The sequence below is a fragment of the Pseudonaja textilis genome, chromosome 1 (genome assembly GCF_049901715.1).
Source record: "Pseudonaja textilis isolate UNSWEBS1 chromosome 1, rPseTex1.2, whole genome shotgun sequence".
Lineage (NCBI taxonomy): Eukaryota > Metazoa > Chordata > Lepidosauria > Squamata > Elapidae > Pseudonaja > Pseudonaja textilis.
Window position 1 is genome coordinate 285,143,812 of NC_141990.1, and position 144,179 is coordinate 285,287,990.

At 37.7% G+C, this 144,179-nt stretch overlaps 6 protein-coding genes across 13 annotated transcripts; 2 read left to right on the forward strand and 4 right to left on the reverse strand.

Annotated features, from left to right (window-relative positions):
- The first annotated feature begins 13,763 nt into the window (after positions 1–13,763).
- Positions 13,764–20,999, forward strand: EIF2B2 (eukaryotic translation initiation factor 2B subunit beta). The gene is made up of 8 exons (XM_026711840.2): positions 13,764–14,030; positions 15,948–16,068; positions 16,363–16,511; positions 18,191–18,354; positions 18,674–18,769; positions 19,227–19,364; positions 19,970–20,036; positions 20,743–20,999. Exons 1-8 carry the CDS (start codon positions 13,865–13,867, stop codon positions 20,898–20,900), a joined length of 1,059 nt encoding a protein of 352 aa, XP_026567625.1. The 5' UTR covers positions 13,764–13,864; the 3' UTR covers positions 20,901–20,999.
- MLH3 (mutL homolog 3) lies at positions 19,792–43,004 on the reverse strand. Of its 3 annotated transcripts, XM_026711819.2 has the most exons (14): positions 42,625–43,004; positions 38,648–41,890; positions 35,504–35,602; positions 34,461–34,531; positions 32,623–32,727; positions 32,308–32,380; positions 31,579–31,650; positions 30,756–30,864; positions 29,146–29,305; positions 28,445–28,468; positions 27,440–27,518; positions 24,989–25,140; positions 21,849–21,959; positions 19,792–20,024 (listed from the first exon to the last, which is right to left on the reverse strand). In XM_026711819.2, the coding sequence occupies exons 2-13, from the start codon at positions 41,817–41,819 to the stop codon at positions 21,855–21,857; spliced, it is 4,221 nt and encodes a 1,406-aa protein (XP_026567604.1). In that variant the 5' UTR covers positions 41,820–41,890; positions 42,625–43,004; the 3' UTR covers positions 19,792–20,024; positions 21,849–21,854. The 3 variants fall into 3 exon arrangements, with proteins under 3 accessions (XP_026567604.1, XP_026567612.1, XP_087778085.1); XM_026711827.2 differs by lacking the exon at positions 35,504–35,602; XM_087921959.1 differs by lacking the exon at positions 31,579–31,650.
- A 1,610-nt stretch (positions 43,005–44,614) lies between these two features.
- ACYP1 (acylphosphatase 1) lies at positions 44,615–46,897 on the reverse strand. Of its 5 annotated transcripts, none has more exons than XM_026711895.2 (3): positions 46,831–46,897; positions 46,158–46,253; positions 44,615–44,986 (listed from the first exon to the last, which is right to left on the reverse strand). In XM_026711895.2, the coding sequence occupies exons 2-3, from the start codon at positions 46,239–46,241 to the stop codon at positions 44,771–44,773; spliced, it is 300 nt and encodes a 99-aa protein (XP_026567680.1). In that variant the 5' UTR covers positions 46,242–46,253; positions 46,831–46,897; the 3' UTR covers positions 44,615–44,770. The 5 variants fall into 5 exon arrangements, with proteins under 5 accessions (XP_026567680.1, XP_026567671.1, XP_087778088.1 ...); XM_026711886.2 differs by lacking the exon at positions 46,831–46,897 and adding an exon at positions 46,641–46,780; XM_087921962.1 differs by lacking the exon at positions 46,831–46,897 and adding an exon at positions 46,609–46,747.
- An 18-nt stretch (positions 46,898–46,915) lies between these two features.
- ZC2HC1C (zinc finger C2HC-type containing 1C) lies at positions 46,916–55,530 on the forward strand. The gene is made up of 3 exons (XM_026705259.2): positions 46,916–47,012; positions 50,862–52,157; positions 53,289–55,530. Exons 2-3 carry the CDS (start codon positions 50,880–50,882, stop codon positions 53,595–53,597), a joined length of 1,587 nt encoding a protein of 528 aa, XP_026561044.1. The 5' UTR covers positions 46,916–47,012; positions 50,862–50,879; the 3' UTR covers positions 53,598–55,530.
- A 1,378-nt stretch (positions 55,531–56,908) lies between these two features.
- On the reverse strand, positions 56,909–87,312 carry NEK9 (NIMA related kinase 9). 2 transcript variants are annotated; one of them, XM_026711906.2, is made up of 22 exons: positions 86,977–87,312; positions 82,900–83,077; positions 82,172–82,227; positions 80,704–80,774; positions 77,561–77,666; positions 76,507–76,638; positions 75,995–76,105; positions 74,396–74,460; positions 73,247–73,297; positions 71,761–71,953; positions 70,764–70,908; positions 69,234–69,434; positions 68,987–69,033; positions 66,124–66,279; positions 65,701–65,809; positions 64,671–64,832; positions 64,168–64,338; positions 63,853–63,915; positions 62,085–62,275; positions 60,924–61,088; positions 60,035–60,238; positions 56,909–58,931 (listed from the first exon to the last, which is right to left on the reverse strand). In XM_026711906.2, the coding sequence occupies exons 1-22, from the start codon at positions 87,163–87,165 to the stop codon at positions 58,809–58,811; spliced, it is 2,889 nt and encodes a 962-aa protein (XP_026567691.1). In that variant the 5' UTR covers positions 87,166–87,312; the 3' UTR covers positions 56,909–58,808. The 2 variants fall into 2 exon arrangements, with proteins under 2 accessions (XP_026567691.1, XP_087778086.1); XM_087921960.1 differs by having other exon boundaries at positions 60,035–60,241.
- Positions 87,313–91,573: 4,261 nt separating this feature from the next.
- Positions 91,574–112,285, reverse strand: TMED10 (transmembrane p24 trafficking protein 10). The gene is made up of 5 exons (XM_026711919.2): positions 112,019–112,285; positions 107,786–107,906; positions 101,002–101,075; positions 96,389–96,515; positions 91,574–91,947 (listed from the first exon to the last, which is right to left on the reverse strand). Exons 1-5 carry the CDS (start codon positions 112,256–112,258, stop codon positions 91,826–91,828), a joined length of 684 nt encoding a protein of 227 aa, XP_026567704.1. The 5' UTR covers positions 112,259–112,285; the 3' UTR covers positions 91,574–91,825.
- Between the last annotated feature and the right edge of the window lie 31,894 nt (positions 112,286–144,179).

Sequence of the window (144,179 nt, forward strand, 5' to 3'; positions counted from 1 at the left end):
CCTTATTACATTCTTGGCAGGACTAAACTTCCTGTCTCAGGAAATTCTCTGGAGGTTTTTTTTCCTCCTTTGCTGGTACTTTGCTTATGTTGAGTGACCATTCAAAGCACAGCAGAACAGCTGATGGCTGGAAAAAGGAAAAATAGCATTTTAGCAGGCAAGTTTACCAGGTAAGGAGTGAGTGGGCGTGGAGGGTTCCTGCGGGCCATGTGGGTTGCATAGCCTTGTGTTTCTGCGCAGCCTAGATTAATTGCTTTGTGGGGGTGCTCTGGGGGTGACATTTCTCTGCAGCCCACCCAAATTTTCTCACGGACCATCAGTGGGCCGCGGCCCACCGGTTGGCGACTGCTGCTCTACCTGACTCTATGGTTTCTTCCCCAAACCCCAAAAACTTTAACCTTAAGACTGTCTAATATTGACCTCACCCCTTTCCTAAGAGGTCTGTACCAATGTGCCTACCGTCCCTATCCTATTGTTTCTTTTTTTTTTCTTAATTGTATCCATTTCATGTATTCATAACTATGTTTATACTTATACCTGTTATCTTATAATCGCTTGACAAAATAAAATAAATAAATAAATAAATAAAATACAACCAATTTTATTTTATATTAAATCAATTATAAACAAATAGAAAAAAACTACAATTTCATATAGCAATGAAATCTTTTCTCCAAGAATTCCTAGCCCCCACACAGAACTGCTGATGGCATTTGTAGAAAGAAAGAATGGATGGCTACAGGGCAGTGTTTGGCTAGAAACAGCTTATTTTCTTAGAAATAGGCCACAGTGATTCAGAAGCTAAAAGGTTAGAAAGATAGCATCTTCATCTGTTTCCCTTATGAAAAGTGATGGTGAATATAGCAATATATTCTCAAAATTCCAAATGTATTTCTGGTACAAAAAGTTTGAAGTTCCTTAGAATACATGATTTTATATGTATTGTTATTAATTACAATTGAAGAAATAACATTTCTTTTTTTTTTTTTTTTAAATAAACTTTATTAATTTTACTTTTTTAAAAAAAGACAACAACACAGCTATAAATTATATACAACAAAGAGACGCACCAGTCTTGGCATAAGCCAAGAGGGAAAAAAAGGAAAGTTTGAGAGAGGAAAGAGGGAAAGGGAAGAGAAGGGGGGAAAAGTGGGGAAAACAAAGGTAGGAAAGACAATTATAATAAAACCATATTTTGTGACTGTCAGTAAGGTCTTTTCTTCTTCAAAGCTATCGTCGGCCTTAGTCTTCTTAGCGGTGAACTATCTTTGATTAAGCCAAATATACAAAGGATTCCAATTGCTAGAATAAATTGAAGATTCTTTATTTTTAATGCTTGGGTTAGATTGTCCATTTCTGCACATTGTAAAATTTTCTGAATGACCATAAGTTCAGTGGGGATAGAAGGTAGTTTCCAGCACTGGGCAAATGCCAGTCTGGCAGCGGTTAAGATATGGATTGTAATATACTTTGATTTTTTGGATATTCGTTTATCAAAAATTCCTAGAAGGAAGGACTCCGGTTTGTACTCAATCTGTTCCATGGTTATTTCCTCTAGCCAGTGCCTAATTTTTGCCAATACTTCTGGGTTTCCTTGCATGACCACCACATGTGGAAAAAGGTGACCTTCTATGTTTTGACATTTCCAACACTTGGGGCTCGTGTTGGGGTGCATCTTGGCCAATCTCGAAGGAGGCAGGTGCCATCTATAAAACATTTTATATAAGTTTTCTTTATAAGCTGCTGATTTCGTGATCTTAATGTTCCTGTTCCAGACCTTTTCCCATTCTGCTAGGGTAATGCTCCGACCCACATTTCTGCTCCACGCAATCATATTTCCCTTGACAATTTCTTGTTCCAGTTCTGTTTCTAATAAATATTTGTAAAATTTAGATATATTTTTTTTACTTGGTCCTAATAGAATTTTGTCTAGAGTCTGTAATTTATTGTAGATTCCAAATTCTTTAATGTCTTGTTTGTATTTACTATGAATTTGAAGGTACACCCACTGATCAATTATAAATCCTCGTTCTTGTAATTCTTGTCGTGTTTTTAACTTTCCTTGTAGGTCTAATAAATTTTCATACTTAATCATTTTGGTTATATCCAAATTATTAGGGTGTACTATCGCTTCCATTGGAGACAGCCAAATCGGTATTTTTAGATAAAGTTTTTACGTACTTTTTTCCAATTAGTTAATAAAGCGTCCCTAATAAGATGCCTATGGAAATATGATTGCCTGGGTTTCCCTGATTCCCACAGAAAGGCATGCCATCCTTTCTGCATATCGTGGCCTTCTAATACTAGTGTTCTTTTGTTGGTTAGGTTTACCCAATCCTTTATCCATAGTAAGGTGGCTGCCGTATGGTATATTTCCCAGTTTGGCAAGGCTAACCCTCCTCTGCTTTTCAAATCTTGTAGGGCTTTTACGTTAATCCTAGCTTTTTCCCCTGCCAAATGAAATTCAATGTTATCTTGTTTAGTTCCATAAAAAAATTTTTATTTAGTTTGATTGGAATTGTCTGGAATAAATATAGAAATTTTGGCAGAATATTCATCTTAATCAAAGCAATCCTGCCCAATAAGGAAAGTTGTAACTTGCTCCAGAAATCCAAGTCTTTCTTAGATTGTTGAAGAAGTTTGTCATAATTATTTTCTTTTAACGATTTACTTTGTGGAGTTAGCCAAATTCCTAAGTATTTAATTTTTTTTGTCACCTGTATTCCCATTGTTGTCTCTAGCTTTTTATTCTGGACTCCTGTTAAATTTTTAGTCATTAATTTTGTTTTTCCCCTGTTTATTTTAAATCCTGCGACTTCTCCAAATCGTTCTAGTTCTTCTAATAAGTTGTGTCCTTTTTCTATAGGCTCCTCCAGAAAAAAAACCAAATCATCAGCGAAAGCCTGTAGTTTATATTCTTCTGATTTGATCCTCAGACCTCTAATTCTCAAATTTTGCCTAATGTACGTCAGAAGAGATTCTAGGCGAATATGAAAAGCAGAGGGAGAGAGGGCAACCCTGTCTTACCCCTTTTCTATTTTTATCGGGCCAGTTTGTTCCCCATTTATTAGAATGTTTGCCTGTTGAGTGTGGTAAATTGTTGTGATGACATTTTCAAATCTGGTGCCAAGATTCATATTATATATTTTTTGAATTAAGAAATGCCAATTTAAATTGTCAAATGCTTTTTCAGCATCCAAGAACATAAATGCAAATTGTTTTTCCGGTGTGCTTCATAGTATTCTGAAATGTCTATCACTGTTCTTAAATTATTCTTAATTTGTCGAAATGGGAGAAATCCATTTTGATCTTCATGGATATAAGTGTTTAAAACCTGTTTTAATCTATTAGCTATTATAGAAGAGAATAATTTGTAATCTGCATTCAGGAGTGAAATTGGTCTATAATTATTAATAAGTCTGTGGTCTAGGTCCTCCTTCGGGATCAGCGAAATTAAGGCTCCCCTCCACGAGTCCGGCATCTTGGCTGCTAAGAGTACCTCATTAAAAACATCCAGCATCAGTGGTCCAATTTGTTCTATGATAATTTTGTAAAGTTCTACCGGTATCCCATCTGGTCCAGGAGCTTTATTGTTACTTTGCTTCTCTATTGCTGACTTCAGTTCGGACCATGTTATTTTTTGATTTAATAATTCTATCTCTTCCTCTCCAATTGCTTTATCATTCGCTTCCTCCAGGTATTTCATTATTTTATCCTCAGAGACTTCTTCTTTTTGTATAATTTCTCAAGTAATTAAAAGTAATCTCTTTTTCTTCTCTATCTCCTCCTGCATATTGCCCCCTCATCCATTAATTGGTGTATCAATCTTTTTCTTTCGTTTTCTTAAGTTTGTGGGCTAACCATCTCCCTGGTTTGTTTGCATGCTCAAAGTAGATTTGTTTAGTCATTTTCAGACTAATCTCCAATTTTTCTTGTTCCAGTAAATTTAATTTGTGTTTAGTTGTTATTAACTGGTTCTGTATTCTTTGGTTTTTGGGGTTCTTTTGTAATTGGATTTCTAAATCTTTAATTTCTTGTTGTAGATTACTTTGTTGGGCATACTTTCTTTTATTTCTCATAGCATTGTAAGAGATTGTTATTCCTCTTATAAATGCCTTAAATGTGTCCCATATATTTTGTTTCAAGTTAGATCATTATTATTTTCCTTTAAGAAGTTCAGTTTCTTCTTTCAGTTTATTAATATATTCTTCTTCTTTTGTTAAATGAGTGTTAAAAGTCCATCTTTTCTTTGGTTTTCCTCTACCTCTCCAGGTTATTTGAATTGGATTGTGGTCAGCCCAGTCATTTGGTAAGATTTCGCTATCTTTGATTTCATTAATCAATTCACCGTTTATCCAAGCCATATCTATTCTTGTCCAAATTTTGTGCGGGTTAGAATAATAAGTAAACTGTTCTTTTTGGGATTTAATTTTCTCCAGATATCTACCAGATTCATTTCATTCAACATATCCTTACATGGCTTAGAAAATTCTCTATTCCCTTTTTGTTCTTACTCCTATTACTATGATCCTTCCGGTAGTCAGCAATAGAGTTAAAATCGCCAATCAGAATAATATTACCATTTTCGAATTCTGTTATTTTTTGATGGAGATGTTTAAAAAATTTACCTTGATCATCATTTGGGGCATAGATTACTACCAGTAAGAGTGTAATGCCGTTAATCGAGATTTGTACTACCAGCGTTCTTCCTTCAGGGTCCGCCCAGATTAACTCCGCTTTTAAGTCATCTCTCACATAGATTGCGATGCCTTTCTTTTTGTGTTTATCTGCTGGTGCTGTAAATAATTTTCCCAGTTTTGGACACTCTAGGAATTTCTCCTCACTTTTCCTAACGTGTGTTTCTTGTATGCAAATTATATCAACATTTTGTTTTATTAGTTTGGTTAGAGTCCTTTTCCTTTTAGCTCTTGAATTTAGGCCGTTTATATTAATGGAAAGAATTTTCTTTCCTTCGTCCATTTACTTAAGTCTGCCTCGCTTTTTGTCTCGTAACTCTACGGCTCTCTTCTTGTGGTTGATATGGAGTTGTTTCTTCTCTTTCTCGATGTAAGTTGTCTTTCCCTTGAATATGGACAGATCCTTCTTCTTTGTTCCTATAGCGGTTCGATCCTCCTGCATATTTCTTTGGATTTTCTCCCTAGTGAGTTGATCCTCCGTGGTTGTTAGCTGTTCTAGGAAGTTTTGTGCTTGTTCAATTGAGTCTATTTTAATTTTTCTTCCCTTCCACGATATTAGCATCCCTTCTGGGATTAGCCATTTAAATGAGATTTCGTTTTTATTTAAGTAATTAGCTAAAAATTTATATTCTTGCCTCATGGCCCTCACTTTACTTGGAATCTGCTTAAGAATTATAATCTCTTTGCCCTTATATAATATTCTCTCATCTCTGGCCTTTCTATATATTAGGTCTCTCATGCATCTTCTTGAAAAACGGATATGGATCTCCCTTGGGCAATTGTGACGCCTTGCATAGCTGGTATTCACCCTATAGATTTCATCAAATTCCTTGAGTAATTCATCTTTCTCTTTTCTACTAGTTCAGCCAACAAACCTGCCATTAATTGTTCTAATTCTTCATTTTTGGATTCCTCCACATTTTGGAACCTTAAGTATGCAGCTGCTCTGTCCATCTCAAGTTGGACCAAGGAATCTTCCATTTCTTTATTAACATTTTTGAAATCTTCCTCAGTCCTTTCTAGGTTCCTCTCCACTTGTTCCATCCTGTTCTCTATTTCTTTTATTTTTAATTCAGTTCTTTCCATGACCAATTGCATTGTCCCAACCCTATCTTCAACTCTCTGTATATCTGCTCTCATCTCCTCTTTTAATTTACCCATTTCTTCCTTCAGTTCGCTAATATCTGCTCTGGTCTCATTATGATTCCTAATCATAATCTCCTGCATTCTAGACATCGATTCTTGCATTGATTCTTGCAGGGATAATAATGTCACTTGTAAGTTGGCATTCGTAACAGTCGGTTGTTTTTCTCCTTTCAAGGTCTCTTCTATAGTTTTCTGCGTTGTTGGGGAGGCAGATGCCAGAGTTGTCAACAAGGTCTGATTGTTCTTCCTTCCTGTTTTCAGGGCCGTGGTTGTTGTGGAAGTCATCTCTGCTAAGATTTGTTTTTGCAATTGGACAATATTAAGAATATTATCCCAAATCACCATTCGATGTAATAGCCCTTTAAGTGTGATTACAAATCTATTTGCTATGCTTACACCCCAGATACTTTTAGCTCTCTTTCTTTGGCCCAATCTGTCATTCAGGCAAATTAAATTCCAATTCAATAGAGTGTTATCAGTTACTATACAATACTATACAATAGGTGCTATACAATAGAATGAAATCAAATATTATGTATTATGTATTATTCTCTATATTAAATTCAAATACCAGAGTTAATTGTATTTTACCCTAGTAAATCATACTTGTTTAAAGCATACAACCAACTCTAGAATTTCTCACTCTATATATACTTTTGTCCTATAGTATATATAAATATTTAAGATTCCATTCTATCTGAGACAACCCTATTAACAGTCCTTAAGATTTTTATATATCCAAGAGAGTCTAATCTGTAAACCTAATACCTGTAACAAGCAGTTTGGCTTTATACTTTATACTTTATACTTGTATTTTTAACTATTATAAAAAAAAGAAAGACCAGAGAGAAAGGGAGAGAGAGAAAGAGTGCCAGAGGAAAGGGTCTTTCCAATTATAGGAAATCACTAAGCACGTATCTGTAGGATTAGTTCCATAGAAAAACAAGTCTGAGTTAGGGCTGGCGTTTAGTCTTTTAGTCTCTCCTCCTGGGCGCACCAAGGAAGCAGGGGGAGGAAGTGCTGACTAATTGCTGTCAGCGATCAGTCTTGGCCAGGCTTCCGTCTGTCTCCTCCTTCTTCTTCCCTCCTCTTCTCCCCCTCTGCCAGCAACCGTCAATCCACCGTCACTTTGGGTATCCGCCTCAGATTAATCACTTTAAAAATCAGTTTTTGTAGACAATAATGCTGAGAGGAAAGGATCTTGCATATAAAAGTCAGTGCGACGTTTTCCGGCTCTCCACCTCTTGCTCTGCCCTCCTTCACAGCCAAAATCCTCTCCTAGTCTTCCAGCCTTCTCAAGCACTGATCCTGGATGGCAATCCACTTCCGAGTTTCTTAAATTCCCACCGCCTTTTTCTCTCCACAGCAACGCTCCAATCCACACTTTCACTCTGAGTGTCGAGCCACTCTAAACGCGTTTATCCCCCATTCACTTTTCAAACTGCTTTTCTAGCCGCTTGTCTCCAGCTTCCCCCCCTGTTACTCACAATGAAACAGGGAGAATCGGACCGATCACTCTCACGGCTTTGTAATCCTTCTGCCCTTTTCCGCTCAGACCCTTCAGACTGTCACTTTTTGCTTCGTCAGTTCAGTGGCAGACCGGACTTTGGAGCCGCCATTAGCTGGCAGCTGGCTCAATCGCGCTGGTCTCAGAGGCTCTTCCTTCGTTGCTGGGGAGTTGCCTTCCCCCAAACAGCAACCCGGGGGTCCTCTATTCTGACACGAAGCTCTACGGGTTTCGTGTATCCACTGGGGATCCCTCCAAACGCGAGAAGAGGTGTTCGAAAGCCCCAGCTGGGCTTCTCCACCTCTGGACGTCCCTGTCCTGCCACCAGAGAGGTTTACTCTCTGAAGAAATAACATTTCAAATAGAAATAGTTTCTGTTAAGCTGTGAGGTCCTTTAAAAAAAATTCCTTTCTGGTTAGAGAAGAAATAGTGAACTGGTGATATGTTCTGACCAAGGCTTCCTAAGACACCAACAAACCAGTGGTGGGATTCAAAATTTTTTACCACCGGTTCTGTGGACATGGCTTGGTGGGTGTGGCAGGGTAAGGATACTGTAAAATCTCCAGTCAGAGGTGGTATTTGCCGGTTCTCCAAACTACTCAAAATTTCTGCTACTGGTTCTCCAGAACTGGTCAGAACCTGCTGAATACCACCTCTGCTTCAAACACACATAAAATCCAAACTCCTTTTATTTTAGTTCAATGGCTGAGAATTATTGTCATTCATAGCCCAGGATGAGTTTCAACCAGTTATAAATAGTCCCAGGAATGTCTGCCAAAGTTCTTCAGAAGAATTCTGAAGTCCCAATTAGTCTTTTAAAACCAAAATGGAGAACAAATTCACCATGGAGCTTTCAGAGTCCAAAGTGATCAGAGCGAACAACATTGCTTCCTGCAAAGGTTTTCTTACCTTTGCACTTCCTTTATACCTCATGGGGGGCTCAAACAACAATCAGCATCTTGGAAAGGACACTAAGATCATATGCTTCCTTTTCTAATCACTTTCAGAAATTGCTTGTTAAATACTGTTCTGCTATTAGGAACCTTTAGATCAAAACATTTTACAGAACTGCATGAGTTTCCTTCAATCCTTAATAAAAAGAAGTTTTAATACAAGTTTAAGAATTAAAAAATATTGGAATAAACAGCAATAGGGTACAGCTACAAATGGATTAAAGGTTCAGATGAAATAAGATTTTCAAATCTTGAAATAAGATTTTGGAATTAATTACAAAGAATCTTTAGCATGGAAAAAATATTTTTTATTCATTTTTTTAAAAATATAAGACTTCAAAATTGGACACTAGGGGAAACTACAAGGAGCTAAGATTACAATTAAAGGAGAACACTTAAATTCAATTTACAATTACAAAATGAAGCAAAATAATTTAACAGTGGACATAATGAAAGATATTTTTCAACCAATTCACACAAATTAATTTTTAAAAATGCCTACCTCTATATATATTGTGTGTGTCTAAAAGAGGAACAAGTTCTACTTGACTGAAAGTGGATTTACAAATGATAGACTACAATAATAACATTGAAAAAGATGTTACCCTGAATATACAAAAGAAACTGGCTGATGTCTTAATAATTAAAGGTGATGTACAAACAACAAACCAAGAGAGTAACCTAGATAATTTTCCTATGTGGAATTACAAAAGAGGCTTGTAAAGAAGAAGAAGAAGGAGAAGGAGAAGGAGAAGAGGAAGAGGAAGAGGAAGAGGAAGAAGAACTTTATTGTCATTGTACAAGTACAACAAAACTGTGGATGCACCCCAGCAACTGTTCGCAATACAATAAAACCAGAGCACTTAAAGATGGAGATAAAAAAATAGAGTACCCGCGTCTCCATTTGCAATTAGAGAGTACAATATCTACGAATATACACAAAATATACATCCGACACTGACTGTGATGCTTTGCTGAGTGTAATACACAAGAGATGGATTGTACTGTAATATGTTATTATACATCTGAATGAGGTATTGCGATTTCACATCTTTTCACATCTTAATAAGGTAGTGACTTTGTATTTATTTGCGGTTTGGATGGCCCAGGGAAAGAAACTATTCGTTAGTCTAGTGGTGTGGGATTTTATTGACCTAAAATGCCATCCAGATGGCAGCAGGTCAAAAAGATAATTGCCAGGGTATGAGGGGTCTTCTATGATGGTCTTGATTCTGCTTTGGCAGCGGAACCTGGCTAAGTCTTCCAGGGAGGGCAGGGGGCAACCAATGATCTTTTGAGCTGTGTTTATCACCCTCTGTACAGTTTTCCTGTCCTCAGCTGAGGAGCCTGCATACCACATACCCAGGCAGTATGTCAGAGTGCTCTACACAGAGCTTAACAGCTTCTTATCCAGATTGTTTTTCCTGAGAACCCGCAGGAAGTACAGCTGCTGCTGAGCCTTCTTCACTATGGCCTTGGTGTTAGGGGACCAAGAGATATCAGCTGAAATATGGATGCCAAGGAATCTGATCGTAGGGACAGTTTCCACTCGTTCTCTGTTGATGATGAGTGGGGCGTGGTCCTGTCCATGTTTCCTGAAGTCCATAATCAGTTCTTTGGTTTTATGGACATTCAGTGACAGATTGTTCTGTGAACACCCTCTGTACAGGTTCTCTACTTCTGCCCTATATGCCATCTCATCCTCTCCGGAGATGAGACCAATCACGGTCGTGTCATCTGCAAACCTTATGATGTTTTTGCGTGGCTTGGTGAGCAGTTAAAGGTGTGCAAGGCATATAGCAGGGGGCTCAAGACACAACCCTGGGGGGAACCAGTACTGAGTGTAATAGTGGAAGAAAGGTGGGGGCCAAGTCTTAGAGACTGTGGTCTGTTTGTCAAAAAGTTCTTAATCCAGGAGCACGTGGGGGTGAGGACCTGCAGATTATAGTTTGGTTACTAGTATATCTGGGATGATAGTGTTAAATGCAGGGCTATAGTCCACAAAGAGCATCCTTATATAGCTCTGTTCATTCTGATGACTCAGCGGTCTATGAAGTGTGATGGCCACAGCATCCTCTGTAGATCTGTTTGCTCTATAAGCGAATTGATGTTGATCAAAGGAGGGCGGGAGGCAGTCTCTGATGTGCTGTGAAACTAGTCGCTCAAAAACCTTCATAATGGAGCTTGTTAACGCTATGGGCCTATAGTCATTGAGAGTGTTTATATTTGGGTTTTTTTGGAACGGGGATGATGGTTGCAGCCTTCAGGCATCGTGGGATGATGGCATTTGTTAAAGATAGATTGAACAGCTCTGTAAGTATTTCTGCCAACTGGTCAGCACACGCTTTAACTACTGCACCAGGAATGCCATCAGGCCCTGAAGCTTTCCTGGGATTTACTGCTCTCATTGTTTTTCTCACCTCATGCACCTGAAGAGAGAGAGGTGCAGCGTCGTGGTCCTTGTGAGGCAGTATGTCCAGGTTCTTGGTGGTCTCAAAGCGTGCAAAAAAGCTGTTTAGCTCCTCTGCTAGAGTGCTACTGCTCTCGCTGTTTGTTGGGCTCTGGCCTTTATAGTTGGTCAGGGCCTGTATCCCCCTCCACATCTGCCGTGGGTCACTGTCAATAAAGTGGCCCTCAACCTTCCTCCTATACATCTCCTTAGCATGTTTGATGCCCCTTCTCAGCTCAGCTCTGACAGTGCTGTACTGTGAGGTGTAACCTGCTCTGAAAGCCAGGTCACGGGCCCTGATCAGAGTCTGGACTTCGCTGGTCATCCAGGGTTTCCTGTTTGGGAAGGTTCATATGCGTTTGTCCACAGTGACATTTTCTACACAGGTCTTCATGTAGAAAAGCACAGTCTCTGTGTAACTCGAAGTCCTGTTGTTTGAAGATGCTCTAATCTGTGCGGGCAAAACAATCCTGAAGCTGGGAGAGGGCATTTTCAGGCAAGCATCTAATAGTTTGACTGCTAGGTTTTGTTCTCTTCCTAAGGGGATTGTAAGCTGGTAGTAAAAGCAGGGTGAAATGGTCTGATTGTCCTAAGTGGGGAAGAGGTTTTGCTCTATAAGCATGCTTAATATTTGAGTACACATGATCAAGTGTGGTTTTATCCCTGGTTGGGCACTTAACACGTTGGTAAAGTTTTGGGAGCAGTTTTTAGGCATGCTCTGTTGAAATCCCCTGCAATGATGTGAACACCCTCAGGATGAACTCTCTGTTGCATGGTAATTATGTCTTGAAGATGACTGAGTGTCATGCTAACATTAGCATCTGGAGGTAAATTTACAGTAGTGATGGTAACTACTGTTAACTCTCGTGGTAGATAAAATGGTCTACAATGAACAATGGCCTTTAAATCTGGTGAACAATGGCTGTTTGCTATTTTGCTGATTGTGCACCAGTCTTTACGTACATAAATAATTAGGCTCCCTCCCCTTCTCTTACCGGAGGCTATATTGCGATCTTGACAGTGCAAGGTCTAGTCCGCTAGCTCCATTGCAGCATCAGGGATTTGCGGGTGCAGCCAGGATTCTGTGATGATTAGTAGACAGCACTCATGAATTGTGTGGTTGTGCGAGATCTGCGGCTGTAGTTCATCCACTTTGTTTACGAGGGATCTGGCGTTTGTGAGGAACATAGATGGTAATGGGGGTTTCTGCGGTCTCTTTCTCAATTGAGTTAGCAGACCCGCTCTGCATCCCTGCTTCTGTTTTCTCTCCCTATGCCTCTTCTACGCTTGCTTAATCCGACAACAATCCACAGAGCTCCCAGAGATCTTGCTAGCTCCGATAGGATATTGTGGGACTCTGTATAAGCATAGGTGACTTCAGTTTTGAGTTGCTGTCCTATACTATCAGGTCTTCTCGACAGTACGTTAGTCTGTTGCAGGATGGAGTAAAATGCAGGAACAAAAACAAGTAAAAACACAAAAAGAACAGTCGTCGGGAGCATTGAGCCACTGCGACCATGCGCGCTGCCATCTTTTTAAGAATTTTGTGAGAAGAGATAAAAATAAAAGTAACCAAGTTCTATGACACTGAGAAACCAATGGAAGGCATATTAAGTTGGTTTCTTTGATTAAAGGTTAAATATGTTGTTATCTCTGTTAACCTTTAATGGATTTTTGCTGACATTAGGATTGAAATTAATCTGATTATAAATTTGTCTATAGATAAGATATAGGATGTGGGAAGAAGAGATTATTTGCTGTATTTTAAGAGAAGTTAATAAATCACATTTGTACATGATAAAGATGGGAATGTCATTTTATATATTTCTTGTTTTTTTCTTTACCGTATTATTTTTCCCCCCTCTATTTTCCTCTTTTCTGCACCTTCTGGTCTTTTTTTGTTCTATTTTGGGGGTTTGTATTACTGTAGTTTGTATCCTTAATTCCTTTCTTTAAGAAAATTATACCAAATGTGCTGAGAGCTTTAAAGGGAAATAAGGAAAAACAGTCCAAATTTACTGTTTAAATACACTTTCACTCTGCTGCCACATCCTGAACAGAATCTTTATTATCCATGTGTGTCTTATTTGTTTACTCACACCTAATGTTCCATAAGAAGGCAGTGTCGAACCCATAAAATGTCTGTGTCCTTGTTGGATGACTGAGCTTGAGGAGGTGGAGATACTGTTTTAATGTTTTGTTTTGTTTGTATAGTTGCTTCATTTATTTTTTTGAGAGGAACCATTTATGTTTTCATTGTGAGCGACCTAGAGTGTGAGATCTGGGTGGCTCATCTCACAAGCTGTATAAAGGTGACAGAATGCTATACAATCAGGCCAGAAACATTAACAAGAGAGATCAGAGCAGCAAAAAGAAGCTATTCTGAAAAGTTAAGGAATCAGTTCTCAACAAATGAACCAGCAAACATGTGGAAAACTCTTAAAAACATCACTGGCTTCAGCAAACCTTCTTCCCAGGCAGAAGGAAATCAACAACTACCAGATGACCTGAATGTGTTTTACTGCAGGTTTGAAAGGAAACTAGGGCCACCTATTTCCACAACCTCCCTCTCAAACACACCAACAGCCAAGCCTCCTACAACGGGCCCCAATGTATTAATGGGGAACGCTGAGATTACACGCAACTGGAGTTTTCTCATCATCTCTCACAGGGACTTTGACAAGATACAAATATTAACATTTATTCAGATTCCCAAGATTTTAAAAGTGGTGGCGTCCACCTATGGAACCGATGACTTAGTTGGCTCTTTCCATGTTTAAATGTTGTGGAACAAGCAGAGTTGCTTTTGTGGTTATAAGAGGTTTAACAAGAAGCCACCCCGAAATCAGAACTTCTGGGGAACGATCTCACGAAATCGGAACGCCCCGGTTTCCCCACCCCCAACTAACATTTAATTCGCGATTGGATACGAATTACGGAATATATAAAAAGGCGGGACCAACCAGCTGTTCTGTCCAATGGCAGCTCCCCGGAAAGGCGTCTGATGTACTACGAAGGTCCGGTCTGCAACTAAAGCCCCTTTTTTTTCTCGTTCCGCCGCTGAGGTGGTTGCTCTCCCTTCAGCCTTCAGCCTTCAGCTTCAATCGCCGCAATGTCGGTCGTGACCACCAAGAAGGAGTCCGAACTTTCCGGCCAGATCGAAGACTTCGTGATGCTTCTGAAAAGAGGCGGAAAGTTGCCTCGTTCAGGGGAGGTGGCCCGACGGACAGTGGGGCTGCTGCGGAAGATCGTGGCGAACGGGCGCTGGGACAATGCTGGTGAGGAAGCGGAGCAGGCATAGGCTTATTATATGCCTTCGCGGGCTGCTGGATTCAGCCTCGTTGCTTCGATCCAGCTTTACCCCCGGCTTGGCATAAAACAGAAAACTCTACTTTCCAAGGCAGGAAAAATGAACATACTCCTCAACTCTTAATTCATTCGGTTTCTTTGATGCTCCTCCGTAATAGGTTCCATCAGTAAAGCACACTATTGTTTAACTGCACAGCATATAATTTTTCTTTCCACCTAGAATATGCAGTTGCGACGGAAGTCTGCTCTGGAGAAAGGCTAATTGTAAAATTCCAGCGTTTTGTTTCTCCAGTTCCTAGATGACAAAATGTATCTGTCAAAACATTCTCTGGTATTTGGAACGGAAGCTCTGCAAATAGTTATCAGTAACTTCATTGGCATGGATCCATTTCCAAAAAGAAACATCCGTTTCTAAAGAGTTTCAAACTATGTGCCAATAACATCTTTTTGCACAGATGAGGATGGACATCTTAAAGCCCACCCCAGGCACCCAGTGTATCTTCATGTTTTCTTAAATGAGCTTGCAAAGTTTTCTTCCACCTTTATTGACGTATGGAAGAGATGGTGTTCTTAATGATGGTTTACCAAATATATTGCTTGGATTTTTATTACACACTGAAATATAAACCAATATGGGCTGGGCTACGGTTAACTTTAATGAGCTTGCTAATATGTGTTTAAAGATATTATGTGAATATTGCACCTTCCAAATATCTTTTCCATTTTAGTTTAAGTTAGGGAAAGATAACATAAGAAATGGTAGACTCTCAAAACAAGCTATATTTGATTTAGTTAGTAGTATGCTACTATTCCCAGGCAGTGAAGGTAGCAAAGTAGGCTTATTCTTTTACCATCATAATGACTGCATGAAATAAAAAAAGTTTTTAAAGTATTTTTAGCTCTTTGACATCTCCTGCAGACACTGCTGATCTCCATGAAGTTCTAGGAGAGAAACTAGGAGCCATTAATGTTATCTAATATTAAAAGGAAAAATAACTGATATGGAAGTTTGTCAAAGTTCAACTTTCTGAAGAGCATTTTGTGATAGATACTGCCAGGCAAGATGAAAAAATTTTGGTCAGCAGAAAACTGGTTTGGATATTGAAATTCAGTTTAATCTGGAAGTAGTCCTGCTTTCACTTATAGCTTCATAGCATGAAATACTTCTGAATTCTTTGCTGCCCAGTGGGAAAGACTGCATGCTCATGATTACATTTAACACAGTAGATACAATTGGATTTAGCAGCAATTATAAGTAGATTACTGTATGTAAAGTACTGCATGTAAAATACCACAGTACCACAATACCACAGTAGGGCTACTCTTGAAAATACATATTACCTGAATATTGACAGCCTTTCATGATTGCCAGTTAGTTGTCTCCTTGGCTCAATTTAACATTAGGGACTGGTTATTTAATAAATTATTTGTTTCATTAAATCAATGAAGATATAATTACTAATAGTAATTAGTAATTATAAGTAAGTAATATAGTGGAGTCATCTCAAAAACTCACCATTCCCTTGGGTCCCCCAACCCTGATAACATAGCTAAGTCTTTCGAAGGACTGTTGAAAATTTAATAGAGATGGAATCAGTCTCATATTCATTATGCCCTATAGTGTATAATCTTGAGTTTATTAAAAATAGCAATAATAGCATTTGGTTTAAACGAACGAGTCATGGAAATTCTTATTTAGATAATTGCACACATAATGTCATGTAATACTACAAAAGTCCCAGGTTAAAGTTTAATGATAAAATTTTGGTCCAGTTAACTGAGAAGATAGAGGAACAGAATGTAAGTTAAGTAAGTACTTGAGGGAAGAAATGGATTGAACTGTAGTTATATAATGAATTACCAGAAGTATCTCTCTCTCATTTCAGGAGAGCTAATGAACTTGATTCGTAAGGAAAGTAAGAGAATGAGTGCAGCCCAACCATCTGAGACCACTGTAGGTAACATGGTGAGACGAGTACTGAAAATAATTCGTGAAGAATACAGCAGGTAAGCTTGCTTTAGCTTGTCTTATTTTGACTATTTTGGCATCCTCTAAGAAGATATTTTCTGTTTAACATTAATTTTGAAGAATCAAAACTGTACTAAAGCTGTTTTAAGCCCATTTTGTTTGCTCGATATTCTCTTACCGTTTAGCTTGAGCAATGTTCCTTCCAGAGACATGACTTTTAAAGTTCTTAAATCTTTTGAAGGGACCATGTTACTCTGACCAGCAAATAGTATAGGCTTTTATTAGGATTACATTTTCTCACTTTGCCTGGACTGAAATTCTTTGTTCCACAGGCTCCGAGGACGTAGTGAAGAGAGTGACCAGCAAGAATCTCTGCACAAACTTCTGACCTCAGGAGGTCTCAGTGAAGATTTCAAGGTCTGCTATCAGCCACTAAGGGCCAATATTATCGATGCTATTAGAGAGCTGTTACTTGAACTCGGTAAGAGAAGCTGATGGTAAAATAGAAGGAATTGGAAATTGAACAATTCTTGGTAAAATATTATGTTTTAATTTACATCCTAAATTGCAGCATTAATCTGCCTTCCAATCAGCAGACAGAACTCTTCCATTTGGAAATACTGGAAATGGAAATACTGTAGGAAGACTTCAGTGCTAGTTATATTTTAAATGATGCAGAGGCAATGTGGCCTGATTTGTGAACTGGACAATGCTAAGTAGTAATTGCCTTGAATGGAACAACACTTACAGTAAATATTTTGCCTATGTAATTTTAAGAAATTAAGCAGGTTGTACGTAATAACCTTTCCTCCAATTTTAATTGCAAAGACAAATTAAGGTGTGCAATGTAATGTGCATGAATCTGTTAAAAATCAGCAGACTCTCACCTGATTTTAAATAAGATTTTGGCATATTGTAAAATACTAGCGTCCAAAATTTACATCATTTCCAAAAATGCTTATGTGTTCCAGAATCCAGATAGTTGGTTCTGACCAGGCTTCCAAGACCGTAATTACTCACATGCTTATTTTAAAAACAAGTCTTGTTTTATTGCATCACTGGGAATTACTTTCATTCCCAGCTGGTAATGAATTCTCAAACAGTCCCTTGAGATAAGCACCCACCTTTCTTTTCTGTGAAGTACTGCCAATAATAGAAGTGTCCAATGAAGTACAAAGAGCTTCAAGAATGAATCTGAACCTAACGAACCACTTTACTTCCTGCAAGGGTTTTATCATCTTTGTCTGTCCTTTATACCTTATGGGAGGGGCAATCACCTCCCAGTCTTACTCCTGAGTCGCTCCTTTTGCTTCAGCTGCTTTTGCCTTCTAGCAGCTCTGGCAACCCACGCACTGGGAACCGGCTCCCCTGGGTCCTCTGCCTCGCTGCTGCCAGACTCCGAAGGCTCCAGAGGCAGCACCCCACTCTCAGATGGTCCCGGCCCCATCTCTGCATCGGACACAGGATCCTCATCCAAGTCTTTCCAGACTCCTGGACTGATCCCCTTTCTTCCCCACTGTCCGATTCCGCTGTCGTCTGCACTGGCTGCCGGCAAACCACAACAATAGTCTTAGAAAATAAATTATGGAATTCTGGCCAGCTAGGAATTCTGGAAGTTGAAATTCATGCATCTTAAAGTTGCTGAGATTGAAAAATACTGATGTAGAGCATTCCAGAGGTAGGGTAGGTATGAATTAAGATGCCATGCATGTCAAAATATCCTTTAGGATTAGCCATGCTCAATCAAATACGTTTTTAAAATGTGCAACACCCAACGACTATTTTTTTAAAAAGTCTACATCATAAGACTATCTTGTGTCCATCAGTGTCAAAAAATGGCCTATTCCTATCCTATGCATTGTCAGCAAATATTTAGGTGGTTTTTTAAAAACATAGTTGTAACATCCTACTTTAGGCTTTTCCGCCCAATTTTTATTACTATATTTCACTTATTCATGACTACTGATTCTCTAAGTTGAGAATTCTAGGAAATGTAGACTTAATAGGATGTTCTGTTAAGTAAAACTTCATAATCATGTCAGTTAAAATTAGTTAACTTAGAGGTTTATGTCCATGGAATTATGAGAAACGTTGAACAATGTCTGGCAAATTTGTGTTGTCTTGTCTCTTTTGTCATGACTAGATTTCTTTTCCTTGCAGAGAGCACTACTGAAAATATTTCCACTCAGGCTTTGGAACACATCCATTCCAATGAGGTGATCATGACTATTGGTTATTCACACACAGTGGAGGCTTTTCTGAAAGAGGCAGCACGTAAAAGGAAATTCCATGTCATCGTGGCTGAATGTGCTCCCTTTTGCCAGGTAAAGGCTTGTTATGTGAGCAATCTTTGAACTTATTTGGTGTTGATCCTTAGCATGGAACATCATTTTAAATAAAAATGTACTACGATAAAATGAGTAGACTTTGTGAAGCAGAAATGCAGTGTTGCTTACCCAATTAAAAATTACCCAGCCAGATATCTCACTGTGTTTTCTTTCTTCTGCTGAACTTATTGGAATTGCTTGTGTGGCCTAGCTTGATAATATGCATTCAAGAACCTTTGGAATGTGTAACTCACAATGTTTACTTGTTATATCTCTCCAAATATTAATCTTTCCATATCTTATTCTTTTCTTGCAGGGCCATGAAATGGCTGTCAGCTTGTCCAAAGAGAATATAGAAACCACAGTCATGAGTGATGCAGCCATCTTCGCTGTTATGTCTCGAGTCAACAAGGTGGGCTTCCTGGGGTTGAGTTTGTCTCTTCAGAGTTGACATGTTTTCTTGTTGCTGGTAAAACATCCAATAATAGATTTTCATAGAGAAAAACAAAAACCACATGTGTATCTTGCACTGTTGTATTGTTGTTGATGATACAGTATCTTACCAATTGTATCTTTATCCAGATTTATTTTTACAGGTGGTCTTTGACTTCTGACCAGTTGCTTAGCAACTATTCAAAGTTTTGATGGCCACACATACATACCCCATGGTCATGTGATTGTATTTTGGGCTTTTGACAACTCACATTTATGACTGCAGCATCCCACAGTCATGTGACCACAATTTACCATGTTTTCTGGCAACCAACATTTAGATTATGATGTAGAAAGAGAACATTTATTAATCGTATGTAGATTAATTTTTATTTTGTTATGATAAGCAGTTTTCACTGTCCACTTCTATTTTGCAGGTTATCATTGGAACAAAAACCATTTTGGCCAATGGCGCATTAATAGCTGTCAGTGGAACTCATACTCTGGCACTAGCAGCCAAACACCATTCTACCCCTCTTATTGTCTGTGCACCGATGTTCAAACTCACACCACAGGCAAGTGTAGTGATTGTTGAACTGTACCTTGGTTGAGAGAAATACAAAAATGCTACTGTGGCAATATAAAGATGAAGAAGAATGCACTGGAAAAATGAAATCCCACTAGTGGTCTGCAAGCAAGCAGTGTATTTTTCAGAGAGGAATCTGAATATCTTTATCTCTGAAACCGTGAGCTCTGTGATGCATTTTTCTAACAAAATTTATGGCATACAGCAGGGATTTTTAAACAGTGGTTGTGATCTCCCGATCCCCACAGGTTGCTAGCAATTTATAAGGTGGGACTGCTACTTTTAAAAGGCTGATCAGTCTTGTGGAGGCAAAGTAGGGGTGCTATCAAAACTTTCTTCAGGTTCAACTGGGTGAGTCAGAAATGGCTAAATCTTTGGCTCTAACCATCTGTCAAAAACTAGGCAGTCGAAACAGGTTTTTGAATTCACTTATTTTATTAGTTTTATTTACAGTAGGATTTAGAGAATTATTTCTCATTTCATGGGATTGTAATATAATGAAGTTTGTGGTCTAACGTATGTTACAGAGCAGGGGAATATTGAGTAGTTGAGATTATGTCTAATCCTTCTGTCTCCTGTTCTTCTCATTTTCAGTTTCTTAATGAAGAGGATTCATTCCACAAGTTTGTGTCTCCACAGGAAGTACTCCCTTTTACAGAAGGTAAATTATTTCGTTCATTAAGAGGGATAGAGAAATGAGTTAAATTTTATCACTTAAGAGCCAACAAAAATATGGATCCTGGCCCTGTTCAATTTTTCCAAGTGTGATCTTCAGCATGTTGTGCAAAATTAGTCTACTTCAAGCTGGAGGCACTTGCTTACAACTTGGACTTTTTAATGATTAATTTAGGATATTTAGCATCTAACCTTTTCTAATGGGAATTCTCATCATGGAACCATTCTGGCAGCTGGACTATTGTACTACATGAACAAAGTAGCTAGGTAGATGTTTTCACTGGTATTTATGCTCCCAATACCTGCTGTAAATCAGTGGGTGGGAAAATACCCAATGCTAATCTAAGGGGCTGGTAGATATTTCATCTAGTCCCAGAGCCTCAAGGGGAAGTAGAAGTTTTAGATCAGCAGTTTCCCCTCCTCATAGCAATGCCTTGTTTTAAGATAGAATATCAGCGCACCTAGATTTACAGGATGCATGTAACTAAGTTCTCAGTTAGTTGAATGCATTTACACTGAAATCAGTAATTCTTTAATGAGTCATAACTACTTTTCAGTGGTGCAAATAATTTACTGTAAATAATATGAGACTAAATTATTTTTTTGCTCTGGGTAGACATATCTGCTGGTCACTCTGTCTCTCTTTTTGTTTTACTGGTCATTTTCCAATCATGTAAATCTTTTTCTTTCAGGAGAGATTCTGTCAAAGGTCAATGTTTACTGTCCAGTTTTTGACTACGTTCCTCCAGAACTTATCACACTCTTCATTTCAAACATTGGAGGCAATGCTCCTTCTTATATCTATCGTCTTATGAGCGAACTTTATCATCCCGATGATCGTGAACTTTGAAACTTTGCGCTGTGGGCTTAATTTATTCCAGAATAAATGGATGATATAACAAATACCAATATTTTCATTGGGGAAATAAATAAACTACAGAAAACGAAAGTGCTATCTTTATAAGCATTTTTTAGCTATGCTTTCTCTGTCAGCATGAGAACTTGTGTTCTAGGTATGTTTCAACAACTTTATTAGTAATATCCCACAAAATTCGAAAGTCTTCATAAGCCAGTGCCATATTAATTAGGGAATAGCCAACTTAGTCCTCCAGGTACTTTGGATTTCAGGTCCCATAAACATCTGCCTTTATGGTCAGTGATAAGGAATTGTGAGTACTGTACTCTAATTTAAAACATTTGGATATCAGAATTGCATATTTTTATCTCATAAAAGAAGGATTGCTTTTAAATTATTGAAAAATGTTTTCTAAAATACATAGAAAAAGCTTCAAAAAGGAGATAAAATAGAAAACTGACTAAATATAAAATGGAAGTTACATTGCTTAACCTATTCTCATTTTGCTTTCATCTAAAGGTAATATATACTTTAAGAAAGTTAAAGTAATCTATGCTGCATGTTAGCAATAGCAAAAAAATGGAAGACTGTTTTTAAATAGCAATTCATTAAAAAGTACAAACTGCACTAGAAATCAGAATCTAAATTTAGCTCCCTTTATGAATTGATACAAAACACTATAATTATTGTTTAAGTCAGAGTTTTGCAAATATGTGAAACTACTTTGGTAAAAAGAGGCAAGGATTCATTTAAAAAAAAAAAAAACTTTTTTTCCCCAAATTACCAAAACAGTTCCAGTGCACATGAAATTACTCCATGTTCCCCAAAGGAACAAAATAGTTGATTCTGACTACCATATAGTTGTTCCAAAGACACCTTTCCAAATACTGAATTTTCATTTTCCTTAATACCAGGGGAAAAAAACTAGTGTTTAAATAGCACCTGTATTCATAGAACTGTTGAGGCTTCAACTTTCGCAGTAGATTCTTTTTCTTTCCCAAAGAGCTTCCAGGCTTTAACCATTTTTCTTAATTTGGCCAGATTAGGTTTCGGCTGTAGGGAAAAAATGCCAATGACTCATTGACAATAATTAAGACAATGACCTAGACCAGGGGTGGGCAAACTACGGCCTGCGGGCCACATCTGGCCCGTTGGCCATTTTAATACGGTCCGCCTCTGGAAAAAAAAATCCCCTCTGAAAAAAAAAATTGGGGCCGGCCAAAAGAGACCCCGCGCCGCGCGCCATAAAATCGCACACACAACATGGAGCTGGGCAGCCGCTTTCCTGGTGGTGGGGCTGAGGTCGCTGAGCCTGAGCCTCCGGTGCCACTGCTGCCGTTGCAAAGCACCTCCGCGGCTCTTCCTTTTTGCCTTTCCCTTCCCGAGGCAACGCGGGACTAGAGCCCCGCGGAGCTGCGCCGGCGATAGCAACTCCTGACTCAGGGGGCCTCCGAGGGGAGGGGAAGGAGGAGAAGAAGGGGGGGAAGGGTGGGGGGGGGCAATTCCCAAAAAATCTTGTGCTGACCCGGCCCGTCTGTCAAATTTTAAAAGTCAATGTGGCCCCCGAGCCAAAAAGTTTGCCCACCCCTGACCTAGACAATCCTCTATTATTAATTGGCATTCGGATTAACAAATTTTCAAATTTGTTGCATATTACGTAGAATGAAATAACAGCAGGGATCCAAAACTTATGGGCTGTGTATGCCCTTCCTAAGCCTTTGTGTGATTTCTACAGAATTTACCCTTAAATTGCTGTGTAGTCTGCAGGGTCTATAATGCAGCTTGCTGCTGAATTTTAATGGTAAACAACTGTGCAGTTTGAGATACTATAAGTGTCTAAAGTAATCCTCCCCCCCAAATTAATTATTTTCTCCAAACTAAAAACGTATCCTTTGGAAATTTTGCCCTTTAACAATATCGCTATATCTATTCTGTAACAATAACTGCTGGACGGATAGAGATAGAAATAGAGATACCCAATTTAAATTATTTTAAAATGAGTGCTGTGTTCTGTTATTGATGACAGTAGTTAGTGGTAATAATACCAATATTGATTGATTATGTGCCATCAGGTCAGTGCTGACGCTTAATAATTCTATGACTATCTGTCCTTCAGGTCCTTCAGGTCTTCCAATGGCACACCCATTGCCACTATACCTAAGTCTATCCATCTGGAGATTGGTTATCCAGTTTTCTTTCCTTCCACCTTTCTCAGAGACTTCTCAAGAGAACTAGTATTTCATATAATGTGTTTGAAGCAGAATAATTTCAGCCTGGTCATATGTGCCTCAAGTGAGAACTTCATTGCTTCAATGATGCATGTGGTTGTTTTCTTGGCTGTCCATAGTATTCTCCAACACCAAAAGCAACAATTGTCTTTATATCCTGCTTTTTCAAAGTCCAACTTTTCTTCTAAAAGAAGTTGAACGGAATGCCATTGTGTGCATTATTCTGTTCTTAGCAGATGCTGACAATCCCAGCATCTGAATAGCTTTTCCAAGGACTTCTTTGCTACTCTACAAAATGCTAGTCTGCAGCATATTTCTTGGCTGCTGTTCATTTATAGTTGATCTTAAAAGGCAAAAGCTCTCTTCAACATCTTCATTGTTAATTCTTATTGTACCTAATTTGGTCGTCTTTATATATACTTTTAGTCCCATTTCCACTGTTCCTTGACTTTTAATTACTACTACCACATATTTCAACTATCAGAATAGGGTCATCAGCATGTTATTTATATTTTTTCCCTCCAATTTTAATACCATATTCATTTTTTTCCAATCCAGCTCCCTTAATATATATTCAGCTTGTTAGTGATGTCAATAATTATGATCATAGGATGGTCTGAAAGGTTTTCAACAGCATCAAAATGGTAGATACGATTGGATCAAAGCCCCAATCCTTTCTGACATACGCTGCAGGCATTGATCATCTACTTTCATTCACCATTTTGATTCTTTTGACCACTGCTGATAAAAGTAACAAAAGGAATGAAACTTAAAGATATCAAGGAACAAGGAAATTAATATCTACAAAGTTTTGTTATGCTTATAGTCTTGTTGCTTGCTAACACTGAAGACCAATTATTATGAATAATGTGTTTGTTCCTTGTTCACTTTCAATTTCCTTTTTATTCCTTTGCAGGGATTATACAAAAAGAAGTTGTATAGTCCCACATAAATACCTACACAAATAATAACAATATTGTGTCAATTGTCCCAATTCTTAAATAAGGCCATAGTACTTTCACTATTATCTTACGTGTTTTTTTTGTTCTGCACAAATTATGATGAATTAACTTAGTTCTTAATTAACAGACTGCCAAAATTGTACTTTTATGGGTATTTTGGCATTTTCCTTAGTTGATTTTGCATGTAAAACCTGAATATTAGTTCACAATAGACCCATTTATAGTCTGCATAGGATAGGCATATGGCGTACAAAATACTACTCAATGAATCAATATTATTTTTAGCTTTTCATTTCTGGACATACCTATATCCAGCTCAAAGGTTTTATTATGAAATTAATCTTGAATTTTCACTTAAATTTATACTATAAAAAAGATAAGGATATTATGTCTCAGTAGATAGCACCACCTAGCCCATTTTGACTGATACCAAGCTATGCAAGCTCAGCCCTGATTACTACTAGAAGCTAAATTGCTTCTATAACACTGACAGCAAAAACTTAATGGATGTATTTGTCAGGAATAGTGTTTGATTTAAGGACCTTTTTACCTTTACATTTTCACAGTATGCAGGCACAAAAATAGAAAAAATAACTTGGATATAGGCTGTCAAGACACAAGATCTTTGGACAACATCATACAGTATTTTGACATTCTTTCAGTTCTTTCAGATTAAAAGAATAGGACAAAGTTCTTCAGCTGATACTAAATATCTTAAACTTAAAACATTCAACTGCAAGAAGAGATTTTATTCCTTTATTTAAACGATTTATAGAGGCACCCATCTCACAACTATGATTCTACTTTACCAAAGCCCATTGTAAATGAAACTGGCACACAGGTAGCAGAGTAACAGTCAACACAATGTACTTCTTACGTGCTCTGTGCTTACCTGACTTTCCTGCTGCAAATGATCCACATCTGCGAGAGGCAACATGGAAGGTCTCCCGTGAGCACATTGGAAAGGCAGTTGACAACATGACAAAGAAGCCATAAGATGGCAACTTTCATCAAAAGTCAAGCTGTCGTTGAATTTAATAGCACCTGAAAAGAAAGAAGAGTAGGAGAGTTTTGTGGTAAAATAATTATTTCCTCTTCTTTAGTTTCTTTATTTTCCAAAAAAATATTATTTCCTTTATTGCCAAAAAAAGTATTCCTTCTTTTTTAAAAAAAAATAACTGATTTTTTTTCTCTCTCTCCCTTTTTCTCTTTTTCCCCCCCAAAACAAATCAGGTAGTTATGAACATTTATTTAACAACTTTTCAAAATTGCAATGGGGCTATAACACTTGCATTTACAAGCATTGCAGCATCTCTGTGATAACATGATCAAAATTCAGTTTCTTGGCAACCGGTATGTATATATGATGGTTGCAGCAACCCAGACAAGTAATTGCCATTTTTTTATAATTACAGGGCGCTTCTGACAAGCAAAGTCAATGGTGGAAGCCTGATTTGCTTAATGACCATCTGTCACTTAAAGATCATGGCAAAAAAAGTTGTAAAATGATTCACTACTTAGTGATGGACATTCCAGTTCTAATTATGGTTGTAAATTGAGGACTACCTGTATGGGGTGGAGAGGGGGTGGGTAGATAATACAGGAAAAGGGTACTTACAATATGGATTTCAGATGGTTAATGATGAATTATAGGGCCAGATTCATTTGGAATTTTAGCTTTGATTTAATTAGAATGAATTTTCTTATAAGAAAATAGTGTTTTGTTTTGGGATTTTATGATAAGGGCCCTTTGAAGACTGGACACTAGAGGCAATTACAAGATTAAAAAAAAGAATGGAGCAGAATTCTATAACAAAAGCTACTGAACACTTTTTGCTAATATTTTTGAGCACATAGACAAACTTCTTGATAAAATGAACAGATGTTGTAATGAAGTTATAGAACAAGCTTTAACTGGTAATTCTGAAATTATTTTGAAGGAAGATTTGTGATAAGCAGTGATATGAAAAAAGATATGGACATATAGTGCATACTGATGATTTATTCCCCAAGGAATTGTACAAGTATTATACCAGGAAATGGATTTGGATATTTTTTTACTAGATATATATAAAATATTATTTTAAGGTCTAGCTCTAGAAAGATTTCACTGAGAGGGACAAATGAAAGGATAAGTATTGAAAGACTTGTGACTACAAAAACAGATGAACAAAGAACTAGTTCTGGGTCTCTTTCTGAGAGGGTTTAAAAGTGAGACCTTAAAAATTCAGGGAAGATTTATAAAGTTGGTTTATTCTATATGGATAAAAGAGGAATATAGTTTTAAAGATGGCTTATTCTAAAGGGCTAAAAAGAGAAAATAGTTATATCTGGAATCCCTTATTTGACTTTTCCTTGGCAAGGAATGATTGATAGTATTTGCTTTTATTTCATTTATAATTTAAAATTATTTGAAAAAATACTACATTGCAAAAAGAAATAAAAGGTTAAAAAAACCCAAATACTACACGTGCAACTGCATCTGCTAGGTCCCTAACTAATCTGGTTCTATGAACACAGCCACTGGGAAACTAAAGTACTTATGTAGCCTGCTAAAACTATAACATATATTCAAGGGCTGGCCTAGGTTTCCTCCCATACTGGGGACAGTTGTTTGATCCAATGGATCTCTCTCTCTCTCTGAACTTCTCATTGTATTGAGGCTCACCCGACAAGCCACCCATCATCTTTTGTTTGGTTCTTTTGAAAGTTAGAAGTTTCCGATGGCAAAAACAGCTTTATGATTAGCAAAGTGGGGCAAGGCAGAAAATTATGTTGGACTTGTCTCTGAAATTTCAGGCCTCAGATTACAAATTGGAATATCCATTTTGGTGCCATCATCTTTTGGCAGCTTCTTTGCTAAAGTAGAGAATATACAGTATGTCATACAAAATATGAAGAAGGCCGAATGCTGGGTTGGGACCAGCGTGCAGAGCTTCCTTTCCCTGAAACAATCCCTCCATGAAGAATGAGCTACAATGTCTTTCACGTGCCAGATGATCAAATACCAATTCAAATTATCAGGGATCACCTCAGGGGCACTTGAAATAGCTGAAAACCAAATGATGACTTGGGCAATTATACCCTGATGAGTCCTGGGTGGGAATCGGAGAAAGTCCCAAGTGCAAGTGATACAGGGAATAAGAGCTGATTCTGTTTGCCTCCTGATTCAGAATTACTAAGAAAATTGACATACATCTAAAGCATAACCAATGTGTAAATTATGTCCCAAATTCTTCAGCAAGAAAAATAATGGATCCCTTCTATTTTCTTTTACTGCTGACTTTTCAGTGACCGCATGTTTGCTTCAGAACAAAAGGGCATTAAACAAGCTTTTCCTTACCATGGCAGGCCTGGGAAGCTAGCACTTTCATAATGGTCAATGGTAACGTCGCTTGTGACCCACCAGTTGTCTGTAGTAACTGAAAATAGAAGTATATTGGTTGATTTTCTAAAAACGTTGAATGAAGAATGAAAAGTACTAGTAGTTAGATATAACGAGATGTACAAATTACAACCTGTAGCCTTTGAAAACTTTAGCTATAGTGCCAGAGCTCCTCCAAAAGCTGCTGCTCAATTTTATTTTTTCATATGATAGAAAAAGAAAATAATAAATATATGGGAAGTATTTAATTAAACTGTACTTAATTGTATTTAATTTGAATTTAATAACATATATAATTTTAAATACCTACATTAAATTTATGGAGTTTGTCCTAGATCTATCAACTTATTTCTAACATGTTATTTAAAAACCCTTGAGGTAAAAAAAGGTATTAACGCATATATTAAAGTCACTGATCTGGAGTCATGTTTGACACCAGCAAACAAATGAATTTGATACAACTTTTTATTCCTAATGCTGGTTTTGCTATTGTTTTCCCCTTATAATTATTCACATTATAAAATGAGAATCAACTGATTCCCTGATTACTTTTTTAGTGAGGATATATATAAGTTCATTCATTTCCAAATCCTCACAACAAAATATTAATCCATGTGGACCATGTCACAGTTTTTCACGTCACTTATAGAAATTCCCTTTGATTCCAAATAAAGATGGATTCCCTAGTTAAATACTTTTATGAAACTATTCTGGAAAATTCCTGCTCTCTAGATATGCTCTTTTAAAATTAGCTAATATGTTTTATATTTATTAATACTAAGCAACGTAATGAAGTTCTTCTCTAACTATTTTGGCTACTGATGAAAACGGGAACCTACCAAAACTTTAAAATGGATAGACAAAAAATCAAATGTACATTTTCTCATTTTAAATGTATTTAGTAAAACATTTCCATTTTATAGCATTTTTCAAATTATATACATAATCTTCCAAAGACCATACCTCAATTTGTTCTTGAATGAGCTCCTGAAAAAAATAAACAAAATATGATGTCAGAATTCAGTTTCTGTTTTGTGTTTACAAAGAAATGTTATCCTCTAAAAAAAGATTATGAAATAATGACAGAAGTATCAGAATGCAATGATATATACTTTAAATTTTAAAAAAGGCAAGTTCTCAGTTAATTTTTTGCAAAGCCACTATTATCAGAAACTGAGTATATTCTTTTTTGAATGCAAGGACAGAAATTGATTGCCAATATACACATAAACCAACTGGAGGGAAAAATAGCTCGCTTCTTTATTAGAAAGGCTACAATCAGTACCAACTCAGAAGTAGCAGGTTTATTAATAAGACTTCAAACAATTCTTGAAAGTGCTTTTTTAATTCAATAAACTAAAAACCTAAAATAACCCTAATGGTTGCACAACTTTTTCAAAGAACAAGCATACTACAAGAAAATATCCAATTTCCACAGATCATCCTGATATAGAACTGCTAATTATAACTTTAGTCTAAAGCTAAACCAATTAAAAGCATGACTTTTCTCACTCTACATGTTATCTTACATTTTATTCAGGATTTTATTCAGACTTCAAAGTAAAAAAACTGGAAGATAGTTTTTTATGTAGTAGAAATTCCAAACTTTGTGTTGAACAGTGAATTAGGGCAAGCATCATTTAATACCTATATTTATATCTCACCTGCACAATTCTCTTAGTCACGGTATGCCTTCCACGTCGCAATTCATTAGCTTCTTTCTCCATAAAACACAATGGCATTTTCCCAACTAGAATCTGAGAGAGATTGTTTTGGGGAAACAGCAATTCAAGGCCTACATTCTCCAGACTTTTATGACAGCACCTGCAAAGTTAAACAAAAATTCTAATGAGCAGGCTCAGATACTCTAGTTCAGCGGTCGCCAACCGGTGGGCTGTGGCCCACTGGGAGCCGTGAGAAAATTTGGGTGGGCCGCAGAGAAATCTCACCCAGAGCACCCCCACAAAGCAATTAATCCAGGCTGCACAGAAACACAAGGCTGTGCCGCCCACATGGCCCGCGGGAGCCCTTCCCTCCCACTCACTTCTTACCCTGCAAACTTGCCTGCTAAATTGCTATTTTTCCTTTTTCCGAACATCATCTGTTCTGCTGTGCCGGGAGATTTAGATTAGCTAGGAAGCAGGAAATGGTTGGATTTCTTGCTTTCTAGCTAGTCTTTAGATCTTCGGCTCAGCACAGTCGAACCTCCCCTTAGGACTGAAGGTTTGCTTGTAAGCAAATTCAGTGCAGGCTCACGGCACTGAGAGACTGAGCTAGCTGATGGCAGATAGATAGATCACTGAATGATTCTGTGAGCAACTCAGTCTCCCTGATTTGCCTGATTTTGGGTAAAAGTTGCTCTTTTTTTAATAAAAAAAATCAATATTTATATGCATGGTGTGTTGTGAGTTAATTTTGTGAGTTTGCTTGCAAGTAAATTTTATGTGACAGACTGAGTTAGCCAATGGAAGATAGATCTCTGAATGAATCTGTGATTCTATGAGCAACTCAATCTGCCTGCCTGCTTTGCCTGATTTTGGGTAAAAATTGCTCTTTTTTAAATAAAACATTCAATATTTACATGGATGGTGTGTTGTGAGTTAATTTTGTGAGTTTGCTTGCTAGCAAATTTTATGAGTTTGCTTGCAAGCAAATTTTATGTGACAGACTGAGCTAGCCAATGGCAGATAGATAGATCTCTGAATGAATCTGTGATTCTGTGAGCAACTCAATCTGCCTGCTTTGCCTGATTTTGAGTAAAAGTTGCTCTTTTTTAAATAAAAAATTCAATATTTATATATTTATAATATTTACATATAAGCCATGCCCAGCCAGTCACATGACCACCAAGCCACACCCACAAATTAGGCCATGCCCACAGAACCGGTTAGTGGTCCCTGGGATCTAAAATTATGAGTTTGGTGTTCCCTGAGGTCCAAAAGGTTGGCAACCCCTGCTCTAGTTCTCTTCCAATGTTGAAACTCCTGAACTACAAATTACTTCAAATTTTCAAATAGGTGTGACAATTAATAAAGACCAATCACTTCTTGAGTCAAAGTTTGTGGAGAATCTATTGCAGACCGTTTACTCATTGATCAGTTCAGCAATAAAATATTATTTATTTTATAGGATCTTATCCAATTCAGATTATTTTTAATTCATTTCAGAAGAATAAGTATCAATATAATGATTTCACAATAAAAGTCTAATCTGAAAGCACCCTTATGTTTTTGAAGGAACAGTCAATATGTTGGATGCTGTGAGTAGTACCAACCATAAGAGTCTTCTCTGATCCTCTGTTACGTCAATCTCCAATGGGGGAGACAAAGTAGAAGCCAATAATTTCTTCTTGCCCAGTGCTTCATGTTGCTTGTCATAGGAATCTAATAATAGAGCAACAAAACCACTGTTCATGATGTTTTGAAGACCGTATATATTCACTAAGAAATTAAATATTATTCTACCCAGCAACTGATGGGCAACCTATGCTACAGTATTAAAGAAGAAATACTATTTAACCTTGGCAGCAGTCTTGTTAAGGTTGCACTGTAACTGTCAATATTAACCAAGGCGTCAATTATTATAACACTTTTATCAACAAATTATTGTCTCTGAAATAGTAGAGCAAATTGTCATAACTATAAATGACTCCATTTAAAGCCTATAATATACACTTCTTACATCCCAGACAGTTTTTCACATTTTTGGCCAATTATTGCTGCCAGGCCATAGAAGCAAGTTTTCTCTTGGAGTCTTCACTTTAAGAAATTCATAGCTGTTGTTGATCTGGAGGTCAGTGAACTATTATAAATTACAAGAATTGCTGGTATCTTTCATAACTATGACCAGATTCTGGTAAAGCTCAAAAATGCCATTCTTTGTGGTAGACAAAATGGAAATTATTCATATTCTACTAAAACATTTACAGAACCTCCAATAAAATCTATATAGGAATTCCTAATCATCAATGATGAATTAATATCATACAGTCATTTTAATTATAAATATATATTTGTATCTCAATAAATTTGATTTTTCAGCTTCCAGCTTATTTTAGCAGCTGTAAAAGTATTTTCTTTGACCATCTGAAGCTGTACCTGTGATAAGTTGCTCAAGACGGACACGCTCATGGGCTGCATGCTGATCCACAAGTACAAGAAGATTCCCATCTAGAGCCATAAAAATAGCATCTTCATCATCTTAACACGTAACACCAGTTCTAAATTTAACCTCAATTTATCCTCAGCTTGTGAGGTAGGTTAGAATGTAGGATAGCAATTTTATCAAGCTTATATGAGAAGCATTTCAAACAAATAGAAATTTGAATTAGAAATCTTTCAGTTCAGCTTTTTTCTTCCCTTGAGGGAACAGAACAGTTGCAAGAAAATGTTTTGGAGCTCACCTAATTATATTATTTCAAGTAAGACTGAACCCCTTGAATCAATATTACCAATGCAGTTGAATAATCAATATTGTTCTGCATTTCATCATAAGCCACTGTGTGTGGTTATTTTCCAGTTAATAAACAGATATATACATATAGGTGTTAGCAATTCAATAGTAGAATCTGTATAAAAGAGTTGCTGGCAGTTAGGCAGAATAATTATTTAGTAAAGCATTATTATTAGGGTGTTCCAGTTTTATTTTTTAAAATAATGAGTAACTTGGGATGATTTAAAATGGTTAGAAAACAACATGCACGATTTTGTTCAATTAATCTTTCTCGCAGCTATGAAATTATCTCATGTATAACTAAGTTTTACAAAAAGTTTTAAATTTTACAGAAAGTTTAAAAGTTTCTTTTATAAGAAGAAATTGCATTTTACCTGCATGTTCATTCTCATCTTCCCTAGTGTTGATTAAACATGCAATAAATTTATTGTCCACTTGATTAAGGACCTATAAATTATTCAAAAATAATAACAGTTTTTAAAAAACAGAATTCTAGAGCATAAATAAAAACATGTGATTTCATTAGATTTTGACATTGTTAATATGGATCTGCAAATTATTATTTGCTAACAATATCACTATTTTACCATAGATTGTTACAACCCAGAATAAGCGTATTCTGTACAAGTGTTCAATTTCAAATGTACTATTTCAAGTGATAGTTGCAGTGCTGCTATTTACACATTCACCTGCAGAGAATCAATCATCTTTTTAGTGAACCGATAAGGATAGAGGATGTTATGTATTTTCACAGCAAGGGTATCTGCCTGCCCACTGCTAACATCCAGAGCAACCTGTAAGATAAACAATCTTTTCTTAGAATTGTTACTAGATAAGAAAATGGCAGACTAAAAAAAAAACACACCCCCACTTTAATGTCAACATGTCTGATATGGAGGATAAAGACAAACAAAACTATAGTAAACTATATTGTAATTAGGTATCATTCTAAAAACAAATTGCAGAGATTCTCAACTGCTTTTGAATTAATTATCCTTATTAATAATCCAATTATCCTGGCTTAAGCCAATGGTGAACACAATTTATTCATGGTTCTGGAGTCTGATTTGGGAAACAAGGTCTACTTTTGCTGGGAATATTCTCCTTGTACCAATTTAAAAAATAACTTCCCTCTCAAAAGTAAATGTTTCCTATTTTTTAGTGCAAAGCTGGTTGAGATTCAGCCGCTACAATTTTGCTAAGCCTCTTTTTTCCCCTTCTGTGCGCTCAACAATTAAATCCTTCTAAAACCAAGTCATAGATGCACAATATGGAGAGATTCCATGAAGTAGGTCTAGCTACTAGTTCCTTGGTTTTTGCCAGTCACTGGCTCCACAGAGTCATCTTCAGTTCACCATACCTTCCCAAAAGTCACAATTTACTTGCCAGTGATATGAAAATGTTTTGCCATTGCATTCTTCCAGGATGTTTTTTTCCCCTTGAATTCACAGTTTGAACTGAGGGCAGTCATTGGTGGCTAACCTTTTTGGGCTCTTGTGCTGAAAATTGTGCGTACGCTTGCACGCCTGTGCTCGCATGCCAGCACCCAGAAGGCAACTAGGATCTCCCGTTGGTCTCCCATTCAAATGCAGACCTTTTTTTAAAACTCCACCAAGCTCAGCCAGGAAGCAATACATCTTTACAATATGTGCGTAGCCTTATAGAATTAGCACACAGACTTACAGTTACCATATATAGTTACCATAGGGACAAGACCCATCTATTTAATTGCCAGAATGGACTGAAAATATTTGGAGAGAGCGCTACAGTTATTTTAGGATACAAATGGGTCTTATAATAATCCAGTTATCAAGTAAATTGGGGGGGGAAACTTTTTGGAAAATTATGAGTAAAAGTAGTAGAAACTTTTAAATGATAAGACTACTAAAACAACATACTTTATCCTAGATACAATAGTAAAAATAAGATTCGGGGGGTGGTTTACTTCTGAACACGTTAAAATATATTTTCCTCTACTTTTGAATTGCTTTGAATAATTAATATGTGCTTTAAAACCTACACCAAAAAATAATAGCATGAATAAGTTTAATCAGTTTTAATATTATAATATACAATGCAAATAATTATGAACAAATAATAAGAACTTTCCCTGTTAACACTCCTGCCCTTTGGAATATCTTGCCCCCTGGACTGAGATTGGCTTCCACTCTCCTGACTTGCTACAAGAGCTTAAAGACTTGGCTCTGCCAGTTGGCTCAGGGCTCCAATGGGGAGGGCTTCACATTGGGGATGATTGATATATTAACAACAGATCTCACTCACCCCCCACCCCCTGCTCATCCTACTCCCTCCGTATCTTTTAGTTAGTGTTTTTATAGTAATTTATTTCTATTTGTATAGGTTTTGTATAGTTTTATCCTTTTAATACTATAAGCCATCCAGTGTTACTTTGTGGTAAAATGGGTCACCAATAAATTAAAGACAATAATAAATAAATACTTCATGATTACCAAAAATTAAAATGAATGAATGAATGAATAAATAAATGCTACATAATACTACCTACCTCTGGATATTGAGCAAACACAGGATTGTCCCATTCTGAAAGTAGACCCTGAAGAGATTCTTCTTGTGCATCTAAGGGAAAAAAATAATATGCAATCTTGAAATTATGAGGATTGTGTCATGTTTGATGTGTGTATGTGTGTATGTGCATGCGTGTGTGTATTAAAATAAGTTATTCCAAATGAAAACTAGGTGTATCCAAGGAAAAATTATGCCTGCTCTCAGAGATTAGGTACAATATGAGATATATTTCTTTTTACAAAAACCTTACATTTGTGTTAAACACATTCTGAATCTTCTTCCAATCTAGCGTACATTTTAGTACACAATACATGTACTCTGTTATTTAAAAAATGTTAGAAATCATTGCCTCCTCTATTTCAAACCACTACCACTTTTTACATAGAATTGAACACTTTACACTATCTACAATACTGCAGTCCCAAAGGTGCTTTTTCAGGAGGCAATTGGACTTTCCTATTTTTTCTTTGAAGATGTTTTGCTTCTCATCCAAGAAGCTTCTTCAGCTCTGACTGGATGGTTGGGAATGGAAGGATTTATATTCCTTGCATACAGCAGGTCATCTGCATCCTTTTAGAGGGTCCTTGAAGCACTTAGAGGTTTATCTGTGTCTTCAGGGTCAGGTTTTATCTGTGTTTTCAGGGTCACTTGAATAATGCTAATGGTTCCTGTAGTCTGCAATTTTTCTGGAATTCTGTTCATATTCCTACACCATTAGAAGGGTGTTTATCCCAAATTGCATAGCTAAAAGTCTGTAGAGATTCTCAGTCATCCAAGTCAAGGAAAAAGTAAGAAACTCCAGTTGCCACCTGAGAAAGCACTTTGGGACAACCATGACCTGGATGATTGAGAATCTTTACAGACACAATACTGCAGGTGACTTTGAATCTAGAAAAGTTATTTGCAGTTCTACACATCATGGGAGTGAGACAAATTTAACTGTTAATAGAGCTATAATTGCACCCAATTTCTGTTGGGACAGTTGCAGAATTAGTATTTTATGCCCTGGTAAATTCAGCCTACCTCTGTAATCCTGACTTTCCAAATTCCTCTCTTTCTGTGCTTTTGGAAGGAAGGGCGCAACAACTTCACTTCGAAAAGGATGGCACCTGCACTGAAACCCTAAATATTTAACAGGTTACTTTGATATGTACTCTTATAATTACCTCTGTATATGCTCCTGCATATTATTACAATCCCCAGTCATCCCATTTTATACATTCACAGGGAAGTCATACTATAAAACTAAGCAGAATTACATCTTGGTATCTTCAAATAAATAAACATGGGCAGTTATGTGAGGTATACAAAGAGACATTAGTAAGGTTAGTAATGATGTGGTTCTCAAACAATGTTGTAGTCTTTCACATTAGAAACCTAGAAGAAATAGAACATGTCAGGAAAAAAAATATCCTAAACAAGTAGAGCCAAAGAGAGTTTTTGTTCAATGGCAGATGTGTTGTGTTTGAAAGTATATACTGAAGCAGAAGCGTGAGGCTTTGGGGCCCACTATCAGTCTAGTCTGCTTCTTACGCTACTACTGAGCCTTACATTGATTGCATGCAGTTGCGTGTGGAAAAATCTATGTTTTTCCCCATGAAAAAGATGGTTGCAAATACAATAGTCAGGAAGATAGTATACATTTTAAAATGAACTAGGATTCAAGCAGTTTGAGAAATGCTGCAACATAATTTAATTACCAAAACTGTGTTGCTAAACATAGCTACGGTATGCAGAAGTTCCATTTAAGTACACTTCTAATTATGCAGGTAATTGGACTATGTCAGTGATGGATAATCTTTTCATCGTCACATGCCGAAAGTGTGTGCGTGCACGCACGCATGCCTGCACCCATGATCCAATGCACCCATTACTCCTTACCCCCCCCGCGCATGCATGCACGACTCCCTGTGTCACGTACCTCTGTGCATGCGGTGTGACCCCCCTGCATGCTTCCCGCCTCCCTGAGCATGCGTGGCAGATACCTGACAATCAGCTGTCAGGGGGCGCATACGCATGTGCAGTGGATCAGTTCCAGGTGATGGCTCGCATGCCAGCAGAAATGGCTCTGCATGCCACTGCCGGCATGCGTGTCATAGGTTCGCGTGCCATCACAGGACTATGTTCTGTAACAATACCCATAATTTTTGATATAGTAATCTGTACTGTGATTGAAGAAGAAAAGACAAATCAATTTGCTTGAAGTTTATTGTCTTAAGTACAGAATGAAGCCAGATGATTCAAGAGAAAATCATTGTCTTCATTGCTAATTGGACAATCAAATTTACAAGAATTCTATAAATTAATTTAACACTTCTACCCATATACAGGTAGTCCTCAACTTACAACCATTCATTTAACAACTGTTCAAAGTTGCAACGGCACTGAAAAAAGGTGACATGATCATCTTTCACATTTACGACCGTTGCAGCATCCCTGTGATCAAAATTTGGACACTTGGCAACTGTCATGTATTTATAATTGCTGTGGTGCTCCACAGGTATGTGATCACCTTTTGTGATCTTCTGGCAAGCAAAGAATCTGGGAAGCCAGATTCACTTAACAACTGTGTGACTAACTTAAAAACTGCAGTGATTCACTTAACAGTGGTGGCAAGGAAGGTTGTAAAAATGAGACAAGACTCACTTAACAACTGTTCTACTTAGCAAGAGAAATTTTGGGTTCCATTGTGGCAAGTCAAGAACATACATATATAAGTGACATAGAGCTGAGCAAGATTAAATAGAGAATTACTATATAGATTTTAGGAATATATTTAACTAGTTGGTTAAATACATAGTCTTGGAAACAATAAGAGGAATTTATTATTATTCATAGTCGGGGTGGGATTCAAATCTTTTAACAACCGGTTCTGTGGGCATGGCTTGGTGGGCATGGTTTAGTGGTCATGTGACTGGGTGGACGTGGCTTGATGGTCATGTTATTGGCTGGGCGTGGCCAACTCAATATCACTCTCAGCGAGGCACGCATCTCCTCGCCTGGCCTCTCATGACTATGGGGATGCTGCAACAGTCATAAGTGTGAAAAATGGTCATAAGTCACTTTTTTCAGTGCCATTGTAACTTTGAATGGTCACTCCACACAAGCAAAGTACCAGCAAAGGAGTGGGGAAAAAACTCCAGACACGTTCCTGAGACAGGAAGTCTAGTCCTGCCAAGAATGTAATAAGGGTTAACGGAGAGGCAGTTTCTGTAAACAATACCAGAATGTTTCCTTCCTGTCTTCCTTACAGGATTAGGCCCGTAATTTCTTCTGACAACCAGTTCTCCAAACTGCTTAGAATGTTAACAACCGGTTCTAGCGAATAGGTGTGAACTGGTAGAATCCCACCCCTGTTCATAGTGTGTTATTCATAGTGCGTTAAGTATGATGGAAACATGCTTAACATTTACACACTCTGCCAGCTCTTCGTAGTTTACACAATATAAAGAAATTATTAAAACATTCACAGTGCATTTAAATTATTACTTATTTGAAAACTCATTAATAGTATATCACAAGACTAGCAGAAATTAAAATATAAATGACATCACAGTACATATTTCTTTTTCAGTGCTTATATTTATTTTCACCTGGGCTAATCTGTCATTTATGAGATAAGCTATGAACTGACTTTCTGCTGTCTATTAATGATTTATGTCTGTTCTTTCTTCTTTCCCTTTCCTAAAGGTAAAGGTAAAGGTTCCCCTCCACATATGTGCTAGTCATTCTGGCTCTAGGGGGCAGTGCTCATCTCTACTACAAAGCCGAAGAGCCAGCGCTGTCTGAAGACATCTCCGTGGTCATGTGGCCGGCATGACTAAATGCTGAAGGTGCATGGAACGCTGTTACCTTCCCACCAAGTGGTCCCTATTTTTCTACTTGCATTTTTACATGCTTTTGAACTGCTAGGTTAGCAGAAGCTGGGACAAGTAACAGGAGCTCACTCCATTACACGGTGCTAGGGATTCGAACTGCCAAACTGCCAAACTTTCTGATTGATAAGCTCAATGTCTTAGCCACCATGGCCTTTCCTAGCCTCTCCATAATCTCTCAAAGTGTATCGGGGAAGCTATTACTCTGAATTATTAAGATTTAACTCCTGATACAACCATTCCCTCCATAATGCTATATTGGCAATGAAACAGTTGTACACCATGTACTTACCATTCTCTATGACATTTACAGCTGTTGTGCTTAGATCTTTAGTACAAGCTACTGAAGTTTCTTCAGCAGGAGCTGTATAGGAACTCAGCCCACTCATTTTGTTGATGAATACCATTCTGCCCAATGATGCATCAAATTTATAAAACCACTCAGAAGGATTGAATTTTGGTTTCTCACCCACACTTGAATCATCTGTGTTCTTTTCCATATTTCCAGGCACATTTACACTTTGAAGTTCATTACATTTAGCAGCTTGCTTTGTAAATTCACCCATAATGCCCGAGTCTTCACAAGAACTGTCAGTATCCACTTTGTTGCACAGAACTGAGTGTCTGTTTTGGGAGACTGTATATTCTCCATCAGTGTCAATGAAACAATGACCGACAGTTTCTTCCACCTCTGCTCTTGCACTCAATGTACCCATTGAATTACCTTGTTTATCAGAGGCTGTAGCAAACCAATTACTTTCTGTTTCTTCCTCTCTTATGGAAGGGCAATGTTGAGATTTTTTATAAGTATTTTGCGAATGAGTACTTCTAGATATGAGACGCTGTACATTTTTAACTTCAGGGCCTGAACACACTTCAGTTTGAGCTGAAGATTTATCTATGGGTTCTGTACTTATAACATCCTGATCACATTCTTTCATTCTTGACACTTTAGAGGCGAGTGACCTTGTGAAATTAGATCCAGATAGAGATTTCCTTACTTTTTGAGAATATTCTGTAATGGTACTTGAACTAAAAGCTTTTTTGATAGACAGATTTTCTTCTGGGGAATGTTGAGACTTTTCTAAGGGAAGGAGGCAATTACAGCCATTATTATTTGACTCAATATATTCTTTTGTTGGAGTTTCACAAATATTCTGTAGATCTGTTCTATCACTCGCCATAGATTTGGAATAAACTGGTACTTCATTACTATTTGTTTCTATACCTTTTATTGATTCATTCCTTTTTAAATTCCCATAATATTTTCTGAACCTATCAAGGGATCCCAGTTTTGAATGGCAACTTAATTTTGTTGAATCACAATATTGAACTCTAACAGGAACATCATTTATTTGCCTATTGCTGTTTATATCACCTAAATGATTAACTGAATCTGCAGGCACTACAGGCATATATCCTTTTGCATGTGGTATTACAGAATGCACAGTACTATCTGCAGGAAGTGAGACTGATGTACTCTTTTTCTCTAGCCATTCCTTTGTATTTCCTGTGTGTATGATATTGGTTTTCATCATATATTCTAGAGAACTCGGAATCTGCTCTGAAAATTCTAGCTGTTTTTCAAACATATCCTTGGCACTTACTGGACCCAGTTTAGTCTGTCTGTTTAATAAACTACTAGATTCTGTTGTTCTATATGATGGCGGATTTTGAGGTAAATATGCTGTAATGTTTTCAGAAGCCAGTTTCAAAGGATCAGGTTCTACCATCAGTCCTCTAGCAATATTTAACTTGGTAAAGGATTCTCTGCCCTTTTCTTCCGACTTGCATTTTTCCATCATACTATGTCCAAAAATATATTTACTTTTAAATTCATCAATATGTTTTTCAATTTCAGTACATCCCACAGTGTCTGAATCAAGGCTCCTTTCCTGGATTCCTGCATCTTGTTGACTATTAGTATCTTTTCCATGGTCCTCAGTACAAAGCAAAGTATCAGAATGATGGTCTGTTTCCGAAATTTTGTCTTGGGTGCCAAGTTCTGCTGGGCATTTGGATCTCATAACATCAATGTGTAGTTCTGACTCTTTAGGGACTTTATTGAATTTTAGAAAATCAGAAATATTATTATTTTTATTGGGCAGAAAATCTTTACTACTTCTCAATTCATGAACAGATTCAAAACCAGTTACATTTGTGTAAACACCTACTTCTTTCACATTATTAATAGGTTGTATATTATCTGGTATCTTCTTTGTCACTTTCCTTCTGACAGATTTTGATTGCAAATTAAATGTTTCATAAGACTCCACAATATTATCACAAGCTGACTTAAAACTCTCCTGCATATCCTTCTCTTTGGGGAGAGAAGACTGTAAAGCTATGTTATCCAAACAAAAATCATTATTTTCATTAAAGTCTGTAGTAGCTTCACTACACAACTCAATAAATAGATGTTCTTGCTTTAAAAATGCCTTCACTCCTTCTTCAATGCAGGTTAGGAGAGCATCCCATCTGCGAAATTCTATTAAAGTTTTTGCAGGTTCCAAACATATATCATATTCATCATGCTGACATTTCACATTGATAATAAAAACGCCATGGAGTTCTGAGCCAGAACGATAGCGGACAGGACTTGAGAGCAAAGACCCAGTTTTTGTTTTACATATAACACTCTGTTTCCTCAATAGAAAATCAATAAGCTTATGCAATTTTGTTTTTAATATCAATCTATTATTTATATATAAAAATTGAATATTCTTATTGTAATGTCCTTCCGAACTGATAAAGCCCATTATTTCAAATCCTCCAGACCTATAGTTTATTTCTAGTAATTTCTGAGATTTACCTAGACCATAAATCTGAGAAAAACGTGTGCACATATTTTTTGTTTTGGGTAGCTGAAGCACCATTGAACAGGAAGCTTCATTCCGTAAAGAAAAAGAGACAGATGGATGAACAAGTGAAAGAGCCTCTACTTTATGCCTCACTCTCTCAAATTCCAGTGTGAAATCCATGCACTTTCTCCTCACAGGTAGCTGATGGTACAAATTGTATACAGTCACTGTTGTTCCAAGACTTGGCCTACTCAGTTCTGCTTCTGAGACTTCAAGACCTTTTCCGTTGTGAAACAGTTTCAAGAAGGTTTTTGCTATCCTACTTGTCCTGGATGATATTTCCAATATACTGGCCATACTTGCAATACTTGCCAAAGCCTCTCCACGGAAGCCATAAAACTTCAGATTTTCTAAGTCTTCCAATGAATAACATTTACTAGTAAAGTATCTATTGCCTACTTTGTTGAGGTCTTCTCTTTCCATCCCACAGCCATTGTCCACCACCTGGACCTTAAAGGTTTCCAAATCCACTCTAACAGCAATACATGTAGCTTTTGCATCTATGCTATTAAGGATAAGCTCCTCAACACAATGTCCGACTGAATTAATGGCCACTCCAGAGCGCAAACTGGTTTGTATTTCTTCAGGCAAGCATTTGATCATTGTAAGAGAAAAGACTGTTGAAATCTTGGTCTATTAGTTATGCATTGCCACGTGCCTTTTCTGTAAATATCCTGTTAAAAAAACAGAGAATCCAATGATCTTTTAATTTTTTAGCCAGATATTTCACAAATCCCTTAATATTTTCCAGAGTGTTTCCAATACTCATTTTGTATTTTAATTAACAAAATACCGTTCAATTTAGAAAAAAAAATCTTTCGCTTAAGTTCAACCTAGATATGTTTAGTTAGACTGTTTTAATTAAAATTGCATGCAGGAACTATTAGCAGGGATGTTAACATTGCTCTCCCTGTGCTCTTCCCCCTAAAATGGGATTTTTCAGTCAACTCCTAATTTTCTGTTCCCATTAATAACTGATCAGCTGAGTAGTGGAGAAACTGGACAATTTATTTCTAAACTGTAACATGGAAAATATTAGGAAACAATGACTATTGTGAGCCAACTTGCTATTCTTTGATTAATGCAATTGTAATTTTGCTGTGATAACGAATTATATTTACAAGTCAGTTGGTACAATAGTTAACCTCTTACATTCATTAACACCATTCATTTTTGGCTTCTACTTGTATTGACTGTCACACACTGAGCTAAGCTCTCTCACAGGACTGCTGTGAAGATAAAAAAGGTGCTAAGTCCCTTCCACATATCCTAATAGGTTGAAAGCTTGGACGAGTTGAAAGCAAAATGTAAAACAGGTAAAAGGTCTTTACAATGTACATTTTCGAAAATGCTGCACTTCTGAGACTATTTTAGCAATAGACAATAATGAAATCGGAAGAAGTCCCACCTTTCTGCCAGGTTTAAGGAGGAACTTTTGGCTTCAAGATGATTGATGACATGAGAGAAAGAGGGAGGAGGGAAGCGCCTCCCCCATCAAGCAGTTAATGGAGATCTGCCGTTAGTTCCGTTTTCTGCCCACCGCCTCTCTGCTGAAGTAATTTCAGGCTCTGCCTCCTTTCTTTCGTCACAGGTGTAGCCAAAGCTGCCCCGTTTTTCTTCCGTGTTTTTTTCCCCTCTGGACAAAATCTCCTTAGTGGGACCCGACTCAACTCTCATCTTTGACCGAGCCCGCCTCTTAGCTTTATTGTCGATCATCTGAAAGCAGATCCGTGCTGAGGAAGAAACTGGGCCTTCTCAAATGCCTCATGTGAGAACTTCAGTTCCCAGCGTACACCAAAGTATTACAATGCATTCTGGGAGTTGTGGTATTTTTGTGATCTTTATTTAAAAGACGGATCGAACTTTTCTGTTACCTCCTCCAAATCACTGTATAATATAAACCTGAACTTGCTTCTGATCCGCTCTAGATCTGCTATAATCAACTATTCCTGAAGAATCTTTCCGCAATTAAACAGCTGCAGAATAAAAAATCTTGAGCAAGGGGACAAGTAGCACCGAAAAAGTGTTTAAATATAGGTGGATACATATTTTCGGCTTAAACGAAAGTTTGAGCTATAATCGTGCACATCGTAAATGTGCAATTAGATGGTCCTCGAAACACTATAACTTTTAATGAATTTTTACAATTTTGATACACAACACTCTTTCAAAGTTGTCTTTCAAGAGCTTAAATATAAATAATTACACTTAGGGAGGAGAAATAAAAATTATATATTCAAAAATATATGACAATCACATAAAATGAGTGCCAAAAAGGCACCAATTTTTCTTAAAATGGTTCTCAACTTTTTTCACATATTTTTTATCAACAAAGATAAAATACAGAAAAACACCTTGTAGGAATACAGTATTTCAGGTTGCCAAGGAGCTAAAAGGAATATTGTTGCTGAAACATGATATAAGCAGCAGCTGGAGAAGTGAGAAATACATTTAAGGCTGCAGCTCTGCAGCTCTGACTTATGAACTCTAATTATATTCCAAGGCATATGTGCAATGAGAGACAATATTTGAATATTAATTGGGAATGATGTTAATTTGTTAAATAAAACTGAGGGTTGTACTACATTTAGGTATTTATCTCATGCTTAGATTAAATATCCAGCAATGCAAATTAAATACTTTTGCTTGTCTGTAAAGATTCTCAGTCATCCAGGTCATGAGTGTCCCAAAGGTGCTTTTTCAGGAGGCAACTGGCCTTTTTTTTTTCTTTTGAAGACATTTTGCTTCTCATCCAAGAAGCTTCTTCAGCTCTGACAGGATACTGCGGAATGGAAGGATTTCCCCACTATCCTGTCAGAGCTGAAGAAGCTTCTTGGATGAGAAATGATCCAAAAGAAAAAACAAAACAGTCCAGGTGCCTCCTGAAAAAGCACCTTTGGGACAATAATTTTGCTTGTGTTTTGGTGAAGTACCAGTTAAAAAGAATGTCTTTAATTGGTCCATAGGAGTTGTATGAATTCTATAGCTCTGACAACCCCTCCCCCAATATGGCTATTACGGTATGTTCCAATTTGTTTATCTTCATAGTTATAGCATGGTTTGTAACTAGATTATACTGAAATGCAGAACAATAAAATTATTTTTATACTTTGCATAGCATATTTTAAGTCATGATCAGAAAAAATCATTTACACTTATTTAAAAGAGTTTCTTTTCTTAGTGTGTATTTACCCCCCATATCAAGTTATTTTATAATTTATGAAAGTTCAAAAACTCTAAAACAAAAAGCTAGTAAGTTTGCAATGGAATTCTGTAATTTTATATTCTATATACTTGCAATCTTTTAATATGTATATTTCAGTTTTATACATAGCTCTGGATATGATGCAGCAAGTGTGTATTAACAGTCAAAATATTGGGACATCACTCAATTCAGGAAATGTTTATCTTAAAATATTTAATAGAAGCTTTATATAATAAATAATTACAACAGAAAGAATGCATTTAACCAATTACAAGAAAATAAAAACTAAATGAATGACTGTCTTCTAGACAAGTCCATGGTCCAACCATGTTTTCTATTCCTAAGCCTCTTATTTGATTATACAAAAGTCACTATGCTCTAAATGAACAATTTTCTTTTCATTGTGGAATTCAGCTCTGTCGATGTGAGATTTAGGACTTCCAGTTTTCTGAAGCCATTCCTGAAGTTGTCGGACTTTGATAAGAGGGCCTTGGATTTGTCCTTGCACGGTGCCATAATTAGTATTTTGGACCCAGCCAACTAGACCCAACTTTTTTCCTTGTGCCTAAAAATAACAATACACATGCAGATATTTAAAAAATCATACATACACAATATGATTAATCTGAATTATATAAAAACCTTTAGAATTTCTCTCTAGAGAATTATTATAACCCCACTAAATTACTATATAATCCAAACTTCTGCTATGCCATTCAAAGATAAACCAAGACTAATTGGAAATGTATTATTTGATGTTAAAAAGAGCTGATATAAATGACAATGGCATCTTACAATAATAAAAGTATATACAGCTTGCATGTGTCTATTCTTCTGATTTCAATAATATGTCTTAATTCAAGTTAAGGCTACAAGTAACTTATAACCATTCATTTAGCAATGTTGCAATTTAGAATGACATTGAAAAACGTGATTTATGACTAGTCCTTGCAATGATGATCATTGCACAATCACCATAGCCATGATCACAGTTTGTGTGCTTGGCACCTGCATGTATTTGATGATTGCAGAATCCTGGGATCATATGACCACCATTTATGATTTTCCCTGCCAGCTTCTGACAACCAAAGTCAATAAAAGCCAGATTCAGTTAACAAGCACATGATTCATTTAACCACTGCAATGATTCACTTAATAACATCGGTTAAAAAAAAGGTTTTAAAATTGGGGTACAACCCATTTAACAACCACTTTGCTTAGTAGCAGACATGTTAGTCCCAATTGTTTTATTTATTTTTATTTTATTTTGTCAATCACTTACAAGATAATAGGTATAAGTATAAACATGAGTAAGAAATAGGTACAAATAAATGGGGACAATAGGACAGGGATGGGAGGCACATTATTATTGTAGTCATAAGTAAAGGACTATCTGTATCCAGGTGCCTAAGCAAAACCTCCAAAGTTCTCACAATTGTATTTATATGCCACCCATTTCACTGTCAAGCGACTCTTGGCTTAAAACATTAAAATACAATATAAAATGAAAAGCACATTCAGCATTAAATTTTTTTAAAAAATGACAATTACATAAAAATAGACCAATACATAAACCAGATGGAAGTAGAACCTTCTAATTTACTAACCACTTCCAGAAAGTTCACCAGTTGCAGAAGAGAACCAAGTGCAGAAGAGAAATGAGGGAAAAGTGACAAAAAATTGCCAGTACTGTACAATCTATTGCCTCAGGGAAATTGCAGATCGAGTCCACTCACCTGGGTATGTTTCCGGAAAAATACCCCTTGCACCTTCCCAAAGACCTCATAGTCCACCGAAATGAGGCCGCTTCCCTCAGCCATGGTCGGGGGTCCCTGTGCAGAAAGCAAAACAGCAATCAGGCAGAAAAAGAGAGGCAGGTGCCATACCCGCCGGGAGATCGTCCCTCGAGCAGCCTCCAAAGGCTCTTGCATTGTCGAAGCGATCCGCTCCCCGGGTGCCTACGCAGGATAAACTAAGTTAACCTGGCTCTCGCTTCCCTCCCCTACCTCCCGGGCAGGGGAAGTTGGAGGGCAAAGCGCACGGCATCGCTCCGACAGGCCCCTCCCTTATTTCCATCCCGTTGGGTACACAAGACAGAAGAGCCAGAGATCTGCCGGGTCAGGTTTCGCCCGGGCAGCCCGAAAGTTTATCTGCCAACTTCGCAGATGGCTGTCAAGAGAGACCCACCCACTAGAACGGAGCGGGCGCGAGGGACGCACCAACGGCCACTAACGACGAGCACGCTTCGTGGAGACCGGCTTCGGCACGTCGGAACCGCAGTGGAATTAATTAAACGATTTAAAGTCGAGCGGCGCTGCTTTGTAGGGCTAAACGGCGGGCACTTTGGCCTATAACTAACATCACATAATTAAAGAGAAGCCGGTATGCTTCCTAAGGATTCTCACCCACCGGAAACCGCTGAGATGGAATCGGATATAGCGCGGGGAGGGGGGGGGCGCTGTGGTTGCTACGCAACGGCGCTAAACCGCCACCCGAAGGTCTGGTGGCGCCGTTCCGAGAAAACAGGCAGGCAGACGCGGCGTCGCGTGCGCGGCGGTTGTGTGTCTGGAGCCGGCGGGCAGGCTATTTTGGTAGGTGCGTGAATTCAACTTGGAGCAGCCACAGTGCCTCCGTCTGTACCCTCTTCCCTGAGTTTTGTCAAATTTCGAACCGGCAGTTCGAGTCCCATTATAGTGTAAAATCATTAACGGAGACGAGCGGTAGTTTAATGCTGTGTAAAATTGTAGCAGCCACCTTTAAGGCGGGGTTAAAAAAGGCATTCCCTTCAGCCCTCTTAACTATAGAAGTGAATCCTAACAGCAAAAGCATTCACAAGCAGTAACAATCCTTGCCTTATCCCGGCTGATATTGGAAAGCTAAGCGGACTCGGATTTGTATAGGGGAGACAACCAGAAATCCCCAGAAAGTTAAAAAAAAAAAAAACTAGAGAAAAGGTCCCAAAGGTGCTTTTTTCAAAAAGCAACTGGACTTTCTAGTTTTTCTTTGAAGAACCTAGAGAAAAGGAATGGCAAACCATTTGAAATTGTTGCCAAGAAATATGGAAGAGCTGGAATTCAACTGGAAGGGTATTTTACCTAGAGAGATAGGCATTAGGAAGGAAAAGGGGCTAGAGTTTTAGAGTTATGAAAAGGTCATCTAAGTATGATTAAGCTGTCTTCAGGTTCCAGCTGTAATCACACAAAGATAAGTTATTTCTACTCTACAAGCTAGTAAATAGTTTGATTGCCTTGACTTGTTTAGATTGGCCATAAAAATACAGTACAGTAATGAATTTATAGGACAGCTGCTGAAACCAAGTACTGTATATGGCTACTGTATATATCTACAGATTTCCACTAGCTTTAGGATGAGTACATTTTAATATATACAACATATTTATTATAGAAGTAAGGAAATGCTATGATGGAGGATGAAAAAGAGATAAATAAACAAACTCATGCTCCTTCCATTCTCTTTCTGTCTTTCTTGTCTTAAAGCAGTTTCTCTGTTGTATTTATTGACCTTCTTGATTTATAACTTTTCTAAGTTGGGAAAATGGGAAACAATTCCTAATGAGTACATTTTATAGACTGTGTACAAGTGTTCCAAATATATCTCGAGAAGAACCTCTTTTGCAGATATTGATCTGTTAGGACTTTGAAAACTTAATGATCAACATGTACCAATTTAGATCACATCAGTAAACATCCGAAAGCCAATGAAGATTTTTCAGTATACATATTGTTATTCCTTGAATTTTGCATTGATTACTTGTCTGGCTGCCTCCTTTTACACCAACTGCAATTTCTGGATATTTTTCAAGGTTAGGTCCACTTAACACATTGCAGTAACCAAAAACCAAGATGGGATATACTGTAGTGAAGGTATGGACAATTGTTAACTTATTAGAAAGAATTGCATCTATCTGTGCAAATATAATCCTTACAATCTTAAATCCAATGAGAGCCAATTAAACAGCACTCTCAGACTGCAAACCTATTATTTAACTTCATGTGGAACCCCATCAAAACAGGCTAAACTCAGTTCACAAATCAAGACCCATTCTTATCAGACAATCTAGAAAGATACCTTTGTTTAGGATGCACAACTATTGAAATCTAGTCAGTCTTCATACACATTTATTTTTTAAGTTTGGTTTACCAAAGTAATGTTTGCATCACATCCCTGCCAAATGAACTGAAATGAGTTTGTTTTGGTCTATAATCACATAAGAATCCATAATCAATGGACTTTTTTGTAACAGAGGCAACAAATAATATCCCATCTGCAAAGAAACATTACTCACTACCTTAAATATGAGATCAGTTGTGGTTGATTTAATAAACCAGGTGAGGCAAGGATCAAATAATCAGGTGTTAAGCCTATTTCTGTACAACCTGTTCAACATTCTAGAGATTGAAAATACAAAATCAGAGAAAAAATTATGAAGAAAGGATTATAGTCTTACAATATACCAGTATTCCAAGTTGAGATAGATCTGATTATACAAAAAATTATGTGAAGTCTTCTATTCTCTACTGCAAAATCTTGGCAAAGAAGGTGCTGCAGAGTACAGAATATAAATGTTGACTAATTATTTGGAAATAAATGCAGTGAAGGCAAATGGAGATGTTGGTAAAAACGTATGGTAAAAATGTCATAATGCAACCATAATAGTATTAAATCAGTTCATTTTTATAAGCATTGTACACATTCCATACTTAAGAAACAGATGGAGCTTCATTCACACCATTGTGGCCACCATATTGATTTTTTATACCCACAGAGACAGGAAAGTGAGCAACTTCGTTTCTTTCAGTGTCGTACAGGTGACCTTATAAAGAACCTTAGTCTGATCTCAGTGTAAGATACTTGTTTTCCAGTTCTCATTTCTCCTATGCACTTCATTTTTCTCAGTAGCCCTAAGGGTCATTTTCATAGTAGCCCTAAGGGTCATTTGTCTACTCAAAGGTTGTCATCCTAACCACTAAACTTATTTCCATATTCTGCAAGTTATCCAGTCTATCAGCATTATAGCTGACAGATAAAGCAGAAAATTCCTCCAAATACACTCAGGAAACCATTGGACTATAATCCTCAGTCATTTTAACTGGTCCTCCTTCCTGCAGGTTTATACTAACCATCAATTTGAAATTGACTATGTAATGATTTCTGTGGCTTACATAACAGAAAGACTTCCCATTTTCAGATCAAGAGCCATGGTGGTGCAGTGATTAGAATGCAGTATTGCAGGCTAATTCTGCTGACTGCCAGGGGTTTAGTCCTCACCCACTCAAGGTTGACTCAGCCTTCTATCCTTCTGAGGTCAGTAAAGTGAGGACCCAGATTGTTGGGGGCTATATGCTGATTCCATAAAACTTTTTAGAGAGGGCTGTAAAGCACTGAGAGATCTTATATAAGTGCTGTTACTATTAGCAGTCATTCAGAATAATATTACCAAATCCTGAGTTTGACCTTTTATGCATGCAGGTCAGATGTAAATTGGAAAAGACCCAAAGTAATCAAGGGAGTTATTAAATCTTGAGGTGCTTTTGATTGAGCAGTTTCAGCGTGGACATTGAACTCCCATGAATATGGAGATAAGGATATTCTAAGATTGCACTTAGGTCATCCCCAGAAAGAGAAGCAGCAGGGAAGATGGTACACTAATAGTATTATCTTCACATTGTCCCAGCCACATAGGTGCAGCATCATGAATTCAGCACTGGTAGATGTCTCTGGAGATTTTCAGTCATCTAGGTCATAGTTGTCCCAAAGGCATTTTTTCAAAAGGCAACTGTGTTTTCTTTGTTTTCCCTTCAGGGAAAAACAAAAAAGTCCAGTTGCCATTTGAAAAAGTACCTTTGGATCAGCAGTGATAGAGTAATGATATACACGGGGTAGCAGAAGGAATTCATATAGACCAAGTCCAATGCACCTCACCACTGACTAATCTAATTTGCAGTATCATGGTGTAGCCAGCTGGACAGTGCTAGGAGATGTGAGTGCATCCTTTTCCTCTGAACTATGTTTTATGATACCCATGCAAACACTTTCATCAAGATTAAATCCTGCGTAATAAATCTGGCATGTAATAGCAAGACCTTTAGGTTGTGCGTGGTACTTTTCCCCCTACAAATGTAGTTGCATTTGGGGCAAACTAATAACTATACGGAATAAGATAAGTATGGATGTGGCAGTTTTTCTGGTATCCACAGTCAGATATTGTAAATTATATCAGAAGCAATGCAGTACTGCAAAAATAGATCATTTTATTTGCACACTTCTTTTTATTGATCATGGGTGAAATCCCACACTGATTTTGTTGAAGGACAACATTAAGTTACTTGCAATCAGAGCATATTTTCTCAATAAAGGAATAGAATTATTGAATGAGAGCAGGAATTATAGCATGTATATAATTTGTTGCGTTTCTTCAGATTTAGTGGAAATGCTGAATGGCTCAGTTGCAGCTGGCTGTGTGTTCGCATATGGATCCAATAGCATCCAATTCCAGTCTTCCTGCAACAAGCCAGGAAAGACATCATCCTGAAGTTCTTAAAGAACAGTCCCAGCTAGAACATTTGAGGAATAATATCCAGCAACAACTTGTGTGCTGTAAAGAGAAGAAATTGAAAGATCTTCATGTTCACAAAGAGCGGAGCTCTTCCTGTACTCGGCCTGCAGAAAATAGTCAGTTGGGCTTAGAGAAGGCAAGTTTTTATTCTGCTGGCCCACATAACTGGTGTTTCAAGGGTCAGGCCAGCACTGTGCCTTCCCACTGGAGAATGAAGCGGAGAGAAGGTGTTGACAGAGCATATCCACTTAAGCCGGTTTTTCACCCAAAATCTGAGAATGGTTCCTTACCAAGTTCTTGGCAAGTTGGAAATGCACCAGCAACAGAGATTCCTTCCTGTGGGATTAGCTCAGAGAAAACAAAAGTGTCACATGCGGTAAAGGCTCAGCCTATAGGGGTGCACTCTCCTTTTTCTGTACAACAATCTAATAGAACAACTTCTCATTCACAAAGAGCAGAGTCAGGCTATATTCAAAAACTGGAGGCTGCTGGACGAAGTTTGGAGGAGGAAATCCAGCGAAAGGAGACTCTCCTTAGGGAGAAACTAAGGAAAACAGAAGAAGAGCTCCGTAAAATCCAGTGGAAAAGACAGCAAACTAAAGCAGAAGCAAGAAGAGACCAAGGAGGATTATGGATGCCAGAGAAAAAAATGACAGCTATTTCTCAAGATTGTAATTCCAAATCTATTGCACAATGTGATGATGATGATGATAAAAAAATGCTTGTTCCAGAGACTGTGATAACTTCAATTGGGACTGTCCTGCTTCCACAGACACTTCATATGGAAAGGCTCAAAAAGCAACGATTGATAGCTAGCAACAATAAAATTAGAGATAACTTCTCCAATATTTCTTCCACTCACAGCCTAAAACCAGCATCTGTATCCAACCAGTCTTGTTCTCCAACTGCAACCCCAATAGGTCATGCAGGATCGGTGGCAGCAGAACCATCATATATAGAGGTCCAGAATGATATAGAAGATTGGGGAGAATGCAATTTTTGTGGACGGAGACTTTACTGTTCCAGGTTGGAGAAACACATGAATATTTGCAGAAAAAATCATGGATCCAAGAGAAAAGTGTTTGATTCAAGCAAGGCTAGAGCGAAGGGCACTGAACTGGAGACATATCATCTCTTGAAGGGCTCATATATTTCACAGGTGATATGCATACTAATTTATTAAATGTATCCTTCTGTGGTTTATATGGGGGTTCTTAAAGCATTTTCTAACTTAAGTTTTCCAGCCTTAAGCTTATAGAGCAGCATCTGGTTAAGATATGATTTGGTTTTTTTCTTCTGACCTTTCTTTAAAACAGGCCTTTTCTTAATATCACTTGATGGTCCATAATTAATTTTTAATTTCCATAATATAAATGCAGTAATAAATACGATGACTGCTGAAAATGATGTTTGGAAGGCATCAAAAAATAAGGCAAAAATCTCCATTAATGTTTATTTAAGATACTAATACTTGGCCTAAAAATACAAAGCAAGTTTTTTTTAACTGTTATTATTTGTAAACTAGGAGGCAATGAGAATGTAAAAACAAATGGTTAAAATCGTTATGTTACAGAATCTGTAATGAATGCTGAAAAGTCACTGCAACAAGACAGAATAACAATTGGTTCTAGGGAAAACCATAAAATGAAATCATTTATATTTAGGATTATGAAGGAAAATAATGTAGTAGGATTAAAATTTATCTTCTTCACACTATCCAGTTCATAACATTCTAGTGCAGTAAGTTTCATTCACAATTCAGTTACAGTATTGAGATATTTTAATGATGGCATAGATTAAGAATGTTATATTATCAGCTTGAAATGACCTAAGGAAGAAGTGGAAATGACTTTTAAAAAATTAATAAAGTTCGCCCTTTACATGCATTTTATAGTCCCAGTTATCTAATTTAAAAAATTCAAACTGGCATTAGAAATAATCTACACTTATTATGACAATATAACTTCTATAAACAACATCTATAGATAGCCTTGGTGACACAATGGTTAAAGTGCACTACTGCAGGCAAACTGCCCAAAACCTAGAGTTGAAGGTTGAAAAAAGAACCCAGATTGCTGGGGGCAATATGTAAATAATACTTCTACATTGTAAAGCACCCAGAGGGTGCTGTAAAGCACTGTGGGGCTTTACATAGCCTAAATTGCTATACAAGCCTAAATGCTATTGGTATTACCATAAAAAATTAGTTACAGGAATGATCACAGTATGAGCTAACAAAGTTGCATTGATTATTTTAAATTATTTTTCCCACTTCCCCTTCTTGCTGCAGAGAAAAACTTCCAGCCCAAGTCCTGAGACTCCCAAGCAAAGCAATGCTACATCTAAACAAAGCAATTGGAGACAGAAGCATGACTCTTTCATCAAGACTTTGCGCAGGGCTCGTGAAGTGCAGCGCATCATCTCCAAAGGGGGAAAGGCTTCAGATCTTCCTCCAGCACCAGCTATGGAAAACCCAGACTACAAATTGTGTCCATATTGTACTCGTCAGTTTGCACCTAAGGTTGCTGAGAGACATATTCCCAAGTGCAAGAACATTAAAAATAGACCTCCACCACCACAGCAAAAAAAACATTGCTAGCAAATGGACAAGATGACATCTACAACTGGTGTAATCATACTTCAGTTTCTTGCAATTTTTCCGTTTGATGCTATAGAGCAGTTTCAGTGTAAAACCAATGAGAAATCCATTAAGTGATCATTAACCCCTATATATTACAGGTCAAGGCACCTAGACGGACAAAAAGTGGCTTTGTTTTTATCATCTTGAAATTTTGTATTCTGTAAAAATGGTTCCCTGGGATTCCTTGCATATTTTGCAGTGGAATTTTTGTCCGTTTCTTAGAACATAGAAGAAGGGCCCTGCAAAAAGGCCTATTAAAAATCAGAAGAAAATATGAAGTTCTTATAAATCATGGCTCTATACTTGTGACTCTTTGATGGCATCTGAGATCAGTTATTTCTTGTATGAGCTGCCAGATATCATTTCTTTGCTTAGTACCATAACAAAAAGCACCCGTGTTCTAGAAAATTCCTATTTAAATTTTAGAATGATAGCTGGAGAAGAGTAAAGGTTATTTCATTGCATTATGTACTACTATTTACATTAGCTGGGAAAAGCTTTACAGTCAGTTTTGTTTCCCATTACATAAGGTTAGTCTTCCTCACTTTAAAGTAATCTATACAAATTGCTGTAGAAAAACCTGGAAGTTTGGATGGATTGTTTTTTATAGCATAATTGTAGTACCTGATTTTCAGCTCTATGCAACTTTAAGATCAGTGAAAATATTTGGGAATAGGTCAACCAGAACAAGGAGCAAACAAATGGAATAAATATATTTATAAGCATATTAGCTGTCTTCAGGCAACACACATGATCTATAATAAAATATGTGGAATCTAAGTTGCTTGCAAAGGCAAATGTAGTATTTGCTGAAAGTCAAAATATATCGATGAATGCTTTGTTTGGAAACAAATTTTGCGTAACACACTTAGTATAGTATGTGAAGATAGAACAAGAAGCAATGGATGGAAAGTAATCAAGGAGAGAACCACCAAGAACTTTCCTGACAGTTAGAACAATTAATGGAACACTAAATATTTTCAAGAAGAGAATGGACGACCAATGGTATAGGATTTCCTGCTTGAGCTACCAGAAGATCTCCAAGGTCCTTTCCAACTCTGTTCTATTATTCTATGTCGCTAGCAAAATGTCAAATGGATTTGAGCAGGAAATCTGGCTTTCACCAACTTCTTGTTCTTATTTTTCTACCCAGTTTCAGAAAGGAAAGTTTTTATAAGTCTTTTGCACCATACATAGATTTAAGTTATTTCAAATAATGTGTGTTGGGGAGAAGGCAGTGGTTAGTTTTATTTTCCTTGAACCACATCCTTTTCTTTTAGAAAGCTGACCTATAGCTTTAATATGGCTAAGTCTGATGTATACAGTAAGAAAAAGATTTCTGCATGAAGACCTTTTTTGGATATTGTATATCTAAGCTGAACCTCAAAATGTTTTTTAAAATGATATATCACCCATTGCAATATTTGTTACATATTCTCACTTATTTTATTTTTATTAATCAAATTTATACACCCCATCTATCTAAATGTCTTAGGGCAATTTACAAATAAAAACATATATACAAAAATAGACAATGTTAAAAACAAAGTTAAGAAGCTAAAAAGACAGCACCAGTTTGGCTTAGTGTTTAAGACACTAGGCTAGAAGCCCAGGGTTGCATGCCATCATAGGTTCCCCATGCTAATGGAGCCAGGTCTTATTGTTCTGGAAAACCAGAAGAGTGGGGAGCCAACATCATTTTAGGGGGCAAAATGTTCCATAAGCAGGTGTGTTGGCAGAAAAGGCTTTCTTCCTTGATTCCACCTAAAAACATTTATTTACCTCATGGGGTCCGCAGCATGCTTTTCCTATTTGTTCAGGATCAATAAATAGACAATCTTTTCAAAGTTTTTTTTAAAAATAAAATGGCACAGGTTGGTGATTAAAAAAAGTTATTAGAAGTGGTGCTTCATAATTCTAGTGTACGTTGAATGAACTTGAACTAAATATTGAGAGATTTCTCCTCTTCCATATTATTTTTCATGTTGTTTTCTGAAGTTGCCGAAAACAGATTTACTATCATGAAGTCATAAGAATGTTCAAACTTCCCAAAGAAATTGTGCCCTGTCTTTTCCCTATGACTAAATCAAACATGCAGATGCATTAACCTGTTCTGAAGTGATTATTGTATTTTCCAGAAAGGTATATTTTAGCAGAGCTTGAATAGTACTGGTTCTTCTACTTTATAATGGTTTTTATCTTCTAAGTTTGTATACCCAATACTCAGGAACCAAAAAGTGGTATGTAATCCCCTTATCAATTATCTGATATGTAGCTGTTTTTCTTCAAGGCACACTATTATATAAATGAAAGGTGGTCTTATCAGTATTCTTTGTTCAAGCCTAATTATGTATGATTCAATCAATATCAAATGAATATAAGTTATTGATATGTGCTACTCATCTTGATTGGTGTTGTATAATTTATATTCTTGATATAAGCTGTCTTCCATTAATGATGATCATTGGGACTGAAGTTTTCCATTACTAAGTAATGTCACAGAGCATGATATAATGCGACATTACTTATTAATGGCCCATATGCTCTGTTGCTATATAAGCAAGGATCACGGGTTGTTTAGTAAGTCCCAGGTATCTTGGCTGCTGCTGAGCAGAAGATACACAGGTAGCTGGTATAGCACAGCAAGACCCTGGGTGGCTGTTCCTGAACAGAGAATGTGCAGGTGGTGGGGGTGTCTATTGCTGGTTGTGGGGTGTGATCTACATGGTGCAATAAGAGTGCACCAGGGGCAAAGAGTGCAAGTGACTTACTGGATGACTTGTAACTTTCCTTGCCAGCTTCCCTATCGACTTTGCTTGTGGGAAGCCAGTGAAGGTCACAAATAGCAATCAGATTAACATAGGATTGCTGGGATGGCTGGAACTTGAGGACCTATTGTAAATACCACTCGGTTAGCCCTGTCATAAATTCAAAGTTGTTGCATCATGAGTGGTTGTTAAATGAGGACAATCTGTATAACCATAATGACAAGCTGAAAGGAGTAAAAGGTATAATCAACATAAAATATACGGAAAAATGATTGGTTTAAGTGTTATAAGATTTTCATATCTTTCAGTAGAATTTCTAAAAAATAAAGCAGCACCCGTTACTGAAAATATTCAAAAAACAGCAGTAGCAGGAGGAAGATAAATATTGCCTGTGAAAATGTGGACCATGTCTGATCATGATAAATGTAGAATCAAGCAGTCTCGAATGTTTTCCTTGAAATATCTTCAATTTCTATTAGAATTAAGCAGGATCGAGACAACTGAGTGTCAAAATTTATTTAAACAGAAAACATCAAACCATTCCACTATTGCATTTTAGAAAAACAGATTACAACAAAATAATTTTCATACATTGAATTTCAATAGATCAACAGCAATGCTAGTAAGTAACCATCATCTAAGAACTAACACTGCTAAAAAGGGAGAAGGGAAATGGACTTCTCAAAGGCACTTTGACATTTTCCCTTCATCCTTTAGGTGGGACAAAATCTGTGCTTTGGTTGCATAGCATGGCTGGGGCATATATATCAGGATCTGTAACAGGCACAACTTGGACAGTATTATGTTTAAAGGCACACATGTATTGCTGAGTGATCACCGCTCAGTACAGTGAGTTAGTACTCCAATTGTAGAGTACTGAGAAATAAAAACAGTGCTCTTGTAAAATAGTGATTCTCATCTGCTCCATGATTTTTTTATTAGATGTAGCTCCAATATAATTGTTTTTTATAAAAAGATAACCTCTGTTGAAACAGTATTTTCATATGGGGTGAAAAAAAAACTTCAGTAATTTTTGGAGGGCAAGAAATCAAGCCAATGGCATAATGATCTATTAAATATTTTAACAGACCAAATTTTGGTTTAACACTCTTCCCCTTTTCCTTTTCTCAGTCTGGTAAAATTATAGAATACGTAAGAGATGATGTGATTAAAATCAAGGGTCTTCCAAATAAAATAATGGGAACAAGCATACAAAAGAACCTTTTCTAAAAATTATAGTTAAGCTGTAGGTTATAGTTAACCCCATGCTACTGTAAAAAGAAATGCAGAAATAATTCTTAAAAATTATATCTATGCCAAAGGAGTAAGATAATTAACAAAAATATCAACAAAAATATCAATTTCATTTTTAAATGTGAAAAATAAAGCAACATACATTCAAAAAATTTTCATGCATAGTTTAGTAATAATACTAGAGAAGTAGTTCTGAAGTGATATATGATAATTGTGACCACTATATTTGATGCACATACTTTGTTAAAAGCAATATTTAAGTCCAGTTTCATGAAGTATTGAAAGGAAGCAAAAATACTGATTTAGGGCAAAAAGAAGAGGTTTTCCATAGTTTTTATTGGAATTCAGGCCAATAACTGAATAATATGAGTCAAGTCATAAATGTATCTGATTTCAAATTCCAATCCCTCTTTGTCTGACTTCAAAAGCAGTGCTTGTTGAGTTCTAGAGCTAGAGATTTAATAGTAGCTGAAAGAGTTCAGCCAGTTCTTTTGCATTTGAACAATGCCTAACGGCAATGGAAAAAAAGGGGTGCTTGATGTCCTTCTCCAACATCCCTGAAACTATAAGTTATCTGCAGAGTCATGCCTATGTGTTTAGAAATGAATATAAATAGTTTTTCTTGTTAGGATGCTTTCATCTATTTTTTTAAAGTATTTCCCCTTCTTTAAGCTTCATTCTTAGAGACTACGATGCTTCTCCTTTAACTTTATCAGCTAAAAGTAACTCAGAGCATTCAATTTTACTGTCAATGTAGGTGTTGCTGGCTTTCTCTCTTCAATAATTTTTCATCTTTGAATTGCTTGAAGATGAAGTGAATACTGTTGCAGATTCAATGCTGTTCTTTGAAAGTTAGGAAATAAACGAAGTGCTGCTGCTGGAACCATTCCTGGGAAGGGTGTTATTGACTCAACAATACACTGAGAGAACTCACTGTTGTCATACCTGCACAGACTCTGGTTTGGATTTAAGTTTTCACACTCTCTCTAAATTCCCTCCTAGTTTCATAGCTTAAGGCAATGCTTCCTCTCTTGTGTACATGGAGGCTATGGAGACTCTTGACTTCATTGTTCACAAAAGACCTGAATCTAGGAAAGCTGTTCTCTGCATGTAGTTAATGTTGTTTGAAAATGAGTAAGTTCCAAGACTACAGGCTAAAGCGGCATGAGTCAGTTCCAAGGAGACACCAGGACTCAGAATCCAAGTCAGGCTTTGGATCTGATTCCATCTCTTCTTTGGATGTTTGTGTAGCTTTGGAATGAGATTCCAGCTGTTCAGATTAAAAAGAAAACAGATTCACAATTGAAAAAAAAATCTACCGGCAATAGTACAACATGGAATGGTTTCAACTGGATAGTTAACCACAATAGCTTTCTAATCTCTGTAATTCCACACATATACTAAGAATAAAATGTCATGGAAGGCCTAACAGTTGTTTGCTCAGATTGTCAAGGAAATACTACTGAAATATAAACTTCCCATAAAACTGCTCAGCTGGAGCTTATTTATGAACTAGTTTGTGTCTCAATGTTGGCTACACTATTCTATTCTTTAAGGCTCTGAAAAGGCATAGAAAATGGAGGAAAAGCCAGTGTGTTTTCTTAAGGTATCATCCTATCAGCATCCTGGTTGTTTCAGCAGGGAAATATAAATGAACATGCTATAAAGTAAGTTCCACTTGCTTCCAATTAGGCTGAATAAGCACTCAAGACTTGTTTAAAATAACTGGGGCCATTCAGGAAAGAGCTGTTTCAGACGATTACTTGCAAAGTCTCTGTAACAAATATGTCAGGCACTTATCAGATAAATTAACTCAGATTTGCTCCAAATTGAACTCCAACTTTGAAGTAGGTCCTATGAAGGTGAATGCCTAATCTGTAGTTATCTGGGTGGAATTTGGTCCTGTTAGTCCTGATGAATTAGGGTTCCAAGAAAGGCTTCTAAGGATTCCTAGCTTAGCCACCACCTGTATATTCAAATCCCATGTTCCTACTGATTAACTAAGGCTTCTCAGGGGGTGGTTTTACTATCCTTTAAATAAGCCATCCTAAAGACAATAGTGTTGAGCAGTTTTTGTACTACCAGAAACAGAACCAATGTGCAATTTGGAGGTCATTCTGGATTCCTAAATCTTGTTTGAGGAACAAGCCATCATGGCCAAGACCAATTTTGTACAACTTTGTGTTGTGTGCCAATCTGTTCCTAGTCATGCACATCTTAATCACCTCCTGAATTGGACACGGGGCTGTCCTTGAAGCGCATTCAGAAGCTGCAGTTAATTAGGGTGACTGAGGCTCCATCAGATTTGCTTGGAGGTGTAGGTATTGTTCACTCTAGAAAGTAATTGTTAGCTTTTTCCAGTTAAAAATTTACCTGGTGTGTTCCTTGTCGCCTAGAGAGAACTTGTAGCTGGGCATTAAGACGGGCAGTTTCTTGCTGTAATTTTTCCTGATCTGCCAAGCACTTTGATATTAAGCCACTCAGACGTTCCACTTCAGCCTGCAGAAAACTGCATTTACATTCAGATGCCACAGGCAATTTCCCTCTATCACAGGATTCTGCTGAATCCAAGACTAGCTGCTGTAAAAAGAAAATCGAGTACATTCTTGAGTAAGTGTTATAGAAAATTGAAAATCAATGCTTTTCCACATCACTATAGGTAATCATAGCTGGGAGATTAAAACTACTAAAAGCCTAACAGATCAAAATACTAAATGATTTTAGAATATTAGCTAATTAGCAAATCTCTGCCAATGTTCTAGCTATAAACCTGAAATATATATTCCTTTGGGAATGAGGAAGATTTCATCATTTTTGTAAATCTTTCTGTTTCTTTTAATGCTGTTTTCATATTTTTTGTCTTCCCAGTTTCATTTATTCATAAAATTTATGGGCCATCTATCTTATCTCAAGGTAACTCTGGGCAGCTTACAATCATAAAAGATAAAATCAGATTTTGTGAAACTATGATAAGGGTAGAATGAAATGTTTCCTTACACAATTCTTTAAAATCTCTATTTATAGTTTTGAGGGGAACAGTTTCTGTCATCCAACCTTAAAAGCTTACATGCTCATACATGAGTTTGAATTGTATTTCCTTCTCAGTTATCTAGATCCTCTTAGCCTAATAATTTCATGTATCTTACTTCATCTCTTAGATGAACATTTTTTAAAGCTTTTCATTTTGCACCTTATTCCTTCCTCCAACCCAGAAGCAAAACTACATAAACTATTTCCATATATTTATAGATGTTTACATTACCCAAGACTCTGATTTTGATTCGTTACTGTCAACAGGTGTGGGCGAAGGCATATGGAGTCCTTTTAGTTCATTGTAGGGAAACGTTTCTTTGTCAGATCTGGAAGAGGCTAAGCTTTCAAGAGAAGGGGTTTGGGGCATTGGAATGAACTCTGCATTCTCCAACTCCTATATCACAAAGAGAGCAAGCAAATAAGCATATAAATATATCCAACATGTTTATGTTGGATGTTACAAAAGAAATAAGAATGAGAAACCAATTAATTATTTAAAAAGTTAACATTTTCTTTTAGCTGTCTTAATACGTTGAGGATGGTGAATTGTAACTGCTGATGTTGCATTAGATATATTAGCACACTAATTAAGAGTACATTCTTTGAGATATATTTTGAATGAAATGGAATTCAATATCCCATTCCTATCAAAAGAAATACTGTCTACAATGAATAATTGTTTCAACTGTTGAGAAACTAACTACTTTAACTAACGACTGTTTCCTAGTATGATTGGATTGCTTATTGTACCCTATGACTATTATTAAGTGTTATACCTTATGATTGACTCTTGCCGAATGTATCTTTTCTTTTATGTACACTGACAGCATTTGCACCAAGACAAATTCCTTGTGTGTCCAATCACACTTGGCCAATAAAGAATTCTATTCTATTCTATTCTATTCTATTCTATTCTATTCTATTCTATTCTATTCTATTCTATTCTATTCTATTCTACTCTTCAGGGTTATAAATTACAGTATCTAAATACTGTATACAATCGTACTAACTTGTTTCAGCTTTTTCTCGTTTTTTTAAATGCTTGTATCTCCTTCAATATTAATTTTTAAGGGGTCATTTTAAAGTACAAAATTAGAAGAAAATATCAGACATAATAGTAAAATAATTTTATTCTGATAATTTTGTACAAGCACAAATTTGGATTTGTTGCTTTCCACAGAGTTAAGATGTCCACTCTAACTCTTATTTCACTGAAAAATTATGATAAAAATCTCTCAAAAATGAAAATTTACTGCTAAATTTTTCATTATGGTTTTTAAAAATGCCAATTGAGATCATTTATATTTTGGAAAAATCCATTAATTCCAAGACAATTATTAGAAAAAGTTTTATTTTTCCTTTTTTCTAATCACAGTTAACAGTGAGTTACCTTGCGCAGCCAACTAGGACAGGAGCTGCTAGCAGCACTGCTATCTACAGCTACTTCTGTGGTGCTGATCTGATCTCCCATTCCACAATCTGCTTCCATAGTTCTCCGGAAGCCTCTGCTGTTATCAGGGCTCTCAGAATCCTGTTCAGTTTCTTCTTCCTCATTTGGTTCAGCTGTAGAACCCTGGGCCACTAACAGAAAAGTGGAAAGAATTAAAAATCTTAAATATTTTCTCATTTCAAGAAAATCTGACCTTCTTGAAAATGTACAGTATATACTACTGTCAGAATGGAGTTGATGTAAAAAGACAAAAGTATCCTTATGACAGAATGCAAAATCAAAAACCATTGACTCAGCCATTCAGTTCTCACTTAACGACTATTTGTTTAGCAGCTGTTCAAAGTTACAATGGCACTGAACAAAGGGATTTATAACAGAGTTGCCAGTCACAGTTCAGTGAGGAACTGCCACCATGATGATAACCCTGTACATCCAAACTTCATAAAAGTGTATGGCGTTAATAACATTTGTTAGTCTGAAAGAGAGCTACCAAACTCCTGATTTTGAAAATCCTTACAAATGATTGTAAATCTCCAATTTAACAACTTTCTCTTAATGACTTTTTCTTCTTAACTGTGCTTTTTCTTTCCCCACCCTTTAAAAATTTTACATTTCTATATATTAATTTTGTTGATCTCTATTGTTCCATATCCAGTGTTAGACTAATCATTGTCAGTTGAGTTAGCTGAAGTGGCAGAGAATACAATCACCTCATGAAAAAGGAAGGTATTATTCTTCATTCTAAGTTTATTGAATTTAAATATCTATGTTTTAAATTTCTTCATCTATTTCTTATCTATCACTTTCTGCTCTCTATGTACCCCTTACATCATCAAAATATCTTTTTAAATGTACATCCTATTATGTATATATTGTGTTTTCAATCATTATTTCTAACTGATGGAATACTTTCCATGTATTCAGTTGGCCCAACAATTTCCCAACAATTTCTGTTTAGATCATTTTCATAAATGCATATTGTAATCATTGTGTAGATTATACTCAGTTTCCTTGTTTTAATGCCAACCTAATTTGGTGGGGGGGGGGGGGGAAGCATTCACAAAAAGAGCAGAGATTCCATAAAATTCATATCTGCCAGAATGTTCTGAAAGAGACTACAAATATTTAAAATTTATTCCAAGCAACTGAAGTGTTTTAGCAAGGTACATTGGTTAGGGAAAGCATAATTTCATTCTAGCAATTAAATGAAATCTAGAAGACTGAAAAGACCTATAATATTGTAGTAGCTAGTTTCTTAAAATGTCAATTGTCTTCCAAAGATGGCCTGCTACCCAATTCTGGTCCTCTTCTACCCAGGCAAATTGCACTTTATTAAATTCATCTTAATGTGATCATAGTTTTAGAATCATATTATATTATTATATCAGACAAGGCAACAACTGCATTATTTTATTTATTGTCCAATAAATGAAATGAAGGCAAAAAACAAGCTGCTAAAGTGATTTATCAGAATAAATTCTCGTATAGTAAGGCCTTTAGTCTATTTAGCAGTTATATCTTAGCTCATTACAGTCTATACTGTGATAATTATGACTTCCAGTAACGAAGTGACTTTCAAAGCAACAACTTAATCAGTTGTCTATGCCAAAGATTGAACTTTATGCAGAGATGTGCTATTCTTCTAAATTATTCTCATATTTTCTACCCCAACAGAGAAGTATGTATTATTAACAACATGATTACTTACCAGTCCCAATGGACAGGCCACTGCTACTGGAACGAAGGATGGTTTTAGAATTTATAACTTTTTCTGGAAAAAAAAAAGAACATTTTCTCAGCTCAAGATTTAAAGCAGGGGTCTCCAAACTTGGCTATGCTGGCTGGAGAATTCTGGGAGTTGAAGTCCACAAATCATAAAGTTGCCAAGTTTGGAGACCTCTGATTTAAAGAATATGGGGAATCTTAGGCCCATTCTTACATTCTTAGTAATGTGTTAAATCTTACAGTTAGGGAAAAAATTAAGTAATGATCTACTTTAAACCCCCAGTATTTTTATACTTACCAACAATTATTATGGTATGCCATCCACGGCAAGATAAATCTGGGACATAATGCAAGGAGCCAAAAATGGGCCGTGGCCATGATGTACAAATATCAGAACTGTGAGCTCTTTCTGTTGGTGTCATTGCTAAACGGCCATTCCCTCCATTACCCCATGCAAATATATGGTTATCTGGAAAATAAAAAGTTTATCGTCTTAAAGTCAAGAACTCCACTCTAGGTTTGAAGGATTCCCAAATGATTATATTTATTTCTCTTTAAGGATATAATAACAACCCAAAATAGACAGTGAAAAAACACTCCTATAGGAATATGGTGTTTTGTGAGGTTTTATTTTATGTTAAAAGCAAAAAAGCACTTCATGTCTTGTAATATATTGCACATATTTTATGCCTTCTAGTCAGTGTAGATTTTTTTTTATTATAATCTCTAAGCAAACAATTTTTGATTCTTTACAGTTCAGTTTAAAGAAATTCACACCAACCTACTAATGCTTATACTTACCATCAGTAGCAGCTATGGTGAACTCATCACCACAGGAAACTCTGATGACCTGTTTTCCCCCAAGAGGCCCTCCTAGTAAATTAATGCCTAGGTGCTTCTTATAATCCCCAACACCCAACTGTCCACACTTATTGGAGCCAAAAGTAAGCAGACGACCCCGCTCTGAAATAAAAACAATTATGTCATTAGGAACTAATAATTCAGAAAGCTGAGAAACACTGTCAAATAATATGTTGTGAGCTGTAGTGCAAGACATCATTTAGAACACTTCATCATTATTTGTTCTAGGATTATAGATTTCCTTTTCATGGTAGCATGACAAGAGATACATTCATCTTAAGCATTTCTAATAGGTAACAGGCATCATTTCATCATATCTTTACCAACATACATGTTTCACATGTGTTGATTATGATCAAGATAATTTAATTCAGACACAGGCCCATCTGGAATTTTGAAAACAAAATGGCTCTAGTCCACTGACCGTGTAGGTATAATTAAGTCACAAGACTCCAAGGTCAGTAGAAGACAATCTTACTAGAGAGAATCCTGAGGCATTCTAATCATTTTTATGTTATATACCAGGGGTGTTAAAACTGGTGGCCCACAGGCTGGATCCATCACACACAGGACACGCCCACCCATTCTGCAAATGGGGAAAACATCACGAAACATCACGTGACGTGGCAAGTTTGACACCTGTGTTACATACAATTTCAAATCATCTCTTTTCCTGACCCAGTAGAAATCTTTAAGTGCTACCACTCTATAACTCCTAGTGGTTGCATCATGCAGTTGCCTCTCATTGCTACTGGGATGGTTTGCATTACCTTCTTCCAATATTTTGTTTTATTCTATAACTTCCCAATTCACTTAATAGCTTTAAGATTCCCAGGCTGTCACATATGAGTGAGTAATAACCCAAAACTGACACTGCTGAGATTAATCTGCTGCAGCCTACTGAAGTTACAGGTTAGTTTACCCTTATCTAGAAATAAAACTACATCACAAGATAACAACTTGATCTTACCATCGATGGCAGCAGTATGTGTCTTTCCTGGGGCAATGGTGCGAATCTTGTAGAAAGAGAGTTTCTTGGCCAAAGTGAAAGTCATAGCATATGGGATTTCTTGGTAAGCCTATGAGAAGACATCAATTTTATAAATCCAGTGCCGTGATTCTGTACATGCTCTCACACTTTAATCAAGAACGATGCATGTAAAGCTTGAGAATGTCTTAATATCACAAGATTCTTTGTAAGAAAAGCAGTATTTATTGGTTTTTGTATAGACTTTTCCAAACACACATAAAATTATTTCTAGAAATTGTAAACCATATTCATTTGCCCTCCTTTGGTTCTTTTCAATCTGTTAACAAATATGATTTTTAAAAAATATATTTATAAAATGTGTCATGAAAACATTTCCCCCTATTTTCATACAAGGCCACTCACATCATGATTAATGATCCCTGAAGTGCATTGGTTCAGGCCTAGCTTGTTGAATTCATTCAGACCACAGGCCAACACCTTGCCAGCTTGTGTGAGGAGAAAGGTTCCATCATTGCCACACTGGACTGAGACAATATTGGAAGTTTTTTGAATTTCTACCTAAAAAGAAATACATAAGATACCTCAACAACTAAATGCAGTTGCTGCAGAATCCCAACCAACAGAGACTCTGGGTTTTTTTTATATAGAAGATGTTAGTTTCTTGACACCTGGAATGAGAAAACAACAGTTGTGGAAAGTATCAAAGCCCTTCCTTCTAGTCTGCTACATGACAGAGAAAAAGCTTTAGTGACAAGAAGTCACTATTCAGAATACAATGAGGATTTACAAAATAAAGCCAAACTGTCATCCATTGCAGCAATTTGAAATATAACTTATACAGTTAATCCTCAACTTACAACCATAATTGAGCCGAGAATTAGACATGTTGTTGCAGTTGCAGGTTGAGGCATCACATGACTGGTCCAGATTTTTTGCAGCAATCAATAAATGAATGCCACAGTCATCAAACAAATGGTGTGGTCATTAAGCAAGTCAATGTTCCCCAATGGGCATTTTTACAGGAAATTGAAGTTAACACTGGAAAATGGCAAAAAAGTCAAAAATCACAGTCAGGTGACTCAGCAAGTGACCATAAAGGTGAGCCGGCTACCAAGTGGCCAAATCTGATCATCTGCCTGCAGGGTGTTGAAAACAAGCCATTAAGTAGTTGGTTTTTTTTTTTGAGCGGGGAGTGACATTATAACTATGAACAGTTGTTAAGCAACTGGTCAGAAATCAAGGACTACTTGCATACAGTAAGTTAAATGAAAAAGGACAAATACTTTTTTACAGGTAACACTTGGAACACATATAAGAAAAACCTTATATCACTTTGGCACTTCAAAAATTACTATTTGCAATTTAAAAGAAAAGCAAGGATAGGATAACTCTTATTCTAGAATCATGGAGATAATCACAGCAGATGTACCTGGTTAGTTATGTAAAGCAATACTACACTGCTCAAAAAATAAAGGGAACACTTAAACAACACAATGAAACTCCAAGTCAATCACACTTCTGTGAAATCAAAACTGTCCACTTAGGTAGCAACACTGATTGACAATCAATTTCACATGCTGTTGTGCAAATGGAACAGACAACAGGTGGAAAGCATAGGCAGTTAGCAAGACATCCCCAATAAAGAAGTGGTTCTGCAGGTGGTGACCACAGACCACTTCTCAGTTCCTATGCTTTCTGACTGATGGTTTGGTCACTTTTGAATGCTTTCACTCTAGTGGTAGCATGAGACGGAGTCAACAACCCACACAAGTGGCTCAGGTAGTGCAGCTCATCCAGGATGGCACATCAATGCGAGCTGTGGCAAGAAGGTTTGCTGTGTGTGTCAGCGTAGTGTCCAAAGCATGGAGGTGCTACCAGGAGACAGGCCAGTACATCAGGAGACATGGAGGAGGCCATAGGAGGGCAACAACCCAGCATCAGGACCACTACCTCTGCCTTTGTGCAAGGTGTGACAGGAGGAGCACTGCCGGAGCCCTGCAAAATGACTTCCAGCGGGCCACAAGTGTGCATGTGGCTGCTCAAATGGTCAGAAACAGACTCCATGAGGGTGATATGAGGGCCTGACGTCCACAGGTGGGTGTTGTACTTACAGCCCAACACTGTGCAGGACGTTTGGCATTTGCCAGAGAACACCAAGATTGGCAAATTCACCACTGGCGCCCTGTGCTCTTCACAGATGAAAGCAGGTTCACACTGAGCACATGTGACAGACATGACAGGGTCTGGAGACGCCATGGAGAACATTCTGCTGCCTAAAACACCCTCCAGCATGACCGGTTTGGCAGTGGGTCAGTAATGGTGTGGGGTGGCATTTTTTTAGGGGGCCGCACAGCCCTCCATGTGCTCACCAGGGGTAGCCTGACTGCCATTAGGTACCAAGATGAGATCCTCAGATCCCTTGTGAGACCATATGCTGGTGCGGTTGGCCCTGGGTTCCTCCTAATGCAAGACAATGCTAGACCTCATGTGGCTGAAGTGTGTCAGCAGTTCCTGCAAAATGAAGGCATTGATGCTATGGACTGACCTGCACGTTCCCCAGACCTGAATCCAATTGAGCACATCTATCCAATTGAGCACATTCAAGTATGTAATGAACAAAGTATTTAATAAGAATATTTCATTCATTCAGATCTAGGATGTCTTATTTTTGTGTTCCCTTTATTTTTTTGATCAGCGTAGTTCTATCTATCATCTGTTTTATATAGAAGGTAAGATAGAGTCATATGGAAAGATGTTGTATTCAGAATATTGTTCTCTTTTCATTTAAAATGTTTATATAGTCACCCATATTCCTTTTTAAAAATAATTTTGTATAAAGTGCAAAAGAAAATTAAAATTGGGGAAAATGGGGAAGGAAAAAAGGAAGAGAAAAATATAGGGTAAAGGAGAAAAAGGGAAAAACACACTAACTTCTGACTCTTTTGGTGCAGTAGAATAAGATATTAACATTACAACTTCAACTTTTTATGAATATGTATTAGCCATTCCTATAACAATGAATGTATCTAATTAGGAAAATTAGAATCAAAGTTTCATTTTTTCCATTCATCCAAATACAAAATATTTGCTCATCTTCTAACTAACTCTGTATGGCTCCCAATCAAAAATTCTTTCCCCTTGTATGTATTAATTTATAAAACCTTAATAGATATTTGTTCTTAATATGCTGAATTAGAAAGAAAATATCTCAAGACTGAATTATTCTAGAGACCCAGGAAATACAGTCAAATTCAATCAGTTTTACCTTTTGTGGGATGGAGTGATCTTCTTCTGAATCCAAACCCAAGCGGCCTATATTTGTGGAGAAACAATAAAAATGAGTACAGGTAATGATGTTCAGATTCAAAGAAAGCTGACCACCAACCATCTACCTTTCCAGAAGTAGAAATCCTCATTTAATCTGGTCTATCATGATAGTGCTTCAAGGAAATATAATTCTATCAGTCATTAATCTTTGGCAAAAATTAAAAACTGCATGTAGAATAACCTACCATATTCTCCACAGCCCCATGTGTAGACCTCATGATTTCGTGTCAGCACTGCCACATGATTATCTCCACAAGAAACCTGTTCCACCGGATTACTGAAAAAAAAATTGATCTGCCGGGGCTCCAGGACCTCAGACCCAAAAGCCTTGTCAACGCCAATGCAGCCATAGTAATCTGAACCAAAGGCAAAGGCTTGACCTTCATCTGCATGAAAACAAGGGATAGATGAATAACAGAGGATGTACTTAAAAATCCAATGGTTATCTTCCTCTTTAATACAGGGAGAATTTAACTACAGTGCAACCTAATTGGATCAAGCTAGGTCCATTATGCTTAATTTACTACAGCATCCTAATGTTAACTAAAAAAAATACTTATTTGGTCTTTTTAGTTGCCAGCAGAAAGGGAGTGGAGAAAGAAGGGCATTCCTTAAATGCTTCAGATAATTGCTAGGCAGCAGAAGCTGTTGGCATGCAAGAGTATTACTGGAGTGCATGACTGATGACTCTTGGCTATGGATGTGTCCCATTGAAGAATATACATCAGGAGGGTGGGGAGACCAGGGTCAAGGGTGAAATGAATGTGTTTAATGTCGGCTGGCTATCAAGGCTCCGACAAGACACACCCATTCAAATCATAAGTCTCTAGCCGCATCTCTCACTGTAAAAAAAAAGAGATTTATTAGGACTGACCATGTCAGTGTTACCTGGATGCAGCTGACACTAAACATATCATTCATTTCACCTGTGACCCTGGTCTTCCCTCCAGCCCCTGGATGTATATTCTCCAATGGGACACATCCATAGCCAAGAGTCATCAATCATGCTCTCCAATAATACTCTTGCACACCAACAGCTTCTGCTGCCTAGCAATTATTTGAAGCATTTAAGGAGTGCCCCACTTCCCCCCGTCCCTTTCTGCTGGCAACTAAAAAGACCAAAGAAGTATTGTTTTAGTTGACACCTACAGTCTGGCCCAGATTTGAATTACCATATTTTTCGCCCTATAAGACGCACTTTCCCCCGCACCCAAAAGTGGGTGGAAATGTCTGTGCATCTTATGGAACGAAAAATAGGGCCGTGACAGCGGGGTCCTTTTACAGTGCTGAACCCTACCTCTTCTGTCTTTGTCATTACCCATTTTCCTCCTCTAAACCTAGGTGCATCTTATGGTCAGGTGCGTCTTAGAGTGCGAAAAATACAGTATATAGATAAAGACTGCCACTTATAGTCTATATATTTTTAATCTTTGCTTCTGTTTCGTTTTAATGATTGTATACACTCAATCAAAAAATGTAATATAAAAGCTAATGTACTGGCATTTCAAAGAAAACAAAACAAATATAAGTAGGCTTTTGGAAGTTTTCCTAATTCCAGCTGCTGCAGGTTTGTCTTCCTTCCAGATTTATCAATACCTGAGTATTGCATATTGTCTTGTATTTGAGGTATTTTCTCTTTTAGTTAATACACTTTTTCAGTCCTTCCACAATATTTTTCATATATTTGAAGGTACCCTGTCACCTATGTCTCTCACCTGTAATGCAGATTGTGAAGTCATCACCACAAGATACTTGACGAATAGCTTTGCCCTGCAATTTTTCCACATGCTTAGGCTGCCGATACGAAGCTTTATCTCCATGTCCCAGTTGGCCATGCAGTTTAGTGCCTCCCTGCATGTTCTATTAAAAAAATACATTTGATAAGGTGATCTAAGAGCCAAGGAATATTGTTAATGAAAAGAAACCAAAATAAATAATGTACACTGTCTAGGAACCAGAGAGACCTCTATATTCCTCCGTGTTTCCACAGAAGTGGCCTGGTTTTCCTTCAGCATCTAAATAATAATTATAGCGGTTTTTGGGGGGGTAGGTATCCTATGGAATATTGCTCCAGATAACCATCCAGATTTTGGAATACTTTTTGGAAGATGTGGGAGGTGGAGAAAGAGAAAAGCTCTTCATATTTGGAAGCCAGCTTATAGTATGCAAACTCACTGAATGAGGGATACCATTTAGGTACCCATAGATGGAGTAAAAACAGAGATGTGTATTTTCTGCTTATGTAATAGTATCACATATCAACAGTAATGTAGCATATATCAAAACAAAACATTAAACTGGGAATTAACAAGAAAAAAATCCCTTCCTTAACATGGATTTAATATGACTTAACATTTAATATGAGTTAAATTCCATTTTATATTGTCTTCACATACATATGTCTCTTATGTCTTTTTCTCCAAGATAAGGCTATTATTTGTAGTGGCTGAATATTATTTCCAGCATTATTTCAATATCTATTTTTCATGAGGTCCTTTCTGCCTGAGTTCAAGTGCTGGTTGGAATGGAAAGTCCTCTACAGATTTGACCATTAGCACTTCTGGAGTAGCCAATGTGAACTGTCACGATGACTTCCTTGCAGTACAAGATGCAAATTCCTAGAAGCACTTGATCCCTTCGTTGATGGCAGATATAAAAGAATAATGTTTTGGAGAATCCCCCCCAACCTCCACAAATTCTTTTGATACTTACCACCCAAGTATAGAGCTCTTTCTCCACCGTTACCACTGCAAAGTGAGTGTTTCCTGCACAGACCTGCCGTGCACTGCAGCCATTTTTAATAACATCCAGCTTCTGAGGAGTGGACTTTCCACCTCCCCATACATATACTTCACTAGTGCGTGAAGTCACCACTGCAATAGGTGCTTCATTCATAGTACTTGTTCTGTAAATCACAAGAGATCTGTATGGATACACTGTTTACCATGAGCTGCTTTTCTAAGCCTCTAAAGAGAAGATAGATGGGAAAATTTTAATTTCCAGATTCCATGCAAAAACACTTCATATAAGTGCTAAGAGTTTTCCATATATATAAATGTACATTGGCATGTATTAGGTTCAGAGGCTAGACAGACAGCATGGAAATGTGGAAGAAAGCAGCATGTTACAAGACAAATAAAAATCAGAAATCAATTTGAAGACATATATACATATACAACTTCTGAAATTTTAAAGGCAGTGACATGAATAAACTTGTGAGAAGGGTATACAAATACACTGACAAATTAAATCATTGGCATTTTTAGCTGTATATGTAAATTGTTCAGTAATACAGCACCATTTATAAGTAGGGACTGATGTAAAGTAAATAGAAATCTAAAGTAAATGATGGGCATGGTTAACAATAAAAGTAAAAATTAAATATAACTTATAATAGTTCAACACTTGCATATTTTACAATTAAATGTCTTAAAGATAGCATTCTTTTATAGTGATTATATACCAAGAAAAGTTATGCAAAAGGTTCAGTGAGGAACAGTCAGTTTCAAGTGATCTATGCTTGGACCAAAAGACATGCCTATGGTCTGTGCTCAAACCAAAGGACCTGGCCCTCCAATGTGTACATCTGGCCTGGGCAGGAACACACACACCTGGGCATAAATATTGCAGGGTGCAGACAATGGAGGAAAGGCAAAGCCATTGTTAGTGCCACCAAAAGGGGTAGAAAGGTGCTAGGAAAATAGGGTAGACAGTTGGTTGGATTATACCATTCCTGATGGCAATATTTGATGGCAATACCTAACAGGAAATAAAAGAAGACCCTGGGAAGCTTGAAAGAAAAGATAGCTGACTGTTTTTAGTTATGCTGCATTTGAAATGAAGATGCAGCAGTGGAATTCAAGCATGGGAACATCTACGAGAGGTAAGGACAAATATGATGCTGGCTAGTGCAGAGGCCATGAAAAGGAGGAGACAGAAAGAAAGGAGGCTGATGTATCAGCTTTGCCTACCTGCCCTGCAAGAACTCTTCAGATATCTACTACTTTATTATCTAGGTTGGCCCCTTCCACTGTATAAACACATGCACACACAGAGAGCTTAGGGATAGTCTTTGGACCAATGAAGGGATCCTTCCAAAGAACACCACTATTCTAACACTTTTGGGAGAGGTGCTCATGTTAAGATACTTGCAGAGACCATTTTCTTCTGTTTTATTATTCAACACATATTCCTTTACCTTGGTCGTTTGTTTGGGCCATTAAGAAGTGCAACTTTTTCCTCCATATCCCTACCAGGAAGAATAAACAGTAAGAATGTGCATCAATACAGCTTTTTTAACAGAAATCTTTGTATGATTTAATACTGCAAATAACCTTTTCATAAAATTGTACTGTAAGCTACAGACAATGTCTGTCTATAGTAAATAATGAAAATTCTACATAATAAGCTGTGTTAATCAATGCTTGAAATACACAATATCCATAACATGTATAGATTAATATAGCCTGAAAAAATAATGGACATGCTTCAGTGTTGTTAACTATGTAAATTGGGGGCTCTCATAAACAGGAAATGGAGGGAGTAAATTTGTGATTCTCCTCAGCCCCTATGTTATCAAAAATTTGTTCTCAAAGATTTTTATTTATTTATTTATTGGGGGGGGGCTTTATTGCTTAAGACTTGTAGGGAAAAGAAGAAATTGACAAAAGTTGCCATCCTGCATTTTTTAAAAAAAAACCTCTTCTGGAAAAGTGTTCCCTCTAGAAACATAATACATTATGTTTCTAGAGACACTAATCCAGACCAAACGTAAGAGTTTATTTGTCAGTTTAATTTGGAGACCAATATTGAGAGCAGTGTAAATCTGTTGGCAAAAATCAGAAGGAATCAGGTAACATGCTTTTCTAGTAGCAAATTCTATTAACACAGGCATAGGTTTTTGTGATTTGCATAAGCTTGCATAAAGGCTTACACCTTTTAATGAAATGTGTTTAGAAAGCACTCCTCCTCCTGATTTTTACTATTTTATTTTTATAAATAAAACTAATCAGAGGATGTTGTCTAATAATTTTTAGCATGCATTTATTTCTCTAAATATAATCCAATATATTTTATACATTAAAATAGAAGCTTGAGATAAGCCAGGTAAAACTGAAATAAATTTGTATAACCCTATGTACAGCTCAGTTTCTAAGTTAAATAATCTATGCTTATTCTTATTTTTAATTCAGTGCTGCAAAAAACTTAAGTGTCATTTAATCTTTAAAAAAGCAGTTAGCTCAAGAGATAGTCTATATATACATGAGACACCAGTACAATCAGGCAATACAAGATTGTATAGTATCTTCTAACACACACACAAAAAACCTATTTGTTTAATATTTACCTTCTGCGCTTCTTTATAAATGGACTTTCAAGTAGCTCATCAGCAGTAGGCCTCTTCTCTGGATCCTAAAAGAGGTGAGTGACAGATCACTCCCTAAGGAGAGGGATCATTTTTCAAATCTTTAAATCTAGGGCAATGAATAAGTTACATCTTTGTGGTCTCTTTCCGTTTCCCCAAACATAGCAAATCAAAAGGACCATAAAATGAGCTCAGATAGTTTAATAGTGCTTATGTATTCAAGAAGGTATCCAAGAAAGACACTTAACGATGAAGCTAAGCAACAATAAAAGTGGAACCCTGAGTGCAGTAACAAAGAGACCGCTAAATCTCTTTTGCTGGTCTTCTTCTCCTCTTACATATTTCCAAACAAGGCATGGCAACTTTTTAGTGTTTAAATGAAGCATTTTATTTTAGCATTTAAACCGAAATTATCTTCACTGAATTTATAACTAGTGTGTGCTATCACACTTGTTTTTCTGCTGACAGAAAAAGAGATATAACTTCTACATTTCCACCAATCCTTCCAACCCATTTCTCCAAAATATTTGCCAATCCACTTTGCCAAGAACAGCGAGGCCTCATACTGACTTCAAAGTTAACACCAATACCAGGCTGTGGGCTGGGTTTGTCAGCATGTGGGGAGGAATAATGTCAAGATTTGACTTATCTGCTAGAAAAGATAAATAGAATGGTTTTGCTAATTTATTGTAGCAATTTTCCTTTTGCTGTTTTACCATAGAAATTTCCCTTTCACCTTGACTCAGAAAACCAAAGTAGATCTCTATAGGAAAAAAGACGACTATGGTATCTCAATGTGCAATGTACAACTAATCTGTAGAGAAAATCCAGCCTCTCAGACTCGACTCAGCTCATAATATTTGATGACTTCAGAGAAAGACTCCTGTTCAAAAGCTGAAAATAAAAAGAGGCCATCTTTAAACTGAAATTGAACTTCTGTGTGTGAAGTAAACTTAAGTCTCATTTGATTCATTTCTTTTATAATAGCTACTGGTTTTTTTTTAAAAAAAAAATACATTTTTCTATTTGAAATAAAAATTCTTCAAGGTCAAATTTGATTCTGGGCTACTTCATAATTTTCATACTGAAAGATAGTGGGTCTAAAAGATGAAATAAAAATTTCACTATGGGAGAAGTTGCTAAAAGCCAGTATGTTTTTATATGTCTTTGGGGTGGGAAGCTAAATTTTGTTTTTGTTTTTTTACTTCTGGAAGAGATTATATAGTTTTGCTTTCTTTATGGTTAAAAAAGAACAATAAATGTGGGGCAACAAAAAAGAAAGATAAACATTATTTCATTTCTGTTTTATAGTATATGATTTTTAAATGTAGTTGAGAAAAGACAGGGAAATGGGAAGCAATAGTAAACCATTCAATCAAAAAAAAGGGGGAAAATATTCAACACTGAAAATAGTTCTCAAAAACCACACTGTTAGTTCTTTTAATTTCCTACTCTAGAGAAAGCAAGTGGGTTGATAAGGACCTTTTAGTACCTGACAGCTGGTAAAAAGTTTCAAAGGCTCTTTCTCCACTCTCTCTCAAACCAAAGAAACCCATCACAGAATGGAGGTAGCTCACCAACCTGATGAAGGCAGGAATGCACCATTTGGATGAGATCCACAGAGTATATGCTGGAATCAACCTCCATTGCCCGGTTTCCTTGCACAATCTTCACACAGAGATTCAAGGGATTCTAAGGAAGAAAAAGCAAAATGATCTAAATCAGTGTTTCTCAAATTGGGCAACTTTTAAGATGCGTGGACTTCAAATCCCAGAATTCCCCAGCCAGCCATGCTGGATATAAATGGAATAGGAGAAACTTCCTGAGATGATGGCCTGTGAAACTGTATTTTTAATCGTCTCAGCCCCTGAATAAATTCCAATTTTACCTGCATTCCAAGACAGCAAGCAACTCCAGAAAGGCAAAGGGATGTCAAAATGAGAATTTAATAGTTCACCTAGAACTTTCACTGTCATATGGTACCTAAAATTGGAGTCACCCTCTCTTAATCAATCACCATAGGACAATGTGATATAAAAAAGGTGATGCAGTATTAATCACGAGCATAGTTGTTTATTCATAGAGTGACTTACTGTTGCATCAAAAGTTCTCTTCAAGGTAAGGAGCTCAAAAGCAACACAGCCAACTGCCCATATGTCAGACTTGAAATTATATTTTACTCCCTGGCAGAGCTCTGGAGACATGTAGTACGGAGTTCCTACCAGCTACAAAACAAAAATATTAGAGATATTAGATTAGTTATTCCATATCATGCAGACACAATGCAATAAGTTCTAATTTGCTCTCGTTTTATCCTCTTCCCTCCCAAATGCTCGGATTTTGCTTTAGCATATTCGTAGAAAAGTAATAATTGAATCTTATCAAATATGTATTTTCCTATTTATAACTAGAGCATCTACTTTTTCTTAATATAAAGATTGAATCTTTAAAAGAAAGCAAACTGAAGCAAATAGTCAAAACAAAAAGATATCAGACAATTCTACAATTATACTAAACAAACAGGACAAAGAGAAAAAAGATTTGCCAATGCCAACATAAACATTCTATCATTAGATTATGATATAATCAGTTTGTTATTTCTTTCAAAACAAGTCTTGTGAATATGTATTTATTTATAGAGCATTTATATGATCACCCAACTCCAACAATGTCATTCTAACAGCATACAAAAGTTACAACAAACACAAAACAGAGACAAAAACAACTAATAATAACACAGTGACTAGAACTCCTAGATGTAACTCATTCAATGGGGACTCTGCTGATCCTGACCCAAATGCCTAGAGAAAGAAACAGGCCTGAAATGTCCTCCTAGAGGCCTATAGCAGGGGTGTCAAACTTGCATCGTCATGGCATTGTCATGTGACGTATTGGGACTTTTTCCCCCTTCGCTAAACCGGGCAGGGGCAGCACGTGACACATCCGGCCCATGGGGCGTGAGTTTGACACCCCTGACCTATAGGGAGGAGAGCAGCCATATATTAATAAAAAAAAAATCTATTGAAAAACATGTAAATTCAAAGAATTCAAATATCTGAATTGCAAATGTAAATACTTTTGTTATAAAGTCCCACACAGCTGAATCATCATCATTATCATCATCACATTCATCCTGCAGCCACTTACAGTTTCAGCCATAGAATACTCGGAGTTCAGTTTTTTTGCTAGGCCATAGTCCCCCAGTTTTATAAGATTTGCTTTGGTGAGGAAGATATTCAAAGTCTTTATATCTCTAGGAAAGAAACATTTAGATATAAATATTTATATCAGCAGACATGGAACATTTTAAAAAATATATTCACTTTGTTAACACAGATAGTCCCTGACTTACAGCAGTTTATTTAGTGACCATTCAAAGTCACAAGGGCATGAAAAAAGTTATTTATGACCATTTTTCACACTTACGACTGTGGCAGCATCCCAATGATCACGTGATCAAAATTTGGGTGCTTGGCAACTGACTTTCTATGACCATTGCAGTGTCCTGGGATCAGGTGATCCCCTTTTCTAACCTTCTTACAAGCAAAGTCAGTGGGGAAGCCAGATTCACTTAACAACTGTGGCACAAAAAGTCATAAAATAGGGCAAAATTCACTCAACAAATGTTTCATTTAGCAACAAAAATATAGGGCTCAGTTGTGGTCATAAATCGAGGACTACCTGTATTCTGAAGGCATTAATACCCTCTTCGTGTGTACAGTCTTACATTGTTTTCAAGGTTCTTAAGCTTTATCATGTGATGCAAGCTGATATTATTTTTTAGTTTTAAAGCAGGCTAATTTAGTACTGCGTTTAAAGTAGATACTAGAATAATTTCAAGTTGAAGTACAATGAGGAGGCAGCCCTATATTCTTCTTTCTGAGAGGGAGCCCCGTCAAACTCAATGGGACCTAGACAGATACGCACAGAATTACATAATAACGCAGGAAAAATAGATAAGGTAAATGCTTGGGGTTTATAGATGGTTAAAAAATAATGTTGTTTACAAAGCACATATCTAGAAGATTAATTTGGCATGTACATAGAAAATTATGATTAACTTTAAAAAGTATTTGAATTTAAAGGTATTCACTCAAACTAAGTGTTATAACTGCTGATTAGATAACAGTCATGTGGTTTTCTTGGACAACCATCCAAAAGCATTTGCTATTGTTTGCTATTAGCTGCCCAGAGATGTTGGGACATTGCGGCACATAAACATATATAAATAATAACAATTATTGTATTAGTATTGCGTTCTTCCCAGGTTAACTATAGCCTTGGGATTTCCTAGTGGTTTCCATCCAAAAATTAATCAGATCTGATCCTCTAAGCTCCTTTCAAGATCAGCTGAGATTATCTAGGCCCTGCTATTTCCTTCTAACACCTATCTGTCTTTTCAGGAAGAATATGAGAGCTTCAGTTAACTGTTGGAGATCCTTTTTGAGTACTAGATTTCTGACAGCTGAACCCATCCAATTTTAGTTATTATGGATATGATTGTATAACTCTTTTTCAAGAGAAGTTATTGCATATATTAATTTTGTTCTGTAGCATATTTTTTGGTATTCCTTATATGCATTTGAATTAATATCAATGGTTTAAAAATGCATAGTGCAAGTTTCTATAGTGCCAAAAAAAATTACAAGCTTAGAAAACTACCGCCTCTGTGTCAATTACACCACACTCAGAAGCACTTGCTTCTCTGTCTATGTCTGAACAGTAATTTTGTAACCAGAAGTCCCAACTGGAGTATCATTTAAAAATAGGGAATTGCACATAGTACTTTATGGTTAATTTTATTTCTTTATTAAGTAAACAAATTTAAATACTAACCAATCAATTATGTAATACTATATGAATATGTATGTATGTATGTCTAGTTTTGATTAATATATGAGATTACAAACTATGATCTTTGTTAGCAATTTTTATGATTACAAAAATTTTCATCCGCTTAATTCACACCTTTATTATTAATGTAGTATAATTCTTAGTGATGCAAAATGCCAGGTAGTTAAAGGCATGAAAACATGTATGAAAAGAGACCAGGGCCAGTGAAGAAATCCGATGATCAAAAGAGGTAGTACAGCTTAACCTCAGAATAAAGGTCCTTGTGCAGAAGGCCTTTAAGATAAAGATAAACCTATTTCACTATCTAACGGTTTCCATACCATGCCGACAATCCTAAAGAATGGTTCTTACACCTTTTAATCATTAATACTAGTTTTATAAGCAGAAAATGAAATAAAAGGGCAAAAAAGGTAAAACTGATTTCTACAATTGGTACAGATATGTTTGTTTCTAAATCACTTTAATCTTATTCAAGATTTAATTATTGAAAGCAATGAATAGTTAATGAGAATGTGTTGTTTCTTCAGATATGAGGACTAGAACATAAATTCATGGCAGAATCCTTGATTTAAAAAAAATACTTTATGACTTTTATGAACCATACATGTAAAAGAACAAAATTGTTCAAACACTTTAACTTTAAAAAGAATCCTACAACCCTACTAATTTGGACATAAGAATATCTGAGACCTGTATTTCTAACTGTATAATTTTTTACTTCAAGAAGGCTATTTTTTTCTAGATTCTGCTACTTGAGAGTGTTATCACCAAAGAAATTCAGAAAATGTATTCTTTCATAAAGACAGTTAGAATGAAAATAAAGTCAAATTAATATGGCTTCAGAATGCAACAACTTATAATTGCTGAATAAAGTTATTATGATCCACTGGTTAAAAAGTTAATAAGAAGCAAAATTACAAAATGTCAAGTAATAGTTACAAGAAATAATATGCCAATCTAAATATTTGGCTTCTAGGATACTTCATAGTTATAATACTTATGTATTTCATTTATAGGACACTTTTTCTACAAGGAGCTCAAGGTAATAATGGACATGGTTTCTTCCCAATCCATTTTAACCTCACAGCAGCCTTGTGATGATATTTAGGCAAAGGTGTTTTGCTCAAACTCACTCAATGAACTTCACTACAGAACAGGAATCTAAGCCTACTTGATCTCTCCATTGTATCCATTACTTTTTATATCATATGGAATTACAATTATGAAGTTGTAATTCAGTTAATATTATGAAAATGCTTGTCAGATGCGTGATGCTACAAAATGTGGCCTTTCATATATTATATATCTGGTTGTATGCAATTTGAGGAATTCTCATTTAACTATATATCAATATTTATCTGTCTTTCCTTTAGGAGAAAGGACTGTCAAGTCAACAGTCAGAATTTTTGTCTTCTTTTGGACCTGAGTTAAAGTACCTGTGAAGAATTCCTTCTCTGTGGATACAGCTCACTGCTGATGCAATCTGAAAGAGGTACCACACTACCATCTGCAAAAAAAAAAAAAAAAATCACATAGAAAGAAATTATTATAAAGACTAATAACATCTTATTTTAAAAAAATGGCTTTTTAAAAATAAGATGACTTGAAAGTGCTAAAGTTGAAATTCAAAACGTATTTTGGAACAGAAAATATGCCTCACTGGACACAGCGAACATATATGACATCACACAGTAAACTGATATAACAATAGCCTAACAATTGTATATATAAAAACAAATGCATGAATCTTTCTGCTTAGCAATTTGTTTTAGGAGTACAGAAAAAATTGCTCCATTCTTTTAAATATGAAATGTGGAGGAAAAGTATTCTAAGAGTTGTGACAGTAATAAACAAATTCTTTATGAAAGCTGTAGGCTATAGGAAATCTGTAGTAAAATCTATAGCACCACACAAATATTTAAAATGTACATAATACAAATTTTCTCGTTATGTATACTTTCCTACAGGACTTAGTGCAAGGCACTAAGGAAAGGTACCCTCCATATAATCAGATTGGAGTTTTCCATTTCGCTACATAACTTCCTTACTCTACAGCAGTTGCTGGAGGGTGACAGAGCAATGCTTGCATGATATATATACTCACAAGCCTCTTGATGGCGTTTGAAAAGTCCCTAACTTATTATTTTTTAAATCTGAGATTATCAAATATCTCACAAGACCTCAATATGAAAAAGACTTTCCCCCAAAAGTCCTATGAATTCACATTTCTACACAAGTGAACAGAAGATATCAGTATTTACAAAACTCATAAATTGTGGTAATCTGGTGGTGTTTGGTTTATATTAACTTTTTTTTTACTGTAGAGACTATTTGCTGCCTACCTCTATACAGTTGGAGGAACCCTTCTGAAAGTATTGGACTACAGTTTCCATAATTCCTATACAGGCTAGAAATTATGGGATCTATAGTTCAGCATGCCTAGAGGTAATCTGATTGAGGAAGACTATTTTAAAACCAAACTAAAGGCCAATCAAGTGAAGTCTAATGAAGAGAAGGACCAGGGAAGACATGATAGCAGTCTTCCAATATTTGAGGGGCTGTCAGAGAGGAAGGGATCAAGCTATTTTCTAAAGCTCTTGAAGGCCAAACAAGGAATAATGGATGGAAACTGAACAAGGAGAGATTTAACCTGGAAATAAGGAGAAACTTTCTGACAGTGAGAACAATCAACCAATGGAACAGCTTCTCCTCGGAAGTTGTGGGAACGCCATCACTTGAGACTTTCAAGAAGAGATTGGACTGCCATTTGTCAGAAATCATTTAGGGTTTCCCGCTTGGGCGGGGGGTTGGACTAGATGACCTATAAGGCCCATTCCAACTCTGATTATCAAGCTTGAATAAAAGAGAAGCAGATTGCTCTTTGTCTCCCAATGTTTTTATTACCTCTTCTTCAAACAATGTGTCTTTTTGTCGTAGGATCTTATCATAGAGATTTCCACCTGCAAGACAGAAAAATACTGAGTTATAAATTTCACACATTCTCTGTCTGTGTATTAAAAATCCCTCAGGGGATGTTAATGATTTCCTATTTTTTTCTGTGGAAAAAAGGATTTTCATTTCTGCTCTATTCTTTGCTACTGCTGCCATTTTTAATCCAAACCTCAAAAGATGTTACAGATAAAGGTTCAATAAACTTGGGAAAATAATGAAATTTAAGTTTAAATAAATAATGATTCCTCTGATGTTAGTAATTTGTAACATTAATGAGAAAGTAAGATTACAGAGTTTTACAAGGAAGGAAAAATGTAATCCAAAATATTTAATACAGGAGAAGGGAGAATCATGTATGGCTTAAAATAAAAAGATTATTTGTCATTGTATTTTTAATTTTCTTTTCGCTATTTATTCTGCAAATCTCCTCAAACTGGCTGTATATTTAGTACCACATCTTTCTTTCAGGTAGTTCTGATCCTAAGTGTCTCTTATTCACCAACTACAGAGTATATATTTCTGAAATATAAATGCAGTCCTAGAAGGTAAATTTTGTTTGCATTTGTCAATCTACCTGTAGCTAACATTTATAAACAAAGCACAGATTCTCTCTGTTCCATCTCTCCTTGCAGAACTCAAGATGGAAGATAAGTTTGCTGTTTACAAGACATTTTTCTCACCATTACAATATTCCAGTTCAATCAGCAAAGTGGTGTTATCCATGAAATGATTGTAATAAGCAATGATATTATCATGTTGCAGTAGAGCAAGAATAACAATCTCATTCAAAGCATCACGCCGCTCTTTTTCTGACAATCTGGTAAGATCCACTTCCTTCCATACTACAAGTGAATCGTCCTGCAATTTAAAAAGCCTGCTTAGTTAAATGTATATTTCAGATAATTTACAAGCATCTTAAACATTTATTTCTTTAATCATCCATTTATTTCTTTAATTATCCAAAAATTAAATATGGGATTCAAATGGCCATTCCTTATTTCTGATTCCAAGAACTAATCTTTTCTCCCTTTTCAGTAATAATTGAATGTTGTCAGCTTTTCAGGCATATAATCTATATTGCATAACAAGATGGTGAGGGAGTAGGAGCTACCTATTTACTCTAACCTCAACTTTAAACAGTAAGAAAAACTTATCTGGTAAAGAGTATCCCTATTTGGTATCAATATCAAATTGTTGTGATAAGATTCTAGGTTATCTTATTCAGTTAATTTATTAATTCTGGTAGCCGCTGAAGCTATGTTAAGGATTTTCAACTTGTCTTAAATGAACTATTGAAAAATTATTTTATTTTTAGATGTGGTATTCCAACATTATCCACCCTTACAAAATAAAGATAGAAATCAAAGACCTGCCTGGAACTGTTTGAGTTGAAATCACAAACTGTAAAAATATTTCCACCTTCATGCATATTTAATTAACTGATTATACCATATACACCATTTTTCTCAGAAAACCAAAGAGAATATATTGGTAGGCAAACCCATGTAGCCCAAATTTATCAGATTTTATAACAATAACAACAATAATAACAATAACAATAACAGTTGATATCTTTGCTACATCACCTGCATAGTTATGAAGTGTTATGTGATGTACTTTTTATATGAGGATACATATTCCCTGAAGGAATCTATGCTTTTTTTATGCATCCCCAAACAGCATATGCTGTATGATCAACTAAAAAAAAGTTGTATATGAAGTTTTGGGACAAACAGTACGAGAAAATAATAAATATAAGTAAATATATTGCCATCCAGAGTCACATTATTCAAGTTGGGTGGCCATATATATATTTTTAATAAATAGTGAGGGGACAAGGTTTCTATGCAAAGAAAGAAGATTTTTAAAATAAATTCTGCAACTGTATAATTCCATCCTTATTCATTTTCTGTCATCTGAAGAAATATTTGTTCACTAAAACCTTTGTACTGCTGAATTTTTTATTTTACTATTTGATCCTATATGACAGGGTTTTAAACTAATTAACTTATGAATAGAATAGAATAGAATAGAATAGAATAGAATAGAATAGAATAGAATAGAATAGAATAGAATAGAATAGAATAGGTTTGGCCAATGTGATTAGACACCCAAGGAATTTGTCTCCAATGCAGAAGCTTTCAGTGTACATGCAAAGCAACAGAGTAATAAAAATCATAGTACTACCAATAAGAGGGGGTAGTGAAGAAGGTAAGAAGGATAATAATAATACAACCATACAAAAATGGGTAAATATACATAGGCATTAAACAGTATAGTCCTCGACTTAGAACAATTTGTTCATGACTGTTCAATTACAACACTATTTTAAAAAGTGTCTGACAATCATTTTTCCCACATGACCACTGTATCATTCCTATAGTCATATTATCAAAATTGAGATGCTTGGCAATTGCTTCATGTTTATGACAGTTGCGCTGTCCTGGGGTCGTGTGATCATCTTTCCAATCTTCTGACAAGCAGTCATTGGAAAAGCCAGATTAACGTAACCATTTACTTAACAACTCCTTGCTTAGCAACAGAAATTTTGGGCTCAGTTGGACTGTTTGTATAAGATATATAATAAATATCTAAACTATTTTATTTAAATACAGTATTGGAAACGGAAAAATTGAATCTGGGCCCAGGCTAGTCAGGGCTTTGTTTTAGAAGCTGCTATTTTTGCTATGTGACACAAAAAGACACCATGTTCAGACATGATTTTTAGATATGCCCAAATTAGACCTCTAATATTAATAAATGCCTAATACGTAGAAAGAAAGAGGTTTAGAAAAGGAGGGTACTGAGTCCTTATTTACTTACAGTTCTTACTTTAGGCCTTAAGTTTAGCTTCACAATAAATTGTTTAAAAAATTGAGAATGGCTAAAAGACAACAACTATGGAATATGGAAGAAGAATTAGGGACTGTAGCAACAACAGAGTATCTGTAAAACTACAAAATACTCCAAACAAAACAGGAAAAGCTGGATGAAAATCTACCAAACCAATAAAAGAAAGACAGAAATGTTTGCAGTTGAAGGTAATTGTGGAGTAGCCAACAGAGTTATACTAGATAGATCAGACCAAAGTACAGTATAACCTCGCATGCTCCTTCCACAATGGCAAACTAAATGCCAAAGGAGAACCAATACGCATTGCAGTATAATCTCCAAGTCATTCCCAGCAATTGCATTAAGAGAACTATTGCCTTCAACATAGAGCCATCACTATCTACTGATAGTTTTGTCTTATATGAATTGTCTCAATTAGTGATCACCCCTTCAAATTAAGTATTCCCTGTGACATTCCATGGAAGTGGAAGTTGGACTTCATAGAAGCAGGACAGGAAGAGCACTGACATTTTTGAACTTTGGAGTAGCCTCCTAAGAATACCATGGATAGCCAAGAAAACAAAATGGATCATTTATTGAAATCAACCTAAATTCTCATTTAAAAGAATAAATGATCAGGCTCAAGTAATCCTATTTCAGACATATGATGTGAAGACCAAGCTCCCTGGAGAAGGCCCTAATCCTAGGACAGGTGGAAGGAAAGAGAAGATAGATTGACTCAATTATAGTAGCAATGGATCCAGAACTGCTGGCAATGGGTAAAGTCCTGAAGGACCAGGTTAGAGACAGATTGACATGGAGAAAATCTATGTGATCTCTAAAATTTGATGATGACTTGATGGCACATAATCAAACACTAAACGGTTTGGCTATAAACTATGTCTTTTATCTATGTGCTATGCCCACAGGTTAATATAATTAACCTTAAAACGTGCTTCCTTTTATCTGTTCCGGATATACCAGCACTTAATGAATTAACTATAGAATCAGTGAATTATTAATTTTGAAATGGAAAAGTTTCTCTATACTCCAACTTTGCACTGTTTTATCTACCTCTATCATTTTTATATTTTCCGATTTTCTAAGTTAAAGAATATCAAGCATTTGTATCTCAAAAAGAAGTTGCTTCAGTCTCCTAATTATTCTGTTGCCCTTCAGCTTTACAATACCAAATGTGGTCAAGCTGTAAGTTTGATTAGCTGTAAAATTTATATTTTTTTCTTTTTTGTAATGTCAGCTTGGAACGTGTGCTTTTTGTACCAATCAAGAATTGATTTTCTGGTGAAATCCCTTTTCTATACAGTTGCCACCAGCTGAAATCCTATTTGTGTGTGTGTTAGTACAGATCTGTCTCAGCATGCATCACTTTATACTGAATTTGCTAATAATGGATTGCACTTGTTATTATAATAGTCATTCCACCGCTTTGGTGAAATTCTTCAGACATTTTGTAGTACTTAAACTTTCTGAGAATTTTGTATCATTTTTGAAAACTGAGAAAACCGGAGCTGCAAAAGAAATGATCTTCCTGCATATATTTTCATAATACAGTTTACTGTAAAAATTTCAGCCCCTCCTCCCACCCCAATTTAAACTTCCAAAATGTAAGATAATGGCCCACCTCAAAGAAATGAGGAATTTTAACAGTCAAGCAAAGAGGCAAATAAATAAAAATAAAAAAACAAGTGAGGGGGGAATTAGTGGGAAATTTGGCACAGCATTTGGTCCAGCTTCCTTCATGTCAATCGAAGTTCTTGATAACAGACATGAAGCAATTAAAACAGCAGGAATCCCGTGAATTGATAAAGTCAGGATTCAATATGAAAGGCAATAAAGAACCAACAGGATTCGGGGCCTCGACACATATGCAAGGAAGAAGAAAGACTACCAGGGCAGCGACGTACCTCAGTCCGGCGATACAGGGTGGCCTCGCCGAACGCCCCCCGACCCAAAACCCGTATAGGAGCATAATGCAATTCCTCCTGCTCGCCCCCCAAGCCCGGAGCAGGACGGGGGCTGCTCCTACTGGACGAGTCGCTTCCAAAGTCAGAGTTAATGGAGTTGTAATGCCTCTCATATTGGTTCAGAGACATAGCTGCCCCGGGACCGCTTCCCGAGGATCCAAGAAAGGGGAGCGCAGGCGGCCCGTCTGCGACCAAGGCTCGCGGCCCCTCACGCGATGATGGTGAGCGGCTTCCTGCTATTATTGCCGCCGCCACCAAAACACCAGAGCTCCCTCTCTGCGCAAGCGCGCACCCCTTTCCCGGCCTCAAGCGGCGAAAGCCAGTGGAGTTCACCGGACTGCCCCTTTTGCCGGCTTCTCTGAAGCTCCCGCAGCCCCCGAGCGCGGCAGGTCGGCTACCGCTTTCGCTGACCCGGAACCATTTCTGTCTCAGAGATGGAAGGTTTCTTCACGGAGACTTCGCAGCGCGATGGAGAAATAGGGCAGCCGGAAAAGCGCGAAGGGAGCGGGGTGGAGAAGCGAGGGAACGCCTTGGGAAAACGAGCCGGGCACCTTCCGAGAATTTTCTCTTATAGTCAAAGAGTCGAGTGGGGCGCCGCTGACTAGAACGAGGAGGGCTCTGGAGCTCGTTAGACGTCTCCAAAGATACGCTTATGGAGGGCAGACGAGTAGCAGCGGGCGGCGAGCAAGGCAGCGGCCGCGACTGGGCCCCGCCGAACTAAAGCAAGCAACTCAAGCAAGAAGTAGAACCTGAGATGGGTGGCATGAACGGGAGGGAGGCGACGAAAAGGCTTGGGAGCGCTCCGCTCCGAAATTGGCAGCTCTCGTGTTCACAATTTTAACTTCCAACTGCCCATTTTTAGGATTAAGAATTAGGATTAGGAAAAATTAAAATTCATATTCTGGAATTTGAAGTATATTCCTTAATGAAATTGCTACTTTTGGGTACATTAGATTTACAGTTTTTATATGTTTACATATTCAATGTGATTGGATATGTTGCGAATTTATTTTCTTAAATATCTGATGTATTTTAAAATAAATCTACATTTCACTAAAACAGTTTATACTGTTTAAAATATACATTTAATGCTGCTGGTCTACATTACAAATGATCAGCGGAAAAATCAACATACAAAAATATGACTTATTTGGTAAGACTTCAACACCTTGCTGGCTGGGAAATTCTGGGAATTGAAGTACACACTTCAAAGTTGCCAAGGCTAAAAAATACATCACTATATAGATGTCTGAAGGGACTGCATTAAGTTCTCTTTTGTATTATTTGCTGCTTCCCTTTTCGTCCTTTACAAATCTTAAGTGAATGTTGGAATTTGTAATATATCCTACTTAAGAATTTCTTCAAATGAAACTTTTTAATCAACTGTTCCTGCATGAAAGTGTATATAATTTGTTTGTAGTAGTATACAAATTTCTTTGTACTACAGGTAGTCCTCAACTTACAAGTTTATTTAGTGACCTTTTGAAGAAACAACAGCACTGAAAGAAGTTACAACACGTACAAGCATTGCAACATCCCCAGGGTCACATAATCAAAATTTGGATGATTGGCAACTGGCATGTATTTATGACAGCTGTCTTGTCCTGTGATCCACCTTTTGTGATCTTCTGATAAAGTCAGTGGGGAAGCCAGAGTCAATTACCAACTGTACTAACTCAAAAACTGCAGTAATTCACGTAACAACTGTGGCAAGAAAGGTCATAAAATGGGGCAAAATTCACTCAACAAATGTTTTGCTTAGCAATAGAAATGTTGGGCTTAATACAGGTTGAGGACTACCTGTATTAAGAGTTATAAATAGGGAGACTGAAAAATTGATAGAACACATTTTAGTGAAACAAATATAAACCATACTTAAACATACAATAGTGGATCCATACATAAATCAAATTCTGCCTTGATTACTTTCTTTCCCTGAAGAAACACTCACATGGAACAAGTATTGATTCAAACAAAGTCAAACACAGTATAATTGTAATAGCTTACATACTGCATTTTACATTGCAGCCTTGTATTTTTAGCTGAATTTACTTTCCCAGATGGACATAGAAATACTGGCCTTCACCACTTATGTTACCTTTAACAATAACATACTTTCTGCACATGTATACAATTTTCAACAAATATCTCCCAACACCCTTAAAAGCAGCTGTCAAATACTTTTAGATTTGAAAGGGTAATTAAACAATTATATGTATCTAGGACATCAACTACAGCTTGTACAAGGTTTTGATTTAGTTGTAGTTTGTACAGATTTAATTTACTTGTAAACTATTCTCTGTTCATGAGGCCACTATAGATGAGATCGAAAATGTACTAAATGTAAAGTGAAAAAAAATCTATTCAATTCAGACTTTGGAATGAAATAATGAAATGAAATGTACGTTTGATCAATTTACAGACACACTATTTTGAAGAATAATTTCTTCAAAAATATTTTATTGAAAATGTCAAAAATCCCCAGATTTTAGATAAAACTAAACTTGTTTACTTGCATGTATACCATAGCAGTTAGGAGCAAAAACACTAATGACATAAAGGCAACACTATTGGATGTATCATGTCACTTACTAAAAGATGCTAATTCCTGATTTGCTAAAATATGATAAAATGAGTAAAAGGATACCACTTCCTAAACAATTTATTTTTCTTTAAATGTTAGATTTCCTACTAAAATCCAAATAAAATCCATGTGAGGTAAGAATTTCATATTTTAAAGCATATTTTCCATCACATCTCAGGTTTAATTTCTTCCAAATATTTACAGAGATTGCCAGAGAAGTGTCAAATAATCCATGAAAGCTTCTAAGCAAAACACATAACAGAAACAAATCCAAACAAATTATGACAAATACTAAGACCTTTACATAGCTGTGTGATATCCTACATTTGATATAGTTTTCTTGAGAGGACTTATTTTTTCATTATATTTTGAATACTTAAAAGACAAGTTACTTTTTGCTTTGTTGTCAAGAAAGTAGGATTTTGAGACAGGAGTGGCAAACTGGATTTACAACAGGCATCTATCTTTCTGTTAATGGAATCGATCTATTTGACAATTATTATGGAGAAGCCTATTGGTCAATTTAATAATTATATTTTTTAAACAGTAGTTCTGGGATTTAGTAGCTAGACTAGAAAAAAACTTTGTGACCGATCAGCCAAATAAGCTGCTCTCAATTAATGAATTGACGTTTTCTGCATAGGAACCAGAAACTGCATAGCAATTTTAAGTTTATTCCCCCCACTCATTTTTAAAAATTAATATGACACCGAACAGGTGTGTTGGCCACACAGCATCAACAAGTAGGATTCAGAGCTATGTCAAATATTTTTGCCACTGATGTAAATCTTGTAAAGTGTTGGAAAAATACAAACACTTTGAAAAAGTAGAGATTATGTTTTATCATGCAAATTGATTGTTCTACACATTATGGTATGTCCCAATACATTGAAGAAAAACTATAAAGATCTAACCATAACCAGATTTAAATCTGTCCAATGCAGGTCTGATATAATTAAGTAGTATTTTTATTGTTGAAAGCAGGAAGTAAAGAAAAAGTTAAGAAAAAGAAAATAAAAAGTATGCATTTCAAGTATATATTAGGAAAAAGCTTCTTATGATTAAATAATCTCTTACAGTACTCAAGGTGCTTTTTCAAGAGTTGTGTCACTTTAGCAGAAATTGTCCCAAAGGCGTTGTTCAAAAGGCAACTTGTACTTTGTTGGTAACAAAGAAAGTCCAGGTGCCTTTTGAACAACACCTTTGGGACAACGATCTGGATGAATGATAATCTCTAAAGACATTTAGCAGAAATGATATCAGAGTATGGGATAGAAAACCTGAAAAAGCTGTATCTCAAGTTCTTCTATAATTTAAACAATGACATCATTTCTCTTAGGCTGTTGGAAGTAACATAACGTAAATATCAAATATTTTCATAGAAAGCTGTCACTGGTCACTGATTTGTAATCTATTTCTGTGAAGTTCTGCTCCAAGTAAAGGTAGTCCTCATGATACCACCACAATTGAGGCCAAAATTTCTGTTGTTAAGTGAGACATTTGTTAAGTGAGTTTTGTCCCATTTTACGATCTTCCTTGCCTCAGTTAAGTGAATCACTGTAGTTGAGAAGTTAGTAACCCGGTTCTAAGTGAATCTGGCTTCCCCATTGACTCGCAAAAGGTAATCACATGATCCTGGGACACTGCAACTGTCATAAATATGAACTAGTTGCCAAGCATCTGAACTTTGATCACATGATCATGGGGCAAAGATCATAGGTGAAAAATGGTCATGTCACCTTTTTCAGTTCTGCTGTAATTTTGAATGGTCACTAAATGAACTGTTGTAAGTCGTGGTCTCTCCGTACTTCTGAGCCATTCCCTCACCCAACTCCGTGTAATAACAAGTAAGATTCAAATACATCACATTCTGTGTATCCAAGTGGCAGATACGAGCAACTTTGTGACATATAAGATAACATCATTTAACTGTTTATGTAAAGAAAAAAAAAGAACAGTTTGAGACAATTTTATTTGTGTCCAAAAATTTCCCAAAATCAAACTACTGTCTCTTCCAAATGTATCCGGTAATCCTGAATTTCCTCCTCAATTTTTGTGCAAGTATTTCCCTCCCTCCATCCCTTTGGTGGGTAATTGTAGAAAAAGTTCATTTTTGCAGGTCAACTCCAAGATGGCTCTCAATAGTCATTGCTACGTCTCTGTGTTGCTCCCTGGGGTGTCAAAACAAAGGAAAATTACCCCTTGCTACTCAATCAATTTCTTAGCTTTGAAAAAATGCCGCAGATAAAAAACTTGCCAAGTTGCCAATCCAATGAGGCAGAACATTGAGAAAATGCTGAAGTACAATACTCGAATGTTGGTAGATTCTGAAACAAAAAAGCCCATTGTTAGAAAAAATGCCAAGAAAATTTGAATCCCACAAATTCTCTATTATGTCTTCACTTAAAGTGCTGATATAAAAATTACCACTAAAAAGTTACAATAGCTGTTTGGGTTCCGTGGACAAAATACAATTAAAAGAGGTGTTTTCATTCAGCAAATACAATTCAAATTAGAAAAGTACAGCACAGGTATAGAATAATAGGTGGTATCTAATGCAACAACAGTAACTATGACAGGGATTTAGGAGTCCTAGTGGACATTCACCTAAATATGAGCCAGCAATGTGTTGCAGCTGGCAAAAAGACCACAAAGTCCTAGGCTGCACCAACAGAAGATCACATGAAGTGTTAGTACCACTTTATACGGCATTGGTAAGACTACACTTGGAATACTGCACCCAATTTGGTCCCCATGACAAAAAAAAGATGTTGAGATTTTAGAAAGAGTGCAGAGGAGAGCAATAAAGATGATTAGAGGAATGGAGGCTAAATTACACAGTGAACAGTTACAGAAACTGAGTCTAGTCTAATGAAGAGATGGACTAGGGATGGCATGATAGCAGTCTTCCACTATTTGAGGGCCTGCACAGAGAGGAGGGGGTTAACTTATTTTCCAAAGCACATGAGGGCAAGACAAGAAGCAGTGTATGGAAGCTTAAAGAAGAGAGATTTACTTAAGGATACATTTTCTGTCAGTGTGAACAATTAATCAGTGAAACAGTTTGTCTTCAGGGGTTGAGAGCTCTATCATGGAGGTATTTAAAAAGAGATTGGACAGCCATTTGTCCAGAATGGTATAGGGTCTCCTGCCTGAGCAAGGAATTGGACTAGAAGACCTTCAAAGTCCCTTCCAAATCCTGTATTCTGTATTCATATTCTTAGCTTTCATAACAATTGCATGCAAAAATGAGATATGCATTGTCAATAACCAGTCCTCAATATGTTTTGCTTATACTATTGCTTCTACTGAATTACACCTCTCTAGAAAGAAAGTTTAAGTTTTAGAAGAATGTTCTAGAATTGGTTATAAAGCATACTATAAAGCATGCACACAAGTTATTTTTGATCACATTTTAAATACTGAACTTGACTGTTCTTAGAACTAGATGTATATATCCCTGACAGCGACATGGACACTTGTTTCTTTTGACACTAAAAGTGGCCAAAAAACCAGATTATACAGGTGAAACTCAAAAAATTAGAATATCATGCAAAAGTTCATTTATTTCAGTAATGCAACTTAAAAGATGAAACTAATATGAGAAAGATTCATTACATGCAAAGCAAGATAGTTCAAGCTGTGATTTGTCATAATTGTTTGCTCATGCAAACCCCAAATCCACAATCTCAGAAAATTAGAATATTACATGCAATCAATAAAACAAGGATTGTACATAGAACAATATCAGACCTCTGAAAAGTATAAGCATGCACATGTACTCAGTACTTGGTTTGGGGCCCTTTTGCAGCAATTACTGCCTCAATGAGGCGTGGCATGGAAGCTATCAGCCTGTGGCACTGCTGAGGTGCTATAGAAGACCAGGATGCTTCGATAGCGGCCTTCAGTTCTTCTGCATGTTCGGTCTCATGTCTCTCATCTTTCTCTTGGCAATGCCCCATCTATTCTCTATGCGGTTCAGGTCAGGTGAGTTTGCTGGCCAATCAAATACAGTAATCCCACAGTCATTGAACCAGGTTTTGGTGCTTTTGGCAGTGTGGGCAGGTGCCAAGGCCTGCTGGAAAATGAAGTCAGCATCCCCATAAAGGTCGTCTGCAGAAGGAAGCATGAAGTGCTTCAAAATATCCTGGTAAACGGCTGCGTTGATCCTGGACATAATGCAGCACAGTGGACCAACACCAGCAGATGACATGACTCCCCAAATCAACACAGATTGTGGAAACTTCACACTGGACTTCAAGCATCTTGCAGTGTGTGCCTCTCCATTCTTCCTCCAGACTCTGGGACCTTGGTTTCCAAATGAGATGCAACAGTTGCTCTCATCAGAAAAGAGGACTTTGGACCACTGAGCAACAGACCAGTTCTGTGTTTCTTTAGCCCAGGTAAGATGCTTCTGATGTTGTTTGTTGTTCAGGAGCGGCTTGACAAGAGAAATATGACATTTAAAGCCCATGTCCAGGATCCGTCTGTGTGTGGTGGCTCCTGATGCACTGACTCCAGCCTCAGTCCACTCCTTGTGAAAGTCCCCAACACTTTTAAATGGCCTTTTCCTGACACTCCTCTCCAGGCTGCGGTCATCCCTGCTGCTTGTGCACCTTTTTCTTCCACACTTTTCCCTTCCACATAACCTTCTATTAATGTGCTTTGATACAGCACTTTGGGAACAGCCAACTTCTTTTGCAATGACCTTTTGAGGCATTCCCTCCTTATGGAGGGTGTCAAGGATGGTTTTCTGCACAACTATCAGGTCTGCAGTCTTTCCCATGATTGTGCTTCCTACTGAACCAGACTGAGAGACCATTTAAAGGCTCAGGAACCCTTTGCAGGTGTTATGGCTAAATTAGCTGATTAGAGTGGGACACTTTGTGCCTAGAATATTGAGCCTTTTCACAATATTCTAATTTTCTGAGATTGTGGATTTGGGGTTTTCATGAGCTGTAAGCCATAATCATCTCAATTATGACACATCATGGCTTGAACTATCTTGCTTTGCATGTAATGAGTCTATCTCATATATTAGGTTCACCTTTTAAGTTGCATTACTGAAATAAACGAACTTTTGCACAATATTCTAATTTTTTGAGTTTCACCTGTATTGGCATGGCAAAAAAGAGTATGATAACCAAACATGCAGAACAGAGGTGTCTCTGTTCAGGTAATCTCAACAGGATGGAGAGGGATTGTGAAGAGAAATTTTTTAAAAGCAGGATAGTTGCAGGCTATCATTCTTCTCTAGTAATCACCTGATAATATTGTTAAAAAACAGGCTGGTACACAAAATGTAGATTCATTCTAAGAACGTCTCACACATATTATCAAGACCTATGTGGTATTATTTGACTCAACTCTGCCAACTTTCTTTCTTTTTTTTTTTGAATAAATTTTATTGAATTCACAATTAAAAACATAACAACATTACATATACAACAGGGGGAGAAAAAGGAAAAAGAAAAAAGGAAAAAAAACGCTCGGTCTTGCCAACTTTCTTAATAAACAACCCCAGCTAGAGAACATGAGGAATCACTGGGGCCCATTGGAATAACTCATTATCAGAACATTTCTCCAAACTGGGGAAAGCTACTGACAACATTTATTTGGTTTGAACAAAGCGGACTAAAGATTTTGTTGATGGGATCTCCACCCTGCTTATTTGACTTAGCTGGCAGAGATGGTCACAGGTGTATAATGCAGGAGAAGTTTGGAATATGAGCCACATGCAATTCATTCATGTTAAGACTGTATGTTTTCCTGGTCTCTCTGACAACCATGGGTCTATGTCAGACTGTCACAGAGCTAACATGTTAAGGTAGTGTACACAGGTAGTCCTTGACTTACAAGAGTTTGTTCAGTGAGCATTCAATCTTATAACGGCACTAAAAAAAGTGACTTATGACCATTTTTCATTCAACCATTGCAGCATCTCCATGGTCACATGATCAAAATTAAAATGCTTGGCAACTGGCTCATATTTATAATGGTTGCAGAATCCTGGAGTCATGTGATCACCTTTGCGACCTGACAGGCAAAGTCAATGCAAAAGCCAGGTTCACTAAACAACCATGTTATTAACTTAACAGCCGTGGCAAGAAAGGTCATAAAATGGGGCAAAACTCACTTAACAGTCTCACTTAAAAACATAAATTTGGAGCTCAGTTGTGGTTGTAAGTTGAGAACTACCTCTATTCCAAACTATTTCAGCCTCAAGTTGTAAAAATTGTGGCTTGGAGATTTGAAATGGGAGGTATAAGTACATCATCTTTGGAAATGTTTTGTTTCAGAGCATAATTTCCTTTCTGCGGGGATTGGGACCCTAAGGTCAGCTTTAGCACATGCAGCAAAATTTCAACTTTGATGAACACAATGCTTGATCACGTTTATACTTCGTGACTAGTGGGGCGAGCTTTCTCTATGCTGATATGTACACTGAAATTCATCAGGAACCTACTATTACAGCTTTTAGAGACCTCTTTGCTTAGTTCTTCCCTAAATGACTGTCATGTGTTTATATTTTCTTTACCACTTCACCTTTTTGGTATGTTTTTATATTTGATATTAATTTATTGTTTTTATCTTTCCAAACTTTTAGTATACACTTCAAAATCCAACTGTATGGAAAGTTATATTATTATTAAATAATTAAAATAGAATAATGGAATATTTAATTATCATTTTTTGTATAAAAACATTATTCATATTCTCTAGGCAGAGAAACATAACAGTGGTTCTCGGAAGCCCATAAGTACATACCATTAGTATCCCGCATCTCCTCTTCTCGCTTTTTCATGTATGCAAAGTCATTAACAATAGATTCTGAAAGATCTTCCAGTCGTCGCAGCTCCAGCTCCAATGGCTTCAACTTTTCCACTTTAGCAATCTGATAAAAGAGGACATATGTCAATGATCCAGAAGGTATCAACCAATTCCCATTTAAATGTGAACTTCTACTGGAACACAATCCACTATGCCAACAAATAAAACACTGAATACCTTAAGGAGATACTTGTTATTAACATAGTTTTTGAGAGTACAGATAGTCCTCATTTATTTACTTCAATTTGGACTGGCAATTGCATCACTATGCAATGCAGTCATAAAATCACATGACCACCCCTGACATATGCCACCTTGTCAGTTCTGGCTGTGATTATTAAATGAATTGCTGCAGGTTGTTTAGTGACATGTCATGTATGCATGGCTTGCAACTTGCTGTGGGCTTCCCCTTGACTTTGCTTGCCAGAAACCAGTTGTAAAGGTTGCAGATGGCAATCACTTCACCACAGGACATTGTGACAATGATAAACGTGTGCCTATTGCCAAACACCTGAACTGCAATCACGTGAGCATGGAGATGCTACTATGGTTTTAAGTCTCTTTTTTTCAGACCCGCTGTAACTTCACTGAACACCAGTGGTCAGTAAATGAGGACTACCTTTCTACATCTCTTTTAGCAGATTCCTAGGGCAATAAGAGCAGCCTGAGAATTATTACAAGTTTATTTATGAAGTTGTGATACAAACATTTCCTCCATCTATTGAGCAGCAAATTAATTTCAGATTATTTTTCAGCATTTTTGTACTAGTCCTATCTATGTCTTCATCAGTAATATGAAGATTCCTGGTCGCAAAATGCAGTTATTTTTTAAAACCTTAGACAAAACTGCCTTAATTGAAAGCAGACAATAGATACAACTGGATCAGCAGTTCTACTCTGACCAGACATGCGTCTCCACATTCTGCCACTTGAGATTCTCTTAATGCCAGGAAGCTCACAGCCAATACTCCATCTTTTGCCACGATAAACAGTCCAATTATTGCTTGGCTATCATGAGATTATAAAGAATGTACCCAGAATAAAAGGGCAGAATTTCAACATCCTTAAAATCCTATTGCCTATCCTTCATCACCAGGCACAAATGTTCATAGACATAAAATTGGCACAAGTAGTAGTTCTAATATCTGGAAGTAATTCTATTACTAAGCAACCAATTCTTTCCTGAAGCCAAAACCACTTTCTTTTTCCTACATAATACAATATACAACTCTGGTTGAACACTACAGGTTGGCAGATAATTGAACAAGGTGCAGCAAACCAATTACCTGAAATCACAAAACATATTTACTATCCAATGTAGGTTTGGTATAAATTACTTATTGTTTCCTTTTTAATGAGAAGTGTAATATTTCAGTCAATTGAGATAAATGTAGACACCTTAATTTTTCCTCATTCTAGGTGGATAGCAGGGCTCACCTTCTCTGCAGAGCTATCATCTTGCTGAAATCATAGCAAAATTCAGGATCACTCCACCTAATAATACTTCACAGATGGTGATCTGGCCATGACAAAAGCAATATGCAACATCAGGGATACTGTATTATAGATGATGATTAAACATGGATTCCAACCTTGAAAGGGGAGTAATTTTCTATTCATTTCCCTCAACTTCACATATAAATACCACTTAATGAGCAAGGGAAATATCGTACTTTCCTCTTTTGACAGTAATTTTGAAAAATGTTCCAGCTGCTGTAATTCCCATAATTTTCCTACACGAGAAAATTTGACTTCCTTCACTTACAAATGAAACCTTTAATTTTTCTGTCTTGATGACAGTTTAGTGAGTTCTAGTTGATTTACCAAACATCTAAATAATTGTTAATAACATTAAGAAATTTTAGGATACATTTGTCTCTCAAATGGAAATGAAATCTCACATGACCAGAAATATCACATGAAAGAAGTGGCTTTAAGAATTTTATGTTTAATTGCAAGAGGATTTTGGCTGCTAATTATACTTCCCACTGAATGTTTTCTTCAAGTTACTTTGCTACCAAGCATTGTAACATAGATGAGCATGGAATACATAATAGATTTAAACTACTATCAACAGTTTATTGAAAGGCCACAAGAGGGCAATCAAACTTTGGTATTTGCAAATATTATAGTAGCTTTTTCATAGAATTTCACCTAATGCAAAAAACAGACCTAGAAAATGATATTACAGTATTCTAGACAAGTATGGCAGTTGCAAAATAACCCCTACATCAGAGATGGTATTCAACCGGTTCGCACTTATTCAGGCGAACCAGTAGCGGTTATTTGGTGTGGGTCACCGAACCGGTGGTGATCCCAGCTGGCCACACCCCTGACCCAGTCGCCTGGTTGCTCACTGGCCCCAATCGCTCTCCTAGCTTTCCGTTCCCCACGTCCACTTTCTCCCCGGGGGAAAGGAAGAAAGGCATGGACGCTGCAAGTATCACTTTCCCCATGTGAGTTAAAGTGCTGGAGTGAGAAGGAGTGCGGTCTGACGGAGGGGGTGGGGGAATCCACTCCAGCCTTGGAGAAATTTAAAGGAGCTGCTTCAAAATGCATGTCTGTTAAGCTACAAAAGTTCTCGTTCTCTCTCTCTCTCTCTCTCTCTGTGTGTGTGTGTGTGAGAGAGAGAGAGAGAGAATGAGAATGAATATAGGAAGAGAGAAAACTCTGTGCTCTTATTTTTAATTGTTCCATTATTTATCATGTGTCAATATTTTACACCTAGAGTGATTTTTCTGCCTTTCTTTTGGCCAGGGCTACCACATATTTTTCAGGGTTTACATGCATTCAATGTCAATAGTCCAGAGCATAAAATACACATGTGTTTAACAAGAGTTCAAAGGGACCTTGGAGGTTTTCTAGTCCAACCCCCAGCTCAGGCAAGAAAACTGAGGATGCCAAACTCTGAGTAAAGATCCTGGGAAAGGTGTCAGACTAACAGAATAATACTTAGAAGGGACCTTGGGGTGAACCCTATACCATTTCAGAGAAATGGCTGTCCAGTCTTTTCTCAAAAACTTCCAGTGATTGAGCACCCAGAACTTCTGGAGACAGGCAGTTCCACTGGTTAATTGTTCTCACTGTCAGGCAGTTTCTCCTTAGTTTTAGGTTGCTTCTCTCTCTGTTCAGTTTCCATCCATTGCTTCTTGTTTGCATTCTGCTCCTTTGGAAAAATACATTGTCCCCCTTTCTTTGTGGTAGCTCGTTAAAAGCCTGTTGCCTATCACACTCTTGGGTAAAGCATGTGACCCATTTCCTCCTTTCAGTGGTCCATGAAAGTACATCTATAGTATGCAGATAATAAAGTCAACAAAAGTGAACACCATTTTTACAGAACTATAGATAACCTGAAGCTGGGTGACAAAGAATGGCTGGGAGGGGAGGGGCCAGGTGAGGCACCCCTTGATGTGAGTGACATTGAGTTGGCCACACCCACCCAGTCATGACCACCAATCACACCCAGTCACATGACCAAGCAATGCCCACCCAGTCACATGACTACCAAGCCACAGCCACCCAGTCACATGACCGAGCCATGCCCACCAAATAAGCCACACCCACAGAACCGGTAGTAAAAACCCCATCACTGCCCTACATGTAATGGTAGCCTTCATCTACATTGGGGATATCAATCTCAATTTCATTGAGGGTCACATCATGGCTGTGGTTGATCGGGGGGGAGCATGGCTGCCTGGATGGGTGTGGCCGACTGGATGGGTGTGGCCAGCTTGATGCCACTCCCCAAACTGCTGGCCCAATGTTTCCTCTTCACATTGGGTAGACCAGGCCAAAGCGACGTGGGCCGGCCCCTTACATTTTCCAGGACAGCACCACAGGCTGGATCCAACCACATCACGTAAGATTTAATATAGTTTACATTAATAATAATATATTATTATAAAACTTTTTAAAGAAATGAACAAATGATCTCTAATCAAGTACAGTGTCAGGATTCCGGCAGTTACCCCCATTTAAATCATGAGTCTCGAGCCAAACTTCCAAAACTTAAAAAGGATTTATTGGGAGTTAACATGTCCAGCACATGTAGCCAACTCTGAGACACATAATTCATTGTCACCCTTGACTCTGGTTTCCCCCAACCCCTGGTGTATTGTAATTCATATTCTCCAATGGGACACATCCATAGCCAAGAGTCATCAATCATGCTCTCCAGTTAGAATTTTGTGTGGCAGAAAGCTCAGTCACCTAGTTACTATCTTTGAAAACATTTACGGAATGCACTTTCGGTTTGCAAGCTGCCACATTGCTCCCCCCTCCCTTTCTGTTGGCAACACTAAAAAGACCATAGAAATATTTTATGAGTTGACATACAGCTTAAAGATAATGATCCAATTTTACCTGATTCAATGACCTCAGCAAATTTTAAAAACTTCAGTATATACAAGCAATATTGCCAGTGAAGTTAGATGGGGAGCACAACATCAAAGTAATTCAAAAACAGCATAACATTTTGAGCCCAAGTCATCAACAGCATCACGAGTGCTAGTAAGAAAACAGAGACAAAGGCAGAAAAAGCAGAGACATACCTCTTCGTAGTTTTTTGCTTCCACTCCATGCTTCATATTCAAGGTCACAAGCTGATCTGGCATCCGCCCTGTTCCTGAAAATGCAATGAATGGATTCATTGTATGCAGTACTTTGGCTGCCAGGAAATTCCCAGCTTTGCTCCTTTCCCTATTGTAGAGAGATTTACAGCTCACTCTCCAGAAGGCTCTGAACAGTTAAAGATGCAGCCAAATTATTATTATAACCATAGAAAAGTTGACAGGGTTCTCCTGAAAGAACTCCCTAAAGTAAAAACTGTTGCAAATATGTGAGTGGAGAGTGCAGAATGCAGACACTTCGATTTCCTGGCCTTCAGTCCACCCACAAAGAGCAAGAAAATATATAAGTGCCATTTAATAACGCCAGATTAGCTAGCTGGAACTAAAAGGCCAATCCTATCCAAATGGAAACAGTAGAAAGCCAAACCGTATATTAAATGGAACAGATGAAATTACTTTGAAAAACAGACCACCTAGCCAACTTCTAAATTATCTGAGAAATTGCTAAAAATACTAGCTTGCTGTCTTTTTTCCCCCCCAATTCAATTCCAATTCCATCATCAGTAAACCTTAAGTAAGTAGCCTGGCAAAAAGAGCTTTGTCATTAATACCTGGTGAATGTTGCCTATAAATTACACACAAATATGCATGCGTAGGTATTTTTAAAAGTATATCTTCACCTCAACTTTAAGCAATAAAAATCACATCTGAGGGCTTTAATCTTTTATATACAAAGCTTTCTACTTTGTTGTACACAGTGCAGGAACTGTTCAATCTCTAAAGTATAGGTAGTCCTCAGCTTATAACCAGTCGCTTAGTGACTGTTCAAAGTTCCAACAGATCTACCTGAGGTATATTTATGAATTTGAAGTTCCAACAGTTGGGTGTCCCTCCAATCACAATAACCATATTTGGGCGCTTGGCAACCAGGCCTATTTACAGCTGCTTGCAGTATTCCAGAGTCATGTGACTGCATTTTATGATAGTTTTGCTGAACACCATCATTTACTTCTGGCTTTCAGCAAAACCACATTCATAATAAACCACTGGTTTGCTTAATGACCACAGATTTATTTAACAACCAGAAAAGTCAAAAGGATGATTTTATGACTGTCACAAGTTAAATCATGATGGGCAGGTTCCATTATGATTCTAATTCAATGACTATCTATAATACTGCTTTATCTGCAAAAATGAAGCCTTATATTCTATTCATCATTTCCCTATTTGATGCTATAATTGCCTTTCTGACATTGCAAGGAACTAATATTCCCTCTTAAAATAGGGGGGTGGGATTAAATTGGTTATGATAATTCATGTATTGAGTTCTGTAAAAAGGAAGGTAAGGGAAAAATGGAAAATCTACCTTCAGTTCAAACCTGGCCAATAATTTGAATGTAAATTATGGCATGTTTACTTAAGTCCCACAAAGTTTAACAAAGCTCACACTTTCATTCATGTACACATATATCTAGAAGAAAGACCTTCTGGAAAAAAAAGAAATGTTCTATTTCCAGAAATTCATGAATAGGATAAGGCTGTATACATCAGATTAGGCAACGTAAGTTAGTTTGAAGAGGAAATTATTTTGTTTTTGGTCTTTCATTTTGGGGGGAAGAAAAGATATTTTCTCCCTTATTTGGATTTCAAATCACCTATTTTAATTTCTAAGAACATGAGTTTAGTTTTTAAGTGGGAAATTAAGAAATGAAGCTTGCAAAATGGAAGTTGTATGGCAGAATAACTAAGGCTATGTTAAGTCAGACATTATTACTGAAAAGAATCTTGAAAATGGGACACAAGAACCAACAATCACCCAGCTGTTCAGTTTAGCATCTTAGGAACAGATTTAAAACGGAAAAATAGCATGAATATGTGAGTTTGATTTTCATGCTTCCAAATAAAGCATTTTGTATTGTGAACTCTTTACCTTGCACAGAAAAAAGGAGAAGGTACTAGCATTGGCAATGTACCATAACACAGCATTAGCAATTTCTGGAATACCTGGAAGCCAGTGGTAGCCGAAGGCTTTCTTGCCATGAAGCCTGATGTATTATAATGAGAAGCAAGCAAGCAGAGTGGTAAGAAGCAGCTGCATATACATCTCGGGGAGCCACAGAGTTAGCTGCTATGGATTTAATGGATGAAGCAAGGATATTTTATCTCTCTGGCCTGCCTCCTCTGCTTATTATAAATTTTTAGAATTTCAAAGGATGTAGTTTCATAGAATGTATGTCAACATTTCTGTCTCAAGGTGGAAAAATATTGTATGTTTTTACTCTATTTCACAAATAGATGGCAGCACAATACAGTAAGAAATCATGAAATGCAGTAAGCCTTCAGAAATAAATCATGGGCGCTCCACCACTGGAGATTTTTAAGAAGAGACTAAACAGCCACTTATCTGAAATAGTATCCGTTCTTCTGCTTGAGCAAGGGGCTAGACTAGAAGACCTCCAAGGTCCCTTCCAGCTCTATTTCTATTCTAAATATTTTGTGTGGATAACAGAAAGAAATGCCCTCCTTCAGTTGGAAATGGTGCTGCTGCCAACAATGATTTCTAATATATCAAAATGTATCTTTCAGAATAGTTGAGGATAAAAAATGAGTGCCCAGTCCCTATCTCACAATTGCTACCTGTTTCTATGAAAATGAATTCTGATTATAACCACATAATCAATTTGGACCCATTTAAGAAACAATTCTTACAATTGCATTCAAATGTGTAGTCAATAAACATGACTGAAATCAGCAAGGTTTCAGTTTGAATTTATATACGAAGAATTGCATTACATAGACTACAAAAAATTTAGCAACCTTTCAGTTCTAAGATTACAACAGGATAAATGCACAAGAGCAGATCTGGAAACTATTAGGCCAAATAATTAAAATAATAGGAAGAACTGTCAGGATAATGAATACCTATAGCAGTTTCAACAACTTTTAGATAAATACAAAAATAGTTAAAATAGATTTTTTTTTTGTTGGACTTCCTAAAATAGAAATCCACATTGCTGATTAGAAAAGTTTGCAAAATATCCTTTACAAATCATTTTATGGTTCTGTTACTTTGTTTATTTAGCTTAAAAATAGTATTCAAAATAAATGTACAAGTACAGAAGTACAATATATTTGATGGGTAAAATTATAACATAAACAAATGATTCTTTCCACCTTAAGCAAAGCAGAATGTCCAATAACTTGTTCTGACAAGTTTCTTGTCATCACAAAAAGAACTACCAAAAGGCAGGATCCATGTGAAACATTGTTTGCCAAATATTTTTGCCACAAATCTTTTCTTAATCCATATGGAATTGATGAGTCCTATAAAAATCAAAATGGGATCATTGCATCATTTACTGGTAGACCATGGGTAGAATTAATTGCCACCTTTTCCACTGTAAATCACAGAAGGATTAAGAGCATTTTCAAGTCTCAGCAAATACACTTAACCATAGTAAGCATAGATGTTGCTTTCAAAAAGCACATACAACACCTTCAGGTACAGTATACAACTGAATTATATTCAGTGCCATTCTTATCCACTTTCTTTTCAATTGGCAGATATTGGTGCATATACAAGAACACTAATTGCCATTGGAATGCTTTGCTTTTCCTCACATAGCTTTTCTGTAGACAAAGACTGGACGGAGTGAGTGTTCCTCCCTAAAGCATGCTGAGTACAACAGTCCTAGAGTGTTCAGTACTGAAGAGTTTTGTTTTAATTTCCTTTTCCCTTCTATCTTTTTATCATGAGCTTTCTCTTCACCTATCAGGAGCCCCAACTCCAATATCCTAGAAGCCAGAGAAAAGACAGTATGCCTTCAAACTGTTCACTGGCCCTAGATCCAGAGGGAAGAATCACTCTGAAACCTTTCAGAAAATTTGAATAGAAAAACAAAATTAAAGAATGAAGAACAATAACAAGTCTCAGATCTGACCAAATAATGATTGAATGTCCATGCAAGGCTTATTTTTAAAGGTATCATTGAGTGAAGGACACAGAACTGCATATAATAATAATTAATCAAATTAATCTGATAGATATGACTAGTACATACGTCATTATTCTCAAACTTCAGCATATGGTAGAAATATTAGGACAATCTGCAAAACTAGGAGCAACTTTGCAGCTTGAACAGCATAGTAAATGACGCAAGAAAAATATTGTGTTAGCAATTCTGCACATATTGTGGGATCCTTATAATTCTTACAGGCCATCTCTACCCTCTATGGGATATTTGTACAAAAAAAAATTGTCTTTCACTTCCTCTTCCCCATTTCTGTGGCTGCAGGCTTGAGAAATCCCAATTGCTCAAACTCCACCTGGCTCAACAGCTCAAATAACTGTTATCTTAGTTTTGACTTCCCCAAGCAGACATAATTATACTGCAGCCTAAACTGCCAAAGAATGTCCATCTATTTTATGAACAGCATGTAAAAAAATTATTGACATTCCAACTAACCTATAATACTCAAATCGTATCAAATATCTGATATTACCTTTTATACATACTCTGCCCAGGCTGATGTATTGATACAGAAGTTGATACTTGTGAAGTACAAGTAGTCCTCAAGTTATGAATGTAATGGAGCTTGCCCATTCTATTAGTAACCTGAAAATTTGTGGGAGTGAATCTTGCACCTTGAACAGGATCACTCCCTCCTTTCGTCCACACATTTGCTAATTGAATGTGAGGCTCGTTAAGTGCACGAGGTATTTCAGCATGGGGAAGGTCGGGGGGGGGGGGCTACTGCTGGAACAGGCAATCTGCCTAAGACCACCCAAGGCCTCCCCAAGCTCCCTACAATTGCTTTCCCCCACCCAACACCTGAAATAGGCCGGGGGAGGTCTGAGGACGGCCAAACAGCATCAGATGAGCGGATCTGCCCCCGGAAGCTCCATTTCAGCCTGTAACATGCCAGGCAAGACCTCTGGAGGCCTGAACGGAGCATTGGAGGGGCGGATCCGCCCCTTGAAAGCTCCATTTTGGCCGTCAAGATGCAGGATGAATGTTGCAGAGCCTCTGCAGTTGTTCATAGAGCAAACAACGGCCGTGGTGCTACAAGATTTGTAGTTTCGGGACAAATGCTAGGGGGGACTTACTGAGTAACTTTGAATGTTTGCTAAGGTAACATTCATAATCCAGGGATTACCTGGAAGAAGCTCGACATACTTTTTTGTAAGATGCAGGCAATTTAGCAACATCTTCAAAAAATAGAAATAGGCTAGCAAGAATTCAATTCAGTTTCCGTCAGTGCTGAGTGCACAGCATTTACAAATTCAGAATGCAGTATAGGAAACACAATACTTAAATTCATCTATGGCAGTGAGTACAAAAGCTTCTTCAAGCCCAAGGCAAACCTTCCTCAAGGTTTTTTTCTATCTATCCCTGATCAGAAGCAGTATGAAAATGACAAAGGATTATGCAATACTTCTGCTGAACTCTGATCCTGTAATTTGAAAGAAAGATGGATAAATGCGTCACTTCTCAAGGAACCATTAGCTCTGAGGCTTGTTGGGCAACTATCCATCAGATCTGGGTACACAACCAATGTCTTTTACACTTTTCTTTCCTCACATGAAATGAAAGAAAACACTAATGCAAGGGATCCTCAACCTTTGCCACTACATATCTTGTACATATCAATAATAGGTCTACCTGCCTGGCTCAAGGATATTAGCAGATATACAGTAAACAGATCAAATTCTATCACCAAGGATTATAGAATGCTCTAGAATCACCAAATCTAATCTAATATCCATACTGAATTCCTACAAAGCAAAGACAGAAAAAATAAAAAGCAGGCAGAAACTTTCAACACCTCTTATGTGTTAAAACATGTGAAGCAAGACAAGAGAACAAAAATTACCTCAGGAAGAAGTTAGAACAGAGCTCCCCAACCCCTGGTCTGTGGACCAGCACCAGTCTGCGGCAGGCCAGAAACCAGGCCACGGAAACAAGCAAAGCCCTTTCCGCGGCATACAGGTAGCATTAGAAACCACACCCCTTCTGGTCCGTAAAAAAATCTCTCTCCATGGAATCGGTCCCTGGTGCCCAAAAGGTTGAGGAGCACTGAGTTAGAAACATGGCAAATATCTTATTTACTGAATTTATGCAGCTATGCCATTTTACATGTATGTGACTCTGGGCAATATACAAAATTAAAGCTGAATATTCTATATAATTTATTCATTAAAACAATTCAAAACAAAACTATCTCCTTGTTCTCCTGCATTCTTTGGCTGAAAATATTAAACATTATTGGTTGTGCCCATATTTTGTTAATTTTGAATGGGGATTTTTTTGATTGAATTAAGCTGACTTGTTATTGGAAATAAATTACTAGTTCACATAAAACACCAACATAAATTATGGGTTACAAACAGTAAGGATATTTCCTAACATAATAAGTGAAAAACCATTATTATTAAGCACAATCTACAAACCAGTAGAGATTTTATCTGTCACATGTTTCTTTGATAACGGTGTTCTTATATTTCATATATTACATTATTTTTCTATTCAGCATATTATAATTGCATTATTAGTCAATTGCAAGCATTTTTAGAAAAATATGATCTTCATCAGTAATTTTAAAAGGTTGTGGTATTAAGTAATTTTAGGCATTTCATTCCAAAAGATTAAAAACATTTGGCAAAGCAGATACCTCTGGTTCATACACAAAATTATTTTTTAAGTGCATTCTGCAAAGAAAGTAAAAAGCAACTTGTCAAAAGTATCTAACAGTTTTTCATACTCACCCACAGGGAGTTTGCTTTCAAAGCAAGCCTCAAACACATCATAGTCCTCTGTGGTGAAAGCAAATTTGCCCTTAGTAGCATCTTCCTTGACATAAAGGATGTGTCCAGCCATGTCAGTAATCTATAAGAAAAAAATTAAAAATTAAAGAAGCAAGCAGGTAAATAGCTAAATATTAGGAGAGGTGGAATCTTCCAACATGCAGTTATTATTTTCCTTTTGGTCATCTTCATTGCTGAAAATTTAAATTTAATTGAAATGTGATTGTCAAAAGAGCCGTGGGCTATCATATAGAATAGAATAGAATATAGAATAGAATTCTTTATTGGCCATGCGTGATTGGACACACAAGGATAGTTTATATTAGTATAACAGTATCCACAATGAAAAAAGCAGTGTCTCAAAAGAGGGCACAATTTAATGGGAGACCTCATTCAATTCATTAAAAGTAAATTAACAGTAGTTCTGGAAAGGCGAATGATAGCTACATTTTGCTACACAGTTAACTTGGACAAGCTACATGAATGCTTTTCCCCACTACCAAAATAGCAATATATCAAATACTAAATTGTATTCTTAGAACTTGTTAAAATATATTTAGTCTCATTTTGTGTAGTAAAAAATTATAAGAATATTCAAATATGATTTTTTTCGTAGAAAATTAAATCACACATGATGTTCTGAACTAGATCTTCCCAATGTCTGGCTGCATCTACAATTCTATTAAGCTGGCAACAGATGACAGCTACTTATATACTTTTAGACATATTGCTTATAAAACTGAGGAAACTGCTAAAAGTCAACCCACACAACTATGTGGGGGTACAACAAAGAATGAAAGATGTTCCATAAATGCTTATGCAGTAACCACACCACCAGCTCCACTCCTTCCATACACAAAAACATTGTCAGCCTGAACAATAAGTGCCTACACACAGTTGGGACAAAGAGGCTAAAGAACCTCTCTGTTAGACTAGATTAACTCCTCTAGAATCAAAAGTATATGTTTGTGTTGAGATGGCTTGGTAAATATGTAAACATAATAATGAATTAACCTGAACAAAAAATGACATAATGAAAGCAATCACAGTAATTAAAAAGTTTCCTGCTCTCTACCTATGCTTTTCTATACAAAACTGTTCACTGTGCAATCTGAAAATTATTGTGTGATCGCTAGTAAATGGAAAACAGCAATGACAAATAAACTGTTTATGCAATCAGTTGTGCTAAAGCTTTTAAAAAACTATTCTGGATGAATAAATACCCTATATGCTCTGAACCATAGGTGATATTAAAATTGGGATATTAAAAACAAATTGCTGATGCACAGAATCTCAGTGCACTATTGGAGTCTTCCGGAAAAAAGCAAATGGCTAAAACGGGACTTCAAACCAAAGTAAAAAAAAAATGGATAGAATAGAAATTTACACTTTCTGAGAATTTAGAACCATAGGATCCCTAATATTAGCCAAAAGAAATATGCTATAGATAGATCTTTTAGAATTACAGAAAACATTTATTGACTTATTTTTCCTAAATATATGCAGTTAAAATGTTTTAATTATTGTACACTGAGAGCTTATTCACTGGAGACAAATTCCATGTGTGTCTAATCATACTTGGCCAATAAAAAATTCTTATTCTAATTCTACATTTTATTTTCAAGAATCTTTATAATTTGAACTTAATCGTTTGAACATACTCAAAATAAGCATGTATTACTGTCAAAGCAAAAATAAAGTTGTGCCAATACTTGTCCAATCTGAATCAATAAACTATGTAAAAAGAAAATATGAAATGCTTCTGAAAATTAAGTATAATCTGCCTAGTTTACAAAAGACACAAAACTACCTTCAGATTAATACAGTAAATACTAAATTATAAAAAAACAGATAGCTGCCTGAATTGCAAAAAATGCTGACAGAATTAACAGAACATTAACTTTATTTTGAATAGCAAAGAAAAATGGAGTCACACTTGCTGGTGGTTAAATAGATAAATCTAATCAGCTTTCCCAGCAACAATATATCAATCAGTTGCAACTGTCTTCTCTCTATGTTTTTTTTTAAATTTCCAAGCCCTGAAATTTCTGGTCTGACCCTACTAGCCTTGTTCAAGAGTAACTAAGATCACCAACCAAAACACAGGATAGCTTAGTTCTCTTTTATTCAAAAAGAGCACTTTCAACCTTGTCTCTCCTTACTCTATTTACAATCATTCATTTAGTGACCATTTAAAGTTACAGCTGCACTTGAAAAGTGACATTGGACCATTTTTTTCACTCTTACAACCATTGCAACATCCTTACGGTCATGTCAAATTCAGCCACTTGGCAACTGACTCATCTTTTTCATGGTTGCAGTGTCCTGGGGTCATGTCACCTTTTGCGACCTTCTGAAAAGCAAAATTGATGGGGATGCCAGATTCACTTAACAATCATGCCAGATTCACTTAACAACTTTGGCAAGACAGGTTGTAAAATGGGACAAAATAAATTTTGGGCTCAATTGTGGTCATAAGTCAAGAGTTTCCTGTACAACTAGCAGCACACTAGTTTGCAAAAAAATTACTATATGCACACTATGTTTTCTATGCGATGCCCAGCGGTCCTTTGTTTTTAATTTGTTCACTTCTCTTCAACAAAATACCTAAACAAGAAATTGCTCACATCGTAAGAACCATCTTGCTTTCTTTTATAGACTTCCACATAGTTAGGTATTTTGTTTTATTATATGACATCTCAGATAATGCATCCCATACAATTACATACAGTAGTAAAAACTTTGTCCTATTCTGCCTCTTACGCCCACTATTTAGCCTCACTGGTGTTTATATGAGATCATATAGGTAGTCCTATATGAGATTATGAGATTATATAGGTAGTCCTTGACTTACAACAATTGAGGCCAGAATTTCTGTTGTTAAGCAAGACAGTTTTGCCCCATTTTATGACCTTTCTTGCCACAGCTGTTAAGTGAATCATCACAGTTGCTAAATTAGCAACACGGCTGTTGATTGAATCCGGTTTCCCTATTAACTTTGCTTATCAGATAGTCACAAAAGGTTACCATATGACCTTGGGACACTGCAACTGTCATAAATACATATCAGTTGCCAAGCATTCAAAATTTGATTATGTGATTATGAAGATGTTTCTACAGTTGTAAGTTTGAAAAATGGTCATAAATCACTTGTTTCACTGCCATTTTAACCTTGAATTGAGATTAAATGAATGGTTGTAAATCAAGAACGATATATACAAGCTTGCAAGCCACAAACAATTTTGGTTTCATTTACACAGTTCCATTTAGTTCAGAAGGATTTATAAGGATGATTCAAAATATAGCTGTATAAATATTTCCCTTCACATTTAGTAGTCATAATATTAGATCCCACAAAGTCTCCATGAATGCATTTTCACACATTCAGGGCAAAATTTTACTTGGAGAAGGAATAGCATATTCCCCCACTCCCTGGTAATATGGGATAACATAGGGATTACTTCAAACAGTGAATTTCATAATGCTTTGTTACTTTCAGGGCATGGACTTGTAGTCTTCCTGGCATCATCACTGCAGCTAATTTAAGACCACAAACTTATGCTCCTCTTTCTAGATCTCCTCTGTCTCTTTGAAGCAGAAAACAAAACCTTTCTAGTCTTTTACTATTTTGAGTCACACTTCCTATGTCATGTTATTCTGAGAACCTAGGGAATAAATCCTTACAATACTGTGTTTTGGACAATTACGGGATGGTTAGAACTCTAAAACAACGGGATGGTTGAGACACAAGAAAAAATCGCAGGTATAAAGTCAGGAATGAATAAGTTCTACGTATGTGAAAATAAGAACCAACGAGGAAACTAAAGTAGATGAGCAAGCAGCCTTTTGCCTCCCGGATTCGTGAGAGGTGAAGGAGTTATTGGGACGGCCTAGACGTGGTATTCTTCCCAGCGAGTACACAAAAACTGGCCTTTTTATTTCTCCTTCCGTATTCAGGCTTCTTAGGAGACACGGAGCACAGTGACGTGTCCCAAGATGCTGAAGGGAACGGGAATTCAAGCATGTGGTCAGCAACACGCCGGCCCAAGGAGGTACCAGGTAGCGAGCAGGGAAAGTAAGCATCCCTTTAGGGACAGTCTCGCGGCCTTTGTATGGTCTGTCTGCCCGGTCAGCCCCCCCACCCCGCCCCGCTCCCACCCAACTGCCCCGCTTGCTCTCTCGCCGGCCCTGCACCTTGAGGTTTGCGGACGGGCCGCTGGACGAGCCCGGCGGGGGAGCCACCTCGTACTCGCCGGTGACCAGCTTGTCGCGGTGAATCTCCTCCCGGAGGCATTTGCGGGCTTTGCCCGGCAATTGGAAGGAGATGGGCTGAGCGGGGCCCGGCAGCAGGACCAGCAAAAGGAACGTAAGCAGGGACGTCAGGAAAAGCGGCTTGCGCCGAAAGCGGCCACGGAGCAGCGAGAGCAACAGCATGGCGGCGGATCCCAGGAAGACCAGGCCGGATTTTTTTCTGCCTCCACCTCCAGCACGTGACTGCGTCGCTCGTTGCATGATGGGAAGCGAGGCGCCTCGGGGCAGCCACCGAGATCAATTGTGCTAGAAGGGCCAAAAAGTTCAGCGGGTTGGTGGGAATAGAAGTCGAGAGAGGAATTTAATGTCGGGTTGTTCGCGGAGTCTCCGAGAGTCGTAGTTTAGCGTTTTTGTGGAGATTCTCAGTCATCCAGGTCGTGGTTGTCCCGAAAGTGCTTTTTCAAAAGGCAGTTGGATTTTGTTTTTCCCTTGAAGACGTTTCGCTTTTCATCCAAGAAGCTTCTTCAGATCTGACTGAATGGTGGAGGATCATGCAAGGCTTTATATTCCTTGCAGTTATCTGATCGTTAGCATGCTTTCTGAGAGTCGTTGAGGTCACTTGAAAGTTTATCTGTGCCTGAGGGTCACTAAATAGCGCAAAAGTGCTTTTTCAAAATACAATGGACTTTGTTTTTCCGTTTCGCTTCTGGTCCAAGAAGCTGCTTCAGTTCTGACTGAGTGGTAGAAGAGTGTTAACGACCAGATGACTGGAAGGAATATAAATCCTTCCATTCAGTCAGAACAGAAGAAGCTTCTTGGATGAGAAGCGATACCTTGGTTGCCTTTTCAGAAAGCACTTTTGGGACAGTCAGAGCTTAGCTGGAATGGATTTGATTTTCAGCTTTTTATTAGCATTTAAATAAAATCCAATTCATGATCGAAATACTCTTATGTTGCCTTAGCAGTAGCTGCCTACTGCTACAGTACTCAAGTTCCTACTACTTTGAATAAAAGAGAACGAAAATGGAAAAGACATCCACAGCCCATGGCAAAAACAGCGCTCTTGATTAATATTGTCTTGGTGAACTTTCAGTCAGGAATGCTCTCACTGATTTCTGAGTTTACCCTTGTAATGACCATATTGTATCATTTTGTCTGAAGCCCCCTGATTTTTTTTTATCTTAGTGGATATTTAAAACACACAAAAAACAAAGGAAATTTTTTTTTTACAAGCATTATAAGTAAAAAATACTGATCCTTTTGGACTAACATTTTCAAAGTACATTGATAATGGTATATTCATTTGTTTCTATTTTAACTGCTTTGCTTTTGGGGGGAATTAAAATATTTCAAATAAAAAGACATTCAAATATAAATATTTCAGAGTAATTTTTGATAAGAAATGTAACACTAAATTCTGGTACACTAAAGTATAACTATACTAATATATGGACTGCCTGAGTACATACATATGTGGCATAAATTTATGTGCAACTCCTTGTTATACTCAGAACATCAGAAACTAGGAACTGTAAATCCAAATACTTACAAGACTGTTATAGGGGGAGATTTACATTTGGTGCTAAGTTCTGGTTAACTAGTTAGCACTTACAGCCAACTGTAGTTAAGCAAACTACAGTTGGCTGGCTCCACCAAATTTGCTAACTCATGAATCTAAACCAAAGCCCAATGATACTAGTTCTAATTAAGTAAGAGCACTGCCCTATAGCCTGGCTTGCACAATATGCAAAAGCATATAGTAATTTTGTGAGGCTCAGTACGTTATGCAAGCTTAGACTGCATCTTAATTGTTAGTCAAAATTTGAGTCAGTTTGTCTTCTCTTTATTCCTGAAGGATCTTGCTATATAGCATCCTAATCCAGATGGATGGGCATGACTATGGCTACATCTTTCTTCTATTATTTAACTTCCCCCAATGTGCAGGAGGTCTAAGAGAAATAACATAGAAACAGGCAGTACCTCTATCTTTCCACATTTCATGGGCAATGGCTGCACATCAGAATAATAGGATAGGGTAGGATAGGATAGGATAGGATAGGAGTTGGAAGGGATCTTGGAGGTCTTCTAGTCCAACCCCCTGCTTAGACAGGAAACCCTACACCACTTCAGACAAATGGTTATCCAATCTCTTCTTAAAAACTTCCAGTGTTAGAGCATTCACAACTTCTGGAGGCAAGTTGTTCCACTGATTAATTGTTCTATTAAGAAATTTCTCCTTAGTTCCAAGTTGCTTCTCCTTAATTAGTTTCTACCCACTGTTTCTTGTGCTGCCTTCAGGTGCTTTGGAGAATAGATTGGACACCCTCTTCTTTGTGGCAGCTCCGGACATATTGGAACACTGCTGTCATGTCACCCCAGTCCTTCTTTTCATCAAACTAGACATACCCAGTTCCTGCAACCGTTTTTCATATGTTTTAGCCTCCAGTCCCCTAATCATCTTTATTGCTCTTCTCTGTACTCTTTCTAGAGTCTCAAAATCTTTGTCATATCGTAAAAAACTATACTAGAGGTTTATGCCAAATCATGTAAATTTAAAAATGAAATGTCATGAGACCAGCCATCTTAAATGTGGCTGTAATGCAAAGCAACAGTATTATTACCAAACCATAGGTTACTTTTAACAAAATGAAGCACATTTTGCAAATATACCCTATGCGTATACATAGTTTTTTTGTACAGCACAGTATATATAAGTGATGGCTAACTTTTTCCATGTTGCGTGCCAAGTGCATGCACGTGCCTGTGCATGCCTGCACCCATGATGCAATGCATGCAAGACTTCCCCGTGCCCCACTGCACATGCGCACATGATCCCCCACACGCCTCAGGCCTCTGTGCATGTGCACGCATCTCCCACATGCACATCTCCCTGCACATGCACAGCAGATACCCAACAATCAGCTGGCTGGTGGGGGGTGCACGCGCATGCTCCGTGGGGCTCTTCCGGGCGACCTCTCGCATGCCAGCAGAAGTGGTTCTGCGTGCCACTTCCGGCACAAGTGCTATAGGTTCGCCATCACGGGTATATATCATTCTAATGATAAATTGAGCTATTCCTCAAAAATCCTCTAAGTTTTATATCAGCTTTCCAATAGTAGGATTCAAATTTTTTACTACCAGTTCTGTGGGCATGGCAGGGGAAGGATACTGTAAAATCTCCAGTCAGAAGTGGTGTTTGCTGGTTCTCCGAACTACTCACAATTTCCGCTACCGTTTCTCCAGAACTGGTTAGAACTTGCTGAATACCACTTCTGCAGCTTTCTAATTTTGACAATGCAGTTTATAGGTTACTACTGGTAATATCTTTCTTTCGGAGGATTCCTTTGCCTGCTGCCCTCCCCACACACATTGAACCCTGGCATATGAGAGAAGTGTGATCCTCACAGCAGTGGTTTTTCTGGCAACTAGGGGAGATAATATAAATCAATTCTACAGTACCATTTTCCAAGCCTGTAATATGAAGCATGTGCCTAAGGAAATCACTCTCCTTCCCCCAGAGATAGATCAATCTCACAAATCTTAAAAATGTCTTTATTTAAAACAAATACAATACAATGTAAAAATTAACATATGATATAATCAACAGCAAAAGAGATAAAAATAACAGGCTGATAAAACACAGCAATTTGAAGATGATTCCCCAAAAGAAAAAAAAAAGATGAACCTTTAAACCTGGGACAAATTCATGGATTGGCTGTTCAGATATCCTAAAATATCTCAAAAAAGACATCAAATATACATCCAGGCTACATAATAATATAATATAATAAGTGCCTGAGATATTAAAGAGCACCACACAGAAAAGAGATGAAAATTAATGTTATGCAGATAAATGTGCTGGATGCTTTTCTTATCTTTCTTGCGGTAATGAAACAGATTTCCTTTTTTTAAAACCTCATTTATGGTTTGATTTCATTTTTCAAATTATCTAGAGGACCACTTTTCCATGATATGTTAATGGTCACAACTGACATCTTTGAAGACAGCTCTCTTCTATATCTCTTTATTATTAATTTAAAAAGTCGATCTTCCATGATAAATACTTTTGGCCCTTTATTTGTCTTTTCTGAAAACATGGTTTGATTCATATATTTTTTCCTGCTATATGAGTCATGTAAAGATGTAGGACAAACAGTCCCTGTTCACAGTAATTCAAATTAAGGAATTTTGTCTGGAAGATTTTCTTATGCAACATGAGACAAGGATGAGAGGCAATGTTTCTAGGGAAGGGGGAAGTTAGCCGGATAATAGCTGACTCAACAGAGTATATTCATATTTTGTGGAGACCAGTGTGCAAAAAGGTAGGAATGGGAAGCAATTAATGAACCCAGGAAGTTCCCTTTCCTCCTGGCACAAGAGGAAGATATCCTGACCAACAAAAAGAATGGCACATGGGGTGAAACAGTATTAATATCTTTTCTAAAAGAAGACTTCTCTAGGCACAGTGCCTCAGCCAGACCACAATGCGGGTGACTTAGACCAGATGGACTACTTCTGCATTCTCAAGTTCCGTAAGGATGATCCGATTCACCAGCTAGGCTGGTCTGAGTACAAAGGCCCTTGAGGACATAGGGTACAAACAAGGAAGGGGAAAATTGCAAAATTAATTTGTGCTGCATACTATCAGTAGAACATGTGCTACAGCATCACTTGTAATTGTGCCCTATGATTTGATTAGCTTTTTGTGTAAAATACTTTTCTTCAGTCAGTTGAAGAATTTTTGTGGATTTGTTAGTCAGATCACAGATCACTACATTAACTCAAGGTTTATTTAAATGCAGGCTTCTCAACTAATACGGGGTTCATACATTTCACAAAGCCCTGTTGGAACAAAGCTACATGACTGTGGTATGCAAAAAAAATCAAATTAGCCTTAAACCAGTAGTATGGCTTAGCACAATCTTGTGTCTCAAAATCTTTGAGTGGTGGCCTCATTTTATAATCAGGATGATGTGTGAAAGTCAAGATGAACTGACAGTTTGTGGGTCTTTTTTTTTCTTATTTAATTATTAAATATCTATTCTATGCTGATTATCTTACTGATAGGAGACTATGGGTGATCTACAATAGAAAAAAGTAAACAACATTAGAAAAATTAGTTTAGTTTAGTTTTACTTTAGTTTACTTTATTGTCATTGCACCTCATACAACGAAATTAAATACCATCTTCAGTGTACATTATGACTATGAAAATAAACACAAACACACATCCTTCATATTCTATACATTGAAATGAAAACCCCTGATACTGCATTAATATTGCACTATACAGTAGAATTCTATAGAATTACTGCCCTGGGATAGAAGCTGTTTTTTAGCCTATTTATCCTTGTTTTTATTATCCTGTACCATCTGCCAGATGGTAATAGTTCAAAAAGAAGCGGGCCCAGGATGAAATGGATCTTTGAGAATGTTTTGAACTTTCTTAAGGCAGCAGGAGATTTGAATAGAAAAGGTAAAACCAAAACAACGGGTGGCCTGGGGATGGTGATTTTCTCTATCCTGTTAGCCACATCTGATGTAGTAGGTGCCTCTTGGGGCCCCAGGCCAAGCAACAGAGCCAAATTTTTAGGCTCTTTCAGAAAGCCAAGAGTGTGGGGGCAGACCTCATCTCAGACAGGGAAATATCCAGAAAGCAGGGGCCACAGCAGAAAAGGCTCTTCCCCTAGATCCTGCCAGCTGAAATTCTTTGGCCGACATGATCTGAAGTACATCCCTTCCACTGGACCAAGTGGGGCAGGCTAGTTCCATTGGGATGTCTCAGTTACTCTGGACCCATCCCATAAAGGCCTTTAAAACAAACTGGCAACCTGTGCATCTCGCATTGTAGCACTGAGGGGCCTCCAGAAATGTCTGTGACACTGCATTGTGTTCAGTTGTAATTTAAATTCTAAATTATAAAATCTAGAAACAGCCCATCTCCCTTGCAGAGGGTCTTCAGACAGTGTAAAAACAAACTATTAAAAACCTCAAAACAGTATCTAAATATTGATACGAGGCAAAGATAATTAAAATTCAACATTAAAAGTTAATGAAAAGGCACAGGAAAGGGCCTTCAGGCTGCTCGCTAGCCCTACAATCATGCTCCTCAGGAGCCCCAAGCAAAATGGGGCTCATAGATATTTCTGAAAAGGAAGGAAATGCCTTGCTCAGGTTCATATTGATCATTTTTGTTCTGGCTCTGGGACCAAAACTGACGAGTGCAAAGCTGACCTGGACTAAGCATGTATGCCCTGCTTAGGGATTCACACTATTTCAGACATGCAAAAGCAGCTGTCTGTGTATTTTTGGACAGGAGCTTATTATCCCTGCTGGAACAAGCTGAGAAGACAGTGTCTATGCTGACATAGGACAAGTTTTGCTTCAATATTTATTAATTTTGTAACTTCACATGTTGTGTGAATCCAGCTCCTATGATTATGTTTCAGTGTGTCATACAACCCCCCCCCCCCAAAAAAATGGGTTGAGTAAAGCATAGTTAAGAAAACCACAATGAGTGATGAGTACATTGCTAAAAGAATTCAGAACCACAAACGCAGTGATAAAATAATCTAAAGTATGTGACTGGGAAGGTCTATATTAGTCTGGAATAGTATGCTTTTGAAAAGGATTGTCTACATTTAAGAATTTGATGGAAAATAAAATTAATACTGTAGGTGCATCCATAACACTGTAGCTTTGCAACATGAAAAGTACACTTCTGAACACAAGTTTGATTTAAACATACAGTCATCTTCACAAGGTCAGAATATAGTAGCCATAAGTCACTTGCCTTAAGTCTTCACTCATTCCTCCCGAATCCTGAATCATTCCTTAGAGGTTAGGATGACAAATATTCCACAGACTGAGATAGAAGAGAACAACATAATTTGTTTAAAACTCCCAAAAAACATAGAGCCTGGCAAACTTTTTTTTTTACTGGCAAAAATTAGGCCATTACTAAACAATATTAAATTTAAAGGCTTCAGAGATGTGGCGTATTTGATGTAGATCTGCACTTGTAGAATCTCCTCCTATAGAAAATACAAATGGTTTCATCATGGCTAGTTTTTAAGTCAATCTAAGAAATGTTTATTTCAATGTACTTTTTTTGAAAATTGATTTGAGGAGTCTCTTCACTTCCAGCCTTTGCAGTAGCCATTTCTCTCCCAGTATTTGTGTTAGATCGGGTACAGACGAGACGTGAGACGAGTGAACTTCAAGCTCTTTATTTAAAGTTAAGACCTGTACCAGACCTTGGAGCCGCGGCAGCCCTTCATATAGGGATTGCTCGCGGCTTGCCGGCCAATGACAGGGCTTTGAATCTCCCGCGATCGGTTTGGCCAATCACGGTTGATTCTTAGAAAGCCAATCACGGCCGTTCAGTGGACCAATCGGAAAGCGGTCCATGTGGACCAATCAGATTTCAACGTTTGGAGTATGTTAATATAGAACACCCCTCCCCTCTTGGTTCAGTCCTACACAGCATGGTTACGTAGTCGCGTAAATAGGCGGGGCTCCGTACCTGCCTATTTGACCTACACGGTTCAGTCGATGTTTGGTCTTCAACCGGTTCGGACGGACTCCTTGCTGCTCTCATCTCTCCTGATGGAACCAACTGGAAGGGTGGGCCGGGCCTACTGCAGTAGCTCCCTCCCGGTCTACCCGGGCTGGTTGAGCTGCCGTCTCTGCTGTTCCCGCCTGGTCTTTCCGGGCTGGTTGAACTGGCTTGGCTGCTCCTTCCAGGTGAAGCTCCAGGTTGTTCGTCTACTGTTGGCTCGTTGTCTACCGGTGAGTATTGCTGGTTTATTTTGGCTTGGGGGTGTTCGGTTTGTGATTTAGAATTTTCTTTTTCTGTTTGTTTATTGCTTGAGGTTTCTCCCCCCCCTCCCAGTTTCTTTATTGGTAACTTTTTGTGGTGTTTGCGAGTTGTCTTCGTTTTCGGTGGCTATTCTTGACCTTAATTGGTCGATGTGCCATTTCAGCTTCTTCCATCATCTGTTTGTAGGCGGTATGATCGGGGGCCTGTTACCTGGGTTATTTTTGCAGGTACCCAGAGCAGGTCTCCCGTGAAATTGTTAGCATAGACTGTGTCTCCTGTGTTAAATGTCCGGTGTTTGCTCGATGAGTCTGGGGGTTTCTCGGGGTTATAAGTGGGGTGCAGTCTATCTAACTGGGATCGTAATTTTCTGCCCATGAGGAGTTCTGCTGGGCTTTTGTTGGTCATTGTGTTGGGTATTATGTGTTGTATTAATAGCATTTTATTTATTTTTTCCTGTATGTTCCTGGTTTTGATTTTTTGTATGGCATTTTTTGTGTAACGAACCATGCGTTCCGCCCACCCGTTTGCAGCTGGATGCATGGGCGCTGTCAACGCATGTCGTTTGCCCTGTTCTGCCAGGAATTTTTCAAATGCCAGTGTGGTAAATTGTGGCCCGTTGTCTGACACCAGCACGTCTGGTAGGCCATGGGTGGTGAATAGTTTGTTTAGTTTTTTGATAACGACTTCCGTGGTGGTGGATTTCATGGTGCTTACCTCCAGCCAGTTGGAGTAAGCGTCGACCGTTATCAGGAATGTGTGTCCCTTGGTCGGCCTGGCAAAGTCTTTATGGATCCTGGACCATGGTCCCCTGGGGGTTTCCCATTCCAGGATTGGGGCGGAGGGAGGGCTAGGTCTGGTTTCCTGGCATCTCCCGCATGAGGCTACGATTGTTTGTCCATTCCTGGCCACCAGGCATAGCTCCTGGCCAGGGCTTTCATCTTAACTATGCCCGGGTGCCCCTCATGCAACATAGACAAAACCCTTTTTTGCAGTGTTTCAGGGATCACAACCCTGTCCCCCCAAAGTATGCAACCCTTCTGTGTAAAGAGTTCGGTTTGCCAGTTTACAATTTATAAAGAAATTTCAGGGCAGATAATAGTATTAATGTCCCATTTAATGTCTGAATTCATAGGCAATAAGGGACCCCTGTTCAATTCTTCTGCACCAGTTGTACACATCACATTTAGACTATGCATTTCCTGAATGTTGGATTATCCCCCTCCCACCTCTTCTTTTTTCCCCAGAGGTATGCCTGGCTTGTATCATTTGCCAAATGTGTAGCCTTGCTTTCCACCAAAATAGGCCTGACAACTTCCTAAAAATGTCTCTCATCACAAAATTCTAAAATAATCCTCAAAGCAATAGGAAATGGAAAGCTGTTCAAATCAGTTCTAAATGAACAGATAGGGCTCAGTGGAGATCTTTGTAATTATGCTGGAGTAAAGCTTTGTGTAAACAGCATTGCCCAGTTTTGTTTGCTGTTTTTCTAGGACATTCATACAATTTTATAATTGAATTAATTGTTTTCCTAGTGGTCCTCTTTCTTTTCCTCAAACTTTAAAAAAAAAGAACAATATTGCAAACTCCCCTCTCCAGTCTTAAGAAATATGGCTCTGAAATGTCCAATAAGATGTCTGAAGGTTGAACTTGTTGATGTTTAGCACACCTTCATAGTAGCTTTTTTACTGGATGCTATTTTATAGCATTCCATTTGTTCACTATGAATGAGATTTTGTCTTTACTAAAACACAATTACTTGCATTGGACTAAATCCTTTTAAAAGGAATAAACACATTTGTACTATTTTTGTAATTGTTTTAAAAAGTCACTTTGGAGGAAAGGATTTTTTTAAAATGGACACTCTGGTAAACAAGACCTACCCCATCAAAATTCACTCATTAATTCATTTATCCATCCATCCATCCATCCATCCATCCATCCATCCATCCATCCATCCTTTCACAGGATTTATATAGCCATCTAATGACTCTAGGTGACTCATAATAATCCATAAAAAACATAGTTAAAAAAATGTACTCTCCTCCTTGCAGGAACCAGACCAATCACCCCCACAGCTCAACCTCCATCATAGCCCAAAGCTTTGAGGAAAGCCAGGTCCTGACAGCCCCTCAGCAAGCTAAAAGTGTAAATATCTCTCTGGTATCAGGAAGAAGGCTGTTCCAAAGGACTGGGGGAGCTACTAAGAAGGCATGTCTCCAATATCAGATGATATTTAAGGGAGAGGACCTGCAGCATGCCCACTTTATCTAACCTAGTTGGACAGGCATAAAGCTTCAAGGAGAGGCAGTCCCAGAAGTAACCTGACCCTGTGCTATGTGTGCTGCCAGCCAGTGTATGGGAATTGGATAGTTAGGTAGCTATTGTGAGCTGTTCCCTTAAGGGAATGCATCATGGAAAATGTAGTTAAGGTATCCTGGGAAATGTAGTCCATGTCACGTGACCACATCTGTAATTCTAATTGGTCACTAAATTGACCCTCGATGGGTTTCCTCACTCTTGGCTGAACTCATGGACTCGTGGTAACTGTTCTACTTCTATCGTTACAAGATGGGAGAAAAAGGATAGGAGACCCTCAACCATCTTTTTACCTACAAGACAGATATGCAAAGGATTGGTCATTAAAGAAGAACTTCATCACAAATGTGAGTTATGAGGATACCTGATGAACCAATAAAAGTACTTTGTTATGGATGTTTTGTGGAGTTTATCTATCTGCATCTGTACAGGATACAGAATACTAAGTATGGCTTTAAAGTTGATAACCAACACCTTGAATTATGCCCAGAAAGCTAAAGGAAGTCAGTGCAACTCACACAACAGTAGTTCATGTAGCCATGGGGCACACAAAACTATGTGCGACTGCATTCTGGACCTGTTGCAGCTTCTGGATGGTACTCAAGCACAATGCACTGCATAGCAATAATCCAAATGGGAGAGGCTAAAGCCGTGATGGTGAACCTATGGCATGTGTGCCAGAAGTGGCATGCAGAGCCATCTCTCTGGGCACACTAGCCATTGCCTGTTGCCCTTCTGGGTTCCAGCATGCGCATGAGTGCCAGCCAGCTGATCTTCGCACACACAGGCATGCCAGAACCAGAAGACCAGGTGGCCGGTGCCCATGGGTAAGCTGGAAACTGCATGCACCAGGGAGCTGCTCTTCCAGTTTCCGATGCTTCCCCGTGTGTGCATATGCACTCCTGTTTTGGGACTCGGTGCCGAAAAGGTTCACCAACACTGGCTTAAAGGATTGGGTGACTGTGAGCAAGGTCTCCTGGTCCAGCAATGGAAGCAATTGACGTACAAGATGGATTTGTGCAAAGCTCCCCACACACCCATCTACTCTTTCACCAGAAGTCATATGTCTAAAAAGTCCCTCAAATTGTGCGCGATATTTGGGTGAGGGAGTATTACTGCATCCAGAGTCAGATACGTCAACTCTCTTGACCCTAGGGAGCCACAAATTTACAACCAGTACATATTGATAGCATTAAGTCACAATCTGTTTCTCTACATCCAGGCACTTATAGCCTCCAGGCACTGAGACAGCACCTAAACATCATCTGCTCCACATAGAGATGTAATTAGATATCATCAGCATATGATGATACCAAACACCATGTCAGCAGATGACTTCTCTAGTGGTTTCGTATAGTTAAACAGGAGGGAATAAAGCTCTGACTCCAAGGCAACCACAAAACAGGGCCTAAGGCTAGATCTCTCTCTCCTTTTCCATTAGCCCTGGTATCAAAGGAAGGGGAAGAAGAACCACTGCAAGACAGTGTCCTTCATTCTCAAACCCTGGAACTGGCCCAACAAGATGTTATGGTCAAGGCCACTGAGACATCCAGAACAGCCACATTCCCATCACAAGCTATCCAAAGTTCATCCACAAGTGTGACCAATGATGCCTCAGTACTATAGCCCAGCCTGAATCCTGACTGAAAAGAATCCAGATGATGTCTACTAATTAACTATAAAAAAATACTAAAATATTTCCAGGGAACATCCAAGATAACTTACTGAATTCCACTTTTACAGCAAAAGTATTGTGAGAAATCATCCATCTGAACTTTAACATTGTGGCGAGCAGATGGGAGAAAAAGGCATTCCAAAAGCTCTGAAGCTTTTGAAATGTTATAAACGACTGATAATGTAGAATATAGGGAAATGGAATTTATGCCCTGTGCAGGTAGTGAGCAGACATCTTTTTGCTAATATTTCTGCAAGTTGCTCTGAGTCAGCCAGACCACTGAGGCTGTGGGGATTTCCAGAAGAATTATCAACGCTAAAATCCCCTTGGATGGTCAGTGTTTGGTATGAACGGGCAATAAGCCCCTTCTTCCTCTTTATGCAGGAAGCATCAGATGCCATTGGGAGCTATTTAGGGAATAGGACCAAATAGTGAAGAGCTATGTGCAGTGCAGAAGGTTTTAGGAATAAGGCATTCACACTCCCAGTTCCTCTTTATATAAAAGGATCATCAAAACTTTATGTCACCATCTACTAAAAAAAGTTAACATTCTGTATGAAATAGTGAAGTGTACTTGATCCCAGAGGGAAAAAGGATTAGAAGACCCCACAAAAGTTTGAATAACGTAATTGCCAACAACATTACTGTCTATGAAAGCTGTGGAGACATTTCCTTCATCTAGATAAATTTTACAATAATATAGCTTTTGTACATAATCCTATTCAGTGTCAATGTAGGAAACTGTTTTCTTGTATCCAGTTAGTCCTCAATTTACACGGTCAGTGACCGTTCAAAATTGCAATGGCCCTGAAAAAAGTGACTTCTGATCATGTTTTACACTTTTGACCGTTGCAGCATCCCCATGGTCATGAGATCAAAATCAAGAAGCTTGGAAACTGACTCATATATTTAATGGTTGCAGTACCCTGGGGTCATGTGATTACCTTTTGCAACCCTCTGACAAGCAAAGTCGATGGGGAAGCCTGATTCATTTAACAACCATGTTACTAACCTAACAACTGCACTGATTCGCTTAACAGATGTCACAAGACAGATAGTAAAATGGAGCAAAATTCACTTAACAAACTGTATCACTTAGCAACAAAAATTTGGGCTCGGTTGTAGTTGTAAGTCAAGGGCTACCTGTATAATGATGCTTATCCTGGCAAAAAGATTATAGTACATTGAGCTGAGAGTAGGCCACCGTGCATTTGATGAACAATTTTTCTGAGTAGACACGTATAAGGAGGTACTGTTAGTATGCTATTGGCCCATGATCCCCAGGTGTACTTGTGGAGATAATTAAGTTTAACCGTGGTGCCATATTCATACTTTCGTGTTTATGATTTTAATAGATCTATGTATTTAATCAATTTTATATATTTATGTTATGTTATTAGTAGTATTGTTTTAATTGTTGATTGGGAGCTGCACATCCATAGAAGATGAGTGGCTGTATAATTGTTTTAAATAAAACAAATGCATAAATATAAGGAGCTGGTTCATATTGGTGAACTGATTGCTTGAGAAATCATTTTGTTTAAAAATAACTTTTTCCTCTCAGCTGAATTAGAACAGGCAGTATTTAGCAGGAGATAAGGGTAAAGCTGAAAGATTTGGATTGAGATATTGAGATATTCAGTTCAGCTTAACTGAACAGACCAAAGTTATCTGTATCTTCAGAAAATGATAGACCAGAAACCATCGTTTACAAACCACAACAGATTCACATAGTACAGCCAGAAACAAATCAGATTATTGGTGTAGAGCACATGTGAATTGGGGAAAAAAGAAATTTGCTTTCAATGTGGTATCTGGAAGAATGGCCACTTCATTCTCAATATAAAGATACTGGACCAGAGGTGGTATTCAGCAGGTTCTGACCAGTTCTGGAGAACCGGCAGTGGAAATTTTGAGTAGTTCGGAGAACCGGCAGATACCACTTCTGACTGGCCCCGCCCAGGGGTGGGATTCAATTTTTTTAACAAACAGTTCTGTGGGCATGGCTTAGTTGGTGGGTGTGGCTTGGTGGTTATTTGACTGGCTGGGCGTGGCCAACTCAACATCACTCACATCGAGACACGCATCTCTTCGCCTGGCCTCTCATGACCGTGGGGATGCTGCAATAGTCGTAAGTGTGAAAAATGGTTATAAGTCACTTTTTTCAGTGCCACTGTAACTTTGAATGGTCACTCCACACAAGCAAAGTACCAGCAAAGGAGGTGGGGGGAAATTCCAGAGAAGTTCCAGAGACAGGAAGTCTAGTCCTGCCAAGAATGTAATAAGGGTTAACGGAGAGGCAGCTTTTGTAAGCAACACCAGAATGTTTCCTTCCTGTCTTCCTTACAGGATTAGGCCAGTAATTTCTTCTAACAACCGGTTCTCCGAACTGCTTAGAATGTTAACAACCGGCTCTAGTGAATATGTGCAAACCTGTAGAATCCCATCCCTGGCCCTGCCGCCATCTATTCTATGCCTCCCGAGTCCCAGCTGATTGGCTGGGTCTTCTTTTGTTGCCTTGCACAGGAGACCGGAGCTGGAAAGCAGGTTAGTGGAGTGGGGAACAGGGATTTTGCAGTATTCTTCCCCTGCCACACCCACCAAGCCATGCCTCACCTAGCAAGCCACGCCCACAGAACTGGTAGTAAAAAAAATTGACTCCCACCACTGTACTGGACCATGTGTTGTTTGGGTCTCTATTGCTCATTAAGGCACAACATGATATATTTGGTTTATACCAAAATGATTTGTACATCATACAGTAGCTTATAGCTTAATAGGCTGTGTTAGGCACTAAGTGAAACTCTTGGTCTAATTAGCTCATTGGTGTGCACAATTTATCCAGTATTTCAAATAGAGATGGTTCCCTCTCATGCTTAGAAGTTCAGAAAACCACTCATCTTGAATTCTGGGCATCTCAAAAATAAAACAATCTATCTACAATTAAAAAACATTAAAAACCAAAAGACCAAGTACCACAATTTTTCTGTGCAGCTACAAGCTGATGCTACCAATCTCACCATGTCCCAGCACTTGGAGGGAAAGTGTTAAGTGCTATTTGGAAATTTAGAGGGAGTTTTTATCTCTGGAGGAACGGGCTGACAAGGAAAATCCTGTAAGATGGCAATATTTAAGGAAAGTGACTAGGTGCATGTTCACCCTTTCTAATGTTGTAGGTGGGCAGTTGTCTTAAGGTGAGGCACTCCTGCAAATAGCCTCTTGTGCCTTATACAACTGTAAAGGTAATAACCAGAATCTTGAGTTGTACCCAGAAGGAAAGTGGGAGCCAGTACAGCTTGCACAAGAGGGGTATAACACAAGTGAACTTATAGACTGCATGCACTGCTACATTCTGGACCATTGTAACTTCTGGGTGGTCTTCAAGAGCAGCCCCCGTGTATAGAATAGAGTATTGCAGTAATTCAAACAGGAAATGTATCAAGGCATGAGTGACCATGAGCAAAGACCCCCACTAGCCATAGCTGCCACTGGCTTCTTGATATATTCTCCTCTTGAGGAGATATTATTTGCTGCAGATACCTCCCCACTCCCCACATATTAAAGACAAAAAATGTGTCTTTAGGCACTGACATGTTTAAGTACACAGAGAAATCCACATTGACAAAAACTTCCTAAGAGTTATAAACATTTATGCTTAAACATTAGGCTGCAAGAAACACCAGTTTAACATTCATTCTTTTGCCCAGGACTTCTGTTGTCTAGCCCTAGGAGACAATGAGAGTTAACTCATACTTTTAAAAAAAGCAGAATGGCCAACTAAGAAAAAATGTTTGTTTTTAACATGAATACTCAAGAAGAACTTTAAATGATCTGGGAAAGATACATATCCAACACAGGTTAACTCTTTTCATCCTTTTGAAGTATATTTCTGCAGATTTGAAAGAAATGGAGACAAAAGTTTTCATTTTCTTTATCTGTTGTTATGTTTCCTATTTTATGTACATTGAAGCTTTGGGCACCAGAGCTTTCTACGTTTATAATAATCAATATTTATAAATAAATGAGGTAAGCATGATTGTTCATCTTAGTTATATAAACCAGCAATAGAACAAATATGATAGCCACCCAGAATCACCTCTAGATAAAATGGGCAACACAAAGATCTAATAAATAAACAAAATCATACTTTATTGAACAAGAAAAGATGTTTAATGGAATTAATGTATCTAGTGAATGGAATGAGAGAAATAACAATACAAAATTCAAGGGGTGATATTGCCAGGATAGATAGCTATGTTGCTAGTTGATTTCCTCCCCCCTCCCCGCCAGGGAAACCACAGAGTCTGGAAAGACCCTCCGCTATATTAGGCGGTACTGTATGAGTAAGACTCTTTGCTACTTTTTCCAACAGCAAATTCAGCTGAACACTTCAGATCATAAGGCTTGGTTGGCATATTTTTATCAGCATATGTCAGCAATTTTTATTTATCAGCAATTTTTATTTATTTAGACAATTTATATGGCCATCCATTTGCCAAAGCAACTCTAGACAGTTTGCAAAACATTAAAAACAATCATCAATAAATTTTTAAAACATGTATTCTGGCTTGCTACCACACCATTCCCAAGACACCCTGATCCAAAAAGTCTGGGGGAGAGCAAGTTTGTAATGCTTTCCAAAGAGACCAGCAGAATTTGGACCAATCCAATATTGGGGTGGAGGGAATCGTTTCAAAGGACAGAGGCTACCAACAGAAAAGGCTTGCTTCCTAGGTCAAACTGGATGCTATTGATGCAAAAAAACAAACAAACCTGCAGCATGTAATCTAGTATAATGTGTAAGACAGGAAGATATAATCAGGGATACATGGTTCTGCAAAAAATCCCAGTCTTGTATTATGTAGGTTTTATAGATGATAATTAGTACTTTGGGTTGCAACCAGAAGACAATGAGGAGCCAGTGCAGATTGTGAAGTGGTGATGTTACATAATGTGCCCTGATATTCCTATAACTACCTGCACTTCTGCATTGCGGAGCAACAGCAGCTTCCAAATGATTTTCAAGTGCAGCTCCACATAAAGTGCATTGCAGTGCCCTACCAAGAAATCACCAAGGAATGTGTTATATATTTGCATACTCACCTTGGATAGGTTGGTCTGGACGGCGGGAAATTTGAAGAGCCATCATTGGCCACGAGCCGCGAGCAGCTGGCTATAAAAAAGGCTGCCGCGGTTTTGCCGGCGTTCAGTTCTAGAGAGAAATAAAGAGAACAAAAGATCAACTGGGTCTCGCATCTTTGTTCCCACAATGCAACACTGGCGACAAAGGTGGGATACTGAGACAAAGGAGACCAGTTGAGCATGTGGCAATGAGGACTGAGTGAGATGAAATGGCTGGGAACAACTCGCCACCTGCACCATTCAACCCAGCAACTGAAGACTGGGAATCCTACATCGACCGATTCCTCATGTTTCTAGAAGGGAGTGAGCTCCAAGGAATATCCGAACATAGGAAGAGAGCCATCCAGCCTTCCTCACCCACTGCGGGCCCGCAGTATTCAAAATGTCAAAGGCATTGGCAGCACCCCACGATGTGAAGAAAATGGCATGGACGGACTTAGACAAATTACTGCGAGCCCATTATGCGCCCACAGTTTCATGCCTCATCAAAAGACATGAATTTTATCAGCCAACCAAAAGGAAGACAAGAGCATCGGAGATTTTGTTGCAGCACTAAGAGACATTGGTGGAGCATGCGAATTCCTAAACATGGATGAGGCCATGAGGGACCGCGTGGTCCTTGGATTAAAAGACCTTACACTACAGGGTCGACTACTAACAAGACCTAAAATAACATTGACTGAGGCCATAGAAGAAGCCACCACAGCGGAAGCAACCCAAAAATCGGCAGCCACCATGCGACGAATGAATAAATTAATAAAGGAAACCCCAAAAGACACTAGCCAAACACACAATAGGAAACCAGAGGAAACTCAAAAACTCACTACCACAACACATCACGAGGACATCGAATCCCTATCAGAAGATGATGAGGAAGAAGAAGAGGTAAATCAACTCCGGTCAGTAAAAGGTAGACGGGAGCAAAAGGAAAGGAAGTCAGAATTCCGTTGTGCTGGGTGCAGAGGAGACCATCCACGTTCCGAATGCCGTTTTTTCGATGCTATTTGCAGGTATTGTGAATGGAGGGGACACATAGCTAGGGCATGCCGAAACAAAAATAACTATAGCCCTAGACAAAGATGGAATAACCCCCACCCCCACCCCCAGGGAGAGGGAAAGGCAAATAGGGAGCCGTTGGAGTCAAGAAAGCAGAAACAAGCGGTGGAAAGAAGCCAATAGAAAAGAGGAAACACATCAAACAATAACTATCGGACACTCAAGCTCAATCAGTGCGAAAAAGATACATGTGCAAGTCACCATAGAAGATCAGCCATGTGAGATGGAGATGGATTCCGGCTCATATTTATCAATGGTATCGTGGAATACTCTCAAAAGCCTAATACCTGCTATAAAAAAGAGAGAGCTAGAAATACAAAAACTCACACTAAAAGACTACCAGGGAAACAAAATTCCTGTAGTAGGGACCGGACATTTCAAAGTTAAATTAAAAAAACACACTAAAGTCCTTCCACTAACCATAGTCGACTGTGATTGCCCCAGCCTACTGAGACTTGAATGGTTTGCACCATTAGGAATTGGAGTAACTGGAATAAACAACATCACTGAGACAGACTGGGAAGAGAACCTGATGAAAGAATTCCAGGACATCTTCAACGGAGAACTGGGCAAGTACCAAGGGTCCCCTATCTCGTTTAATTTGAATCCAAATATAGCCCCAATAAGGTTAAAAGCAAGGCGAGTTTCTTTCGCCTGATGATGAACAATTAGATAAATGATGAACAATTAGATAAACTTATCGCACAGGGGATATTAGAACCAATAAACCACGCAAGGTGGGAAAACCCAATTGTTACTCCTATTAAACCAGATGGGTCCGTATGTATCTGCGGAGACTACAAGGCCACCCTCAACCATGTGCTACAACAAAGCGCATACCCAGTTCCGGTGGTACAGCACCTATTACATTCTTTGGGGGGAGGTAGAATCTTCGCAAAATTGGACCTTGCGCAAGTCTACCAACAATTGCCAGTTGACCCAGAAACAGCGGAAGCACTAACAATTGTGACCCACAGGGGGGCATTCAAATGCAACAGACTGCAATTTGGAGTTAGTGTGGCCCCAGGGGTATTCCAGAGCTTAATGGAATGCCTATTGCAAGGAATAAAGGGGGTGGTACCATACTTTGACAATGTATTAGTATCAGCCAGGGACAAAGAACAACTGAAAGACCGCCTGAGGGAGGTCTTACAAAAATTTAAAGAGGCGGGACTTAAAGTCAAAAAAGAGAAGTGCCACTTAGCCACCAATAAGGTTGAATTCCTGGGATACCTCATAGACAAAGAAGGGATCCACCCCACTGAAAACAAAATCAGAGCAATAAAGGAAGCTCCCAGACCCGAAAATAAAACAGATTTACAAGTCTTTGGGGGACTTATTAATTTTTACAATGTATTTTTGCCACAGAAAGCAACGATAGCAGAACCACTACACAGGTTGCTGGATAAGAAAGCTACCTGGACCTGGGGGCGACGAGAAGAAACCGCATTCCAGGGAATAAAAGACTTACTTACATCAGACTGTGTGCTAATACAATACAGCAAAACCCTGCCACTAACATTAACGTGCAATGCATTACCATTCGGCATCAGTGTGATACTCAGCCACATATTACCCAATGGAAAAGAAGCACCTATCGCATTCTATTCAAAAACTCTATCAAAGACGGAGCAGAATTACAGCCAATTAGATAGAGAGGCATTGGCCACAATAACAGGAGTCAAACGGTTCCACAAGTACATCTATGGCAGAAATTTTTCACTTGTCACATATCATAAACCTCTATTAGGAATCCTTGCAGGAAACAAAGCTACACCTAACGTACTGTCACCGCGGATGACGAAGTGGTCCGAATTCCTCACTGCATATAACTACAACTTGATCTACTGACCAGGAAAGAACATAACACACGCTGACGCCCTGAGCTGTTCCCCCCTACCTGAGTTAGAAGATGATCCTGCACCAACCACATCAACCCTGCAAATCGAGACGTTGGCAAACCTACCCATAACAGCAACAGACATTGCTAGGGAAAACGCGAGAGACAGAAACCTGGTGCGGATTTTAAATTGGGTAGGTAAAGGGTAGCCAGAGACCAAAAGTGACGAGACTGTTAAACCATTTCAGAATAGACAAACGGAACTCTCTATCTTAAAAGGATGTGTACTATGGGGGGATAGGGTGATCATACCAGACATATTGAAGGAACAAATACTTGAATTATTGCATGAGGGTCACCCGGGTATTGCCAGAATGAAGTCCCTGGCTAGGAGTTATGTATGGTGGCCAAGGATGGATAAGGATATTGAGGAATGGGTAGCAACGTGCAAACGATGCCAATAATCTAGACCTGCACCCCCTTCTGCACCTGCACTTGACTGGGAAACACCTAGGGGCCCATGGTCTAGGATACACATTGATTTTGCAGGACCAACTAAAGGACACACGTTCTTAATAGTGGTAGATGCTTACTCAAATTGGCTAGAGGTAAGCATTATGCACTCAACCACAACAGAAGCTGTTATTAGACAACTAAGGAAGCTTTTTACAACACATGGATTGCTGGATTTAGTTGTATCTGACAACGGATCGCAATTCACAGCACTAACATTTGAGAGGTTCCTAGCTGAACAAGGGATAAGGTACGCACTAACTAAGGCACGCACTAAGGCACGCCGGGGCACCTGGCTATGAACGAACGGGCAGAACGCATGGTCTGTTATACTAAGGAAACACTACACAAATTGGGAACTGGGGATATACAGGAAAAGATATATAAGCTACTAAGTATACAACACATTACACTAAACACCACAACAAATAAAAGTCCAGCAGAACTATTAATGGGAAGAAAACTAAGATCTAATCTAGACAGACTACATCCCACATATACCCCTGAAAAGCCAACAGGCTCCTCCAGTAAGTGCCGCACATTCAAAACAGGGGACCTAGTCTATGCAAAAAACTTCATGGGGGAACCATTGTGGATACCGGCAACAATAACCCAAATAACAGGACCCCGGTCATACAGGGGAGAGACAAAGAGGAGGAAGAGGAAAGAGGGGAAAGAGCTGGAGGAGACACATAGACCAACTCAGATCGAGGGCCACACTAAGAAACACTAACAATCAGGGGGAAGAATGGGAAGAACTTACACAAAAACAGGAATCGCCTCAAATATTAAACAAAAATAACCAAAACAGAGAGGGAGAGACCCCTCAAACACAAACGAGAGGGGAGGGGGAGACCCTCCACAAGCATGAGAAGTAACAAAACCAACCCTAACAACGATACAACAACCAATACTAACATCAGCCACGATCGGAAATCGCAATCACATACCTGAAACCACAGAAGAAGATAACTTTGAAAGACGGGAGCAGGCTTCGGAAAACCATCACGAAGCCACTCCTTGCGGGAGCGGCTGAGCTGACTCAACCAGCCTGGAAAGGCCAGGTGGGAGTGGCATGGCTGACTCTACCTTCCAGGAGGTTCCGTGGAAGAGAACGGGAGAAACAGCAAACCCGTCCGAACAGTCCGGAGAGAAAACAACGACTGAATTGCGCAGGTCCAGTTGAACCCATAAGAGCCCCACCTATTTACGTGACTACGTAACATAGGGGAGGCCTGATTGGTTGGACTGGACCACATGGGGAGGGGTGTTATATATTTGCATACTCACCTTGGATAGGTCGGTCCAGACGGCGGGAAATTTGAAGAGCCATCATTGGCCATGAGCTGCGAGCAGCCGGCTATAAAAAAGGCTGCCGCAGTTTTGCCAGCGTTCAGTTCTAGAGAGAAATAAAGAGAACAAAAGATCAACTGGGTCTCGCGTCTTTGTTCCCACAACGCAACAGAATGAATGAGAGCAAACAGAGCCTCACAAACTAGGAACAGATGCAATCTGAATACCAGCTAAAGTAGTAAAAATCCCCTCTTCATTAGCTGCCACCTATTGTACTTAACTCCAGGAAAATTTCCAAATTACACACTGATTCTGACAAAAGAGTACAACCCATTCCAGAGCCAATGCTAGGAAATTTCCATCCCAGGATCAGAGGGACCCAAAAGCCTTACCACTTGGGTCTTGCTGGAATTGAGTCAAAACTTAATCCTCCTCATTCACATCCTCATTGCTTTCAGACACTTATGGGGCACTTTGACAGCATAACTTGATCAATCCAGAGCAGAGAGGTATAATCAAGTATCATCAGCAAGCTGACATTTTACCCCATACTAATCAGAGGTGGTATTCAGCAGGTTCTGACCAGTTCTGGAGAACCCGTAGTGGAAATTTTGAGTAGTTCAGAGAATCTGCAAATACCACCTCTGACTGGAGATTTTACAGTATCTTTCCCTTGCCATGCCCACCAAGCCATGGCCACAGAACCGGTAGTAAAAAAAATTTGAATCCCACCACTGATACTAACAGATGACAAGTTTCATGTAGATTAAAAAGGGTGGGAAACAGACTTATAGCTAGATTGTTGTTCCCCTTCCACCAATATCAACTAAAACAATTCACAGAGAAAGGAAAACCAAAAATCTAGTCCAGTTCCAAGCTGGGAGAAAGGCTTCCCATTTTTAAACACTGGAGTTTTCCAGAAGGATACCATTGTAAAAAGCCCCCAACCAGAGAATGAAATATTTTGGAGAATATTAAAAGAGGCAGAATATTATATTTCCCCAAAGGACAAATGGAAAAAAATCTTAACAAAGGCAGAAAGTAGTCCCAACAGCCTCCAGCAGATGCCTGAAGTCTTTAGAGATGGATATTTTGTGCGCATTAAGAAATCCAGGCCAGCCTATTTACAAGCAAAACACTTCAGCTTTAGTTGATGGGATTAAAAGTTACATCCCCCACTCGAATTCTAAGAACAGAACATGACCTTTAGGAGATAATATGATTAACCCACCACCATTAGAATAGCAAAAGACATCAGGCTCCCTACAATGCACAACCTCCTAGCAGCACCTCAGAACCCTAAAAAAATCCGTGTACTCATCAAAACAATTTGTCAACTGTTTTAGAACTACATGCTGTTGTTGGTTCTGCTCATCAATAAACAGAGTCCTTCTTTCCAATCAGCCTCCATTTTATTTCCAGTGCCCTTCTCCCAGCTTGGAACTGGATCATATTTTTCTTCCAACACCATGTTTGATGATATTGAAAGCTGCTGAAAGGTCAGTGAGAATTGCCTACCATAGATCATTGGCAGAAATACAATTTGCAAATAACAGGAGGTGATCATTCACTTTATTCTGTTTTGATCAAATCCCAAAACAGTATGTTCAGTTCTGTATACCATACTTTAAGATGAAACTGATAAATGTTTAGGAAGAGGCTACCAGATGATTACAAGGGTAGAATCTAAGCAATATGACTTAATTTAGATAGTTTTGAGAAGAATTGAACAACTAATTCAAAGAGGTTCCTTTTAACCTACTTCTTTCCAGTCAGGAATACACAGAAGGAAATAGGATATAGGAAAAAAAATAAAGGCAAGCTTGGACCTGCAATGGAACACAATTGAGATAATTGTCCAATAAGCAAAAATAGGATTTTAATGATGCAACTTATTTTTTCCTAGATTTGCCATCCAGTTTTCTTGAATTGCACTTTCTGACCTAGCAGTTAGCCAGTCCCAGGAAGAATGCTCCCTCTCGTCCCATGAGAGAGAGAGAGAGAAGATGAAACTACTCTGTTCCCTAGTTAAAGACCACCTAAGAGATGAATTTTTCTGCTCCTCATTTGGTCTTTGGAGTCTGAGGCTTTCTGATCACTATCTAAATTGACATTTATGTTCGATTGACAAATCAAATCTAAGTTTCAAGTTTTTTTGCATTTGAATCTCTTCAGATAGGATTTTCCCTCATCCACTATAACAACACACAATACAGTTCTGAACGGTGGTGTTTTATTTTCCTTGAAATAACACATCTCAACAGAAACCAGCTGTAGGCTTTATCCTGTTCTTCAGCCTGAAGCAAAGCTGAAGCTGTAACATTGAGATTCAAATTTGACATTTGATACATATATAGGCACGTAAATAAGCTTTGACTTCAATTTCAAAAGCAACTTTTTTAAACCTAAAGGCATTAAGAATTATGGCCAACATCTCTGAAATTGTCCTTAAGCGCACTTATATGCCTAAATATAAATCAGAGTGTTTAATATTGTCTCTGGGCCATTTTACCCCATTTTCCTTTGCAATATATTCAAAATTTGCCTGCTTCTTTTCAACATGATGCAATTTGTATTTTTGCCTCTTTCTTAAAAGCCTTATCCATTGCAGGGATCCTCATCCTGGAACACAAGGAGTATCCTAATTAGCTGTCCTTAATTCTCATGTAGATTTAATTTTAAAAATTCCAATGCATAATTTCAAAATCAGTGTGGTCAGTGTGTACTTGCTAATATTTTGGTATGCTTGATGTAAGTAGCACCATTTCCTGTGTGTTTCTCTACAGCAGGAATGACTCCACATCCTGAACTTGTCCTTTTCCCCTTTCTCGCCGTCTGAGTTCATGTACATTTGCCCAAGTAACAGATTCTGTCTGAAGTCTCAGCAGTCTCTCACGCATATGCCAGAGCCCAGTACCTGCTTTTTTCTGTCCCCCTAGAGTCCTTATGTAGACGTAGGTGCACGTCACCACCTGCTCTAATTTTATCCACGTCTGATGCGGGAGACTTAACTGAGCAGCAAGCAGGGAGGCAGCTATTTTGGTTTTTCTCTGTGGTTCTGGGCTATATAAAGCATCCAGCCGTGACCCATATTGCTCTAGAACAGCCCTGTATTCTCTCTGGCTTAGATACAGCTAAAAGCATTATACATTTCCTCATTTTTCCCCTCACCAATGCTAACAGTATTTTTTGTGGATAGCACTGAAAATTGATGTGTTAAAGCTTCAAGGCCCAGAGTACTGAAACTGTCTCTTTTAAAAACACAGAACCTTTCTCCCAAGCACATTTGGGTTCAGTCTGCATTTATCATTATAGTCTCAAACAAGTGAGCAATAAAGCAGACATGGAGTAAAAAAAAATTCAATTAAAATCTAATTAAATAGAGTACATTTTACAATGTAATTATCAGTTAATTTACAACTGCTGTCAAAAGACTAAATTTCCTGAACAGGGCATCATCCAAAGATGTTGTGTTTCAAGAATCTTCAAATATGAGCTATGTCACTATCTCAATGGATCAAAAACTTAAGAAAGATATTTCAAAAGAATTTTTTGATACACCACAATATATTCAGTGGGGGGAAAGAATTAAGATTCTACCAGGCATTTTTAAAAGATTCTCTAGACGATACTGAAAAGAGTTATATCTGTTCCTCTACTATACAGCATTATCTTAAAATACTGTATGCTGCATGGTTATTGATCCATCAAGATTATTAGCTAAGTCACCAAGTCATAAAATTGGCGCCCCATAAATACCATCAAATTTTGCCAATCCTTTCATCTTCCAAATACAAAAGCCAATAGCAAAAGTGATCCTTTTTCTTGCATTTGTGGTATCCATACAGTGAGAAGGAAAAGTCCACATGCCACACTTCCCCTCCACTCCACTCGTAAACCTTGGCCACTCCTGACCTGACAATGAACCCACAAACAATATATAAAAACCCATTAAGTTTATCTTCCTATAGTGACACTGGCTAAACACATGCCTGCATGCTTCTCAGACAAAGAAAAGAGTTTTTTATAAATGTTACTGTCCCTGCCTTTTAGCTTCTGGTCATCTTCAATAGCTAAGCTGCTTATTTGCTGTCAAATAAACTTCCAAACTATTGCTCTTACTTCTTTGAACCAGGCCCAAATCATAAGAGAATTTCCTTCTAACAATATACATCAGTACATTCTGTCCTCTATGGACTGTATGTACTCTCCCACAATGAATACATTCAGGGCCTTTAGCAATACCGGCATTAACTGCTTCAGTCATGGGCCAGATTTATCTGGTTTGACTCTTTGCCTCTTTCCTTTCTCCTTGGGGGCTGAGGTCATTAGGCAGATTGACACTTTCTGTTAGCTCACAGCTTCCTGGAGTGAAGGAATGGGTGATGTCACTCCCAACCCTTGATGTCTTCAGGTAAGACAGGACAGAATCCAATATGAAACACTGGAGAGCTGCTGCCAGTCAGCAAAAACAACACTGAACCCCATACATAACCTCATACTAAACAAAAACTGATTTGATATAACTTACTAGCACACAGTACAATTTTCCTAAGCAATCATGTAGCATCTAATTTTTGAAAGAATTGGAATAGTCAAAAATACCCGGTAGCACATGTTAGAAATATGGCTTTGGGTAAATAAAATTACAATTATAACCCACACTACAGTTTCTCTCCTTTCCACACATCCAAAAGTTCCTGCAAATGCCCAGCCACGTTCCATTGGTCCAGTCAAGGCTGATTGGAATAACCTTGCCCCTTGGTTAGAAGATCAGCGCTATAATAATAGAATTGAATGAGCCATATGCTATACAAATTTTGTCTATGTTGATGAGCTTTAGTTGTGCCATGTCACCTTGTCCGAGTATAGGGGATACTTGAATTTCATCCTTTGCAAACATAGCTTCACCCAACCTTATAATTCCAGTATGTTTCTTGGCAGATTTCATATTTCCTCATGAGATATTTAAGGATACATATAATAATTCAATATCACGTGATCATTTTAAAAAGGCAGCTACTGGAATATCACTCTCTTTGTCTGATTGGACAGTAAAGGTCGGTATGAGGGCAATCTGTTTTTGTGAAAGATCTACTTAGGATTAATGCTTCAATTCACTCATTTACAATTTCTTTAGAAATGTCCAATAGCAGAATTTTTGAAACAAAGCCTTTTATTTCTGCTTATTAACATTTCTAAAATCATATTTTGTTAACAACTGTCTAGGGGCTGAGCAAATATTAATCTAAAATGCTGTTAGTAATAATCCTCTCCCTGGTAAAAGCACCACCATCCTGAATGTATATTGCCTTTTCGTTCTAGACTTGCTGAAATAAAAATTCACTCTATTCTGGAACCTGGCCAGAGGTTGCACTTCAAACAATCCTTTTATACACTACATTTTTCCAGTCACTGGCACTGAATTTCATCAAGCTATTAATTAATTCTTCTTTTTAATAACATAATGTTTACAATTATCCTAACCATTATGGTAACACATTAATATTTCCTTCCAGTTTTGCATCATCTGCTAATTTGACTCATCAAATGGATCTTTTTTGCCACTGTCATTGCACACTGAATGACACCAGCCCCAAATGGTTCTTCTTACATATTTATTTTCTCTTGCCCTACTGATATCAATCTGCTAAGAATTCTGTTCATGATCAAGCAAAGAATGAAAAATTTTTGTTATCTTTTTCATATACTGTATCATAGTGCCCCACCATCATTTTATTTATCAACTGAAAATTAATGTCTGGGTATGTAATTACACAATAGCACAATATTAGCCCTAGCTATGTCTTCTTATGGAAGGTACTCACTATTGAGGAATTCACAGTGGGCTCTCTCAGTTATGTCACATAAAGCACTAAATAAGATTTGAAGAAAAATATTTTCTAAGAACCCAGAGGCATTGTCAGGCTAATAAACAAAAAGATGTGTTGTAAAATACACTTCACTATACTATTACTGAACTACAAATCTACCATGTTTGTCATAAAATAAGGCTGGGTTTTATATTTTTTTGAGCCCTGAAAAAATGGCTAAGCCGTCTTTTCGGAGGTGACTTAATTCCCCCCTTGCATCCTTGTCAAGAGCGCCCCGCGGGCAGCCTCACCACCAGCCACTCCTAACGGGTGATCATGGCAGAGCACAGAGAGCTCCCTACTCCCGCCAAACACCTTTGCTGCAGACCCGAGACCTTCGGCGCCCACCACTGTTGCTTTCTCATGTGCCCATGCTGCCATGGCGTTTAGAGCTGCTGCTTCTGTGTTTGGAGCGCCGCCACCATTTGGAGCGCTGCCATTTGAAGCACCACCGCCACGTTTGGAGCTGCCACTTCCACGTTTGGAGCTGCTGCCGCTGCTTTGGAGCACCGCCACCATATTTGGAGTGCCGCCGCCATTTGGAGCACATTTGGAGTGGCGGCAGTGCTCCAAACGGTGGTGGTACTCCAAACGGCGGCGGTGCTCCAAATGTGGAAGCGGCAGCTCCAAATGCAGAAGTGGCAGCTCCAAATGCAGTGGTGGTGCTCCAAACATGGCGGCAGCTCCAAATGCTGAAGCGGCAGCTCCAAATGCTGAAGCGGCAGCTCCAAATGGCGGTGGTGCTCCAAACACAGAAGTGGTAGCTCCAAATGCGGTGGTGGCATGGGCAGAAGGGAAATCAACAGCAGCAGGCGCTGAAGGTCTCAGGTCTGCAGCAAAGATGCTTGGCAGGAGTAGAGAGCTCTCCGCGCTCCGCCATGATCGCCCGTTAGGAGCAGCTGGTGGCAAGGCATGGCTGCCCGTGAGGCACTCCTAAAGGCATGTGCCCCCGCCCTTCCCCTCATTTCGCATGTTTTAAAATAGGCCTAAATTTGGGGGGAGAGGCTTAATTTCATTTTATGCCTAGAAAACATGCTGGGTCTTCCTCTTGGGGGTAGCATATTGTTGGAGAAACAGGGTAGTTCACAGAAGCCAACAAATCATGTTATGACTTAGTGCACTGTGCAACATTATCAAAATAAAAATCAGAAAACAAGTAAACATGCTTATAAAATCTATATAACCTATTTATAACTGGCTCCAGAACGAGGAATGATGGGCTGAAGATATCTCCACAAAAGTGGAGCCAATGGTTGCCACAAAGAATTGGTGATTAGATGGTTCTTTAGAACTTTCTCAGAGAAGAAGATGACAGGAGATTGGCCATGGACTGCAGCATCTTGTAAGGTCTCCCTCAAACGTGAGCGCCAGGAAATGACAATCTGGCTTGCAACTGATGAATTTTAAAGGACACTTGCCAATCTCACTTTCTAATAACTTTTGGAAATTTCTTATTAACTACTTTTAAGCTATTAGAGATCTTCTAAACATATTCAAAAATTCCAGATGCGTTTGCCTTCAATACTGAAAGAAAATTTTAACCATAAACTTAAGAACATAAAGAAATGAACATCAAAAAGCTAAATATAATTTTGATCTTAGAAAGTCAAAAATGGACTAAGGATCCAGATAAATTTGGAATATAGAAACATGGAGAGCCTGAAATTAGTAGTCATAATATCAACAATATCAGTCATGATATTTGCCACCATGGATAGACTACATTCAAAAGATGTTAAGAAATTAAAGCAGGGAAAAATGTCTATACAAGAATTGATTTCACTCCTCTCCTCTGACCTTGATGAACTAGCAAATACTAAATTTTGTTTGGATTTTGCCAAATGTTGGGCAAGTTTAGAAATAAGACTGGCTATTACACAAGAAGGCTCAATGATATTGTGCGTCATTCAAATCACTTCTCCTTCTCGGGCTTCTCTGCTTCAGGACATTCTTAAACCACTAATAGGCAAGATCAACATGTTATAAGCCTGCACAATATCAAACAAACTCAGATGCTGACAGACTGTTACCTCCTTGCCCTATGCGAAAGGGAAGTACCTATAGAAATAAGGAAAGTTTCAAAACACACAAGTTCCTCAAATAATTTGGAATATTATATGTAGCAAGTTTTACTTAAGGATAAACTGTAAATAATAATGCTGCCAAAAGATCTGCATGTAATCATTAGGAGTTGATCCTGAATTAAGGATGTCTAATAATAAATATCCTTTTTTTTTTTTGCCAGTGTTATCAACTTAGTTGGCTACTTTATTTTCCCACTGTTCTAAAACAAAGAAGTTAACTGAGTTGATATACAGTACAGGAAAGAAAAAAAAGCATAGGCTTGTTTCTATCTTTTTAAACATAGCTTGGTCATCTTGAGATGAAGCCTTCAATAGCATGGAAATATGTATCATCTCTTACTTAGAGGAAAGTCACTTGGAATCCTTCAGAAGTTTTGGATTGTAATTCCCAATATCACTGACCATTTTGGATAAAGACAATATGATCCAATGTTCAAAGTTCTGGAGACATGGTTTCCCATCTATTCAGAGTAAAACTCATGTAGAAAATATACGTATTATCTGTTATTTGTAGTGCAGGAACCCTGCAATTATTTCCAACCAATGAAACAATCAAATAATTATTTTATCCTGGAAAAATATGTTTGTAGAATTCAAAAAGGTATAAATTGTAAAGAACGTTTAAATTAGAGCAAGGCTATTACTTCAAAGTCTACAAATTCTAATCCTAACCCTTTCTTAGCAATTCTATTTATTCCCATTTATTTTGTATTACTCAAATGAGAATGATAGTAAAAAAAAAACTGCACAGTACAGTAATTAGGAAAACTTTTGACTGATTTAGGAATCATCTGTTTCAACAATGGCTCAATTTCTGTTTAAAAAACTAAATCTCCATTATTTCTCATTGACTAATTAATACCAGGAAAAAAGTATACTTTTGTGTTAAAACTGGATGGCTTTTTCATAAATAAGAGAATACAGAGGAATGACATCAAATTTCAGATATTAAAAAACATAAAATTTTGTATAAAGGCACTTTATAATTAAACACTTCCTCAATAATTAAGCTTTCATGATATTTTCAAAATTTTGAGCACATCAAGCAATAAAATTTCATATTAATACAATCAAGGTTTTATACAAGAGTAGCCATTCCAATGTAGGAATTTTGCCCTGATTGATTGTGAGGACTAATATAATGCATTTCCAAAAGGAAATTTTCTACATCTTCCTAAAAGATCACAAACTTTCTCTACTATTTTGGACATGTGTGAATGGACTTTCAGAGTGTATTACTGTAAATACTGGAATGATCCTTCAATATAACAGTCCTCCAGTATAACATAATTAAGCCCAAAATTTCTGTTGGTGAGACAGTTGTTAAGTAAGTTTTGCCTCATTTTACTACCTTTCTTGCCATGGTTGTTAAGTGAATCACTGCAGTTGTTAAGTTAGTAACATGGTTGTTAACTGAATCTGGCTTCCCCACTGACTTTGCTTGTCAGAAGATTGCAAAAGGTGATTACATAACCCTGGGACACTGCAACCTTCATAAATATGAGCCAACAGCCAAACATCTGAATTTTGATCATGTGACCATGGGAATGCTGCAACAGCCGCAAGTATGAAAAATAGTGCCATTTTAATTTTGAATGGTCACTAAATGAACTGTTGTAAGATGAGGACTGCCTGTAGAGAGTTTTGTTTAACCATTCACTGTGATTGCTAGTGAATGCTGGGGTTAGCGTGGAGCTTAAGAAAGTCACGGTGCTGGGCACAATCACACAATTTGACCTCATCCCTTTTTATGTGTGCTGCACTGCTTGGAAATAATATCTATCAATATTTTTGTACGCTTTTAAATTAAATTCCCTCAGGGAGACCTCATCAGAATTCAGGCTGTTTGAAACAAACAAAAAAAAAAGCAAAGAAACACACACACCTGCAACTTCCGAAGTCTGAACTAATTTGTTTTGTCTTGGGATTCATCTGAATGTGATACTCATGCCTATAGTAAAGTATGTCATATTAAAATTGTATGTATATATATATATATATATATATATATATATATATATATATATATATATATGGATCTTTGGTTGTTCGGGTTTTCTCCGCGTAAGATTCAAAGTATCTAGGCAACGTTTCGATGAAGTCTCATTCATCATCTTCAGGCTTCTGTCTCCGGCTCTGTGCTTTTCAGAGTAATGTGAGATTGCAGCTGCTTCCTCCTTTTAACTGCCAGTGGGGTGGGACTTGATTGGGTGGGGGCTTGGCTGTGTTCTGATTGGGTGGGGTGTGTTCTCATTGGTAGGGGTTTGGTTGTGTTCTGATTGGTTGGGGGTTAGCCGTGTTCTGATTGGTTGGAGCGTGTTCTGTTCAGGTGGGGGCTTGGCTGTGCCCCGGTTAGTCTTAGTAGCTGGGGGATTTGAACTGGTGAGTTGTGATCTTGCTGTTTGGCTTCTAGTTCGTGGTCCTGTTGCATCTTCATAGTGGGTGTCGGTTTGCTTCATGTATGGCTCGGAGGGGTTTGAAGTGGGTAGT

What these genes read in the sequence shown, in the direction of transcription:
- EIF2B2 (XM_026711840.2), top strand. Translation starts at nt 13,865, where the DNA reads ATGTCGGTCGTGACCACCAAGAAGGAGTCCGAACTTTCCGGCCAGATC. An exon ending in AGAGCTGTTACTTGAACTCG is followed by an intron (nt 16,512 to 18,190) that starts GTAAGAGAAGCT and finishes TTTTCCTTGCAG; the next exon opens with AGAGCACTACTGAAAATATT. An exon ending in TTATGTCTCGAGTCAACAAG is followed by an intron (nt 18,770 to 19,226) that starts GTGGGCTTCCTG and finishes TCTATTTTGCAG; the next exon opens with GTTATCATTGGAACAAAAAC.
- MLH3 (XM_026711819.2), bottom strand. Translation starts at nt 41,819, where the DNA reads ATGATCAAATGCTTGCCTGAAGAAATACAAACCAGTTTGCGCTCTGGA. An exon ending in AGATGATTGATTCTCTGCAG is followed by an intron (nt 32,381 to 32,622) that starts GTGAATGTGTAA and finishes AATAATTTATAG; the next exon opens with GTCCTTAATCAAGTGGACAA. An exon ending in TGACTAAGAGAATTGTGCAG is followed by an intron (nt 28,469 to 29,145) that starts GTGAGATATAAA and finishes TATTTTTTTCAG; the next exon opens with GAGCTCATTCAAGAACAAAT.
- ACYP1 (XM_026711852.2), bottom strand. Translation starts at nt 46,352, where the DNA reads ATGCAAGAGCCTTTGGAGGCTGCTCGAGGGACGATCTCCCGGCGGGTA. An exon ending in TTTTCCGGAAACATACCCAG is followed by an intron (nt 44,987 to 46,157) that starts GTGAGTGGACTC and finishes TGTTATTTTTAG; the next exon opens with GCACAAGGAAAAAAGTTGGG.
- ZC2HC1C (XM_026705259.2), top strand. Translation starts at nt 50,880, where the DNA reads ATGGCTCAGTTGCAGCTGGCTGTGTGTTCGCATATGGATCCAATAGCA. An exon ending in AGGGCTCATATATTTCACAG is followed by an intron (nt 52,158 to 53,288) that starts GTGATATGCATA and finishes TTCTTGCTGCAG; the next exon opens with AGAAAAACTTCCAGCCCAAG.
- NEK9 (XM_087921960.1), bottom strand. Translation starts at nt 87,165, where the DNA reads ATGTCTCTGAACCAATATGAGAGGCATTACAACTCCATTAACTCTGAC. An exon ending in ATCACTCCATCCCACAAAAG is followed by an intron (nt 66,280 to 68,986) that starts GTAAAACTGATT and finishes ATTTCTTTTTAG; the next exon opens with GTAGAAATTCAAAAAACTTC. An exon ending in CACCATAGCTGCTACTGATG is followed by an intron (nt 64,339 to 64,670) that starts GTAAGTATAAGC and finishes TTTATTTTCCAG; the next exon opens with ATAACCATATATTTGCATGG.
- TMED10 (XM_026711919.2), bottom strand. Translation starts at nt 112,258, where the DNA reads ATGCTGTTGCTCTCGCTGCTCCGTGGCCGCTTTCGGCGCAAGCCGCTT. An exon ending in GCCCGTCCGCAAACCTCAAG is followed by an intron (nt 107,907 to 112,018) that starts GTGCAGGGCCGG and finishes TTTTTCTTATAG; the next exon opens with ATTACTGACATGGCTGGACA. An exon ending in TGAAAGCAAACTCCCTGTGG is followed by an intron (nt 101,076 to 107,785) that starts GTGAGTATGAAA and finishes TTGCATTTTCAG; the next exon opens with GAACAGGGCGGATGCCAGAT.